We start from the raw sequence: 144,179 nt of genomic DNA on the forward strand, positions 1-144,179 counted from the left end.
TAATACGAATGGGCAGGGATTGACACGAGTGGTACGATTTTCACGAAGTCCGTCCAGTTATTTGGTTTCGCCGACGACATTGATATCATGGCACGTAACTTTGAGAGGATGGAGGAAGCCTACATCAGACTGAAAAGCGAAGCTAAACTGATTGGACTAGTCATCAACACGTCGAAGACGAAGTACATGATAGGAAGAGGCTCAAGAGAGGTCAATGTAAGCCACCTGTGGGGAATATACTGGACGTAAATTATCCAAACTATTTGGATCAGATTGTTTGATTTCTTGGAAGGTATTTTGGCGGAAATGGATCGAAAGAGAGCAAAAGCGTCTAGTTAGAGAGAGAGAAAACGTATACCCGGTCGAAGCGGTATGATGATGAAAATGCGTTTGCGCATCATTCAGTGTTCTATTCTTGAGGCGTGAGGACGTGGATAGTCTTTCGGTGTTCTACGCTTGTTTTCGTCGGTAAAAAAAGCAAATCGGATTTGCTTGGCTACGACACCACCCACCACGAGTTTCTATCGGTGGTGACGAAATCGAGGTGGTTGAAGAATTCGTGTACTTGGGCTCACTGTTGACCGCCGATAACGATACCAGCAGAGAAATTAGGAGGCGCATAATGGCTGGAAGTCGTACGTACTTTGGACTCCGTAAGACGCTCGCCGTACCAAACTGACTATCTACAAAACGCTTATAAGACCGGTAGTTTTCTGCGGACACGAGACCTGGACGATGCTCGTAGAAGACCAACGCGCACTGGGAGTTTTTGATAGAAAAGTGTTGCGTACCATCTATGGTGGGGTGCAGATGGCGGACGGTACGTGGAGGAGGCGAATGAACCACGAGTTGCATCAGCTATTGGGAGAACCATCCATCGTTCACACCGCGAAAATCGGAAGACTGCGGTGGGCCGGACACGTAGCCAGAATGTCGGACAGTAATCCGATGAAAATGGTTCTCGACAACGATCCGACGGGAACAAGAAGGCGAGGTGCACAGCGGGCAAGGTGGATCGATCAGGTGGAGGACGATTTGCGGACCCTCCGCAGACTACGTGGTTGGCGAAGTGCAGCCATGAACCGAGCTGAATGGAGAAGACTTTTATGTGCAGCACAGGCCACTCCGGCCTTAGTCTGATAATAAAAAAAAATGAAGCCCTTATAATGAAGTATAAGCTTCTGCATGTCAAATCAATGGCGACGATTAGTATACTATTCCTTTATGTTACCCAGCGGTAAAAATATTGAAATTTGTTTTGAATTTATTTGAATTTTGAATTTATTGAATTCATTCTGTATTCTACAAGACACCTGAAAAACGCACTCCACACCGAGCGCAATGAAGAGAACTTATTTACACATTACAGTTATAGGAAAAGATATTTTAGTTACTAGATAAAGATTGTCGCTGTCGTCGCTGTCCGGAACATCTTTTGCTGGCGAGGATAGGGGAGCTAAATGTCAAAGAAGGAAAATCCATACGATTTGACAACATGTTCCGGACAGCAGAACAAAGGGAACCGAAGCGACAATCTTTATCTAGTAACTAAAATATCTTTTGTTTTAGGTCACCAAACGGAAGCTTGACTATAGCTGCGTTAATGTTTGTGGATGAAAAAGATATAATGTAATATAATGTGGTTTTATTTGCTGTTAAAAAAGTAAGCTAACGGTTGATTCTGAATAAGTCCCTCTAGACTTGTCTATTATTTCAAATTGTTCCGTCATCAGGGATGATAATGGGTCAACTTGCTCAATTTTCTTCTCACCGATGATTATTCAGAAGATTTTTAATAACTTATATCAAATAACTGAAGTTCAAAATGTGTTGTATGGTCTACTTTTTGCATGTTTTTTTTGCAACTCTGTTTAATAGGGTTTTCGAACTCTACTAGTTACGGAGTTAAAGCGCTATTTGCAGTGTTTTGCACCAAATGATTGAAATTTAGTTAGCATTTAGTATATGTACGTCAAGGAGCTAGATTTTAGTTTTCTTGCCCTTGAATAAATTCAATCTATTCTACGGGCAGGTTGTTGAAATATTGACCCACATTTACGCCTATTTACCCCCATTCGATTCATTGCCACCCACAATGACAATATCATAATATCATAATAGCAGGCTATGAGCATTTTGACACCGTATCCAAATTATTATAATATTTTAATTCACAATCCAGCTTTATCAAAGATACACAGTTTTACGGAACCCACATTTGTAGGCATCGTCTTCTTCGTTGATTTATTTTTACCTTGGCCCGCTGACTGTTAAGCAAACAGGAATATTGCAAGCACTGAAGAATACAATCGAAGAAAACTGCGGTGTTAATTGATGATGAACTTCAAATTTCTCCTCGCCTTCAGGTGGTACTATCTGCTGCAAATAACACCATTCACAAGTTTCTGCAAACTCCAATAATCGGACAACAGTATTTTGAATATTCTTTAATTATAACAATGACATCAGACGCATTTCAATCCATAAGACGGTGTTTGATTCACAAAAACAAATACTCTTCCTGCGTAATATTCAAGCTTTCAATGAATCACAGTTTTCTTCCTGGGGTGAGTGCAGTTTTACGGAGACCACCTACGATTATTCGGACGCAAATTCACTTCTATCATTAGGGATGTTCGATTCCAATACAGGTTCCCACAGTTAACGAGCCACACAAAACCGTAATTCTAGGCCAGACACTAAACTTTACACTCTTGACCTTTTACGAACGAAAAGCACTGCACTTCCAGACGGTTCACGATCCAGAGGAAAACCCCTCCGACAGACTGACACTTCACAAGAAATTTTCCACCGAATGATGGCAACTTGGGGCCAGACAATTTTCCTGACTTTTCTTTCCACCCGTATTTTTATCTCACCGACCGACCAATCGACCGACAGCTACTGATTTACTTGGTTGCGGCTGCTAACTGCACCGTCCGGTTCCACTCTCTTCCCACCAGACGATCCGAATCGAACAAAAAAAGGCGAAATGCACCGCCACACACCAAGATTACAGCAATTTTACTATACAGCAAAAGTCCGACGGACACCGCACAGTCGCGAACCGGAGAGAGATTACCCGCGTCTACAAAACGGCACAAAATACAAAACTGGACTGAAAACTGAACCCGATGGACAGAAGAGAGCTGCTGGCCTGGCTGGGCGTTTGCGTGCGCGATATCAAAACAACGGGATATGCGGAGAACGGTAGCAAAACAAAAAAACGCAAAAATGTCATTTTGACAATTCAAGGGGGATAGGACAGATGATGAGCCATAAAATATATGCACGGTTAGAAAAAAGTACCCTTCCACTTCCCTTTATTGTCATTACAATGAAGAGCAAAGCCACTCAACAAGAGCAGTAAAGTGTGGGAACCCAACGTTACACGCTCATTTTGATTTTACTAACCGGTGAGTAGTTTTGTATTGCCTTCTCTTTTCTTCCCACAGAAATTCTACTCACTTTTTGAAAAAAGTGGAACTACTCAAATTTTTAGTGGTTCCACTTTTAATGAAAAGTGAATAAAATTTCTGTGGGAAAAAAAGAGATGGCAATGCAAAATTACTCACTATTGAGTAGAAAAAATGAGCGTGTAGGTAATCTCATGTTTACAAAAGTTGAGTGAAATTTACCTAACTTTTGGCTAGTTTCCATTCAAAATTCAATATATTTTACTTGATATCTGGGTGCTGCGGATAGAGCCGCTTTTCTGCGCTCAAGCGAGTAGAGGGATATTTTGAAATCACTACCATAAACAAAATTATTTTGCAGTTACTTGGCTGTCAAACATTTCCCGCTCTTCGAATTTCTCTTTCCACGCTGCATGAGGGCGCACAAATGCGCTAGACTCTACATGACTTTACGATTGTTTTCATACATTCGTGCTCCGATCAGCTGCTGAATCTCGTGAAATTTCGTAACGAGTGCTTTTTAGTTGCATTCCTACTAATTTTCCACTCGAAATATAATGTGAGAATATTTGTTACAAAGAATACAAAACTCAAACAAAGTTTATTTTTATTTTTTCTCCAAATAATAACAATACTTCTCAATATTAGATCAGAAACGAACATAACCACAATCTTCAATGTTTGGCTCCGGCACAATAGAAAATTTTGGCTTCAGTTTGACAACCAAATCGATTCTATCCGCACCACCCAGCTTGATATTATTTAAGTGAATTTTATTTAATTTCTAGAAAAAATTTCAAGAAAAAATTACTCCAATTACGCTAAACCCCAGATTTGAATGAAAAGTACCTAACATTAGGTACTTTTTTCTAAAGGCCAGTATCGACTTAAAAAGTAGAGAGGTTACGGAATTTTGTTCAATATTACCAAGCGGAATTTTGACAACTGATCTGTATGGAGCAAAATGTCACTTGTACTTACGGAATAATCGAGCAGAATATTTTTCCGAAAGTAAAGTGACAGCTCCCATTACTTTGCGTGGGAACCTTACAAATTCCAATTTTATTTTTTGTTCTTGTCAGGTGGATACTGATGAAAGAATTTTGTTTCGATTTTTTACTTTTCCGATTCAGTAAACGGAATTTAATATGTGATTGAGATAGAAAAAGAAATTTCTTGTGAACACGATACCAAACTTAACCGTGTAAATAGTAGAATCTATTATATTCCACTATAAGGCATTTTATGAGACAGATCGAAACAGCTGTTTTTCTCGTGTTTATCTACTTTGACAATTAGTGGGAGCCCGTTTGTTTGGTAATTTCAGGCATAACATTCGGAGGGGTCCCATCATCATTCCTACCGATTCTACTTTTCGGCTACCAGCGCTTTAAAACAAAGTTTTTCATATGATTCTTAAAACGTGGCGTTAGTTTATTCATAACATTGCATTTTAAGCATGAAAAGCTGAAGAAAACACGAATGAAAAGTAAAACTTTTCAAACATTATTTTGTGTTCGGACCTAACGGAATGTTCACGCAGAATCATACACTGAATAAAAAATACACGTTCGATTCATGTTTTTCGGAATATAGATATTTTCAATCAGCTTACACCATCAAGTCTAGTGCAATCCACATCAACACGAAGTTCTTCACACTCTCAGATCAAATGTCAATGTTTATGACAAAATCCATTATTGATACACTACAATATGATATGGATAACCATGAGTATTCATAACAAATACACGTTCGATTCGTGTGTCTCAAAATGTGGTTATTTCATTCCATGTTACACCATCAAGTATGGTGTATTTCACATAACTGAGATGTTCTTCGCAAACACAATTCAAACATCGATGTAAATAGAAAATTCCATACTTGATACACCACGATGTCATATGTTTATCTAAAACATGTTATGAATTCATTCAAACGAATTTCAGTATGCATTCAGACGAACAATGTGTCATTATTTCAATAAAATCGCACATGTTCAAGTATGTTTCGAAAGAGTTGCAATTAGCAGCTGTAGTGAACTAACTTTACATTAAATTTCACTTTTATAAAAAAGAAAAATACCATGTTTGATTATTTATTATGAACAATTTATTCGTGTTTCTATAATTGTTAAATCACAAATGTAAAACGATAGTGGAAGGAAGGGGCAATTTATTATTCAGTAACCCGAGCAGTGACCAGGAGGACAGAAGGCACTGAAAGCTTCCGTAAGATGTGTGGATGAGGCAAATGAATAAAAAAATATAAAGCAAAACTGCTAATTCAAGTAAACACAAGTATAATATTTGATTTAACCAATTTAAACAATATATTTATGAATGCCTACAAATCATACAAAGATCTTCTCAAAATCTTCTTTATTTAACAAGTGATAAACTTTGTTAAAAACTTAAAAATCACTCTAATAAAGTTTTTAAAAAAATCTTTATTTAACTTCCATATAGCTGAAAATCGTATGGCATTGTAAGTGAACGAGAGAAAAAAGACAATTTTTTTTTCCAAATAATTTATTTCAATTACTATGTCTGAAACTTGATTATGCATATGTACAACATGTGATAGATTTAGTTCGGAAAAGGTATTGGAGGGTAACCGCCCCTTCGGTGGGGTTTGATCCCACGACCCCAGTTCGCATGACAGGTGCTTTCCCTACTAAGCTACGAAGGACCTCCGTCGTCCACCGCAGCTTAGCGGGTACTGATGAAACCAAATTCCCAGCACCAGGTACCAGCCGATCTCTCGCAATACATTTTCAGAACTAACTCTCTCAAATGTATTTTTGTACACAATGTCAACCAAGTAGGATGAGTATTTAATATTGTCCGGCTCCTGCACACTTGCTTCATCAGCAACGGCGCTCAATGAAGTAGGGTTGTGTGAGGTAGCTTCGTAGCTTAGTAGGGAAAGCACCTGTCATGCGAACTGGGGTCGTGGGATCAAACCCCACCGAAGGGGCGGTTACCCTCCAATACCTTTTCCGAACTAAATCTATCACATGTTGTACATATGCATAATCAAGTTTCAGACATAGTAATTAATTTCCACTCCGGGTGGCTTAATACCCGGCATATAGGCAATTAACTTTGAATGTACTTATTTCAATTGATATTTACATCCGGAATGCGATTTCCTTTGGGTTTGAAATTAATACTATAACACAAAAGAAAACTTAATGAATTTAATATATGTATAAGTATAAATATTTCTCTACAGTTCTGAAGTTTTATTATTTCTAAATTAATTTTCTTTTTCTGGACTAACCGGCTGACCCGCTGTGACTCCTCATTCACGATCAGTTGATACGGAGAATACTAACTTGGTACTTTTTTCAATGTATTGCATGTTCCCTTCCTGCTTCTGCGGGGTATCAATAAAGAGGATGACATGATATTTACTGCTACGCCGAAGACGAATCCTCAATAGCGGCTTCTTCCGACTACCCTTTACGACGTACGTACTTCGTAACCGTTTCCCGCTGGTAGGCATCAGTACCGAAGCGATCACGTTCAGCGACACCATTTCTTTTAAATGGAACTTGAACTTCTTGGTTATCTGTGTGGATAAGAACCTGATTCATCGATTGCAGATGTCAGAAGATCAAAGCACTTACCTGCTCGTGAACAAACTCTTCGACCGCAGCTAGTAATGGTGTTTTATGGAATTCAGTTTTTAAATATAATAAATACAATCTCCTGCTTCGGCTGCAATTTTTATCAACTTGATCTCATTTTATTTTATAGGTCCGGAATGCGATTTCCGTCAGAGGTTCGAAAACCAACGCTTTCCTTTACTTCAACTGTTGATTCGTTGAAGTTATAGCAAAAATATGTTTCTGGAAATGGATTTCGATCCGATGACGGAAATCGGACTCCGGACGGATATGCAATTATCATCATTATTTAAATATGGAAGAAACACAAAATTCACTCGTTATTACAAATGAAATTCAACACGATTATACTTCGATGTCATATATTAAACAAGTGAATATGTGAAGTCAAGCAACCGAATTCTATTTGCTTTACACGTTAATACTTTGTGGTTTGTTTATAAACAAATGATGAGTTTCGGGTGAGCGATGTCATATGTTTTACACGTGAAATTGATTTGCTTTGACAACATGCGCAAATTCATGTGTAAAACACACGGCACTCTCGTGTATTTTTTTTATAGTGTATGAAAACAACGCATCAAAAGTAAACAAACGGGCCACCGCGAAACGTCTCATAAAATATCTTATCTATACGAACACTGTGGTGAAGTTCCGAATGATTTTTTTTTGTAGAGCATAATGAAAACCGTTCATTTCAGGTTCAAGATTTATATGGTTGGCAGTTTTTTCGCCAAACGTCAAATCGGCTAGTTCGGTCTACCATTCGGCGGTGAAATTTTGATTGTTTTTTCGCAAACAAAAACAAATAAAATCTGCAATCCTGGGGAAACACACTCCGGGCAGTTCCTCGAATGTCGCTAATTCGAAAAATGGTCCAAACCGGCCGTCCTCCATAGTTATCCGGAAAAATTACGACAAGAACAAAATACGCCTAACCTCATCTCAAACTGAGATTCATGGAATGGTTGGCAATCAACTGTTAGTCCCAAATGAGCACCATGAACGCAATCGTAGTAGCTCTATGAATGATTCCAGTGCCAATGGAAACGATCAGTATGAAATTCATCCTTGTGTGTCAACTGGAAACATCTATGAAGAACTAATGCACGACGAACCAATTTCCACGGGACCTCAAGAGAGCGAGCTCAGGCAGCCGTCAGCAGCAAAAATACGATGCCCACCAATATTTCTCGGGTACTTATTCAAAAGGACGTATGTGATTTTGTAAACAAAGATTCAAACGTCGATTTGTCCAATCTGATAGCACTCCCACGCAAACCATCACCACAGACAGATAGGGGAAGCCTTCGGCTACCTGTTGGTGGTGTTGGTTTGCGTGGGAGTGCCATCAGATTGGACAAATCGACGTTTGAATCTTTGTTTACAAAATCACATACGTCCTTTTGAATAAGTACCCGAGATTTGTGTATAACTGGTCAGTAGCACAAATCAACCAACTGATGTCGTCCACGGAAGTGAATTCTAAAACTTACACCCAGAAAGTAATCAAATCTGGGATTCGTCTACAAGTGAAGGAAAAGCGGAGTTCAACCGGATTGTTGCCGTTCTCAAAGTTAAAAACGTCAAGTTCTACACACATGGAACTAGCGATGAAACGCCAATAAGAGTGGTTCTTGCTGGTCTCCCACTTTTCGAGCTTCAGGAGATAATAACCGAACTGAAAAACAACAACATTGTTCCATCAGAGGTTAGAATATTGCTTTTTGCATTGAAACTTTTCGTTTCATCACTGAAACCATTGACACTTGTCTTCAGCGACTGCTTCCGCGATAGAGCATTTGAACATTTTATTCACTCATACATCTATATTGCTGTCAAAATGTGCATTTGACAATTAAATTTTCAGCTAAAAGCTCTATTTTTTTACACCGGTGCACTCACACAACCAATCGACATCAGTTGTCAAAAATCAGGGATAAAAATTCGACAACTATCTCCTTGTCGCCGAGTCTGGCGCTGATTGCTCGGCGCGGAAACCCAAAGGTGAGAATTAAATTTTGGGGCTTATGCGCAATACTGCATATGACGAAAAACAGAGATGTTGCTCTGTATGTTCTACATTTTCCCAAGGGATCAACAAAGCTGCAAGACCTCCAGAAAACGCGTGCCCTTTTCAACGTCATTGTGAACTGGCCCTACTTCACAAGAAAAACAACGGATGCCGTTCAGTGTTTTCGCTGCCAGCAATTTGGGCATGGAATGCGGAACTGCAACCTGGAAGCTAAATGCGTCAAGTGCGGGGAATTACACCTCACAAGAGATTGCTTGTTGCCATCACGGGAGGAAGGCGATGACTCATTCACCAGAACACAAATCCGATGTGCCAATTGCAGCCAAAACCACACAGCAAACTTCAAGGGCTGCCCTGCTAGGCAGAACTACATCAAAATGAGTGAAGAAAGGAAATCGCGCTCAAAACTCAACAACAACTTTCCGTCGAATGTGTTTGGAACCACGAACCGATCATTTCGGTCTTCATACGTGACCCATAATAGGACTTTCTCTGATGCTGCGAGGGGAGCTCCTGTTGCTGCTGCTACTGTTGGAAATGTCTCTTCTGTTGCTGCTGCTGCTGTTGGTGGCGTTTCTGCTGTTGTTGAATCAATGGGACATGTTGCTGGCAACGAGAGAACAGAAAATTTGAATCTGTTTTCGCTTTCGGAGTTCTTGTGTTTAGCAAACGATCTTTTCACTCATTTGGCATCGTGTAAAACGAAGGCATCGCAATTTCTCGCTCTGTCGGAGCTGATGTTCAAGTACGTTTTCAATGGATAATGCAAACATCATCAACGTTATGAACTGGAACAGTCGTTCCATTCGAAACAAAGAAGCTGAATTTTTCGAATTTATCGATAAACACAACATTCATATAGCAGTTGTAACCGAAACGTGGCTTAACCCGAGTATTTCCATGTACCACAATAACTTTTCCTTGGTGCGCTTGGATCGTTTAACTGATGCTGCGAATCGCGGGGGTGGTGTTGCTATCTTTATTCGCAAAGGAATTGTATTCACTCTTGACGATGGGCTAGACACCAACGCGGTTGAGGCCATTAGTATAACAATAAGAATTGGTCCAAATCCTGTCCGCATTATTGCAGCTTACTTCCCCGGTTCTTCAAACAACAGACAACAGATTCAAACGTGATATCCGTAAACTTACTAGATTTACGGAACCCTTCTTTGTAGTGGGAGATTTCAACTCTAGACACCGTCATTGGAATTGCTCAAGGAAAAATAAAGCTGGCGAAATACTCTTTCAGGAATATGAAAACTCGAACTTCCTCATACATCATCCAGGTAGTTACACTCGAGTTTCTCCAAACGGAAGAAGTCGCTCCATTCTAGACCTGGTCCTTTCAAACAACCAGATTAACATGTCTGTACCACGTACGGTTGAGGAACTATCGTCAGACCACTTTCCAGTGGTATTCGCCATTGATACAGGAAGACCAGTCCAGCTTCAAGTTCACCAATATAAAAATTATCATCGTGCTGACTGGTACCGCTTTACAAACATTGTCAAAGGAAGACTTGATCTTTCTTCGGTTCTGCTAAATAATTTGGATACCACGGAAAAAATCGACGAGGCTATTAACGTTTTCGCAGCAGCACTGTTGGCAGCAGAAGCTGAGTCAGTTCCGAATGCAACTGTCTTTCCGAAAAAACGGGAACTTCCTAACCAAACAAAGCTACTGATCCAACTCAGGAATGTTCGTCGGAGACAATTCTACCGTTCCAAAGATCCTTTCCTCAAAAGAGTCGTTGACGTCCTCACCCAACAAATACGAGAACAATGTGCTGCTCACAAATACGAGAATTTCGGAAAAACTATTCGTGACTTGTCTCACGGTAGCTAGAAGCTCTGGAGAATTAGTAAAAACCTACGCAGACCGCATCGTGCTTTCGTGCTGTGCGGTTCTTTCTCTCTTTGCGGAAGGAAGTTTTTAATACTACCCGAAGCTATTTTAATTTCAACGGTGCTTCTTAGCGCTATTTGTACCCACTGATCCCGTTACGATCTTTGCAAGGACCCGTGCCTTCGTTTTACGTTGGACCCGTTTGCGGAAGTAAAATTCCGACAAGCGGTGGTAATCCTGCAGGGACACCGTTCTGGGAAAAAACCTCTTAGAAGGTCACGTCTCCACGCTCAGCAATGAGTATTAACAAAAACAAGAGGAAGGGAGTCTCTGAATTCTCCACTTCCTTCAAAGAAACAAGGTTTCAAGACCGTCCTGCCCAAGCGCGGAAAAAATAGAAGGAAGCTGGAGAATTCAGATATTCCTTCTAACTCTAATATCGGAAATAATTCTTCTCCAATCGAACTGAGCAATCAGTTCGATTTGATTAATGATGAAATTGAGCAAATCGAATCTACCTCTAGCCCAGGTGATTCGATTCATGCGAAAAAGCAAAGGATTCCGCCAATTGTGGTATCTGTTGCCGAGTTTTCTGGCTTCCGGAATGAGATTTTGAGTAACCTTCAGGGAATCAAGGTTTCATTTCAGATTGCTAGGAAGGGTGACTGCCGCGTTTTGCCGGGATCCTTTGACGATCGCAAACGTCTTCTTCACTATTTAACTGAGAAGCGCCATAAATTCTTCACATACGACGACAAAACTGAGCGATTGTTCAAAGTCGTCTTGAAAGGTCTCCCCAGTGATGACAAATCACTGGATGAGATTAAAATTGAAATTTCTCAATTACTTGGATTTTCACCAGTCCAAGTAATTAAGATGAAAAAAAAATCCCATTCTGGTACTCCCCAGAGGGGCATTTCTCAAGAATTTTATTTAGTTCATTTTAACAAAAGTGAACTAAATAATATGAAAAGTTTGGAAAATGCCTGTATTATGTCTCATGTCCGTGTTACATGGGAACATTTCCGCAGGCCTGGGGAAATTTCCAAACCCTACCCAGTGCCGTAGAGCCAAAAGTGGGGTCATGGAACCAAACATTGTCACATGGATGCTAAATGCATGATTTGTGGTTGAACCTCTCACGCCAAGGATGCATGTCCTGTGAGAGAAGATTCCAATAAATTTAAGTGCGCAAACTGTGGGGCAATCATAAATCCAATTTCTGGGAATGCCCTTCACGCAAAAAAGTTTTGAATTCCCGTGCAAAATTGATGACGGGAAATTCCAATCGGATCCCAGATTCGACGGGTAGAAATTTTTCAAACGCTCAAATTTCGAAACCGGTTACCGGTCGAGCAATTCATACCCACCACAATTCACAAACAAATTTTGCCGATCGTCAACGGGTAGCAAGCACTTCAGTAAATTCCAATTTTTCGAATGTACCTACGTATGCAAACATCGCTGCTGGTAGACCAAATTTCTCTTCTCAAAATGAGGTTTATACCCATGTCCCAACGGAAAATAATGGTCATGTTGCCGATTCAGGTAGCATGACTGCTTCCGATTTTGATTTTTAACTGAACAATTGCATCACATGATTGATGCAATGTTCAAAGCAAATACCATTCCTGAAGCTGTTCAGGTTGGTATAAAGTACACACAAAAAATTGTTATCGGACTCCGTTTCAATGGATCCAAATAATTGTGTGAAAGTTCTAAATTGGAATGCCCGCTCTCTAAAGGGTAAGGAAGATGAATTATTCAACTTCCTAAAAGTTCATAATGTGCATATTGCCATTATAACAGAAACTTATTTAAAACCAGGACTATCCATTAAAAGAGATCCAAATTATTTTATCTACAGAAATGATCGTCTTGACAGCGCCTGTGGTGGGGTCGCCATTGTCATTAATAGACGTATCAAACATAAATTATTTTCTTCGTTTGAAACCAAAGTTTTGAAACCTTGGGAGTTTCTGTTGAAACAAATTTTGGACAATTTTCCTTCATTGCAGCCTACTTGCCTTTTCAATGCAATGGGCAGCAAAAGAATTTGTTGAAAGCTGATCTTCAAATTCTGACTCGCAACAAATCAAAATTCTTCGTAATTGGTGACTTCAATGCCAAACACCGTTCATGGAATAATTCTCAAAGCAATTCCAATGGTAAAATTTTATTTGAAGATTGTTCTGCGGGATATTATACTATTCAATATCCCAATGGACCAACTTGTTTTTCTTCCAGTCGAAATCCTTCTACAATTGATTTAGTTTTAACGGATTCAAGTCAGCTGTGTGGCCAATTGGTAACTCATGCTGACTTTGACTCTGATCACCTTCCTGTGACGTTTGAAATCTCACAAGAAGCCATTTATAATACAATCAGCTCTACTTTAAATTATCATAGAGCTGATTGGGATTTATATAAAACGTATATCGATAGGAATTTTGATGTTGATATTCCTCTCGATACCAAAAGTGATATTGATAATGCTATCGTATCTTTGACAAATTTAATTGTCGAAGCCAGAGGCATTGCAATTCCGAAATGTGAAGTTAAATTCAACTCCATTATTATTGATGACGATCTTCAGCTACTGATCCGTCTTAAAAATGTGAGAAGAAGGCAATACCAAAGAACTCGCGATCCCGCGTTGAAAGTTATTTGGCGTGATTTGCAAAATGAAATTAAAAAACGTTTCGCTATTCTGAGAAATACCAACTTTGAGAATAACGTCTCGAAGTTGGATCCCAGTTCGAAACCCTTTTGGAAATTAACAAAAATTCTTAAAAAACCTCAAAAGCCAATTCCAGCGCTTAAAGAGGGAACTAAAATTTTATTAACAAATGGCGAAAAGGCTCAAAAACTTGCTCAGCAGTTCGAGAGTGCCCATAATTTTAGTCTTTGTCTCACTAGTCCAATTGAGGATCAGGTTACACGGAGCTTCGAAGACATTCTCAATCAAGAGAATGTTTTTGACCCTTCGTTGGGAACTAATTTGGATGAAGTGAGATCTATTACTAGAAAATTTAAAAATATGAAAGCCCCGGGTGATGATGGTATTTTCTACATACTTATCAAAAAACTTCCTGAGAGCTCTTTATCCTTTTTGGTTAATTTATTTAACAAATGTTTTCAATTGGCATACTTTCCAGATAAATGGAAAAACGCCAAAGTTGTTCCAATTTTGAAGCCGGACAAAAATCCAGCTGAGGCTTCTAGGCTTTCTTCATTAAGCAAACTGTTTGAAAAGATTATTTTAAATAGAATGATGGTTCATATTTATGACAATTCTATTTTTGCTGATGAAGCAATTTGGTTTTCGCCATGGGCATTCAACCACTCATCAGTTATTAAGAGTTACGAACTTAATTCGGCTCAACAAATCTGAAGGATATTCGACTGGAGTTGCTCTTCTTGATATAGAGAAAGCATTTGACAGTGTTTGGCATGAAGGTTTGATTGTAAAATTGATGAATTTTAATTTTCCTCTGTACATCATTAAACTGATCCAAAATTATTTATCAGATCGCTCACTGCAGGTAAACTATCAGAATACTAAATCTGATAGATTACCTGTAAGGGCTGGTGTCCCCAAGGCAGCATACTGGGGCCCATATTGTATAACATTTTACTTCTGACTTACCTGATTTACCACCAGGGTGTCAAAAATCTTTGTTTGCAGATGACACGGGCCTCTCAGCCAAAGGGCGAAGCCTTCGTGTCATTTGTAGTAGATTGCAAAAAAGTTTGGATATTTTCTCCACTTACTTGCAAAATGGAAAATTTCCCTGAATGCTTCCAAAACTCAGCTTATAATTTTCCCACATAAGCCGAGAGCTTCTTATTTGAAACCTTCTAGCAGACATATTGTCACTATGAATGGGGTTCCAATTAATTGGTCTAGCGAAGCTAAATATTTAGGACTTCTGCTAGATCAAAAATTAACTTTTAAAAATCACATTGAAGGCCTTCAAGCCAAATGTAACAAATATATTAAGTGCCTATATCCACTTATAAACAATGATATGGAAATGCTAATATCATCTTCCAAACTTGGACGTACATGTTCATGATAGCATTAGAGGCGAAAGTATAGAATTGATAGTTCCGTTAGGATACGGCAGGCATGAAGAATGTTTTTATAGAAGTCGATTCGAAAGCGAGCGGAGGGCAATATTTGTGATGGCACATATCACACGACCTTCCTTCTGCCAAGCTCCCGTATGAAGGGGGAGGGAAGAATATCGCATATTAGCATTTCCATATCATTGTAAATCGTTTAACTTCACGTAGAAGTAACACACACGAAATCATTAATTTAGTGTACTACCCTTGGTGGGGGCATCCATCAACTCAGCTGTTATTGGTCGACGGTACAGCAGCAGTGCCTTTCTCTGCTTTGTTCTCTCCGAGGCAGCCAAGTTGGTTGCGACGAGACGTACGCAATGAGAAAATAGAACTGTGCATTAAAAATCCTATTCGACTAGGTCTAGATACTGATGCCATATTAGAAATTTGGAGACAGAACTCGTCGATAGCAAATCCTTCCGCACGCGATGGCATATGAGCAAGTCAAACCACCTTCCTTTTGCCAGTGGAGATATATCAGCTTCCACACTGATATTCTTCCCTCCCCCTTCATACGGGAGCTTGGCAGAAGGAAGGTCGTGCGATATGTGCCATCACAAATATTGCCCTCCGCTCGCTTTCGAATCGACTTCTATAAAAACATTCTTCATGCCTGCCGTATCCTAACGGAACTATCAATTCTATACTTTCGCCTCTAATGCTATCATGAACATGTACGTCCAAGTTTGGAAGATGATATTAGCATTTCCATATCATTGTAAATCGTTTAACTTCACGTAGAAGTAACACACACGAAATCATTAATTTAGTGCACTTATAAACAGAAAATCAAAACTTTGTCTTAAGAACAAACTTTTGATTTACAAACAAATTTTTAGACCTGCCATGTTGTATGCTGTGCCAATATGGGCTAGTTGCTGCAATACCAGAAAGAAGGCACTCCAGAGGATTCAAAATAAAATTTTGAAAATGATTCTGAAGTTGCCTCCGTGGTATAGTACCAATGAACTTCATAGAATTTCTAATATTGAGACATTGCAACAAATGTCCAACAAAAAAATTTCCAATTTTAGACAAAAATCGTTGCAATCTTCTATTGGAACGATTAACTCCCTGTACCCTTAGTGTAAAATAGGTTAAGTTTAGTTTAAGTTGAAAACATTGTAATTCCTACATGGTTCAATTCAACCAGAGGAAAAAATTCTAACTGCCAGAGGCAATTGAAATGTATAAATAATAACTAAAAGCGTAACATAGCAAATAAGGATGATAGTGTTAAGAAAACACGGAACACCTAGTCTAAGAGATGAATGCATGAATTAGATAATTAGCAAAAAAAAAAAAAAAAAAAAAAAAAAACCTACGCAGTAGCATCAAATACCAACCTCCTTTGCGGATTGGAGACCAAGTCAGGGTTTCTGATAAAGAGAAAGCTCAAACGCTGGCTGAAAATTTTGCTGCAGCACATAACAACACGCTCCCGAGTGATCCAAGAACAGAGGAAGAAGTGAACCAAACGATAGAGGAGCTTGCGAGACTCAACGAGTTAAACAATGAACCATCTACTCTCACTAAACCCAGTGAGATAAAGTGTACTATCCATCGGCTTAAGACCAAAAAGGCACCAGGTCAGGATGGGATAAGGAACATCATGCTCAAGCGAATACCTCGAAAAGGACTGGTGTACTTGACAAAGGTCTATAACGCTTGCATCAGGTTGATGTATTTTCCTGGTATGTGGAAACATGCGAACGTAGTGGCCATCCCAAAGCCGAACAAAGATGTTGCTCTCCTCAAGCTATCGTCCCATCAGTTTGCTAAGTTGCCATAGTAAAGTTTTGGAAAGAATCATCCTGAACCGGCTGAATCGACATATAGAAACTGGTGACATGATTCCTGCGGAACAGTTTGACTTCAAGGCTAGCCATTCTACAAACCACCACATAGCTCGAATAACTAAACTACCTAGTTCAGCAAGGTTTCTCCATGGAAAAATCTACTGACATGATGGATGGATGTCGAAAAACCCTATGACTCGGTCTGGCAAGAGGTAATTGTTTTCAAGCTTCATGGGTCTAACTGTCCGCTTTATTTAGTGAAGCTTATGCAGTCATTTTTAGCAGCAAGGTCATTCCAAGTGTCAATCAATGGATGTAGATCAGAATCTCACGGCATCCCATATGGCGTTCCACAGGGGTCGGTTCTGAGCCCCACGCTCTACAACATTTTTACAAGTGATACGCTTAAGGTCGACGGAGTTGTATATGCTTTTTTTGCGGACGACACGGCTTTCCTAGCTTCGGACGAAGATCCTCAAATTATCATCTGTAAACTGCAACATGCACAGAATAAGCTTGAAGAGTTCCAACAGAAGTGGCGCATTAAAACGAACGCATCGAAAACTCAGGCAATCTTTTTCACACGAAGAAGGGCTCCATCACGTCTTCCTACATCTGGAGTTAAAGTCAACGGAATTGAAATTCCGTGGGAAAACGAGGTCAGATATCTGGGACTGACGATGGACCAAAAGCTACTGTTTGACAAACACATAAATCAAAGCATCAACAAAGTCAATGGTCTGATGCGTTCTTTGTACTCACTGATCAACCGAAGATCGTCTCTTCAACTAGCCAATAAACTGCTGCTCTTCAAATGTGTCTTCAGACCAGTCCTTACATACGGTTGTCCTGTATGGCAAAACTGTGCGCTATCTCATCTACGACGTCTGCAAGTCAAGCAAAACAAGCTGTTAAAGATGATCTTCGACTTGAATCCGTGGTTTCCGACACACGATCTTCACCAACTAGCGGAAACTGAAACAATTATCGACTTTGTTCAGACGATGTCAGACAAGTTCCGGCGCTCCTGTGAAGTATCAACTAACCCGCACATCGTGAATCTTTTCCCCTAAATTACAAAACTGTGATAATCTAGTATGTAGTTAATTATAAGTTAAATTGATTTCTAGGGTTTTTGTCATTAATTTTCCCCTATCAGATAGATTGTCTCAGAAACTCTCAAATTCTCCATTGGAAAATGATTAAAGAGCAGCTGTAAGTAAGACATATCTCTGCTAAACACATGTATTCCCAACAAACAACGACAAGCTACAAATAAGCATCTAAGCCGAATTATTGTTTGTTTGTAATCTTCATAGCTGAATAAAATGGATGCTGAATAATTTGCTAGACAGATTTCATCTCAGCATTTGATCCAACTAATATTCGACTTGGCCTATTTATTTGTTTTCCACCTTTATTTGAGGTCGAACTAACGTTTTAGTTTTATCGCATTTCAGCATATTGGGGAAGTTCATCAATGTGCTGAACTAATGATTTTCAAAATTCTCTGTTCGACTATGATGTGATGCTCTAAAAGGGTGGTCGAATTGAGTTTGAATAGTAGATTAATAAGCAAGCATAAGACATCCTTCTTAACCGTTGTCCTTCTTAACCATTGGATTTCACCTTTACCGGATCTATCGCACAGTGGAAAAAAACATGATAATAGTTTATGCTTTTTCCGTTTGAAAGAAAATCGTGATGGCTTGAATTGATGATATTTGGATAGAAAAATAATAATTTATTTTCAAGACATTGTTGGCTTCATTGACAAGAACACTCAGGCTTTTTATATTCGTGGGGCGATGCGTAATTGTTTCGTGATACATAAATGCTGTCCAATGAGCAGCTCGAAGTAGCTCGAAGTTGTTCCTGTCACGCTCATGCCCGTTTGTTGACAAAAAAGAACGAGCAGGACGGGAACAACTTCGAGCTACTTCGAGCTGCTCATTGGACAGCACTATAATTAATTCCTGATCTAGAATAAAGCTGTTGGAGATTATAACGAACAAAATTGCTGGTGCAATGAAGAAAATTCATGCAGTTGTTGTAAAGTTGAAAAGGAAACAAACACAAACAAATTCATTAAAAAAATCGACCATATTGCATGTCTGTTACAGATTTCCAATATACTAGTTGTTTTTTCATGTGTAAATAAATGTCGATGTTTGTAGTTATTTACTCGCTGCATGTGTGGTATTGATGGTAGAATAATATCGCAACCGGTTATTCAGAGTATCCGAGAAAGGTCGAACATAAATTCATTAAATTTTCATAAACCCCATCATTGGAGACGAATTTTATTTTATCGTTTTGACATTATTTTCTTATATTTTTCCCAGTGTTGAATGGTTATGACTGGCTGAACAATGGTTGAAATAAAAATCTTGTACAGTTATTAACAAACTGTAGTTTGACAGATTGACTTGTTGATTAAGAGTCCAATTATGATTCAGATTCAGCCATACGATTATTTATGTTTTGCATTGAGTAAGCCATAACTTGCAAATCAAGGATGGCGTGGATGGCAACGTTACCGGCGGATGATCAAATGTCAGCAGTTCGAGACCCGATTAAGGAAAATTTTAAAATGATTATATGAAAATAGCAATTGCAATACGTTTAATTGAGATCTTGATCATGTTACTCTCAATGCGTTATTATTTTCGAAGAATTTATATGTAGCTTAATTAACGCTAAGTAAAATGCTTATTAAAGATTTACCGAATCAGGTAATAAAGTTGTTTTTCAAAATGTGATGTTGTAGCTGTATAACTTCTCCAAAATTGTGTGAACAAAGCCTGAACAGAAGTTGCGATAAGAAATAGTACAGACATAATTCAACACAGTGCTGAACTGATTCATCACACTGATGTTAGTTAAACTAGTGAATGTTTGTTGGGTTATGGTCCATTAAATTGAAATTGAATAAAAAATTGAATTGAATTGAAAAAAAAACAAAAATATATATGGTTGGCCACCAAACTAGACTAAACTGCACATTAATTGAACAAAATGTTTAAAAAAGTGGTAAGCTATTGTGCATTTAGACCAAAACTGTTTATATGACGCTGATGAACTGGCAGCAAGGCCCACTTCCGACGAGATTCACAAGGAAAAATAAAATAAATATGCAGCACTGCACGGTGTTATCTGTCACAAAATCGAGCTTGTTTTGTCGCTGACAACGTCGCTGGCACCAAATTGAGGTTCGGAAGTCGATTTCCACACTTCCGAACGCTCTTCCGACAATGTTTTGGTAGCAAATTCAAATTTTGTTCTGACGTTCATGATGTCGGAAGTAAGTTCGGAAGTAAAACGTCGGAAGTCGGAATACAATTTAGTGCTGGCGACACAATATATTGATGATGATTGTGATTAAAATTGTAAATACAACGTTCCGTTCTCTTCGTCCATTCACAAGGACACGATGCAGCAGCAATTTTGTGGCGATAAACGGCTCAGATGGACGAATCATTTATAATAGATAGCAATAGAATTTATTGTAATTCTTTTGTCAACATTTTTCTGTCAATAGATTTTATTGTTCGTTTATTGGAACAACAATAACCCGACTAGAAGGTCATATCAAAATTATATCATACTATGTTATTATGTTATACTAAATTTTTATAACAAAATTTGTTAGAAACATGATGCAGGATGTTGTTAAAATAACTAAATTTCTATCAAAAACTGCACTACTGGAAACAAAAAACTATCAAATTTTGTTACAATTTTATCATAAAAATAACATATTCTGTTAGAAATTTATAACAGAATCAGATACAAAATATATTGTTTCTGTGCAGTTGGAATTTTTACAGGTCGTGATAGGTCTCCAGATTGTGATCAACAATCATATTTTTTTTTTGTTTTTGTCTGAACAAGAATATTTTTCGAGAACATGAAATTAACAACATAACAAATAAGGCAACCTTCTCAAATTATATCAGCGTTGTGATACCTATGGCTGGGAGACTTTGCTACATCTATTTTAATTGCCTACTATTGGGCAATTCGGTGTTAAGCATTTTTCAAATCATATTAGGATATAATCCTCACAGACAAACAGACATAACACTCGTCAAATTTCCATCGTTTACTGATTTACTGGTCAATTCAAAAAATCATTAGTTAGCCAATCGATCAATCGTGGCGCGCGCATCGTTTTTGCTCGAGTTTGACGTTTGCTCACTACCGCCACCTGGTTCGTGATTTGCCCAACTAACTGAAATCAACAGATGTCGTTAGTGTTTGAACGACGATGAATTTGATGATTAAATGAAAATGTGTTATGTTTGTTTGTCTGTGTAATCCTGTTACAACATTTGAAAGATAATGACTACTGAGAACAAAATTGTATCAAAATAAGTTATAAATATCACAATATGCTAAAATTTTGTTCAATTTTTGTTATGCTCTTCTAGTCGGGAAGGCAATTTAATTGGTACAATAGAAGAACAATAGAATTGATTGTTCATCCATAACATGTATTGTAATTTTATGATATTTCTAGACTGCTTTTTGAATAGGTCGTATGTAACAAAAATGGACAAATCGAGTTAGTTACATCAGTACACAGAACGAAAAAAAGTTGTGATTTTAACATTTTCTATATCTTATTTTGAAAGTTGGGAATATTTGGTATTTTTGAGTGCTAAAATATTTAAATCAAATGCAAAATGTTTGATTTGACAGTTTTTTTCTCAGGTTAAAATTGTTATTTTAACAGTAAAGCACTCCCAACAAACATTGGAAGCTGAAGAAGCGCTTGTTTCGTGGCAAATAAGCTTCTTCAGCTAAAAAACTAGCTTGTTCAGCTTAAATTGTTTGTTGGGCTCAGAACAAAACTTTTAAAATAGTCGAAATAACTTTTATATGTCGTTTTTCTGGCAACACTGACAAAATAAAATTAAATTGGCAGCTCGCAACGATTAGTCAAAACAGAAAATAAAAACCGCTAAAAATGTTCCTGTTTCAATAGAGGACAAGTAAGTTTTTATTTGCTGTTTAGATTTTTCAGTGAATTTTAATGGGGACCTATACTTTTTTCAGAAGACAGGATAAAGGTGCTAGTCTGCTGACCGTATACCATCCGAAAACTCGTAAACATATGTCTGGAGGAAGTTTTTCTGACATGGACTGGCATAGGTATGGAAGTTTTAAAAGCAGAAGCACGCAGGTCAAAACACCGAAGAAGCTGCCTCTGCTTGGTCGAAACAGATGCGCCGATTGGCAATCTAGGTGCTAGCGTCGACGGCAAAACTCGCTTAAAGTTCTCTAGAAAGTTCTAATCTGTTCGCTCGTTGGGTCGAATTAAGTGCCTTGAACGTCCTTCATATGTTGAGGGACACCGAAGGTAATAAAATTCCGATTATTAATGCACAGCGAGCTTTAGTACTATCTTTCCTATACAGAAGCAACATCGCTGAACTGTACGACAATGGTACCTTCTGGAGTCGGGAGAATGCCTTCCAAAGCGAAGGCACACCACTGTTATATTGCTGCGAGATTCGGAAAAGTTGCTCCAGATTAACAAGAACAGCGGGCCGATATGGAAGCGATGCCTGTTGGCTTGTGCAGATTCATCGAACCGATCGAACCAATTAAAAATAAATGAAAATGGAGAATAAATTAGAAAAAAAAATTATGAATCATAAATCTGTTTATTTTTATTTTTGGCAAATTTGAATTTAAAATGCACATGTGGAATTAAGAGTAAAAACAACTTGTTATTTTGAAAGTATTATTAGTTAATTCTATTGTAAAATTCCATGTCGATTTGAGAGTGAAATGTTATTTTGAAAAGTTATCTCTTGTAAAAATTCTTGCTGAGGTGACAAGTTTTCAATTGTAAATTTAACAGTTCTATACTTTCTACTGAAAATCACTAACTAATTTTATTAATTTTACCAACGTTTTCTTAGTTTTACCAACGATTTTTTTTTTTGTGTAGATAGAGTATGTATACTTCTAGAGTGCTTTGAAAATAGGTCGTATGTGCAAAAGAGAGTCTCTCTTTGGATCTATTCTCTTTCAATTATTACAAAACTTTACATAAGTTTACTTCGAACTTCTCGGCAGATATCCAAAGACAATAGCTTTGTCTATCATGCTGAAGTGGAAATGTTGCAAAACATGCAAAACTAGCCGATATATTAGCGAAAGAGAGCGTGATCAAAGAGAATCTCTCGTTTGCACATACGACCTATTCTCAAAGCAATCTATCTATCTATCTGTATAAAAAAATTATTACTGAATGTTATTTTTGCATTACGCTATTTTATTAATAAAATTCGACCTAAATGACAATTCCTTTAAAATAACGAAAATCGATCATTCGACCTAATATCGAAAAAGGTCGTTTATTGCAAAAAATGGGTTAATTTCATATTCCGTGTATTCGACCTTATGTCAACAAAAGGTCCGATGTACAGAATCTGTCAAATTGAGAAAAAGTGGACATACGACCTGTTTGTTGGCAGCCTGAAACTTATTCCTTGACGATATATTTTTATTTTTCCAATTTACCTATGTATGTACATACAGTCAATAAATTAAACAAAAGAAATTATGGTAAGTATTCAAATTTATCACATTTTGCTTCCTAATAATTCACGCATAAATCATACAGATAATTTCAACAGCATTTTTCAATTTTGAATTTACAGATGGAATGCAACTCCGAGTACATGGACCATTACAGGATCCGTCAGGGATAGATCCCTTATCTCCCCAAGTAACCATATGCATTATAAAATTGCTTTAATACAGCATTATATTCATTTATATTGCAAGCTTTTAAAGTTAACTAGCTCTTCATGCTAATATAATGCTATTTTAATGCCGCAAAAGGCGAAATAGCATGCCAATGTAATGCTGTAATGAAAAACTCTAGCATCACTAATGCTATTGCAATGCAGTGATATATGCCCGTCAAATGTGACAGCTCATTTAAAGCACTGCTAATGCTGTAGAAAGCATATTTTAGGTACACTTCGATTTTCATCGCTATTTTTAGCATAAAAGGTTTTGATCATTTGAACTGATATAAAAGAAGGAAAATCAAAATAATTTTCAAATATGCGAAGTTGGTTTTTACCATTTCATTATTTATACTTAATGTCTAGCATGTGGTTTAGACTTAATCTATTTTAATGAAAATTTACTTTACTGGGTCTCGAACTGAGGTGTTTCGTTGATCATCGCTGGAGTGCGCCTTTGCTCCCAGGGCCATACGGGATGTGTATGAATCCGCTGAGAAGTGACCATTTTAACTCACTTCATTCGAATACTCCCATAGATCAACAATGTTGCCAGAATGCAATTTGAAGTCTTATATAATCAATTAAGTTAAAAAGGAAGGTTAAGTTTTTCCTATGGAATTCAAAATGTCCATGTATGTTTTTAAGATGCAATTGTGTAATAATGGAACCTATACCATTATTGATAACTTTACCCTACAAATCCTTCGATCGATTTATTCATGAATTTCAAACTCATTGTTTATAATCATTTTTATAATTAAAAATTTACTGAGTTATTTTACTGCAAAACTGGCAACCTTGCACTAGAAACCGATAGGCAAAATGTCATGAAACTTTTCAAAACAAAACAAATAAGTTGCAATTTCGGATAGCCGTCCAACCTCGATTTCAATTCGCATTCTGTTTTCATCTATTTTTTGTAATATTCGTGTATTATTGAATTGAATTTGTTTATTCTGCGTTTCTGGTAAGTATTTGCAAGACAATCTTAATATTTGTAGTAAAAAACATTTGTATTATAGGTGAAATTATGACCGGAAATAATTATTCGATTGTGCAGACAATCGAAAACGATGATATTCTGCTGTCTGTGCTACCTTCGCTCTGGGTCAAGAAAAACGGATGGAAAACGGAGGCGATGGGAAGATGCTACGATTTATGTTATTGGCCACAAGGTGTTTCTGGTTACCGGCTCTTGGAGAAGGCAAAAAAGGATCCAAAAATACCGGTAGACACTAAAGTGCTGAGCGCCTACCGTTGCAAAATCAAGCGGAATAACTTTGCTAGTTTCAATAAGGTAAATTTCGACTAAAAGTTATCATTGGAATGAAACATTAAATAGGTATATATTTTGTTTGTTTTTATACAGGCTGTTCGTGAGCAGAAACGGATGGAAAGTTACTCCGACACAGATGAATCGGAACCACGTAAAAAGATAGGGAAATCTACAGCTGCGGAGCTCTTTAAGCAAATCGAATCTCAACCAGGCCCTTCCACAAGCACAATCATCAAATTTCGGAGACCGCCAAGAAGACAATGAGAAAGAAGTTTCTGCTGACGAGTCATATCTGAACATTTTTCCGAAACGCGAAGTTTACGCTGAGCCATTGAAGGAAATTTCAACGTCATCACATTCACAGCAGGGTGGAGCAAATTTTCATGGCACCGATTCGACAATAAACGAACCAAATTTGCATCAGCTTGTGTTATCATTGCACAATAAAACAGACGAAAATGCCAAGCAGATTCAGAGCATCAAGCAAAGTCAAAATAGGTACGCAGCATTGCTTTCACAAATGAACGCCAAACTTGATATAATTGCCACCCAAAAAACACGACAAGAGGTACCTGTTCAACCGGAAAGTTTCGATACAAAAGCCAATCCTTTGACCCCTATTAAAAGTTTGGCTGACATGGAATCTCTCGAAAAACGGTCGGATAATGGAAGTTTCATACAGTCCGTCGTACAGCATATTGGTTCAATTCATGGCAAGCAACGATTTGTTGGTGATGGTGCCACAGTATGCTTGCAGATCATCGACTATTTTTTCGATCGTGAATTCCTGTTGAGTTGTTCGTGGAGTGGAATTAGCCGCAATAAGAAGGCAAATGAAAACATCATCTCCAAGACACCGTTTCATAAGTATGACGGAATAATCACATTGTTCCATAAGGTTGTGCTTTTTTCGGATCCCTTGTTTTCCAAGGTGCAGTGCGAGCAGTTTCTTCATCGGTGCCTGCGAAATGCAAAACAACGCTTTGAAGAAATAAAGGGCACTAGGGCCTCAGTAGCAAGGAGACGATGCAAGCAGTCTGAGCGTCATCGAGTTCAACATGTGGAAGAAGTCAACGAAGAAGTACTTGTCGAAGAATATCTAATGGACTCGGAGTCATTACAACACGCATCCCTAAATTATCAAACAGACCAAGCGAAGTCAATTGATGAAGCGGGAGTCATCGACGAATACATGTTTGATGATGTGTGATATTATGAGATCATTATTCGTTATGTTACATAAAAATAAATGTAAACAATTCCGGAAATCGTTGAATTTATTTTTAATGAATTAGAAGAAGTAGAGTTCATTTTTCTTTCATGGTTGTTCGTTCTCTGGTAATGTATGTAGTAGAGGTATAAAAGCTGTTTCATTTAAAACAACAATCGCGACCATTTTACATAAAATTTGATCAAATGTATATGATTGAATCGGCATGAGCTTATATTCATTTGACGCTTTGAATGCGTTTATGCAAGGGGAATCTAAGGGATATTCAAAGAGATTTTCAAAGCAATCTAACTGTGATCCACGAATTTCTTCCTTGTTTGCACATTGCATAGCTACTATCGTTTTATCCCTGGTAAGAAACCATCTATCAGCAAATTTACAAGACAAAGTGAATTCGCTTGACAACCGTACGCAAGAATACTGATTGCAATCATGCTTTAGTGGATTTTTGAATACTGGAAACTGTTCAGTAGCTTTGCTTGCAATGAGGTTGAATGAATATTTTTCGGTAATGCGATTAATGATTTGTTGTAATGGTAGTTTTCCTGATCTAACTAATTTTTTAATCTGAAATAGATGATTTTCAAATGGATATGACGAAATTGAAGGTAACGGACCGAATCGTTTAATTTCATCTACAACGTGAACTAAGTTATGGATGTTACTTGTTATGGACTTAAACAAGTCATAATAATTAGAAATGAAATCTTCAAACAGTGATTGAGCCACCGGTAAATATCGTTCATAGTAGCTGCTTGAACAAATAGTAACGGCACAAAATAAATTAGCAAAGTTATTAAACTGGCTTTCACTGATAAAATGTTTAAGTAAAATGATTCCAATATAATGCAAAAACGTGGCACACTCTGATGCTTTCCAGTGGGTTAAACAATCAATTCCTCGAGTAGCTCTATGTATCTCAATTGGTAGTTCGATGGATTTTAACGTGTTTGATATTCTCACAACGATATCTTTTGACCACCTACTATCGTCACTACCGTTATGACCATCTTTATATGACAGAAGTAATCTTTTCATTACTCCAAGATGGAGCAAATGGAGTGAATCAGCAACGATTATGTCCTCTACTATATCGATCTGTAATCACAGAGAACAGACACGGATGCTCGAACAAATTTTCGGTAAAAACGTGTGTAAAGATTTAAATCGCACCTCAGCGCCGCCAACGCAGGCTGTCCGACATAAAAACTCAATCTCACTAAGTGATGGCGTTGGCATACACTACATAAACAATGTAGTGCTGCCACCTAGGAGCGAGCCTAGGAGCAATTCGGAATGAACACTAGCGCTAAAAAGTAAAACACGGCAAATTTTAACCATATTTATCGGCACACTAGCACCGCGCAACGGGGGCATAACGACATACTTCAAAATGACCAGTAAAAACTTTACACAAGCACGCGAATGAAGATGAACGTCTGTTCTCTGTGCTGTAATCGGAGAAGTGGTGACACAACCAGATTTTTTTTTAGTTTTCCGTTTTCGTGAATTTTGTTGATTTGATAATGACCATCATAGGCGCCAGACCGAAAATCGAAATCATTCCGTTTTTGAGCAAATGTGTTTGGGAAGATATTTGTTCGCAGCAGTGTCGAGTGTTGTCCAATAGTGCAGCATTTTAAACACCCATGGAAAGCATTAAAATTTACTACACCTATAAACAAAGAAATATATTAATATGCATTTGTTTTAATTGTAGAAAACGGACATACCTTTAACAAATGCTCTGGCAGGCGAGTCACAGATAAACGCTCGGATTCGAACACAGAGATTGAATCCATTTATATCAATGCCTGATGTTAGTATTGGCTGAATTTCATCCGCAAAAGGACCAAGAAACTCTTCTACATGTCGTGGTTTACTTTTGCCATAGAAAATACCAATGATCATGGGCCTGAAGGATTTGTGTTCGTGAATATTAAATAGTATCGGCCAAATCTGATCAGTGCCATTTTTGAACAATGGAAGGCCGTCTATATTTATGTTTATGCTAACCGATGTTGACTCGTTCAGTGCAGCGAAATACATTCGAAGACAATTCTCTGAAAAGAAAAAAAAAAAGAAATATTATGTTGTATTAATGTATTCTAAATCCTGTTGTTTTTCTACTGTAAAACAATGGAAAAAGTAATTGAAAACATTTAGAACACAATGTTTTCTATTGTTTTGTCGCTTGAAATCATCCCATTGAAGAACCGTAAAATCAATTGTTTTGCTCCGAATTTTGTATGGAAAATTTTCGATTTTTTTATTGTAAAGATACATAACAACCCCCCTTTTTTATTGTAAAAGTCCCATTTACCCTTTATTTTATCGTGGAAAACCATTAGTTTTCATGTGATTTTATTGTTTAAATTCCATTATATTCAATGGTGAAAATTATGTTTTGAATGGTGGTGTAACAATAAAATGTATGATATTTTAATGATATTTTTTATCCGGGTATGTATTATATTAAAAAGCATTACAAGTAGGAAAACATTCGTATACTTATTGAAGCATAACGCAGTTTCCTCTCTTAGTCTTAGAATTATCAAACATTGAAATATATTACGGCGGTTACAGTACTAAGGTCGGAGGAACTCAGTTGTGCTGATGGGAAATACAAAACAAAATCAGGAGAAAAGTTATTCTTACAGAAGTGGGAGGATCTATCGAGCGTTTTTTTTTTGGCGGTAAAAGTCAACTGTCGGAACAGTTGATTGTAGTATGTATTAATAAACATAGGAACTCTTGATTGGTGTTTATTTTATATACACCAAATGTAAATCAGAACGGTTACTAATAAGGCATTCAGCCTACGAATTGTATCATGTTATATATAGAGTAATTGTACCGATTTGTCCACGGCTCCTAATTTGGAAGTTTTGCGCATAACTTCGAAAATGAATCACCTATATATACACCCCAAACGCAGTGGAAAGGAACAACGACGGTAATGGTGGAATTTGATACAGTCGGGATTCGCTGGTTGGGATTTTAATACTTGGGTCACTTTTTAGTTGGGCCTCCGCTGGTTGGGCCATGGCCCAACTAAAAAGCAACCGTACGTCAAAATTCAATGTAAACACGGAAAACGGGATTGGGCGTCACTGGACATCATTTGTGATGTTCAAGTCGAAATACACGTGTTCAAATGGCTGTCAGTTGGCCCAACTAAAAAACCGAATTCGTTAGTTGGGCCGAGGTCGTGGCCCAACCAGCGAATCGCGACTGTAGTTAGTCCATTCCATCTAGTTTCTGTCAAATATTGCCGTTACTGTCACCAATCCATTCGATTGGATTTTTAACTTCTCTGCTGAAAATGATCGATCACATATTGTTTTTGATAGGTATTTGTAGTTAATTGTAGTTTATTGATATGAAACGCTAGTGATGGTAAGATGGTAAAATGTGTGCACTGCGAGATTTAGCTATTATTTATTGAATTTAATAAAGAATGTGATAGAATGATAGCAGATGGCAGGTATTTCATCGTGGTTGTTATATCGCTGGATATTTCCCACGTAGACAAGGGTGATGCAAATGCTGTGAACCATAGAAAACTTGTATCTCCAGCTTTCCACGCTAGCCATAATGGCGGCTGCTATAAATAAATCTGACAGTAACTGCTTCCGACGCTCAATTGCAATCGACGCTGGTGGTATCTCAGCAACCATTTTCACATTGTTTATTTATTGTTATTGGAAAAAGCAAGACTCGAAGAAAAGGGAGATTTTTTGTAACCAGCTTAAACTAGTTCTAAACTTGACTAATATCACAAATATAAATATGCATTTTCGTTTTAGGTTGAAGTATATCTTCGTAGGTTGAAGTAGTTCGTGTCCGCGCTCTGAAATTGCTATACATGTGAAGTTTTACTAATTAAAGATTACAAACATGACATGTCCAAATGCAGCACGGGAATAACAATATAATATGCATCATCGCATTTTAGCTTCAAAATTCTGGAGAGTTCTAAGGTGATCACTGAGCTGCACGTTTTAATTCCTTTGGATTATCTGCCATGGATCTTTCTGGTTACAAGTCCTACGCAAACGCAGCCCGTTAACTTTTATTCATTGTGTTCCAATTTCGTGACTTCGAGTTCGTAGAACGTTCGAGTAGCCAACCGAATAGTCAAACTGGCCGAAGACACCAATGCTCCAGTAAACAAAGTCCATTGATTCACCCCAGTTAACCGATAGATCCGGGGGAATCACAAACCTCTCTTCCAATTTAAAAAAATCCAGAAGGAGAATGATTAACTGTCTCCTTCTGCGAAAACCAGCCAACATAAGGAAAAATAGTTTCAGTTCGAAAATTACGCTTCGTTTTAATGTGATTAACTTATTATAATTAGGATAAAAAATCTCGATAATAAAGAAGCGTTTTTACTTCGTTTTTCATTATTGAACTTTAGGTACAGCATAAGAGTATGCCTATATCAATAATTATTTACTAGAATACATGTTTCGCGAGCTTTTTCAGCACGTCAGCGTTTGTCGGTCTCAGAAAGCTATTCATTAGAAGGCTTAGTATTGATGATTTTTTTTATTATATGTGTTATAACACAAGTCCAGGAATGAAATTAACAGAACTCCTTTAAGGTTCATTAATGGGTCAATCTAAATAGAATATTAAAAAAAAGTAGTGAACTTTCATCTGAACCGAACTGTACTGCGTGGCGTGGCGTTGGTGACGTCTATTGAGCTTAAACCAGTATAGTTAGTTATATTTTTTCTTAATATGCAACACAACGCCCAAGTTTTAACAATCGAATCTTAGCACAATTAAATTTTCGGGTTTTGATTACATGCACATCCATATTCTGCTGTACTTCGTGTTCATTTTTGGTTTGTTATCACTTAGGGCCGATGTCCACGTAGCGGTTTTTTAAGCTGCGTTAACACCGCGTCTCCGCAAGGTACCCTGCATCAAATAGAGTAATGCACACGTATACGTGTGCACGACTACATTTGATGCTGGGTACCTTGCGTGGACGCGGCGATAACGCAGCTTAAAAAACCGATACGTGGGCATCGGCCCTTAATGATCCAGCGGAGGATGGTTAAGGCATTATGTATCTGCAAATCAACTCCGAAGGAACCAGAACACACAGTCATGTGCATATCGTCTCAAAATGCTTTCCAAAACACCGAATGCTAAAATGTTCAATTGCATGTAGGTCTGTGTTTATAATCTCTATATAGGAAAACTCAACGTCAAAATGCTTCAACCTGAAACGAAAAAGCGTATGTACTATATTTGCAATAATATATAATTTATTTCATTATCATATGCTTTTTGCAATCTTTTCCGCTATTTTCTTTGAGACTCGTATTTTCTGCAGTAGCTTTTTTGATTACAATAAATAAACAATGTGAAAATGGTTGCTGAGATACCACCAGCGTCGATTACAATTGAGCGTCGGAAGCAGTTACTGTCAGATTTATTTATAGCAGCCGCCATTATGGCTAGCGTGGAAAGCTGGATATTAAATCTAATCAAAGTTTAAAGTATAATGAATGCATCAATTCTCAAAACCACTTCAAAAGTTAGATTTAATTTTCAAATTTGGTGGAAGATCAAACATTTTTATCGACTAACCAGGTTTACATCTGAGGCAAATTCAAACTTACTTTATACAGTAATTTCCAGAATTCCAGAATTTCCAGAACTGCCCAGTATTCTAAGTGAGCAGCTTGGGTGCACTCAAATTAATCGAATGATATATTCTATGTGCCCAACTCGCATAGAACTTACTTATGGTACTAGTTTCCAATGTTAAGTGCGACTTATGCGAAATATGTGCAATCATATTGAACTGTATTACAAATCTGAAATAATTTTAAGTGCATTGGATATTAAAATTGAACTATAGTTCACCGCACATAAAATTTATTATGAGGGCAGTCAACGAATCTCGCCACTGTAAACAACAAAACTTAAGCAACTGCGCAGAGTGCAAGCTGATAATCATTTGTTTTACGCGGTTACATTATAAAAACGACTGTTCAAAAATAATGGTGAGGTAAGTAGAATGCTCAGAATATCTATCATACAACATTTTTTTTTTCTTTCTGTTGGGTGATTATCACTGCGACCATTTTTTAGATCTATTGTGATATACCAACCGTTTAATATTTACTTGTTCAAGGTGATAAGTACTATAAGAAGTGACTTTCAACACATGATTTTAGGTATTATCCCAGCATGGAAAGATGTGACGTATGAACCGTATCATACAACATACTCAATCGATAATTCTTTGCTTTTAGAAATCGGATGGAACCTTCAGGATTCCCGTTCTTACTCGAAAAGTAATGTCGATAATCTCAACATAACCAACAATAAGATCATAAAAAAAAAGGAAATGTAGTCTGGTACATACACACTTAAAATAAATCGCAGATTTCTGTGAAATTTCACCGAAATCTCAACAGCAGAACTGTTCGGTAAAATTTTTACAGATTTTTTGGTAGTTTTGACAGTTGAACAAAAGAAAATATCGCAGAAATCGGTGAAATAATTACCGAACAAATCTGCTGTTGAGATTTCGGTGAATTGAAGCAAAATTCACCGAAATCTGTGAAATGATTTAAGTGTGTAGTTGGTTCAAATCTGGAAGTGGAAGATAATTTGAATGGAGTCATCCCCGGCGAAAGCGAAAAAAACGAGGTACCCATGTCGAAATATACCAAAAATACGGCACATTCCGAAACACAAAAAAAACGCATGTGATATGCCGTCTTTTTTCCAAGATATGTTTCGGGTATGAAGTCCTTTCCGAGATTTCCTGGCTAGAAAAAAACCCTGACATTCCCCTCGGAAAAAGGAACCGTTGCCAAACGTTGAATGAAGCAGTTTTATCGTCATGGCAATAATGGGTATAATATGTATGTCTCAACGTTCAATATGTATGTCTCAAAAAACGGATAATAAATAATTCTCGCTTAACTTTTAAAAAGGACCTAAGTAACATTTTTTTCATTAATTAACTTGAATACTGCAATCAAAAGCTTTCATGTTTTTCTGTTGATTGCGCTATTCAAATTAATTCATGAAAAAAATGTTACTTAGGTCCTTTTGAAAAGTTAAGCGAGAATTGCATAATTTTGTTGAATAAACAGTTATTTCATCTATTTACTTTATCTTTATTACTTTATTACTGATTATAAAAATATGTGCAAGCCTAATGGTTAGGAGCGAATTAGTTTCATAATGAATTATAAGTGCAAATCTAATACAGAAATCAATAAGTTTGCACATAAAATTTATGATTATTGAATCGAAACATTTCTATTAGCGCCGCACATATTTAGCAAATGCAAAGTACACTGGTCAAAATATAAGTGCGGGGCACATATATACAATATGCATTTTATTCTGAGTGTGTGATCTGAGAGGTGTAATGACTTCGCTGCTGTTATGTGCTTGAGGAGCTTCAAGTTAGTTGGGGTGTTCCATTTGGCAGGGTTCTTGGGAGCACACTTGCCGCAGTACCGCAGTACTGGGATCAGTATATACGATAGGTCTTATGTTCAACGGCATCTGACAACCGGTACGATGTACATTGACGAATGTACATGTCAAATGGAAAACAGTCGTAACAGCTTAGTCGAAAGTAACATGGTGCTTGGTATACACAGAAAGAAAATTCATTATTGAAATTAAAAAAACCATTGGTAAAAATAAAAAGTTGCGTTGGTTCTTTTTCGTAGAGAGTTGCAAATGTTCAAAATAAAAGTACGTTAACTTTTGCAACAACCATGTTTCGAAAGTTGCATTCCATTCTAAAATTAAAAGTTTGAACTTTTAAAACAAAATTGTAGAACTGTCAAAAAGAAATTATCAAATCGTAAATATAGTGGAATAGATTTATTAAAGAAAGACAGTTTCATCCGCCCAAAAAAGGAGACTCCCACCCACCCCTTACCCATTCAAGTATTCTTTCCCATTTTTACTACATTATAATAATAGAATTTGTTTATTTTATTTCATAGTTTTAATCAACATGTCGGTATGAGTAGCAGCTCCAAAAAATCTGCAAAGTCGCTTGTTGGGTGTGCATTGTTGACATAAGATGTTTTGCCTATCAACGATTTGAGAAAAACTGTAAAAAAAAAGAAATTTTTGCATTCCATTAAATCTTTGCATTAAGCAAAATCACGTCAAGCCAGGGGGGTAGACACTTGAATCATTTAATTAATTATTTTTTAGAGTCATTTTGAATTTTTTTTAAATCTTTTGAAATTTTTCTGAATCATTAGTAATCCCGCCAGTTTAATCCCGCTATAATTTGTTTCAGTGTACTTGATGGTTATGATCTGTCAAAAAGAAATCAAAACTTGCCGCTGAACCTGGTCATCTCCCAAACTCCTCAACGGAACAACGTCGTCCAGCATCGGAATATTTCTGGAATATCTTCAAAGGATTCCGCGTGCAGTTTGCCAGTCCGATAAATAGGAATAATCGAGCCCCAACTTCAGCACAGCAACGGATAGATTCCCTAGATTCCAAAGGCAGGCAGATAACCTGTAGCAGAGAATTCGAAATATGAGTCGCCTGATCCTCGGAGCAAGCTGCTCGGTTTATTTCATACTTCTCTGATGCACCTCCGACTAGTGATTTTTTAACGATGTACAATGCGCAACTAGCTGTGTTATTATGTTTGATATGTGCCAATGATTCGGAAAGGTTTCCCAGGATATTTGCATTTGTATTTTGCATCGTGATGATAATTTTGCTTCGTGAAGATAATGCTACTGATAGTTGCGCTTTTACTTTTCAATGCGGCATCTCCCAGAAATGTTTCCAATGGTAAATTTCCTGAAATTTGACCCTCACCCCCAATGAGCAGTTGTAAAGCGAACTAAACCCATTTGGCGATCTTTCGATTATGAACGATTATTATTGCCGAAATTAATTTGTCCAGCCTAATACTTGCCTAGGGGCCCTCCTTAGCCTTGTGATATTAGATGTTTAAAGCAAGACCATGCTGAGGGTGGCTGGGTTCGATTCCCGATGTCGGTCTAGAACATTTGTGGATTGGAAATTGTCTCGACTTCCCTGGGCATACAAGTATACGAATGCAAAATGGTAACTTGACTCAGTTAACTACTAACTGTAGAAGTGCTTAATGAACACTGAGCTGCGAGGCGGCAATGTTCCAGTGGGGGATGTAATGCCAATCTAGGTAAGGTATAGGTATTAGTTATAATCCGAAGTCTCAAGCATAAAGTTGCTTGATCGAGGAGCATACCTCATCTTGAGACGTCGCTGGTGTCCTCCCAGATTACAATTCCATGCTTGCTCACAGATTTCATCTTAATTCTCGCTAATAAAGATATATGAAAAAACCCAGATTAATCCGCCTAGCGGTAATGATGCCTTTCTCGTCATTTATGAAGTGTATTGAAAATATCACATTAAATAGAAAGGTAAAAAAGCGTTTTAAGGGGAGATCCGGTTATCTATCAATTTTCGTGTGTTAGCGTTCATATATGTAGGGGGAATGACGGCTTTGGCAGGTTTTGTTTTATTATTGGCAGGGGGGTTTTTTATGACTGACTAGGCTTAAATTTGGCCTAAACATTCTTTACATATCAAAGAATGTTGTGGTCAAATTTCATAAAATTTGGTCGACAAAAACCCCCCTGCCAATAATAGAACAAAATCTGCCAAAGCCGTCTTTCCCCCTATATGCATTTAAAAAGCTTCTGAAAAAAAATCGTTTTTAATTTTTTTTTCAAGCGAAAAATCAAGAAAAAAAAATTGTTTTAATAACTCCGGAACCCAATGGCCGATCGGGCCAATTTTCAATAGCAAAAAAAACTAGGCCGCGTCACCCGTCGAATGCAACCTGTTGCAAGCAAATCGGATAATGCTAAGTTCAAAAAAGTGTGTCTCAATTTTTTTGTACACACACACAAACAGACATCACCCCAAATCGTCGAGCTGAGTCGATTGGTATACATATAACAATATGTGTCTTCGAGCCTTCTATAAAAAGTTCGGTTTTGGAGTGGTCCTGTAGCCATTTCGTATACTAGTATACGAGAAAGGCAAAACCCTGATTAATCCACCTAGCGATGTTGATGCCTTTATCGTGCAATAGATGTATCAAAAGCATGATTGTGCATTTTTTAACGGGTAGAAATAGTATTTGGCCATAACTTCTGAGCCCATTGTTCGATCTGACCAATTTTCAATAGCAAAAAATGGGTCCGGATTCCGTAGACATCACCTCAGTTTGTGGAGCTGAATCGATTGGTATATAACACTATGGATCTCCGAACTTTCTATCAAAAGTTTTGTTTTGGAGCCTTAATGTACATATACTTAGTATACAATAAAGGCCAAAAATATTTCATCTTCGCTCCTTCGCAATATATGGCCAGCCCACCTCTACGCTTTTGGTTATCGTTAAAAAAATATGAAACAATTACAATTAAATACAATGAATTATTGGCAGTGGCTGATTTTCTACTCGCCGCAGCTACATCCAGGCGCTATAGTATATGCACAAAATAGCCTGCAAGAGTTAACCGCCAGAAATTTGTATGGCGAAAGACATCTAACGCTGGTTTTCTCAAAATTAGGAACTTTTCATGAAAAACTATTTGGTATCGGTTATGAGGGATGGTGTCCGCTACTACGCCTACCAAATATTTTTTCGACTAAAGTGCTTAATTTTAAGAAATCGAACCTTAGATGCCTTTCGCCATACTGATTTCAGGAAGTTAACTCCTAGTGTGCCGCTGTAAGCACGCTCAAAGCAGTCGATTCATTGTCAACATAGATCAGAAGTCGCTGATGATACTTCTAGCTTCTGTATGATTTCTACACAGAAGGTCACACTGGCGTACAATAACACAGAATCTTCTTCTTCTTCTTCTTATTGGCATTACATCCCCACACTGGGACAGAGCCGCCTCGCAGCTTAGTGTTCATTTAGCACTTCCACAGTTATTAACTGCGAGGTTTCTAAGCCAGGTTACCATTTTTGCATTCGTATATCATGAGGCTAACACGATGATACTTTTATGACCAGGGAAGTCGAGACAATTTCCAATCCGAAAACTGCCTAGACCGGCACCGGGAATCGAACCCAGCCACCCTCAGCATGGTCTTGCTTTGTAGCCGCGCGTCTTACCGCACGGCTTAGGAGGGCCCCACAGAATCTTATTACTTTACTTTATGCTTGAAACCCGTTTGAAAATGATGTCCATAGTTTAAAGGAAGAGGGGTTCAAGATTTTGTGTTTTTTCGGTATATGAAAAAGAGACAGAGGGGCGAGGGGATCTAAAAATCTCACAAAAAGTAGTGGATATCATATTTGAATCACCAATGCTATTACTGTATATACTTTAGCGCCTGAATGCTGGCGGCAGAATGTAGGAAACCAGCCCTTGCATGTGATTTATTGAAAGTTTGTGATCTTCAGGGTCGAACACATCCGACCATATGCGATGAAGTTGAAGTCTACGATGACGTAGTATTGTGTTCGCTCCATAATTCCTTTGGTCTTTATGACGTTGATGGTGAAGTGAGACCCGCTACAGAGGAGATTGTTGAGCTTATCCTGCATATCGTCGTTCAAAAAGTGTATCGCAACCCACCTACTGGCTATGATATAATGATAAAACGCTTCGTTCTTGCTTGTATCTCGTTGGGGAGTATATTTTTTCGGCACAGATGCAGTAAAACAAGTTGAAATGCATTTTAAGAACTGGTGCCCTCAGCGGTATTAGGGCTTATCTCCGAAATTCGAATCAGTTCGTTATCGTAACAGCTTGCAAAAGCTTCTCTCACGGTAGATAGCACTATCGTGAGTATACAAACAGAGGTAATAAAGTAAGAAACGTTTTTACATCAGATGCTCCCATGTGTTCGAAGGATTTCTATTGTTAACACTGTTGTCCTCGAATTCCGTCTAGCGAATGGAGGATCTCCGATAAACAATACAGGTGGCGACTAGCGAGTCAATTTAGATCCTGTTGCTATTCTTGCTGTCAGAACAGATTCTTCTATAACTGCGGCAATCGATTATTAAGAAATAAGTGGCCAAGGGCGCTGCTGTTATGACCGAAGATGTCGAATCTAGCTATCTATGGCATCTAGTTCGAGAGCAGAATTAAAATCATATCCAATTTTGTGGATTAATGATGCTGAAAAGATAAAAAGGAGTAGTGATAATCAATAATATGTATTCATGAAGTTTTTTCTCATGTGCACAGCATTTGTAGGTATATAAATCTTTAAAAAAAAGTCTGCATAAATTTCGTCAGGATTCTATTGGCAGTCGATGGATAATTCCATTGGGAAATCCTGGAGGATTCTTTTTGAAATCACTGGATAATTCCACTCAGAAATGCTAATGATTCCATTATGAAACTCAGGAGGATTCTATTGGGTGACGGAAAAATTCTATAGAGCTTGCTGACGTCTAATCATCTCTCTCTTTCAAGTGCATAGATGGGATGGGAACCTATCTCGTCAATGTGTTTGAATAAAACAGATGATTAGATGTCAGCAAGATCAATTGAGAAACGCCGGATGATTCCATTGAGAAACGCTGGAGGATTTCATTTGGAATTGCTGCATGGTTCCATTGGGAAACACTGGAGGATTCTTTTGACAATCGCTGAATAATACAATTGGGAAACGCTGAATGATTCCATCGAAAAACTCTGAGGATTCCATTGGAGAAACACAGGTGAATTCTATTGCGGAACGCTAGAGGATTCGATTTGGTATTGCTGCAGATTTCGAAACAATCTGTTGGCGTACATCTTCTTCTTCTCTATATATAAAAATGAATTTTTATTTCTTTTGAGGCAATATAACTCACGAACGGATGGACCGATTTGCAAGATTTCCTAACCAATCGATTCGTCTAGGCTCCGCTGAATTTGTATATATAAAAAGCTGGAAAATTGAACGGAAAAAGCTGAAAAATTGTCAAAATGCATTGTTTTCACAAATTTTAAAGAAAATCATTGAGAAAAAAATTAAATCGATCTAGAACGCGACGACCAACCAAACGATTGACAGTTGGACCGACAAAAAACCCGAGCGAGATCGGGCAGGTTCGACTAGTCATAAATAAAAAATTATTACATTGGCAAACGCTGAAGGATTCCATTTGGAATTGTTGCATGATTGATCCCATTGGAAGTCGCTGAAGGATTTCTCTGGCAATCATTGGATAATTCCATTAGGAAACGCTGGATGATTCCTTTGCAAAACTCTGGAGGAATCTGTTGGAGAAACGGAGGATTCTATTAAGGAACGCAGAATAATTATATTGGGGAACGCTGGAGGATTCCATTGAAGATACACTGTAGGATTCTATTGGGGGACACTGGAGGATCCCATTTGGAAATGCTGCATGATTCCATTACGAAACGCTGGAGGATTCCATTGGGAAACGCTGGAGGATTCTTTTAGCAATTGCTGGATGATTCCATTGGAAAACTCAGGGGGAAACGGAACGATTATATTGAGAAACGCCGAATGATTCTATTGGGAAACGCTGAAGGATTCCATTTTGAATGAATTAAATGCAGTGGCTGGTTTGCTACCCGCCACTACCAGCAACAGGCGCTATCGTATATGCGCAAACAGCAGCGTGGAGTTAACCGCCAGAAATGTGTATGGCGAAAGGCATCTAAGGCGGGTTTTCTCGAAACTAGGAACTTTTCATGAAAAACTATTTGGTACCAGTTATGTGGGAAGGTATCCGCTACTACCCCTACCAAATAGTTTTACGATGAAGGTGCCTAATTTCGAGAAATCGAGCCATGCCTTTCGCCATACTGATTTCAGAAAGTTAACTCCTTGTGTGCCCCTGTAACTACCATCAAAGCAGGCAATTCATTGCTGCATGATTTCATTGAGAAACTCTGGAGGGTTCCGAAACACTGAAAGATTATATTGGGGAAAGCTGAAGGATTCCATTGACAATCGCTGGAAAATTACATTGGGAATTCCTGGTCTCCTGGATACTGGACGACTTTATCAGCTTTACCTGAAAGATTACATTGGGATTTGTTGGAATCAATTGGGAAACGATGGGGGATTTCACATTTCCATTTCAACATTTCACATTTCCATAGCTATGGGTTTATATAGGAAATTTCTGGATTTCATTGGGACACACCAGAGGATCACTTAAAGATTTTTTGAGGATCTTATTTGAATTCTATTGTAATTCGCTGAAGAATTCCCGTTGGGAAAGAGTATATTATATACGGAATCCCTTAGGGGCTTCCTTCGCCTATTGCTAGACAAAGATACTAAACTACAAAGACAGAGCATGCCGAAGGCTGCTAGGTCCGAAAGTATCATCGAGTTAGACTCATAAAGACACATACACATTCATGTTTCGTGATGGGACGCAAGACACTGTAGCAGACCCCGTGTTAATCTGGTTCGACCGGTGTTTCGTCACTCTGACCAGGTTATCCAACGGATAGCTGTTGACCATGCCATTTGATCACTATTGACCGCTACTTGCTGACTAGCAAGGCAAGGAAATCCATACGTGGCATTCTTTGCTTAGGGCGGTATCCACTTTCAGGATGGTCATTAACCGCGAAAGATCGTTGAAATCGATTCTAGAAAAAAAAGAGATCGATATGAAACATTGATTAAAATTTAATCTTTTTCCACCAACACTTACCATGAGCACTTTCGGTTTTGCCAGCCGCGCTGATAAGCTCCCTCATGCAAGAGCTCTAGATGTCTATAGGCACCATACGAATCACCGGATCTGCAAAAATATCACCGAATCTGCCAGAACACCGACGGATTTGAGAACGCCTTCAGAAGAATCGAGACTTCCGGGGCTGCGCCGAGAGCAGCAGCTTGGTTTTGTTTGTTTTGTTTTTTACAAAATCTCGCCGCACTGAAAAAAAAACATCAAGGCGAGACATAAATTGATAAAAAAGTTTCATCCCGCCGAATCATTCTGAATCTTTTTGATTTTTTTTTTTAATCTTCTCAGTGATTCGAGAAATGATTAAAGTGTCTTCCCCCCTGCGTCAAGCCCACTGCGCAATACAACGAAACTTCCGACGGAAACGGCGAGATTGGACAAATAAATTTTCAATCAAATCCTACTGCTTCCATAGCCGTTTCGTTCCATTACGTTTGTGGGTTAGGTGTTTTTGCCTGACATTTCCATGCTGTTACACAATAATATTATGACCTACCTTTCCAATTCCGTGGGTTATTCACTGCTCCTAACACCGCTTTTCCCTCGGCTTTTCCGAAACTCACGATTGAGGACATAAAATTTAAAGTTTACCGCGACTCGCGACGAATAGAGGCGAAAACCTGGGACCTGAAAACGACGATGCACACGGAGAGATACCTACTACGGGAGTTTTGCTAAAAATTAGTGGACAAAAAATAATTTTATTCACAATGGGAAAAAAGTCTATATTAAACACATGTTATTGTCCTAAATGTTATACGGAAGTAATTACTTCCGTAATTATTGTAGATCCAGTTGAAAACCGAACTGAGCTATCGCGACAATCGCATTTTCTCCAATTTCTGGATGTCGCAACTGCATCGCGAATAGTGCGCATCTATGCCATAGCCGTGCGCTATCATGGGCACACTCGCGAAAACCGAACTGAGCTCTCGCATCTTGCATCTGACCTCTATTGACAACCGTTTGACGTCTAAAATGCGTTGCAGTTATCGAACGGCATTCGTTAACTGAAAAGTAAACATTTTGCAGTTATCAAACGGCTACTGTAGTTTATAATTGAGCTGGCAAATAAATGGATTTGAATGGTATTTGTAGAGCTAATATTTATTTATTGATAACGAAATTGATGTAGAACAGTAAGTTATATACCTATGACCTAGCCTATGACTTAATTCATTTTGAACTCAATTGATTTCATTTATTACTTTTTTGCCACACGATGTACCATAGTGCCATTTCGAAAATATATTGTTCTTCTTCTTCTCTGTTTTTTCAGAACTTTTTGTTGACAGTTGAACAGTTTTTTGATAGTTTAACAGTTTTTGAAATTGAAAAGATGAACTTTTGAAATTACACTCAGGAAAGTAAAAAAACACTTTTGAATGAAATGCATAACTTTCTTTTATTGTTATTTCACTTTTAATTTTAAGAAAATTTGCAACTTTTTCGATTAAAAGTACATAATTTTCAAAGGTACAATTTTATTTTTTTCTGTGTAAGGTCGCATCGTTTAGGTCGAATGTATAGTAAATTTTTTCAAAACGACGCAAAATAATTTTATGATCGAAATATTAGTTTCTTGTGAAAAAATCATGATGAACTTATAATAGTTCCATAAAACGATTTTATTTAAAATTTTACGTGACAAATTTTGACAGATTTGATTTATTTTAGTTAAATAACATTTAATTTTCCCTTTAGAAACATTGTCAATCGTTTTCTCCGAATGTTCTAAGTTGCACATTCGACCTATTCAAAAAGCAGTCTAGAATTGGTATTTTTAGCGAACTCTTCCTTTACTTCATACATGGTACATAATAATACTGTCAAATTTGAATTAAACAAACCCACCCACCCCCTAGACAAACCGTAACATTTTGTAACGCAATATTGGGTACCCACCCACTCCTTAATGCGTTATGTAATTTAAGAATGAGCCCCTTATGGGCCAAACACAATTGATACGTTTGCGTGCGTTTTGACAGTTTTCCCATGAGAAAACTGTCAAAACGCACGCAAACGTATCAATTGTGTTTGGCCCATTACTTCTTCAAATGAGACAGACCCTGAGTAGATTAAAATGAGCGTGAGTGCATGATAGGGCTATCCCCCAAAACTTGAGAATCTGCAGAAAAAGCAAATTGTAAAAAACAATAATATTATTGTTTTGTTAATTTTTATTGCCAAAAAACTCCAAGAACTTTGGTTTGGTTTTGAAACTATTAAAATCCTACCTACATTTTAATTCAATCACAATGATAACCCGACGGTGTGTTCGTATAAATACCAGATCCGTAGTTTATTTAATAATGTCAGTAATTCTCACCCACATTAGGATTACTCAAACTTGTAAGTATGAATCATTTTTCTGCAGATAATACCAACTTTATGTGGTTAATAATTTCAGCTGTTAACTCCAATAACCCGGAAGTGATTGTAAGTTTGAACATTTTTTCTATGTAGTACGAATAATTTATAATTCATCTTTGTAGTTAACAAAACTGGAGAAAACCAGTACTGATAATGACCGCAACGCTCTCACCATCAATTCCGGAGTAAGTCAATATTGTTCCACTTGCGGTAGTATTAAAGAATTATAATTAAAACTACAAGAACTACAAGGTATAATACATAAATTGGTGCATAAGATCGGGAATATAATCATTCGTTCAATAGATTCAGCGTTTATTCTACCGCTTTGTATGCCAGTCCTCCAAATTGCTGTAATCGTATTTTTATTAATCTTATTACCAATTTATATTTTATCGGCCCAACGTAATTCTTTCATTGAAGACTACATTAGGAATTGAAATCAAAACAACATTACCCTGGTTTAATTTGTTTTACATATATTGGTTACTTAAACTGTTAAAACCTGATTTGTCTAAATCCTTGAATAGCCTACTTTATTTTTATTTTTATTTCATGTCAAATACCTCGTAAATGTTCGTAATCTAAATAGGCATTTATTCATCATCTATGTAATAAGTTCTAAAATGTTTTTTTTTTCAGAATAAATTCCCTTCGGATACGAGTCACTGTCCGAACGATACATTGTGCAGCGATCTGCCGAATTCATGCCTCCACTGTAACTATAACGCGCAGTGTATCTACGGTTCGGAAATCAACGTAACGTGCAGTCCGAAAACCACCGTCAGCTGCTTGCCGGATGGTTCCGGTGGGACAGAATCGAAGCGCAAAACTATATGTCGGTACTGCTACCAAACGGAACGGTGGGAGCAGGTTTGCGAACAGAAAGGTGGATGCAATTCGATCGATTCGCAATTCAAAACAAACTGTACGGTAAATGCGGAAATTCTTTGCATGGGACACAGGACTTTTATGAGGAAAGTTCCGTGCAACTGGACGCAGGGCTATCGCTGGTCCACGACGCTGATCTTGAGCATAACGCTGGGAGGATTCGGCGTCGATCGTTTCTTCCTGGGACACTGGCAGGAAGGAATCGGCAAGCTGTTCAGTTTTGGAGGTTTGGGAGTGTGGACGTTGATCGATGTGCTTTTGATCTCATTGCATTATTTGGGGCCAGCCGATGGATCGTTATATATTTAAGGAAAAAACTGAAATTCTCGATAGAATAATTCATGTGATAAATAGAGTAGATTGTTTAATAATAGTGTTCTTACTAAATGTAATATGTGAAAATGCGTATTATGAAAATATCGAGCAAGAAAAGCATTGAAGAATTCATTAAATATTGAAGATATGTTTTGAAATATAAAAAATAGTCGCAATCAATACTTCTATGACTATGGGTGTACCTATTAGAGTGGGGCGTCATGGGTATTTTTTCAAATCAATGGTTTTTCGACACCTTTCTGGGTCCCAAACAACTGTGCAGAGTTTCGGCCTAATTGGTTGCTTCCTCACTTTTCGCATAGCGTTTGAAATTTATATGGAGATTAGTATGGGAAAACGTATTGATCGGTCAGGCGGTAGGACTGTTTGGATCGACATATCCACGCGGCAAAAAGAATAATTTTACACAGTTTTCATATTTATTTGACTAGACGTGATACAGTACAAACATGACTATTAACCTACATTGTGTATACTGATAGATAACTTTTAGCTATACAATAATGTGTGGTGGTAATAATGGCAATGATAGAGCTCAGCACCGATAATAAAACTACAGTAGCTTGACCGAACACGTATATTTGTGCATTTTTACTTCTAGAGGTTTCAGTTCATCGTAAAATAAGTGGCACATTACATTACAGTATAACCCAAATGATGTCGAAAAACTTTGCTGAAGAAGGTACCTTGCTGGAACGTCCACGAAAAAAGTTATAACGTTTCGAAGATTGGTTGTTCAAACGATAGGCAGAAAATCGTTAATTCTGCCAGCATTGCCGAACTACGTGGACCAGTTTAACTGAGTGTTATTTCAAAATTATTGATCTTATAGGGCTTTAAAGCTAATACGAGTTATTCGGAATCATTTCACAAAGCAAAAATTCCGACAAGAAGGAAGATGGGTTTTGCTCTCTAACAACCATAGGTTGTCCGGTAGTGCTGGCAGAAACATTGATTTCTTGCATATGGTTTGAACAAACAATTTTCGATGCGTAATAAAAAATTGTGTAGACCTACCAGCTATGTACCTTCTTCGGCAAGAGTTTCGGCATCTATTGAGCACGTATTGAGTCACGTGATTGACAATAAACTAAAGCAGCTAAGTGCCAAAATGTTAAAAATTGCGTTTTCCCATACTAATCTCCATATAAATTTAAAACGTGATGCGGAAAGCGAGGACCCAACCAATCAAGCCCATATTCTGCACAGTTGAATGGGGTCCCAAAGCGATTCAGAAAAACCTTGATCTCACTTGATGGGATGAAGTTTGCGTTTTTCCATACAACCCTAGTGTCTATGACTTGTACTGCAATGATTGCCTGATAACGAATATTTTTTCTTTTTATACAAATCTTTTGGAAATCCCAATTTCGGCGAACTTACGTCATAACTACAACACACAAGTGCAGCGATCGATCCATTTTTTTGTGGGCGAATCATGCTAATGAATTCTATAAATGTTTGTAAATAAATGGGATGAAGCATGTAAATTGCAAGACAAATATTATACTTTTTACTAGTCATTCGCATGATAACGATCGTTTTGGAATTTGTAGAAGTAAACGTAAGCCATGCTGGCGAGGTGATTCATTGATTTGTGATTTGCTTATAATTTTCCAAAATATGGACGAATGATAGAGTTGACAGTGGTAGTTTTTTTTAACGACTGTGGACTGAGTGGACTTGGAAAAAATCAAATCTTAAAATATTCTTGAATCTCGAAAATTGTTAAATTTCAGGGTTAGGGATTTCTTTGACACGAACAAGTTTTTAAAAACTAAACTTTAAAATACTTTATTACCGTGCACTTCACTTATCGACTACTTACTATGAAATCTATACCAAGAAAGAGAGCGAGCCAAGCTGCTGGTTCGCTTTTATCAACTAATTATGCATACTGTGTGGCATTGGACAGGCCTATTATCATAAACAGACCTAGCAAGCATGTGTCAAATGACAGATCCTGTTTGTCATCGTGAGTATACAGTACACATTCGCAGTCAGTCGATCCCATCTTTCTCGCGAGTGCAGGTAGTGCAAACATGATGGGTGATTAATATGTTGAATTGCACATTTGGCGATCCTGCCAGGAGTGTATAAACATATTTCGCATGAAATCACCCATCATGTTTATAGAAGTGAGTGAAAGAAAACAATTTCGGACGTAGCCGAAAAAGTTAAAGCAGCGGAGATTTTTGCACCGGTAAGAAGAGTGACGATAAATGTATCTTTGTGAAAGAGAGGGATTCTACTTTTAAGGTGTTGTCCGAGAACCCAACACCGTTTTGCCTTTCTCGTACAACTAAGTTGTACCGAAAGGCTATCATTTCACTCCAAATTCGAACTTTTGATAGAAGTCCCGGAGACCCATAGTGTTATATACCATTCGACTCAGCTCGCTGAGCTGAACAAATGTCTGTCTGTCCGTGTGTGCGTGTTTTTTTTTTCTTTCTAACCAATGGAGGGGGAATCTGCTCTACAGACATCCTGGGTTGACCAGGAAGTGCGGGGTTAGGGATCACCGAGGGAGGCAGGACTGCATCCCCGACCCGCTAAACCGTTTCCATTGCCGCCAAGCCCATCGTCCCTTCGGTACAACCGGAAAGTAATGCTTCAAAGGGGGGCCAGTGCATGACGCACCCTCGAGGTTAGCTGCGTGTCCTTGAAGCATCGAACATCGTGACTCGCTTTTTTAGAAGAACACCATGGTATCGTGCCAGCGCATTGCCGGCTTTCCAGGTGGCCTTACCACGCCCTATGTCCTCGGAAGCTGGGCAGGGTCGACTTCGCGCCTGCTTCCCTCTGCACGACTGGTATCAAGAATGATGATGCCGCGTGCACCCCAAATTGACCTTTCTGCGATAGGGCCTATTCGCCCAGCACACAGAGGGACTTGCCGACGCGAGGCCTACGCCTGCCCCAGCCTTGACGAGGACCCCTTTCCGTCCTCGGGCTCGGAACCCGCCTGGTTGACCGACGCCGCGAAAGCGACGATACCATGTTGTTCTTCGCGCGGCCACTTGTTCGATAAAAGGATCGAGTTCGACCACAGAGCATGACCACCGGTATGACCCATGAAGCCGACTCCGATCCCTTGGACCACCTCTTATTTGCGCCTGAACTAGCCATCCTTGAGTCCACGCGCCACCTTCTGTGTAGCTCCGAGACGATTTGGGCGATAGCCGATAAAACGGCGTTCCAACCAACTTCGTCTTTACACATCCTCCGAACTAGGTTGTCCGGGGTAGTGTCCAGACCACATGTGGCAAGCATGTGGTCACGCATTGCGCGAAAACGTGAGCACACGAACAACACGTGTTCCGCCGTTTCCTCTAAACCTGCGCACACCAAACACTCGGGCGAAGCCGAGCAAGCCAGCTGCTTTACCTGCACTTTGATTTTGCAGCACGCTTAAACGCCGGGCACATCGAACCCCCCCGGGGTGCTTGCTGTTCACAGCTTTGCTGGAACAAATCAAACAATTGGGAGGGTTCGTGCAGCATTGTGCCTTATGTCCCTCCAATCCGCAGTGTCGGCAGAGATTGCTTCTGTCAGGGCCTTTGCAGTCCCATTGCTTGTGCACCGGTTCCAGGCACTTGAAGCAAACTTCGGGTTGCTCGTATATGCGCACAGGGCATACTGACCATCCCACCTTGACGCTCCCTAACTTGACTACCTTGGAGGCGTCCGCTGCAGATAGCCGAACCAATGCTACCTGCGTCCCTGCCGGACCTTTCCGTAGCCGAACGGCTGCGGTGGGCGTCTCCACTTCACACTGTCGCCGCAGTGCCGTGACGAGCTCTTCGACTTCAGTGATCTCGTCCAGGTCTTTAACCCTTAGATTCACCTCCGTCGTGAGTGCCCTCACCTTGACCGTCTCGCCTAGGACCTCCTCCGCCAACTTCTTGTAGGCGGCGCCCTTTTGCGAGACGCCCCGCTTCAGCTCGAGTATCATCTTGCCCATCCGGGTACGTCTTATTCGACGTACGTCGGCGCCGAGTTCACCGAGCTTGACGTCACTCCTCATCGCCTTCAAGACATCCGAGTACTTAGCCTCGTCCGTTTTGATGACTAGGGCATCGCCCCTGGAGCGAATGGCGCCTACCCTAGAATTCTTGCTACCCTCATTCGCCTGGGCCTTCTTTTCGGCCCTTGGCGTCTTCGGTTTCCTCTTGTTCTTGACCAGGGTCCAGGAGGCGTCATTCCCCTCTATTTCCCTGGTCTGGTGCGGCTGAGAACTTTCAGCCTGCCGTAACCCCTTACCACCGTCTTGCCTGAGTGGACGGACCTTTCCAGGTCCTTCCTCCCCGGTTTTGGAGGTACCTGACCGGGGTTCAGCTTCCCAGCCCCACTACCCTTGTTCGGGGTAGTAACCCTCCGCGTTTTGGAGCGGCCCCCAGGGAGCTCATCCCCTGGAGACTGTCTCCCCGTTTTTGTGTCTGCTCCGTTGGAGCAGTCACCCCCGACGTACCCGCAAATACTTGAGCCTCAGTCTGGGTAGACTTTGGCATCACCGTCTTAGCTGGCACGCCTTCGGTCGATTCGACCTTGCCCGAGTCCGCGAATCCTTGGGCCTCAGTCTGAGTAGACCTCGACTCCACTGATTTCACGGGTTTACACTTGGCCGTCCCGACCGCCCTCACCAGCTTGGCGTCCAGCAATCGACTTTCGAAGTTTCTGCAAGCTCCTCTTGAGGTCCTTGCTGATATTTTGCTTCGATGACGCAAAGTCGATGATGGCGTCCAGCTGTTCCGTCGCCACCTCGATGGCCGAAAGCCCATCGCGTTTGCGGTTCATCGCCTCCACAAGCCATGGGCCGTCAATAACCCCTACCGGCGTTTTTATAGCCGAGAGGAAGGTTGAGTGACCCACGCTGGCGCTGCGCACTGAGCTGCCGACTATTGCCTCTGGCCTCCTAGGCGGAGACCTGAACAACCCACCTCTTGCGAAGGGGTTGTCGCCTACACTACTACCACTAATTGAAGAATTGACTTGGTTTTCCATTTTGGTCCCACGAGTTGCTCGGGAAAAGAGGTCCACCACGCCAGAGCCCAGCATAACGCGGTAAGGGACAATTACTGTGGAGGGTGCCCAGGTACCCCACAGGCTCCGTTAAAGGCCTAGCTTATTATTTCACCCCCTGGCCATGCATCCCCTCGGCACGGGTCGCTTGACGCCTTGGGATTAGGGGTTAGGGACGATGGCCCCAGTCTAATTCGCAGTGGCCATGGGGAGGGTCGTCAAGCCCTTGGACAAAGTCCCTGCTGCCCCCGTGTGCGTGTGTGTGTGTATTAGGGTGGGACAAAATTTTATTTTCACTTCCTGCATGGTTTTCGCACGCCTCTTGGGTCCTATAATGCTTGTGCGAAATTTCAGATCAATCGGTAAAACTATATTTTAGCGCCGGGGATTTTGATTTTCCATAGGATTTACTATGGGAAAATTTATCTTTACAAAGAAAAAATCCCCAAGGTGTCCCATTATACTCTAACGATAAATCGATCCAACTACATCATATGAAATTTTACCAGCAAACTTTCATTGGAAGACCGCAAAGTGATCCGACGCTCGTGAAAAATGTTATTTACATAAAACTAATTGCTATATGAACGCAAGGCTCATTGTACTTTATGTTCCAGCATCACTGCCGTCTGTTGCTTGCTGTTGTTTGTACGAGGCACCACTTTGCGTGGAGGATTCGCTAAGCATGAATGAAAAGCGGGTTACTAGGGATACGTTTATTGGCCTTGCTGTTTGAGTCTTCGGCCTTCTAGCTAGAAGAAATTCAACCAAATTTCAATGAAGGTGTGATTAACAAAAAGATGCATGTAACGAACACTTTCCACACATCATACAACGAAGTGATAATAGATGCGATGTATTAGTTGGGGCCTCTGAATCGCGACGTCAATAGTTCGAAGCTGGTCTGAACAGGACAGGGATTTTTGGTACTGGTAATCTTTTGATATTCATATTTATATTCCTAAATTCTAATTTTCGAGATTTCCAGTATTTCTAGAAGATTTAGATAAGATACACAGATAAAAATATGTTGGGATTTTAAATGTATTTTTATGCACATATTTAGAGCATGCAAATAGACGCAATATCTAATCGATCTTATTTTTCCTTTAAATCAAATTAAATTCAAACTGTGCCTGCTTGTAAAACTCAGTCAAATTTAATTGAATATCATGTTAATTCGTTTGATGGAATTAGCAGCAATTTTACAATTCGTTGAATTTTCAAAACTATTTGCTGTGTACTTGTGATACTGATTTCCGAAGAGAACAATTTAATGAACTTGCTCTGCTGCGTTGATACTTGATTGACATGCCGATTATTCAAATCAAAGACTACCGTGTTAGAGACACTTTTTGTAAAGTTGTGTATTTTCTAAATTGTGAAATAGTTTAGGAGATTCCTAGATTTGTTTTGCCTCGAGTTGGAAATATCTTTAACAATGATTATAGAATAAATCTAGATTTTATGTAAAGTTTACATCACATCCCATTTTAAAGCAACGTCACATCATGAATATTTAATCAAACAAATTTAGCAAAGAAATCAATTATATAATTCTGCAACTATTACCAACATTATTGGGGCTATTTTAAGCCTGTTGATGGAAAAGAATAAATAAATAAATAAATAAACTAAAAAATTAAATTATTACGATCTTATAGAAATGGATAATATATTTTCCCATAGAAAATAATTAGAAAGCACATAAAATGAATCTATTTGAAAGGTTGTTTTGAAATGGCTCTTTTGTCTCAAGTATATTAATAAATAAGTGATTTTTTTTTTAAATTTTGGTTTCAAGCATATTTATTAAATCTATTTTATGTCACATTCCGACATACGAACTCAAAATAATATTCGTGTACAACATCAACGGTGATATTAAGAACTGTTTGTACAGTAGCTCATGATTTTAAGATATAACTATTAACTATCAACATCATTACTGTTTAGATGTAAACTAAATAAATAAATCATCACTTCATAATTTAAAAAAAATACACGGATGACAGAATAGTTTGTATGAAAATAGAAAATTAGTTATAATTCAAGTCTTTGATTTGAATTATTGGCATATCAATCAAATATCAAAGAAGCAAAGCAACTTCATTAAATTATTCTTTTCTGAAATCAGTATCACAAGAATCATATCTGTCTTTTAGAAATACCAGAAAGCTTCTCGAAAGTAAGAATATGGAAATATAAAGAATTTCCTAAAGAATACCAGTATAAAAAAAATCCGCTCAGACCAGCTTCGAACTATTGACGTCGAGAATGAAAGGCCCAAACCTATACCTCGCATCTATAGTCGCTTCGTAGCATTGTGTGTGGAAAGTGTGCGTTACATGCCTCTTTTTGTTAATCACACCTTCATTTAAATTTGATTGAATTTCTTCTAGCTAGAAGGACGAAGACTCAAACAGCAAGGCCAATAAACGTATCCCTAGTAACCCGCTTTTCATTCATGCTATGCGAATCCTCCACGCAAAGTGGTGCCTCGTACCTACAAACAACAGCAAGTAGCAGACGGCAGTGATGCTGGAACAAAAAATACAATGAGCCTTGCGTTCATACAGCAATAAGTTTTATGTAAATAACATTTTTCACGAGCGTCGGATCACTTTGCGGTCTTCCAATGAAAGTTTACTGGTTAAATTTCCTATGATGTAGTTGGATCGATTTATCGTTAGAGAATAATGGGACACCTCGGGGATTTTTTCTTTGTCAAGATATATTTCCCCATAGTAAATCCTATGGAAAATTAAAATCGCCGGCGCTAAAATATAGTTTCACCAATTGATCTACAATTTTGCACAAGCATTGGAAGACCCAAAAGGCTTCTGAAAAATATGAGGGAACGAAAATTTATTTTTTTCATATACCCATGTCCCAGGCTAGTGTGTATGTGTGTGCGTGTGTGTGTGCACAAAATGCCATAAAAAACATTAGCCAAATTTTCACATAGAAACTCTTAACCGAATTTCTTGCAACAAGTTGCATCCGACAGAGACTAAAACGCTGTTGATCACTATTGAATTTCATAATAATTGCAAATTGCAAAAAATAGATAATATTAAATAGTGATGAGATATAGTGACATAGAACAATAATGTGTTATGAAAAATGCCTTGCATCTATGAATATTTTTAAAGTTTATCCGCGGCTTGCTCCCATTAAGAGTTTCATCGTACTATAAAGATGCTCGTGTTGCACGCATTTAGGCGTAAGTATGCTCTTCGTTCAGTTTCATAGTACTATGAAATTGTCCGAAAGTCAAAATTCGAACATAGGAAATTCGAGAAACTTTTGGCAGCGCCATCTGTCGTCTACTAGTGTAAATTTTCTATCATAACATTAGACGGTGTAACTGTTTTGCCTTTCTTGTACATCATCGAGGTGTAAGCGTAAAGGTGGTGGCTGGCCCAATTATTACTTCCGGTCTTTTACTATACTTAGTATAGTAATAGTCAAGCATTCGTTCTACATATTACTAATATGGGGGTAAGCGTGGTAAATTGTTATAGAATTTAAAAAGAAAACGAATGCTAAGACCAAGTGCCACTGGATGACTCCAAACGGGCCAGTATAATGTGGGGTAGTCAGGGTTTAACTAAATTAGCTAATAGTATAACTTATTTTGCCACGCACCAATTTCAGTATAATTTGTTTCTACGAATCAAATTCCTAGAAGTTAGGTTTTCAGCATTACTTAGCGCAAGAGAGGGTTTAAACTCTGCGTTAAACTGAATTTTATTCGCCAATTCGGGGCGTTATCATGAGTGATCAGCACTCATGGAACACATTGTTTAACGCGAATGTCAGCCGGGTTCGATCAAAAGTGTAAGATTTAGTGTAATTAGTTTAATTATTTTTATTTTTAGGCATCAAACGTTAGGAGCATGTTTTCAGCGTCGCACAGCCCAGGAGAGGGTGTAAGCTCACAACGGTATAGTGTAGGCCGTCCTCGATTGGGGTCCTGTGGGTCGCATGTAGTGGCTGTGCACGGGGCAGTTATGTGTTGAAAGCGGTTTCGGGGCAGTTAGGATTGAGTTTTAATATAAACAGATGTAGGATTGAACAAAGTTATAACCTCTAAGGTTCATATTGTGGAGACTATTGACAGCCAAAGCGTTGAGGATAAGCTTTTAGTTAGCAACTGAATTAATTTATCCGATTTGGAATCCTAGATTGAATAGTAGGTATATATGGACAATAATAGAAACTATATACAGTTATCATTTTATTAAGTATTGAGGATATGTTTTTGGTTAAGTTGAGTATCAGATGGGCATGTGTGATATCCATTAATAAGACAGAATTACTGTATTAGAACTGTATTTTTGGCTTTGTAGTAAGATTAATTACTTACTAATGTTTTGCGGGCCGGCGAGTGAAAGCGGCCCAATTCTTTTATCTACCTCTTTCCAGACGACCAGTGATGAAGAAAATCTTATTGTTCCGGTATCAGCAGTGGTATTCATATTCATAACAACCAACGTCAATACAGGAAGTCTGTGTTCACAACGTGATTACTTCAAGGACAATCCCAACATCTTCTGTGAATTGCAGATAAGTATTGCGTTTATATTTTAATTGCACTGAGCTCGTTCTAATCTGATCGATGAATGAATTTACTTGTCACTAATCAATATCATTAGTAAATTTAAACATTCCCGTAGATTAGAAAAGCAAGTGCATATATTTCTATTTTATGGCAACATATCACAACGAAACGGACCCTTGGGAGCCTTAAGTAAGATCTCGGTCCGGTTGCATCTAAGGAGATCTTAGTGCAGTGCACACCGGACGTGTTGCCCAGTAGACGTATCGCTCAGTGGTATTTAAATACAACGCAGATAGGCTATGGTCAGAGGGTGCGTTGATATTACAAGATTACAAGATTACAAGATCATCGAGGTGTAAGCGTAAAGGCTACATTTATTACCTTTTTGCGCGAGAAAGGCGCCATCACCGCTAGGTGCATTAATCTGGGTTTTTACAGTTTTGTTTGCTCGCTCTTATTTGGGGGATAAATTCGTCCCCCAGTGTCAAATTACCTCAACATTGATTTCTTTTGCGAAAGTGTGTGCGCAAATTTTGAATGTTACAGGACAAAATGATGCAAAACGCCCACACCACTGAATAATGCTATATTTAATACAATTAAAACAATTTTGCGCCTAATATCATGTTTAAAACTTAAAAGAAAATCCAACTAATTTGCCTAATTCGCGAAGTCGAAGCAAAATTTTTCACACAAACAATGACAGTTCTTTATGGGTTTTTACAGTAGAGCAAAAGAGAGGAGGAGATGGCGGCCATGTTTCACTCAAACTCTGACAGATAGCAATGGGATTTCTCATAGGAGGGAAGAGCAGAATTTGCTTCGACTTCGCGAATTAATCAGAATGTAACTTACAGATGGCACTGTCTACACATTTGCACGTTTTGCATAATTTTCACCATCAGAATTGTATACGTTGCATTCGCATATTGGTGACTCAGATAAGACCCCAACAAACATTGGAAGAGGCTAAAAAAACTAGCTAGTTCAGCCTAAATTGTTTGTTAGGATGTGACATGGATGGCGTAGCTTGTCATCCCTATGGAGTTGTCCGTATGTTTCGCCTTCAAAGCACTTTGAAGCTTTGTGACGATTATGTTTTAGTTTTTTGTAAACACTCTTTATTACATGCCAAAAAGAGTTATTTCTGCGGGACTATCTCACTATCTTAGTGTATTTTGGTCGGCTGATGGGTAATGATGCACAAATTTATTGAATGAAGTAGGTTTGTATCGTTTTTGTTGGAACGCAAGCAGATATGCTTGTTTGCCAAAGTCTCTTTCAATTTGTTGAGAGAAGTAGTTTCTTAGATCAGATCTCGCTAATTTGATTCGATTGGTAATGGATTAACCAAGTGTGTGATTGGCGATAGACTTAAAGTGGTTTTATTTTCAAAACAAGTTCATTTTGAAAACTAAATGTTATAATGTTTAAGAGGTTTTTTTTATTACAATTGTTTTAATTAACAAAAACACGTATTCGTACTGTTCTTTGGATATAAGTGCAATGGATTGGAATGTGTGACAGAAATTTTCTACTTTGTTGATAGCTAGTGTCGGCCACAAAGTTGGCTAAGTTTCGAAAGATCGGGGTACTCTTTGAATGTTTTTCAACAATCTTTTGGGAAAAATTAAGGTGCAATTTTGGATGGAACTTGCGAAGAGAAAATGTAACGTCATTTGCATTCAGCCAAACGCTACCACCGCGAACTATCAGATGCATCTAGCATCTCGAATAAAATATTTTGAATTACCTTTGATTATCGAAGACTTCTCCCCTTTGAGGAGTATTGCAACATAGCCGTGATTTCTGTTATTATATAGTTATGAATGTGTTTTATCCCCATATAGAATATAAATTACCCTTTCACGAATTGGAAACACTTATATCGTTATGAAAAGTCGGTCAACTGTGATAAGAAGAAGAATAAAAGACAAAACATGAAAAAGGAGAATCGTTTTCGGATGCGTTGTCTCGGCGAGCGATAGAGTTTAATAAGAAGAGTTTGATTGTTGTGGCTGTAGACGAATCACAGTTCTGCGTGGTGAATGTTCGCATTCAAGTGTTTCTTCCTCTGCGTTGGTGGGACGCCCGCCAGAAGAATAGTGTTATTGTGGATCGGAATGATCACAATTCTGCGTGGTGGGACGCCCGCATTCAAGTGTTTCTTCCTCTGCGTTGGTGGGACTCTCGCAAGAAGAACCGTGTTATTGTGGATTGGAGTGATCACAGTTTATCCAAGAGCCTCTTTCTCATCGATGGTCGATGGCCTACAAGTAGTTTGGTGGTTTTTGTTGCTGGTTGTTTGACAACTGTGAATGCACAGTGGATTGGACATGTATTCGAGAAAAGTAGAAGTAGTGATCCTTGCTAACGGCTGACAACAACGTTAGCCGTGAAATACGAAGGCGCATCATCAGTGGAAGTCGGGCCTACTACGGGCTCCAGAAGAAACTGCGGTCGAAAAAGATTCGCCACCGCACCAAATGTGTCATGTACAAGACGCTTATAAGACCGGTTGTCCTCTACGGACATGAAACATGGACAATGCTCGAGGAGGACTTGCAAGCACTCGGAGTATTCGAGAGACGGGTGCTTAGGACCATCTTTGGCGGTGTGCAAGAACACGGTGTGTGGCGGCGAAGAATGAACCATGAGCTCGCCCAACTCTACGGCGAACCCAGTATCCAGAAGGTAGCTAAAGCCGGAAGGGTACGATGGGCAGGACATGTTGCAAGAATGCCGGACAGCAACCCTGCAAAGATGGTGTTCGCTTCCGATCCGGCAGGTACGAGACGGCGTGGAGCGCAGCGAGCGAGATGGGCAGACCAGGTGCAGAACGACTTGGCGAGCGTGGGGCGTATCCGAGGATGGAGAGATGCGGCCTCGAACCGTGTATTGTGGCGTCAAATTGTTGATTCAGTGTTATCTGTTTAGATGTTAACTAAATAAATGAAAAAAAAAAGAATTAGTGGTAGTGGTTTGAAGTACAAGTAAAATGTTACTTCACGAGTTGCGAGTACAACTGCGAGTCGAGACGCCCACTGCACGGGAGTTCATTGAGAGCTTTCCATATTTAGGTGTGCCACTATTTATGTTCTTCGTTTATGAAATGAGATGCTGACAATACAATGGTGTGCCAGGAATGGTTGTTTGCTGCAAGATGCTTTCGTATCATGATGAGAGAGCAACCGAATGATACACAATATGTCGTAGGTGTTATTTTTTTTCCATGCAGAAGAAAATGGTGACAGCATTTTTTTTTGGGAAGAGGGGAGATGTGTGGCATTGGACAGGCCTATTATCATAAACAGGCCTAGCAAGCATGTGTCAAATGACAGATCCTGTTTGTCATCGTGAGTATACACATTCGCAGTCAGTCGATCCCATCTTTCTCGCGAGTGCAGGTAGTGCAAACATGATGGGTGATTAATATGCGCGATGTTGAATTGCACACATACCTTGCGCATTTAGCGCGCCCAAACACCTGATTGTAGTGCATCGTGGCGTGATGTGCCACGTTGCGTGATACTGCGCCTACTGACTAACTCCCCTAGCAGGATTTCCTAACGCAGCAATTTTAGGTCCCTGAAAAAATAGTATTGTTAAATAATATGATTTGGCAGTCAAATCCCCTAAAATCTTTTTTTCTAACTTAAAAAAGTCTTTAAGTTCTGATGTAACTCTTGCAATTTAAATATAAAACTTTACGTGAATCATCACATTCTGCATATGGACCACCTCCGATATCTTTAATAATAGTGAATGGTAAATTTGGAAAAACTTCATAAAATTATCAATCATAAAACCTATGAAGTTTTGTACAGCAATCAAAATTCTAATATATTTTTTTCAAAGCGTTTATTCGGTAGGCTCAGGCGTGTTGAACAATTCTATCATAACGTTCAACCGCAACCTTAAAAATCCAACAAATAACGTAATATTTGCATCGAAATTATTTATTAATTAACTGACTGGAGTTACAATGGTCTGGAGGGTGACAATGGGTCAGCGCGCCGTCGCCGACAGTCTGGTGGTCGGATAACAAAATTGTTCAAAAAGGTCTTTTATAAGGTACAGTTGGGCGAGTGGGTAAAGGAATTTATATAGTTCAAGCACAGATAACAGATATTTAGGCTAGAACAAATTTTATTGAAAATCCTGTGTTCTCAATGTTTGATTGGCTTACAATGGCCGCTTTCGCATATCTCTCATTATAGGATCCCTAATCCAGTCTTAATGTGCCTTGCAACAACATTTTTGAAAAAGACTTCAAGGATAAAAAATATTTGGAAGACTAAAAATTCTGTTCAAGTTTTTCACTTGCCCCACGTGTGGGGTAAGTGAAAAAATGACTTAAAAAACGATGATTCCAAAGTAGGACACATTTACTGTTCTTATATATGTATTATGCGGGCTGCGAAATGGTGAGTTGACATCTGGGAAGGAGCGACCTACACAGCTCTGGTCCTCTCAAGTTCCAATCTCACGCTTCCACGGGTCTTCCGATGACAATTGACCGCCAGCTAAGGGTTGCGTACTTAGCTGGGCACTGTTGTCCTTCTGACATCAGCTAGAGTGAGTGGGTGCGACCAAAGGGACCACCGTCCCTAACCCCTAATCCCAAGGCGTTAAGCGACCCGTGCCGAGGGGATGCATGGCCAGGAGGTGAAATAATGAGCTAGGCTTTAACGGAGCCTGTGGGGTACCTGGGCACCCTCCACAGTAATTGTCCCTTACCGAGTCATGCTGGGCTCTGGCGTGGTGGACTTCTTTTCCCGAGCAACTCGTGGGACCAAAATGGAAAACCAAGCCAATTTTTCAATTAGTGGTAGTAGTGTAGGCGACAACCCCTTCGCAAGAGGTGGGTTGTTCAGGCCTCCGCCTAGGAGGCCAGAGGCAACTCAGTGCGCAGCGCCAGCGTGGGTCACTTAACCATCTCCCAGACTCCGCCGGTAGAGGTTATAGACGGCCCATGGCTTGTGAAGGCGATGAACCGCAAACGCGATAGGCTTTCGGCCTTCGAGGTGGCGACGGAACAGCTGGACGCATCGACTTTGCGTCATCGAAGCATAATATCAGTAAGGAACTCAAGAGGAGCTTGCTGAAACTTCGAAAGTCGATGCTGGACGCCAAGCTGGAGAGGGCGGTCGAGACGGCTAAGTGTAAACCCGTGAAATCCGTGGAGTCGAGGTCTACCCAGACTGAGGCCCAAGGATTCGCGGACTCGGGCAAGGTCGAATCGACCGAGGGCGTGCCAGCGAAGACGGTGGTGCCAAAGTCTACCCAGACTGAGGCTCAAGTATTTGCGGGCACGTCGGGGATGACTGCTCCAACGGAGCAGACACAAAAACGGGGGAGGCAGTCTCCAGGGGATGAGCTCCCTGGGGGCCGCTCCAAAACGCGGAGGGTTACTACCCCGAACAAGGGTAGTGGGGCTGGGAAGCTGAACCCCGGCCAGGTACCTCCAAAACCTGGGGAAGAAGGACCTGGAAAGGTCCGTACAGCCAGGAAAGACGGTGGTAAGGGGTTACGGCAGGCTGAGAGCTCTCAGCCGCACCAGACCAGGGAAATAGAGGAGAACGACGCCTCCTGGACCCTGGTCAAGAACAAGAGGAAACCGAAGACGTCAAGGGCCGAAAAGAAAGCCCAGGCGAATGAGGGTAGCAAGAAGTCTAGGGTAGGCACCAATCGCTCCAGGGGCGATGCCCTAGTCATCAAAACGGACGAGGCTAAGTACTCGGACGTCTTGAAGGCGATGAGGAGTGACGTCAAGCTCGGTGAACTCGGCGCCGACGTACGTCGAATAAGACGTACCCGGATGGGCGAGATGATCCTCGAGGTGAAGCGGGGCGTCTCGCAAAAGGGCGCCGCCTACAAGAAGTTGGCGGAGGAAGTCCTGGGCGAGACGGTCAAGGTGAGGACACTCACGACGGAGGTGAATCTAAGGGTTAAAGACCTGGACGAGATCACCGAAGTCGAAGAGCTCGTCACGGCACTGCGGCGACAGTGTGAAGTGGAGACGCCCACCGCAGCCGTTCGGCTACGGAAAGGTCCGGCAGGGACGCAGGTAGCATTGGCTCGGCTATCTGCAGCGGACGCCTCCAAGGTAGTCGAGTTAGGGAGCGGCAAGGTGGGATGGTCGGTGTGCCCTGTGGATAGTGCCTTCAAGTGCCTGGAACCGGGACACAAGCAATGGAACTGCAAAGGCCCTGACAGAAGCAATCTCTGCCGACGCTGCGGTTTGGAGGGACATAAGGCATAATGCTGCACGAACCCTCCCAATTGTTTGATTTGTTCCAGCAAAGCTGTGAACAGCAAGCACCCCATAGGGGGTTCGATGTGCCCGGCGTTTAAGCGTGCTGCTCGGCCTCGCCCGAGTGTTTGGTGTGCGCAGGTTTAGAGGAAACGGCGGAACACGCATTGTTCGTGTGCCCACGTTTTCGCGCAATGCGTGACCACATGCTTTCCACATGTGGACTGGACACTACCCCGGACAACCTAGTTCGGAGGATGTGTTAAGATGCAGTTGGCTGGAACGCCGTTTTATCGGCTATCGCCCAAATCGTCTCGGAGCTACACAGAAGTTGGCGCGTGGACACAAGGATGGCTAGTTCAGGCGCAAATAAGAGGTGGTCCAAGGGATCGGAGTCGGCTTCATGGGTCATACCGGTGGTCATGCTCTGCGGTCGAACTCGATCCTTTTATCGAACAAGTGGCCGCGCGAAGAACAACATGGTATCGTCGCTTTCGCGGCGTCGGTCAACCGGGCGGGTTCCGAGCCCGAGGACGGAAAGGGGTCCTCGTCAAGGCTGGGGCAAGCGTAGGCCTCACGTCGGCAAGTCCCTCTGTGTGCTGGCGAATAGGCCCTATCGCAGAAAGGTCAATTTGGGGTGCACGCGGCATCATCATTCTTGATACCAGTCGTGCAGAGGGAAGCAGGCGCGAAGTCGACCCTTCCCACCTTCCGATGACATAGGGCGTGGTAAGGCCACCTGGAAAGCCGGCAACGCGCTGGCACGATATCATGGTATGTACCATACCATACCATGTTCTTCTAAAAAAGCGAGCGAGTTACGATGTTCGGTGCTGCAAGGACACGCAGCTAACCTCGAGGGTGCGTTGTGCACTGGCCCCCCTTTGAAGCATTACTTTCTGGTTGTACCGAAGGGACTATGGGCTTGGCGGCAATGGAAACGGTTTAGCGGGTCGGGGATGTAGTCCTGCCTCCCTCGGTGATCCCTAACCCCGCACTTCCTGGTCAACCCAGAAGAAAAAAAAAAAGGCTACACCACGCGGTGGAAGACTACAGTACAACCCGGACTTGGAATCCGGGACTAACCAAAAGCGTACTTTCTGATGGTTTGATATTCAACAGGTTTCAAAGTCATTATATGATCAGACCAGACCATATACAGATGGGACTGACTTGCGATTCACGGCAGTATTGAACTATCAAAACCTGACTGTATTCGTCGAATTTTTCACAAATAAATTTTAATAAAAATAAATTAACTTTTCTTATCAGATTTTCAAACACTGTTCTAACGGAAGTCAGCAATTTCGAAGGAACTTGTCAGCAGCCTCGTACCAGCTGCAGGAAGGCTGATAAATCTCATTTGACGGACGCGCCTGACTTTTTACATTTCTCCGCTGCGTATGTGGTCCGGATGGATTTAATTCTGTTTTTGATCTCATCAGTTGCCATCGTTATTCCGGAATCATTATTTTTTTTTTATTTATTACCAGACTAAGACCGGAGTGGCCTCGGCCTGTGCAATACATAAAAGTCTTCTCCGTTCGGCTCGGTCCATGGCTGCACTTCGCCAACCACGCAGTCTGCGGAAGGTCCGCAAATCGTCCTCCACCTGATCGAACCACCTTGCCCGCTGTGCACCTCGCCTTCTTGTTCCCGTCGGATCGTTGTCGAGAACCATTTTCACCGGATTACTGTCCAACATTCCGGAATCATCCATATCTCTTAATAACGACTGGATGGCTTGAATCCGGATATCCCGGTTCCGGTAATCCTTGAACGAAGAATCGCACAAGCACCTGTAGTTCTCATAATTATGTACAAAAACCAGCAACTTATCTTCTGATCACCGCGACACAGAAATGTTTACACTTTTTTGAATGTTGGAATGCGAGGTTCTGCCGCCATATGCAAACTGTTTTTTGACGTAAATTACGTCTAAGGGGAAGACTCGGATACAGCGTGTAGAAAACGGAAATTCTTAAATTCGAGACCGTCACAAAATTAGAAGAGATTTCAAACTCTAATAGCGTATTTATCTTTCGATGGATTTTCGAGATTTTCTTATCAATCGATTCGGAAACTCTCCAGCAATTTTCCAATTCCATTGGAACTTTTGATTATCAACGCTGAACTATTGGAAAATTCAATGCTTCCATACCCAGTAACACTTCAGAACCAATCAATCTCGTTCATAGCGCGTTTCGATCATTGGTAATTGCCTACTTTTCGGCTATCTATTCTAGACCAACCTGCGTCCAATTATTCTGCCGTCATACGCATATCTGTCCCATGTTTGCTGGGATTTTGCTACCCAGGTAACCATTAGCACTTTATTTCGCCTTTTCGGCTATATAGGGCTATTATAGAGCCAGTATGAAGTTTGTTAGCTCTGTGGTAGCCTTATAGTCGCACGTACGGCTTATTTTAATGCTTATGGTTACCTGGGTATGTACATGGGGCAATTATGCGTAGAACGGCAGTATTGCGGTAGTTTGTTTTTATTGTGACAAAACAAAAATAGCACAATTGACATAATGTTTACGAAATTAGAGTTAGAGTCCTATTCGACTACTGCAAAAACTTCGTTTTTTGTACTCGAAGAGAAAAATATCGTTTATGTTGAAATGGACTGTCTGAGTGAAAATCCAGATAGGGTTAAGGCAGGTATTTTCGTCTTTTCGTCATAGTCTCGAAAAACAATAAAGGAGACACTTTTTTGACAAACTCATTCGTATCAAATCTTAAGCTCAGGAGATACGTTCTGCTATAGTGGAATGTGGTGGAATGGATGTTGCTTTCGATGGTTTTAGCCCCTATGACGATGGACGGAAATACCTGCCGTGTCCCTACCTCCCATTCGCCTGTTTTGGTGTCCAAGTTTTCTTAATGTGTTGAGATGTCCTGTGTAGTGTCATGTCCAGAGACTTGAGTTTGTGTTCCTCCTCCATGAAGTTCAATTTCCCATGAAATTCATTGAACCTGTTAATGATTGTGTTTATGTGTTGTGTTTTGGCAATAAAGGAACAATCGTCTACGTTGCGACGGTAAAGCTTCATCACTATTTGATTAGCCTGCAGCGTGCATATGCTCTCTTGTTCCAGACGCTCCATTACAAGATAAGCCACCACAGGCGATAGTGGAGAACCCATGGGAACACTGAACGTTTGTTTGTAGAAGACTCCTCCATACACGAAAAACGTTGATTCCAATACTAGTTGAACGGCTGCCACAAAACTGTGTTGGTCGATCGGTGTATGGTCTTCAATTTCTCCCCAGCATTGGTTTATACACTCTATTGCGTAGTCCACCGGTACGTTGGTGTATAGAGATGTGACGTCAAGCGAAAACATTACCTCGTCTTCATCGAAATTTCCACAAAATAATCAACAAAGAGCAATAAAAAAGTAAGACGTGCGGCTACAAAGCAAGACCATGGTGGGTGAGGGCTCGATTACCGGTGTCGGTCTAGGCAATTTTTGGCTTGGAAATTTTCTCGACTTCCAAGGGCATAAAAGTATCATCGTGTTAGCCTGATGATATACGAAGCAAAAATGGTATCTTAGCTTAGAAACCTCACAGTTAATAACTGTAGAAATGTCCCAGTAATGGAATAAAAAATAAGAAAATTTTCACAAAAAAATTCAAAAAAGCAATAAAATTGATAAAATTTTCCACTTTAAACGCTTAAAGAGAGGGTCATCTATAGAAAATGTTCAGTTTTATAGCTTTTTTTATATTTCTTTATGAAAATTTTCATTTCTTTCTGAGTACAAAACTTCAGGACCTCTTCCCAAAACGAAACAACAAACTCAAATTTTTCAAACAACATTTTTAATTTATTCACAGCTCAGTAATAGTAAGGATATCCATAATTGCGTGCATAGTAGGGGTAATATCCGCCGTAACCGCCATAACCACCAAAACCACCATAATATGACCCACCATAATATTGTGGTACAATGTGGTAATGGTTGTGAAACCCGAAACCGAATGTTTCCGCGTTTTCCATATCGCCATCGTCTGAGACTTCTGGTAGCATTTCCTGGTTTGCGGGTGCTTCCGGTCGGTCGTTTTGGTTCCCTGGCGTCGGATGAGCAACGGCCATCGCCAGAAAAACGAACAAACAAAAGAGCTGAAAATTGAAGTTACAATTAACAATAGTGAGGATTTTTATTTTAACTTTTGTGATTGTAACTAACCTTCATCATTTTGAACAGAATATTGAATCCACGGAGATACTCTTGAGAGAACTTAGTTTGGTATCCTTGCCAGTCGGTAACTGATGCTCTCTAGGGAAATGCTACCATTTTTATATCGTTCTCACGTACCGGCAGATCTTCGAAAGCAGCGCGGAAAGGTATCACACAGATGAATTTACAATTTGCGTCACAGCGACAGCATGATTGGAATGCACCTTCGATAGCAATGTACCCAGTTTGTCACAATGCAAATAAAAGAGATAGTGCATTGGGCCGAAAGATGTATTCCGATTTCTGGTGCGCATATTTCATGTTTTAGATACGTCATTGATTTTTTTTTTTTGGGAAACCAGATTTTAGAAAATAGTTCCAATACTAAATTGGGTGAGTAATATTGGTTATCGAAAATTTAATTTGCGTAATCAGAAGACAAAACTTTTATAAATCCATATATGCGAATATTGACTTATTGGCTTATTCTGTGCAGTCGATGGGTTATAATAGGGGTGACAGGGGTAAATTAGACACCCTAACTACTGCTGCTGTTTATCAAGTGGCTACCAAGAAATTGCATTGTTCAATGCAGATTTGTCAAACCTTATTTTATTAGTTATCAAAGCCTGTTGTGAAAAAAGTTGAAAAATATTGAAAAAAATTAATATGACCAGCTAAAATTAGTCCAAAATAATTCAATTTCGTTTCTGGCGGGGTAAAATGGTTCGATAGGCAGGCCTGGTAGCGGGTCACTTTTTAGTGACTTGGTCACTTTTTTCAGGCAAGTCACTAAAAAGTCTCTTTTTTCGACCTCAAGTCACTAAAGTCACTTTTTCTCGCAAAAAGTCACTATTTTTAACTATTTTGAAACTATTGACTATTTTTGAGTGAAGCTTTATGTAGGGTATCTGTTCCTATATCAATAACAATAAGGCAATGCGCATATGACATGCATTGATTTCTCACCCAATAATCAAGAAACATGTGAATAATTATGCTCATCTCATGTAATTTTTAATTGAAAACAATTTGGTAACTTCAAAAATGAAATTTTCATCACATTACAGAAGTATTTAGCTAAAAACATCATTACCGTCATGCACCTATTTCAATAACATTCAAAAACAGTTAATCCTATGCCTGTACCTATATCAATAATACTGTTTCCAACATAAAATACGCACACTATTACATGTGTGTATACGTAACGATATGATTGCAGTGATGCCGAATTCTTCAATATTTTGTATTTGAGTTGAAATATAATTACAAAATTGCTGTTTTGTTGCAGTTTTCAATCTTATCAGTTCAATTTTATGTTTATAATAATTTATCTCTTCGATATACCTTATTTTACAAACATAAGAGTTGAATTCACAATGAAAGTTCATTCAAGCATTTTTTGAAATAAAAATTTTGGTCGGCAACCTTTGCAGATACTGGAAGCCATGTAAACAGTTTGGAATACGGAAAAGGATAATTGGGACGTTGTTCGAAAGAAACCTTCATCAAACTGTAGGAAATCGCGTTGGTTTTTTTAAATAAAATTATATTTATAGTGAAAATGTGATGTGCTTTATGTGCTGTGAAGTGAATTTTGAAGGGATACAATTGTTTTAGCCCGAAATTGAGTGGAAAACAACGGCGTGAAAACAGATGAATCTGCTAGTAGCAATCGAGCAGTGCATCAAACCATCAGTTCAAAGGTAGGAAAATGCAAATAAAAGTGCTTTCTAATTTTATCTTTTAATAATTTGATTTTTGTGAATTAAAACATTACTCAAACAAAATCTTGAATAATATTCCAAACATTCAAGAATGTGTTCCATCCATTATTGTGTACATACGATGTGAGAAATTGTAAATAAATTGATTTTTTATTTGGTTTATCGACGGTTGGGATTAATATACGGGCTGTTATTAATATGGGAACAGATACCCTATAAGTCGGATGATGCTTTGGTCATAGCGGAAATGAAATTAGGGATCTTGGAAAAATGATCGCTCTGAAACTTCGCCAGCCATTTTACTCGCTACTCTAATATTGGCATTTCACCAGTAGCTAATTGACCTTTCCCGTCAAAAATTTAATTTGCTCAATCGATTATTAATTTTATTTAAAGTTAACTTAACCCATATTTTTTAAGCCTCTAAGTATTTTTAAAATTAAAAACAAAATATTTAAAAAGAGTTTTTCTTAGATTTGGCTAACATTCGCACGATTTTGAACGAACAGCGGGTGAATTTTGTCAGACCGGTTCACACGTGCAGCATTTTTTCAACTTTTGTTTTGGATTTTTTAAATAGTTAGAGGCTTGAGAGCGAGTCGAAAGAGAGAGATAGTTGACCTTAAATAAGCCAAAGAATCGATTGTGATAAAAAAACGAGATGCAGTTTTTGACGGGAAATGATATAGATATTATATACAGGGGATAAAGTTTCCCCATTTTTGAAGATTGCATGCGCTAAGATACATCGAAAATGAGGAAAGTGGATCAAGCCTGCCCAGTCTCCCCTATCAATTGCACTATTGGCGGTTCAGAATAATCTTTTCAATTTTAGATATTCTTCCTTGTGCTTCAAGAAAACCAATAGTTCATCAACTATCAAGGCTTGTTATTTAGTGCATACCTAAAACAAACATGCTTATCAGTTTTTTTTTATAACAGAAAATTGTTTTATCACAAAGCGGTGATATTTTGGGAAAATAAAAATATTTATTTTCAAATCGAAATAATGATAGTTGCTTCTATTATTGTACTGCTCGAATTGAAAGGCGATACTTTAAATATGTAAGGGATCCTCAGATTAATTTTGCTGTAAGAACATGAGAAAATAAAAGCCGTTTTTCCCTCCCAACTTTGATCAATATTTTGGAATTTTTCAAAATAAATTTGGTGATAATTTATACATTTGAAATAGCATAAATGTAAAAGATTCAAAGCGTGATTTTTTTTTAGATTTTGTTATATTCGTTATATTTTGATAACTTTTGAATTTGAAGACAGGCCGACGGTTTTCATAATTTTTGTTTCGTTTTCTACCAAAACGATCCGTACTGATGTTCCTTTCGAACTATAAATTCCTAAAACTCCTTAAACCAAATCATATCTGCATCTTTCTTAAGTAGGTGTTCAGCTAATCCAGTGATCGTAATTTTCACTCATTCCCACGAGATTTTTGCCTACAAGTCATTTTTCGGGGAAGAAAAACAGGTCTTATGAGTAATAAATAACCATGTTTCGTTCACTTAAAGTGGCGCAAACGTTTGACTCATAGTTTTTAGTAGTCCTTCTTTTGACTGATATTTAGTCAAATTTCCTTGGAATAAAAAGAGAGGGCAAGAGTTAGCGTGCACGATTTTCGTTTCTTTTCTGAGTTCGTTATGAGAGAGTGGTGAGTGAAAGATGGTTTCCGCCACAAATTACGAAAAAAAATTCTCCCTCGACCTAAAACGCTTAATTTCGTCTCATCGAAATCGCAGCTGAAATTGAAACTCACTATTTGGTCACTTTTTCTGCAACTGAAAGTCACTGTTTGGTCCCTTTTTTCGTTAACTTTGGTCACTAAAGTCACTATTTTGAGCGGCATTGGTCGCTACCAGCCCTGGATAGGGCAAAGTGAACAATTTTGTAAATAAAGCAAATCAGTCGTAATATATATTTTAAACTATGTACATATTATAAATGATATTCAAAATGTCACCTCACTGGTATCTTCAGCGCTATGTCGATTCATTAAGGTATGTATCGTTTAATGGTAAGTGATTTAAACATTAGTGTTTTTTAGTACTAAAACAGTACACACATACATATAAGCATACACAGGGACAGCAACACAGGGACAGCAAGCTGAACCTTGGCCAGGTACCTCCAAAACCGGGGGAGGAAGGACTTGGAAAGGTCCGTCCACTCAGGAAAGACGGTGGCAAGGGGTTACGGCAGGCTGAAAGTTCGGAAAGGTCCGGCAGGGACGCAGGTAGCATTGGTTCGGCTATCTGCAGCGGACGCCTCCAAGGTAGTCAAGTTAGGGAGCGTCAAAGTGGGATGGTCGGTATGCCCTGTGCGCATATACGAGCAACCCGAAGTTTGCTTCAAGTGCCTGGAACCGGGGCACAACAATGGGACTGCAAAGGCCCTGACAGAAGCAATCTCTGCCGACGCTGCGGATTGGAGGGACATAAGGCACAATGCTGCACGAACCCTCCCAATTGTTTGATTTGTTCCAGAAAAGCTGTGAACATTCGATGTGCCCGGCGTTTAAGCGTGCTGCAAAATCAAAGTGCAGGTAACGCAGCTGGCTTGCTCGGCCTCGCCCGAGTGTTTGGTGTGCGCAGGTTTAGAGGAAACGGCGGAACACGTGTTGTTCGTGTGCTCACGTTTTCGCGCAATGCGTGACCACATGCTTGCCACATGTGGTCTGGACACTACCCCGGACAACCTAGTTCGGAGGATGTGTAAAGACGAAGTTGGTTGGAACGCCGTTTTATCGGCTATCGCCCAAATCGTCTCGGAGCTACACAGAAGGTGGCGCGTGGACTCAAGGATGGCTAGTTCAGGCGCAAATAAGAGGTGGTCCAAGGGATCGGAGTCGGCTTCATGGGTCATACCGGTGGTCATGCTCTGTGGTCGAACTCGATCCTTTTATCGAACAAGTGGCCGCGCGAAGAACAACATGGTATCGTCGCTTTCGCGGCGTCGGTCAACCGGGCGGGTTCCGAGCCCGAGGACGGAAAGGGGTCCTCGTCAAGGCTGGGGCAGGCGTAGGCACCCCCTAGTAGCACAGCTCAGATCGATTTGGTTGCATCAACTCTAATGTGACTGAATTTAGTCGCATAAGAGTTACAGTGTCTGATATGTGACAAGTGTGCTACTCGGGCCGCGTCAGCAAGTCCCTCTGTGTGCTGGCGAATAGGCCCTATCGCAGAAAGGTCAATTTGGGGTGCACGCGGCATCATCATTTTTGATACCAGTTGTGCAGAGGGAAGCAGGCGCGAAGTCGACCCTTCCCACCTTCCGAGGACATAGGGCGTGGTAAGGCCACCTGGAAAGCCGGCAACGCGCTGGCACGATACCATGGTGTTCTTCTAAAAAAGCGAGTTACGATGTTCGGTGCTGCAAGGACACGCAGCTAACCTCGAGGGTGCGTTGTGCACTGGCCCCCCTTTGAAGCATTACTTTCTGGTTGTACCGAAGGGACTATGGGCTTGGCGGCAATGGAAACGGTTTAGCGGGTCGGGGATGTAGTCCTGCCTCCCTCGGTGATCCCTAACCCCGCACTTCCTGGTCAACCCAGGATGTCTGTTGAGCAGATTCCCCCTCCATTGTTTAGGAAGAAAAAAAAAGGACAGCAACACCTTATATCGTTTATTTATTTATTTATCATCAGACTAAGGCCGGAGTGGCCTGTGCTGCACATAAAAGACTTCTCCATTCAGCTCGGTTCATGGCTGCACTTCGCCAACCACGCAGTCTGCGGAGGGTCCGCAAGTCGTCCTCCACCTGATCGATCCACCTTGCCCGCTGTGCACCTCGCCTTCTTGTTCCCGTCGGATCGTTGTCGAGAACCATTTTCACCGGATTACTGTCCGACATTCTGGCTACGTGCCCGGCCCACCGCAGTCTTCCGATTTTCGCGGTGTGAACGATGGATGGTTCTCCCAACAGCTGATGCAACTCGTGGTTCATTCGCCTCCTCCACGTACCGTCCGCCATCTGCAACCCACCATAGATGGTACGCAACACTTTCCTTTCGAAAACTCCCAGTGCGCGTTGGTCCTCCACGAGCATCGTCCAGGTCTCGTGTCCGTAGAGAACTACCGGTCTTATAAGCGTTTTGTAGATAGTCAGTTTGGTACGGCGGCGAACTCTATTCGATCGGAGCGTCTTGCGGAGTCCAAAGTACGTACGATTTCCAGCCACTATGCGTCTCCGAATTTCTCTGCTGGTATCGTTATCGGCGGTCACCAGTGAGCCCAAGTACACGAATTCTTCAACCACCTCGATTTCGTCACCACCGATACAAACTCGTGGTGGGTGGCTCACATTGACCTCTCTTGAGCCTCTTCCTATCATGTACTTCGTCTTCGACGTGTTGATGACTAGTCCAATCCGTTTAGCTTCGCTTTTCAGTCTGATGTAGGCTTCCTCCATCCTCTCAAAGTTACGTGCCATGATATCAATGTCGTCGGCGAAACCAAATAACTGGACGGACTTCGTGAAAATCGTACCACTCGTGTCAATCCCTGCCCTTCGTATTACTCCCTCCAAAGCGATGTTGAATAGCAGACACGAAAGACCATCACCTTGCCGTAACCCTCTACGGATTTCGAAGGACTCGAGAATGCCCCTGAAACTCGAACTACGCACATCACCCGATCCATCGTCGCCTTGATCAACCGTATCAGTTTATTCGGAAATCCGTTTTCGTGCATTAGCTGCCATAGCTGGTCCCGATCGATTGTATCATATGCGGCTTTGAAGTCGATAAATAGATGATGTGTGGGCACGTTGTATTCGCGGCATTTCTGCAATACCTGACGTATGGCGAACACCTGGTCTGTGGTAGAGCGTTCACCCATAAATCCCGCCTGGTACTGCCCCACGAACTCTCTTGCAATTGGTGTTAGTCGGCGGCATAAAATTTGGGAGAGTACCTTGTAGGCGGCGTTCAGCAATGTGATTGCGCGGTAGTTGCTACAATCTAGCTTATCGCCCTTTTTGTAGATGGGACACACGACACCTTCCATCCACTCCTGCGGCAGAACCTCATCCTCCCAAACCTTGGTAATCACCCAGTGCAGCGCTCTAGCCAGTGCTTCACCACCGTGTTTAAACAGCTCTCCTGGTAGTTGGTCAACTCCAGGGCTTTGTTGTTTTCAGTCGGCCGATCTCCTCCTGGATTTCCTGGAGATTCGGAGCCGGAAGTCGCATGTCCTGCGCGCGTGCTCCTAGGTTCATTACCATACCGCCACCGTTGTCTGTCATATCGCCATTCAGGTGCTCTTCGTAGTGCTGCCGCCACCTTTGGATCACCTCACGCTCGTTCGTAAGAAGGTTCCCGTTTATGTCCTTACACATATCGGGCTGTGGCACGTGGCCCTTACGTGAACGGTTCAACTTCTCATAGAACTTTCGTGCGTTATTAGCGCGGTACAGTTCTTCCGTCTCTTCACGGTCTCGATCTTCCTGCTGGCGCTTTTTCCTCCGGAAAATCGAGTTTTGTCTGTTCCGCGCCCGTTTGTATCGTGCCTCGTTCGCCCTCGTGCGGTGTTGCAGCAATCTCGCCCATGCTGCATTCTTCTCCTCAACTAACTGCTCACATTCGCCGTCATACCAGTCGTTTCTCTGATCCGGAGCCACCGTGCCTAGTGCAGCGGTTGCGGTGCTTCAATGGCGGATCGAATATCTCTCCAGCCATCTTCAAGAGATGCTGCGCCTAGCTGCTCTTCCGTTGGGAGTGCCACTTCCAGCTGCTGCGCGTAGTCTTGGGCTAGTCTACCGTCTTGTAGCCGCCCAATGTTAAGCCGCGGCGGACGACTCCGACGCGTGTTGATCACCGTCGAGAGTTTTGAGCGCAGACATACTGCGACGAGGTAGTGGTCGGATTCAATATTCGCACTGCGGTAAGTGCGTACGTTCGTGATGTCGGAGAAGAATTTACCGTCGATTAGAACGTGGTCGATTTGGTTTTCCGTTACTTGATTAGGTGATTTCCATGTGGCCTTGTGGATATTCTTACGGGGAAGAAAGTGCTTCGGACTACCATTCCGCGGGAGGCTGCAAAGTTTATGCATCGTTGGCCGTTGTCGTTCGATACGGTATGCAGACTATCCGGTCCGATGACCGGTCTATACATTTCCTCCCTTCCTACCTGAGCGTTCATGTCACCGATGACGATTTTGACGTCCCGCAGTGGGCATCCATCGTATGTCTGCTCCAGCTGCGCATAGAACGCTTCTTTCTCGTCGTCGGATCTCCCTTCGTGTGGGCAGTGCACGTTGATGATGCTATAGTTGAAGAAACGGCCTTTTATCCTCAGCTTGCACATCCTTGCGTTGATTGGCTGCCACCCAATCACGCGTTGGCGCATCTTTCCCAGCACTATGAAGCCGGTTCCCAGCTCGTTGGTGGTGCCACAGCTTTGGTAGAAGGTAGCCGCTCGATGCCCGCTTTTCCACACTTTCTGTCCTGTCCAGCAGATTTCCTGCAGCGCTACGACATCGAAGTTGCGGGGATGTAATTCATCGTAGATTATCCTATCGCAACCTGCGAAGCCTAGCGACTTGCAGTTCCATGTTCCAAGCTTCCAATCGTGATCCTTTATTCGTCGCCTAGGTCGTTGCCGATTGTATCGAGTCGTATTATCTTCTATGTCGTTCGTAATAGTTGTTTTTAAAGGCGGCTTATTGGGCCTGCGCAAACCTCCTGTCTCGTCGGAGGGCCGTCGTGTCAGGGCTGTTTAGCGTCCCACCTAACACCAGGACTTGGGCTTGTGCGCTTTGAGCGGCACACGGTCGCTTTGGCGGAGCCTACTTGCGGATACATGCAGCTTTTTATAGAGGTTTAACAGGGCCCACTGTCAAACCCCACCACATCCTAGGCAGGCGCCACAACTCGCAGATGGCCTGGGGAGGGATCGTCAAGCCCTTGGACATAGTCCCTGCTGCCCGCAAACCTCATATCGTTAAGCTGACTCAATTGTTGTCCTATCAACGTAAATATAGTAGAAAACTAAAAAATAAAACGAAATAATCATTCAAAAAAGATTTTGAATATCACTGGAAGTGTGGCTTCCCAGACAAATAACATCAGAGAGTGAGCCTCCAGACATACTAGACTATGCCTCTTCCCTCTCAACCACATATTATTCATTGATATGCAAAATTAAGTGGCATATATTTGCGTTCCAAATACACACCTTCCAGCCTGCAGCCCATTTTTGTCATGTCACTACTCACTAATGATTCATTTGACAACGATTTGCATCGAGATGCCATTTCTTCTGCCCATCTCAGTGACGCATTTCTTCCGCTCTGTGACGCAAGCGCTCGTGATTTTCAATCCTTTACTAACGACATTGGATTTCCCGACGGGGTCTCAAGCGTTTTCAGTTTACTATAAATTGCAGAAAATTCTTCACAAAACGTCAGTCAAATCAAAAATACCGAAAAGGGATAATCTTTTTAAAAGTTTACGCTTACAATTGGCATTTCGAAGCAATTCAAAATGATTAAGGTAATTAAGGTAAATTCATTCAGAATCACATGCGTGGCAATAATACTAAATTTATTTGGTCTTAGATCATCAGTTTACTGGCAATCATCGCATTTGCCACAGGTAGCGAGATGCCAATGAAAGTCGGTTCACCATCTACTTCCCTGCCACTTCCAAAGCTTATGCGCACGATAAGAAATGCCCCCGAAGTGCCAGTAATGGAAACACAAGTTGACGATCAAATCGTGACAACTGTCGCTCCGGCGGAGGCAGGTCCCACGGATGATATGGCTAAGGCTGAAACGTTCGGGTTTGGTTTCCACAAACACATCTACGTTGCACCTCAGTACTACGGAGGGTATTACGGAGGATACTATCCATACAATTCGTATTACCCAAGCTACGGTTATGGCCAACCGTATTACTATTGATAGAGCGATAATAAAACTAGTGAAATGAAGAAATATGCGTATTTTATATTGATAATGATCTTCCGATATATTAACCCTACCTTCAATTTGATATTATTGATTAGGAATTTTTGCATGAAATGTATTCTTGTTGGTAAAATACAAATGGAACATAGATTGAGGACGCGGCTTAGACTTTCTACTTTTCTTTCTCTTTTCAAGTGGAAGCCAGGAAGAAGGAAGGTCGTTCGAATTATATAGTCACTTAAATAGCCCTCCGCCCACTTTTATAAAAAATAATCTTCACTTCATGCCTGCCATATCCTAACGGAACTATAAAATCTATATGTACTGTAGTTTAGCCTATGTCTAAGTTTGGAAGATGATATTAGCAGTTTGCACATCATTGTATTGCAAATTTTGTGCGGTCTTATCCTAAGTTTAGACAAGGCAAGTGAATTGATCAACTCAGTTGAATTACATCGATTTGACCACGATTTGACCGTGTCCAATCCACATAATTAATTTACTTGACTTGAACGAAAGTTGAACCTGCTAAACTTTTTCATTCACCTTGAAGAAAAAAACAAAGCAAACTGACATACTGAAACAAAAAAAATTAGAAGGGTTGTGTAGAAGACATGATCGCACGACGTAAACTACGTATTTAATAAATCGGTGCATTGAAATTTGAAGTATTGTCAGTCTACTATAGGGCAAGTGCGGTCAGACATTCAATTGTTGATATCAGCTAATAACGTCGTATATTTGAGTGTTTTGGATATTTAAGGTGGTTATACAACAAAGCCACAAATCGGCCATCTTGGAAACCACGTGCTTTTTCTAGTGATTTTTCAAGAGCACGAATTGAGAGAACCACAACGCCCATGGGGATGAAACATCCGTAGATCGTTTGTTTACTCATGCTAAACAATCGACTTGAATTTCAGCATTGTACGAAAATTATTACGCTAGATTTTAACTTTTAATAATCAGAGTAGGAAACCGTGTGGTGAATTTGAAATTCACCACATGGCTTGATTGTATATTTAACATTTATTAATGTCATATATTTTTGTTTATATATCATGCATAATTCAATAATACTAGACCAATAATTATTGAATTATGCATGATGTATGAATAGAAGTACTTCCTCCAGTGTTGCCCCTAAACAAAACCCAAGGAAAAGTAGAAACATGGAAATTTGATATGACATGATATAGGACAAAATACCCAATAGTGGACCACCTAGTAGTGGAATTTAAAAGTTGCTGACAAATAACGAGTAAATTTTAAACATAGTATAGTATCAAATGACGCACAGTATCTAATAACTAGTTCTGCATCTTCGCTGATTGTTAAATATCCAAAACACTCAAATATACGACGTTATTAGCTGATATCAACATTTGAAAGTCTGACCGCACTTGCCCTATAGTAGACTGACAATACTTCAAATTTCAATGCACCGATTTATTAAATACGTAGTTTACGTCGTGCGATCATGTCTTCTACACAACCCTTCTAATTTTTTTTGTTTCAATATGTCAGTTTGCTTTGTTTTTTTCTTCAAGGTGAATGAAAAAGTTTAGCAGGTTCAACTTTCGTTCAAGTCAAGTAAATTAATCATGTGGATTGGACACGTTCAATTCGTGGTCAAATCGATGTAATTCAACTGAGTTGATCAATTCACTTGCCTTGTCTAAACTTAGGATAAGACCGCATAAAATTTGCAATACAATGATGTGCAAACTGCTAATATCATCTTCCAAACTTAGACGTAGGCTAAACTACAGTACATATAGATTTTATAGTTCCGTTAGGATATGGCAGGCATGAAGTGAAGTTTATTTTTTACAAAAGTGGGCGGAGGGCTATTTAAGTGACTATATAATTCGAACGACCTTCCTTCTTCCAGGCTTCCACTTGAAAAGAGAAAGAAAAGTAGAAAGTCTAAGCCGCGTCCTCAATCTATGTTCCATTTGTATTTTACCAACAAGAATACATTTCATGCAAAAATTCCTAATCAATAATATCAAATTGAAGGTAGGGTTAAGCTGATTATACAACAAAGTCACAAATCGGTCATCTTGGAAACCACGAGCTTTTCTTAGTGATTTTTCAAGAGCACGAATTGAAAAAACCATAACGATCATGAGTGTGAAACATTGGTAGATTGTTTGCTTATTTTTGCTGAACAATCGACTTTAATTTCAGTGCTGTACGAATATTATTATGTCAGATTTGGACTTATGAAAATGTGAGTAGAAAAACTTGTGGTGAGTTCGGAATTCACCACGGGCTTGATTGTATAATCACCTTAATATATCGGAAAATCATTATCAATATAAAATACGCATATTTCTTCATTTCACTAGTTTTATTAACGCTCTATCAATAGTAATACGGTTGGCCATAACCGTAACTTGGATCATACGAATTGTATGGATAGTATCCTCCATAATACCCTCCGTAGTACTGAGGTGCAACGTAGATGTGTTTGTGGAAACCAAACCCGAAGGTTTCAGCCTTAGCCATATCATCCGTGGGACCTGCCTCCGCCGGAGCGACAGTTGTCACGATTTGATCGTCAACTTGTGTGTCCATTACTGGCACTTCGGGGGCCTTTCTTATCGTGCGCATAAGCTTTGGAAGTGGCAGGGAAGTAGATGGTGAACCGACTTTCATCGGCATCTCGCTACCTGTGGCAAATGCGATGATTGCCAGAAAGCTGATGATCTAAGACCAAATGAATTCAGTATTATTGCCATGCATGTGAATCTGAGAATGGTTTTGCTTATTACCTTTATCATTTTAAATAGCTTTAAAATGCCAATTGTAAGCGTTAATTTTTAAATAGATTATCCCTTTTCGGTATTTTTGATTTGACTGACGTTTTGTGCAGAAATTTCTCCAATTTATAGTAAACTGAAAACGCTTGAGACCCCGTCGGGAAATCCAATGTCGTTAGCAAAGGATTGAAAATCACGAGCGCTTGCGTCACTGAGCGGAAGAAATGCGTCACTGAGATGGGCAGAAGAAATGGCATCTCGATTCAAATCGTTGTCGAATGAATCATTAGTGACATGACAAAAATGGGCTGCAGGCTGGAAGGTGTGTATTTGGAACGCAAATATATGCCACTTAATTTTGCATATCAATGAATAATACGTGGTTGAGAGGGAAGAGGCATAGTCTAGTCTGTCTGGAGGCTCACTCCTTGACGTTATTTGTCTTCCAGTGATATTCAAAATCTTTTTTGAATGATTATTTCGTTTTATTTTTTAGTTTTCTACTATATTTACGTTGATAGGACAACAATTGAGTCAGCTTAACGATATGAGGTGTTGCTGTCCCTGTGTATACTTATATGTATGTGTGTACTGTTTTAGTACTAAAAAACACTAATGTTTAAATCACTTACCATTAAACGATTTGTGCTTGCAAGGCTCGCAACAAGCTGCATTCCATGGGGAATCAGGTTGCATTGTTTAGAATTGAAAATTTGCGAGAATGCTCGATATACAGCCAAAACTGTAAAATCAGGATTTTATTTTTCATATATTTGTATGGGTCTTATTATAAAGTAAAGAGGTTACATTTTCAGCAAATTGATTTAAAGTAAATTAGAAAAAGTTTTTCACAGTTATTTGAACTGTCAAAGGACTTTAAAATACATACCCTAATGAATCGACATAGCGCTGAAGATACCAGTGAGGTAACATTTTGAATATCATTTATAATATGTACATTAGACTGGCCCAGATTACTATAATTTTCGGCTGATTTATTAGGAGCTGATTTGTGTATTTTTGGGTTTTTTGATCGAATCGCATCAGCCGAAACCTATATAAAAGTTCATTTAATCATCATACAATGTTCTGTGAAATTGTTCTGTAGCATACCAACTGCCGTTTTTGCAATTCTGAGGTCAATCGAGCAATCAGAACCAATTTCCAGATCGAATGAGTGACGGAGGTGTATTTTCCTATACATTTTGGCCGAAATCCCCATACAAACTTCAAATCAAATGCGCCAGCTTATGCAACAAGCGGCTGAGCTGAAATTTTCAGAGATTGATTTTCTTACCCAAAGACACAATCCTGGGGGGTGCCCCGTGGAATTAGACAACTTTTTGTTTCCTGGGCCAGTCTAATGTACATAGTTCAAAATATATATTACGACTGATTTGCTTTATTTACAAAATTGTTCACTTTACCCTATCGAACCATTTTACCCCGCCAGAAACGAAATTGAATTATTTTGGACTAATTTTAACTGGTCATATTATTTTTTTTCAATATTTTTCAACTTTTTTCACAACAGGCTTTGATAACTAATAAAATAAGGTTTGACAAATCTGCATTGAACAATGCAATTTCTTGGTAGCCATTTGATAAACAGTAGCAGTAGTTGAGGTGTCTAATTTACCCCTGTCACCCCTATTATAACCCATCGACTGCACAGAATAAGCCAATAAGTCAATATTCGCATATATGGATTTATAAAAGTTTTGTCTTCTGATTACGCAAATTAAATTTTCGATAACCAATATTACTCACCCAATTTAGTACATATTGGAACTATTTTCTAAAATCTGGTTTCCAAAAAAAATAATGACGTATCTTCTTCTTCTTATTGGCATTACACCCCCACCCTGGACAGCGCCGCCTCGCAGCTTAGTGTTCATTAAGCACTTCCACAGTGATTAACTGCGAGGTTTCTAAGCCAGGTTACCATTTTTGCATTCGTATATCATGAGGCTAGCACGATGATACTTTTATGCCCAGGGAAGTCGAGACAATTTCCAATCCGAAAATTGCCTAGACCGGCACCGGGAATCGAACCCAGCCACCCTCAGCATGGTCTTGCTTTGTAGCCGCGCGTCTTACCGCACGGCTACGGAGGGCCCCAATGACGTATCTAAAACTTGGAATATGCGCACCAGAAATCGCACCAGGAATACATCTTTCGGCCCAATGCACTAGGTATCTCTTTTATTTGCATTGTGACAAACTGGGTACATTGCTATCGAAGGTGCATTCCAATCATGCTGTCGCTGTGACGCAAATTGTAAATTTATCTGTGTGATACCTTTCCGCGCTGCTTTCGAAGATCTGCCGGTACGTGAGAACGATATAAAAATGGTAGCATTTCCCTAGAGAGCATCAGTTACCGACTGGCAAGGATACCAAACTAAGTTCTCTCAAGAATATCTCCGTGGATTCAATATTCTGTTCAAAATGATGAAGGTTAGTTACAATCACAAAAGTTAAAATAAAAATCCTCACTATTGTTAATTGTAACTTCAATTTTCAGCTCTTTTGTTTGTTCGTTTTTCTGGCGATGGCCGTTGCTCATCCGACGCCAGGGAACCAAAACGACCGACCGGAAGCACCCGCAAACCAGGAAATGCAGCTACCAGGAGTCTCAGACGATGGCGATATGGAAAAGGCGGAAACATTCGGTTTCGGGTTTCACAACCATTACCACATTGTACCACAATATTATGGTGGGTCATATTATGGTGGTTATGGTGGTTATGGCGGTTACGGCGGCGGATATTACCCCTACTATGCACGCAATTATGGATATCCTTACTATTACTGAGCTGTGAATAAATTAAAAATGTTGTTTGAAAATTTTGAGTTTCTTATTTCGTTTTGTCTGTCGAGTTTGCAATCGTTGCAAGCTGTTGCAAGCTGAGACGAGACCTGCAAAGACGCTGCTTCTTTTCTCTTGTTTTGACACTTGTTCTTCTTTTCATCACAGTTGACCATCGAGTTTCAACTGTTTACTTGACTGTTTCACCTAAGCCCCAGGTGGGCCCTTCTGAGCACAATAAATGTGTATCCAATTCACGAAATAGTTAATTCATTTTCATAAGGATTTTTATACCGGGAACAAAACACAGGTTTATTACTGATTATTAACAAGCTAAACGGAAGGTTTGGAATACTCGTTAAAGTAAAAAAGTCTTGGTAAAACAAAAATGATGTGGAATATTTTATTTGGGATACCAATACTTTCACTCAAAAAGCTGCTGGTTGCACCTGACAGTTCGTGACAGCAGTTGACTGGCAGCAGCTGAAGTTACATTTTTTCCTCTTTGCAGGTCTCGTCTCAGGTTGCAAGCTATTGTGGGAAGGCAGGTCCTGAAGTGTTGTACACAGAAATAAATGTTTAAATTTAAACGGCATGTAAACGACTAAAAGAAAAACTCCCCCTGAAAAATTAGAAATTTTCCATTAAAAAATATTGGAAATCGCCAATAAAGAAATCAATAAAGAGCAATATAAAATATAAAAATTTCCATAAAGAAATTTAAAAAAGCTATAAAACTGAGCATTTTCCATAGATGACACTCTCTTTAAGCGTTTAAAGTGGAAAATTTTATTAAATTTATTGCCTTTTTTGTATTTTTTTAATGAAATTTATTTTTATTTTTTCCCATCACTGAGACTGTGTTGCCTCGCAGCTTAGTACTCATTCAGAATTTCTACAGAATTTCTACAGTAACTGCGAGGTTTCTGAGGTAAGCTAAAAAAATTCGCCTAAAATTGATATTCTGTGATTAATTCTCAAGTTATGAAAAATTTGGTGTTTCATTTGTAAGGGGGAAGAGGTCTCGAACCATCTTAAGAATCTTCCCCGACCCCAAAAACCTCTGAATACGATTTTTTACGCCGATCGGTTTCGGAGTCTATAAGGTTCAGACAGACAGAAATTCATTTTTATGTATATAGATTTGGGAGACAAAAAAAGTTGTAAATTGACAAAATGGTGTTTGTTTTAGGATTTTTTAAAATACTTTGAGCCGCTTTAACAAAATTTTAAATTGCTTTATTATTTTTTTATTAAAGAGATTTTCAGCCCGGGCTGGATCATCTCTTAAAATTTTAAATTAAAAATTTACCAAATCAAAAATCCTTTAAAAAAAACATTTCTGAAGGTGGAAGCAATTTTATATCATTTTAACAACTGAGGCAAGCTATTCTGTTGCCCAACTGAGTGCTTCAATGAAAATTTCCCGGACAGTATAGCAGCGTCGCTTCATAAAGCTGACTCAGCACTTTGAAGCGACGCTGCTATACTGTCCGGGAAATTTTCATTGAAGCACTCAGTTGGGCAACCAAGCATTGCAGATTACTTCACATTTTCAGTTTTTAGAATTTTGCTTTGTTTTCCATTATGTAATACAAAAATGCTTTTACATTCGCATATGATGTTCTTACAAATAATTTAATGGTAGTTACCAATTAACATGTAAGTTATACCTAGTATTCTAGAAATCAAACAGAGGTGTTTTGGCGGAACTCATTATACCGTCTTACTCTATTCCAGATTATATTCGAGTTTACGGCAGTGCAATTTAACTACTTATCTGAAGGGAGGCATAACCCAAAAAATTTCTTCTCATGGTAATGTTTGAGATTGAATAAGACCTACACGCCCACCACACGACTATCGACGTTGTCATAAAAAGTTATCTAAGTAGCGATTTATCTTATATATGAAGATGTGGCGGAACACGAATAGGTTGAATCAAAGAATTTAATTTACAGACAGCGTGACAGAGTGGTACGAGGAACGTACTGTACAGACCTTTTCAACCCTAGTTTGTGTAGAGACTTTTATTTAATTTACACTCAACCCTCTTTTTACGGCAGTTTTTTATACGTCACTTCGTTTTACAGCCGGTACGTGACGTAAAAAGAATTTGAAACATTATTGACAACCAAAAGTAAGCCTATAAGAAGGCACTCTTAGAAACCCAAAGAACAAAGTAGATGCTTTGTATATTCATCATTTGCCTTCAACAATTGTTCCATTCCAGGTCATCCATAATTTCCTGGAGTCTACACGCGTAACCAAGGATCTAAGGTCTACAAGCGTAACGAAAGAGCTGTTATCTCTTTTTGAAAATGGTTCATGCCCTATTTGACCTATTTGATATATTAAACTAAATTCTGTTCCAGGTCATCCAAGAATTTCCTGGAGTATATGTCTTGAGGTCTACCCACGTAACCGAAGGGCTGTTATCTCTTTTTGAAAATGGTTCATGCTCTTTATGATCTATTAAACCAAACTCAATATGCCTTATGCAGCCGTTCCTTTCCAGGTCATCCAAGAATTCCCTCCTCAGCCGCGGTTTCATCCGAAATATGTTCTCCGAGTATTTGTCTTTCACTTGCCTCTCAAATGTAGGCATACGAGTTGTTCTAAGATCTCCAAATTGTTCTGGAGTTTGAATAAAATGGTCTACCAAATCAACTTAGGCTTGCGTGATGTCCCCAGCCATGGTATTAACCCAAGTATGTCCTCTGAATATTTGTCTTTCATTTGCGTCTTAAATCCATGCATATGAGATGTTGCAGAATCTCCAAATTGTCCTGGAGTTTGAATCAAATGTTCTACAGAATCAACCAAGGCTTTCATGATGTCCCCAGCCACGGTATCTACCCAATTATGTCTTCCAAGTATTTGTCTTTCACTTGCGTCTCAAATCAAGGCACATGAGATGTTATAAGATCTCCAAATTGTTCTGGAGTTTGAATCAAATGGTCTGCCGAATCGACCAAGGCTTTAATGATGTCCCCAGCCGCGGTAACAACCTAATTATGTCCTCCGAATATTTGTCTTTCATTTGCGTCTTAAATCCAAGCATATGAGATGTTGTAAGGTCTCCAAATTGTTCTGGAGTTTGAATTAAATGGTCTACCGAATCAACTAAGGCTTGCGTGATGTCCTCAGTCCAGATATCAACCCAAGTATGTCCTCCGAATTTTTGTCTTTCATTTGCGTCGCAAATCCAGACATATGTGGCAAAATCTCCGAATTGTCCTGGAGTTTGAACCAAATGTTCTGCCAAATCAACCAAGGCTTTCATGGTGTCCCCAACCGTGGTATTAACCAAATTATGTCTTCCGAGTATTTTTCTTTCACTTGCGTCTCAAATCCACACATATGATTACAATATTTTGTATGACAAACGTGATGTCAGTGTCTTGACTCAAATCGAAAACATCCAATGCCCGCAGATAATGCTTGAATGTCTAGTTCCTAATCTAGCATGATTTTTTTCTCGTTTGAAAAATTCAACATGGTTGTTAAATAAATGGTTTTATTTTATTTAAAGTAAGGATCTCCATATCCATGATTGTGTGCGTAGTATGGGTAGTATCCTTCCTAGTAATCCGTGGTAATGTCTGTGACATTCGAAACCAAATGTTCCTGTCTTATCCATGTCGCCGATGTCGCTTGAGATTCCTGCTGTCCACTTACCAATTTTTGTTAGTGCTGCACTGCTGATTTGTCATTTTGGTCTGCTGGCATTGGCTGCGCCGCTAGGACCAATCTAAGAACAACAAACATGCATTTGAATCAGCAAATGAACAAAAAAATAGATTTCACTTCATCAAAATATATATATTTGCAATTTTAAATATAATTATCCTTCATTATTTCGAACTGTGATTTATAAAGATGTTCCATCAGACTCTCAGTTTGTCAACTTCGGCAGATAATAACTGATACCCTGTAGAAAATCTTCATCTTTTACATGTAGGCATCCATTTGCGATTGTTTTTTAGGGCAATAAGAAAATCCAAAGTGTCGCACGTAGGCGATTGAAATTTGCGTCACGGCAACAGCAGGATTGGAATATGAACTCCATAACTATGTAGGTATCCACCGCAAAACGAGTTGCCGATGATTCGAGATGCGCAATGAGGTCCCCGTTTGTGGGCGTGTGGATAAAGAAAGAGTGCATTGGTCAATTCGAAAGGTCTCATGAGTTTTTTATTTTCCGAATCGTCGTGCGTCACGTGTGCCATATTGATAAACTGCGTCATTTGATCGTGGCGTCGTTGGAAATCAGATTTTATGTGCACAGTTTCTTAGAGTATTATTCGCCATGGAATTTGATTGAGTTTAAATATTATTAGTTTTCATTACAAGTATACGATTTCAGGTTATTTAGCATAATCAATAATTGTCTCATCATACTACTACTAGGGGTCATTCGCAATGATGGCGTCTTGAGTTATTAGAGGTCTTCATCGGCGGATCCCGCATATATATATATATTTTTTTTGCTCCAGTGGCGTTAGGAGAGATAGTAGGTGGGAAATTATCGAGAAAAGCTTTGGGGCGTTCTGCTTGACGGCTGCTTTGCGTTTACGTCTATTGGTGCCAATCAGGCGATTTTGGAAAATTTGTTCGGCTCGTTTCTGCTGATTCCTATGTGTCTGCCAGAGTAGACGCGACGTCCGATGCAACTCATGTAAAGGTATAACAATTATCCTCAAAGAACTGAAAAATTCCATTGTCTCGTCGTATCGCATCGCGTCTGTTCTAGTTTCTCACCTAGGATGGCAACCAAACGCCGTTGACAGCCCTATCTTTAACGATGGGCTTTCTATTCCACTCAAGCCACCGGGAGACTGGCTTCCTGACGGGTGCATGAAGACTCTTTGTTCCTGTTTGCGTCGGTAACGGTTACAGCGGTACACCATCAGCATCTGTTGCTCATATTGAGACTTTGAAGTATTATATCAATACACTAAAGGCACACAAAGCAAAGTTATAAATCATAAACATTGCAGACAGCTGCTTAGTCCTACGGCACCTTTGCGTACAACCCGATTGAGCTGCACTAAAGTGGGTGTAATAGGGCCCTCCTTAGCCGTGCGGTAAGACTCGCGGCTACAAAGCAAGACCATGCTGAGGGTGGCTGGGTTTAATTCCCGGTGCCGAAGAAAGTGGGTGGAATACAAAGTGTCGACACTGTCAGAATTCGAACAGGTTTCATATGTCATTCTAATACAAAATTGTGTTCTAAACGAGCAGAAGACCTGTCAAATGCGGGACATGTTGGTACTCTTACTTACAAGACCCTAGGCGTAACCTTTGAGTATTATTTTAAAGTGCCCATCTTGTGATGTATGGACGACTGATAAGGGACCTTGTGAGCAAATTTCATCCAAATTATTTGTTTTGTAAATCGACTTTGAATATTTAAAATTACCTTTTTTCTTTAATGTAGGACTCTATTTAGATTTCTTTATACTTTCATTCCAAAATTTGACTAATTTTGTGATATTTAGTCATCCGTAACTGCACTTTTTGATTAGATCCATAGGGCACTCGAACGAATCTCTTTTTCATTTGTTCTTCATAAAAGTTAGAAAACAACAAGGCCAATAAATGTCAAATTAATTGATTATTGATCTAGATTTTTATTTCTTTTGAACCCTTACAAATGTTATGATATGCAAATAATCGCGTGACTCTCATCAAAGATTTACAGCTCTTATACAAATAAGCAAGCTTTTCTTGGATAGATCTTGTGATGTTGATTTCAATGGCATTTCATAAATCGATATGTGGAATGCTGTATCACTTATTTGCCTTTGAAATACACACCTTCCAGAAGTCATACTCTTCAGTGTGATTCATCAAACAGCTATTTGAGTTAGGATGCTTCCCATTTCTTTCGATCTGTGACGCAAACTATCGCTATTTACAAACCAGTACTAATGAAATGGGATTTTTCAATAAGATCTCAACTGCACTCAGTTAAGTATAAAATGGAATCATTTCTCCACAGAACGCCAGTCAATTCGCACAATTCAGGAAAGAATTATCAGCTCGAAATTTGAAAAATATTTCACCCAAGGAACTACCAAAACCTGCATAATGATTAAGGTAGCTTATTGCAATTTTTAGAATCTTTCATAATTGTGACTACAAGTGAACATTAATTATCTCGTTTCAGATCATCAGTTTGCTAGTTATTATCGCAATTGTGACAAGCAGCGCGACTCCGATTAAAACCGGTCCACCATCTACTACTCTTCCTGTACCACGGCTTGTCAGAAATGCTTCACCAGTAACTGAGGCTCAAAACGAACAATTCGCAACAACTACGGCACCGGAAGTAGGTATCTCAGACGACATGGCTAAGGCTGAAACGTTCGGTTTTGGTTACCATCAGCACATCTATGTAGCCCCTCAATATGGCGATGGATATTATGGCGGAAATTACGGAGGATATTATCCATACCGATCTTATTACCCCAATTACGGTTATGGACAAGGTTATGGATATCCGTGCTAAAAGTGATACAGCAATAATAAAATTAAGAAAAAATAAATAAATATGAAAAAAAAACATTTCTCTGTAGAGCATGTTCTTCCAGCAGTTTAATCTTGCAATGAAAATTGAACAATAATTTTCAACAATTTGGAGCCACCCAAGGATCCAATTTATTTTTTTTATTGAGGTTGCTATTAGCAGTGTTTTACTGTGCATTTCCAATGAATCGCCTACTCTGTCGATCCTTTGAGAATCTTTTATTAAAATTCCGAGTCATAAAACTAGAATTATTCGACATGAGGTTCCTCGCTTAATATTCCGTTGATGTCTTTTGCTTACTTTTCTGTGCATAAGATATAAATAATAGTGTAAAGTGATTTTTACAATTTTCGCCTGATTTTTGAAAACGTCGAATGTCTAAAGGAGAGGCTCTCTTTGTTTACTTTTTTTTTCTGATTATGACAAAGCCATATTAATATTTTTATCAGATTTTTTAGCATAGATTTGAAGAAAACAGCTTTGTCAAGCGTACTGTGGTGAAAATATCGAAGCAAATGCAAAACTACAGTCTAAAAATAAGCGAAAGAGAGCGCAATGAAGAAGAATCTTTCATTTGGTCATACCGTTTTGACTCAAAACCCGAACATGACTCATATTCCGAATACTTGCGTTTTAGCGCCGGGTTTTCTTACTGAGGGTGAAGATTACAAACGAATTCAAGAAAATTGAACGAATAAAGCCAAAATGTTCATTTAAAATCGAGTGTTCGGAATATAAGTCATGTTTGGAATTTGAGTCAAAACGGTACGACAACGGCTGCCAGGGATGCCAGATACAATTTTATAAGTCTGTATCAATCTCAACAAAATATTTGTATTTGTCTATATGGAGTTTAGAAGGTACATGAATTATTCAAAAACCATGCACTTTTGACAACGTGGAAAAAAGTCGGTGTAAGACTTAGTCCAGTCAAGTACGAGATACTGAAGACAAGTAAGGTTGCTGTTAATGTTGAAATACGTATTCTTAAAGCTACTGTAAAGTTGCAATCAAGTGGTGGCATTAAATGGGATAATACTATCTCGTCTCATGACAAGTGAAGATATTCCACTAAAAGCACTACATAATGTTCAACTTAATGCAACTTATATGTGACCATATTCAGTCACAATCAAGTTGCTGTTACCATTTTTGACTAAGTTATGCTGCTCGGGTATGTATATTTGTTGTTGATGATGTTGATGATGATGATGGTCCCGCCACATACCCCTACAAAGGTTTGAGCTAGACGATTTATCTTTAAGATAATTAATTGAATGATATAATAACAATTTAATCAGATTTGCAAAAAACAAAAACGATCTGATTACCATCACAGATATGAATTACATAACTTTTCATTACTATCCAGCAAAAAATGTAAATTAAAAAAAAACTGTTGTTTTCATCTACAGATTCTCATAAGCATCGGTAGTGATACTTCGAGTTTATACTAAAATGCAAAACTTGTGATACCTCTCGCACAGATTTCAAAAGTTCCACCTAGAATCGCGTTTCATGTTTATACAAGACCACGTTTATCACTCGTAAGCATCAATAAAATTAATAATCTATGTCGTCAACAAAACTAAAACTTGTGTTACCGCTCCGTCGATATCAAAAGTTTCGGTATCAGCCACGGAACAAAACTCTACCAGATCGCCCATTACTAATCCGAAGAATCATTTAAACAGTTGAAAATGCGCAAGTCTGTACATAAATTTTAAAATCATCCATATCTGCTTTGCGCGCGAGACTCAAACTTTGTAGACTACACAAAAAAGGTCAGATTACAATTACGTCAATATATATAAAATCCATCATCATCATCGAGGCGAACAAAACAGTTTATCATGGCCTCAATAAATATAAAATACAATTGTCCAAACAAACAATCCGTAGGTCAAACTTCGTCAAGATACAAAATTTATTGAATTATAAAAGTCAACTAAGTAGCTGCTTAAAAGGCAGCTTTACGTGTGAAACACAAAGTCTCTTAAACTGTGATAATGTCGTTGCATCGTTTGATATGTGTAGGCATCGAATTGAAATAATTGATACCTTTAAAAACAAAGAATTTTGTGAAGCTCCATGCAAAAAGTATGGTGTTCTTATATCTTCCGCGTTTCTAGTGTTATATCTATGAATGTCACTTCCTCTTTCAATTCGATCACACAAATATCGAGGCAGCAATCCGTTAATTACTTTAAAATGAACACCATTGTCAAATACACAATTCTTTTGCTTCACTGAGAGCCACTGCAAAGCATCCAACAAAAAAGTTGAGGAAGTGAATCTGTTACATCTCAAAATCAAACGCATAATCTTATTCTGCAAACGCTGCAATCTCGATATTTGTGTCTGATTTGCTAAAAACAAAATGGAAGGACAAAAGTCCAAGTGAGGAGAGATGATTGATTTGTACAACTGTATTTTGCTAGCAATATTTAATTCGTTTTTCAGTCGACAGAGGATTCCATACTTCTTGGCTATTTTCTTGATGACATTGTCAATATGTTGGTCAAATTTCAATTTATCATCAATAATCACGCCAAGATATTTAATTTCCCGTACGCGATCAAGTGTCTCGTCATCAATTTTCACAGAGACATTATCAATTGAACGATTTCGCGAAATAATCATGTACTTTGTTTTACTAATATTCAATTTCAACTGTTTGTACTTCAACCATCTACTTAAAGAATGCAATGGTATTAGCATAAATACAATACAATATTTACGCAATTTTCTAACTGAAAATCCGTCGGGAAGTCCAAAAGATTCGGAGCCGGAGGAGAGGCACTGAAGCAATAAATTCGTTTGGAAACCCAAATAACGGAACGGACATCTTTTGGGCTTACGAGCGGAGAATCCTTGGTATTTTCTGGTTTGTTGATTTTTATCGGTGATGAAAAATTTTTCAAACCCAAAAATATAAAGTTTTACGGTGACCGAAACCCCACCAAAAGGAGAACCCTTGGTCTTTTGAACTTTTTTGGTCTTTTGAGCTTAACTCTTTTTGCGCTTTCGAACAAAATCCTTTTGGCTTCCGAACGGAATCTTTTTTCGGCATCGGAATGCCAAAAGGATATCCCTTGTACAGAAACAGATAAATAATCCATTCAGAAGCCTAGATAGCCCCCTCGGATTTCCAAAAGCATTAAAAGTAATCTCGAAAGTCTAAACGGAATCCGTTTGAAAGTAAAGTCCAAAATAATTTCGTTTAGAAGCTTAACAAGGTTCCTTTCGGAAACCAAAAAAAAAAATCTGTTTTGGGAGCCCAAAAAAATGTCATCCAGAAATATAATAGAATGGCTTCCAAAATCCAAAATTACGTTCGGAAACCCAAAGAAAGGACTTGTTTTGGGTTTACGAACCGAGATTTTTTGGTTTTCTGAACGGAGCTCTTTTTGGCTTTCGGAAGGAACTCCTCTGGGTGTTCGAATCGATTACTTTTGCGCTTCTGAACAAAATCCTTTCAGGGCTTCGGTAGGAAACCCCATAAGTATTCTAATCGATTCCTTGCCCAGAATGCCTAAATCGAAAGTCCAAAACATGTCTGTATGTCTTGCATCCCTAGTCGCTGCTTATATGCAGGCTACTGACATCCTATTGTTTAGCCCATCGCCAGACCGTAGCCAGGATGTCCTGGGCTATATTTTTTTCATACTGTGTTTCAATGATGACAGCGGGCTATGTCTATTGTGATGATTACACCGCACTTGTCACCGGCTCGCTTATATGTATCAGGCACAAACAAGTTGTGGTGTTTGAGTAAGATGCCTTCAGCGTGTGTTTATAGATTCCCACTTCAGCGTGTCAATCGGCGAACAGTAAGCCATGACTCTGCCTCTTCTAGACAGATCTCCGTGGAGTGCATACGCATCAACGGAGAGTTGCTGTCACAGAATTTCGTTCCGACCATTCAGGTTCCAACATTTTGGCGATCCTGCCAGTCTATTTTTTGATCCTGTCACTGATTTCATGAGGTGAGTTGAATTCATGTGGTTAAATTGTGAAGAATGATATATTTTAGTTTGAAAAGCACATGGCGCGTCTGGAGGACCGTCGAAAATGATTTGTGGTTTGCAATTATGATATTGGGTGTCTCGAAAACCGTTAGAAAAAAGTTTGTGGTTTGCAACATCACAAGGCGCGTCTCGAAGACCGTCGGAAAATGGTTTGTGGTTTGCTAAATCACAAGACGCGTCTCGAAGACCGTCGGAACATGGTTTGTGGTTTGCTAAATCACAAGACGCGTTAAAAGATCGTCGGAAAATGGTTTGTGGTTTGCAAAATCACAAGACGCGTCTCGAAGACCGTCGGAAAATGATTTGTGGTTTGCAAAATCACAAAACGTGTCTCGAAGACCGTCGAAAACGGTTTGTAGTTTGCCAAATCACCAGACGCGTCGGAGAATGATTTTTGGTTTGCTAAATCACAAGACGCGTCTCGAAGACTGTCGGAAAATGATTTGTGGTTTGCAAAATCACAAGGCGCGTCTCGAAGACCGTCGGAAAAAGGTTTGTGGTTTGCTTAATCACAAGAGCGTCGGAAAATGGTTTGTGGTTTGTAAAATCACAAGACGCGTCTCGAAGACCGTCGGAATATGGTTTGTGGTTTGCTAAATTACAAGACGCGTTAAAAGACCGTCGGAAATTGGTTTGTGGTTTGCAAAGTCTCAAGACGCGTCTCCATGACCCTCGGAACATGGTTTGTGGTTTGCTTAATTACAAGACGCGTTAAAAGACCGTCGGAAAATGGTTTGTGGTTTGCAAAATCACAAGACGCGTCTCGAAGACCGTCGGAAAAAGGTTTGTGGTTTGCTCAATCACAAGACCGTCGGAAAATGGTTTGTGGTTTGCAAAATCACAAGACGCGTCTCGAAGACCGTCGGAATATGGTTTGTGGTTTGCTAAATCACAAGACGCGTTAAAAGACCGTCGGAAATTGGTTTGTGGTTTGCTAAATCCCAAGACGCGTCTCGAATACCGTCGGAAAATGGTTTGTGGTTTGCTAAATCACAAGATGCGTTAAAAGACTGTCGGAAAATGGTATGTGGTTTGCAAACTCACAAGACGCGTCTCGAAGACCGTCGGAACATAGTTTGTGGTTTGCTAAATCACAAGACGCGTCTAGAAGACTGTCGGAAAATGGTTTGTGGTTTAGAAAATCAGAAGGCGTGTCTGAAAGGTAGCCAAAAAAAGTTTGTGAAACTACAAGGTGCGTATGGAAGACCAACGGAAAATGGTTTACGATCCAGAAATATAATAAAAATATCGGGATTACCTGTAGGATCAGATATTTTGGAGTTTGAAAAATAAATAAAGTTGCCGGATTTCACAAAGCTATGCGGAAGTTTGAATTTATTATGCATAAGCTTAGTTTGGAGTTATTGGGTAGCAGTACTAGTTTACGCGTCTCTTATTTGGGTTTGTATAATATCCCAGATTTTAGATAAACGGCATTTGCAAGGCGTTTGCTCGGAAGGTCAACATCAATATGTTGAAGTTCAGATTAACGGGCAAGCGACAATGCAATTTGACAGCCTGTTGATAACGATTGTTATTCTTTTACGTGAGTCGCGTCGCGTCGCATCGCGCGTCGCGTTTACTCCGGCTTGCCCCTAAGGCTGTACTATAATACGCTAGACTAAAAGTTGGATTAAATGTACGAATTTGGATTGTATTTGGAACGGATTTGGATTGAATGTGAATTGTATTTGGAATGGATTTAAATTGTTTTTGAATTGAATTTGAATTGTATTTGCTAAAAGCTTGGATAATGAAAAGAGGCCATTGGCTTCGTATGTTTGTTGTTCTCTAATTATCCATTCATTGCTTAGATCCTAATCTAAAAGGGAAGATCCATAAAGTACTTCACGCAAAAATTGGCGATTTTCAACCTACCCTCCCCCCCTTCGTCACGATTTTTGCAATGAACCTTTAACATTTTTGTATGGATCGTCACGCTGCTCTGAACTTCCCCTTCCCTCTAGAGGCGTGACGTACTTTGTGACGTGACGTACTAGTATAGATTTGTGGCACGGAATAGGAACGAAATAAATTTAAACCATGCTTGCTTGTAAAATTAAATTAAATTTAATTGGATATCGAGTGTATATTTATTTGTTATGATTAACTGTAATTTTACACGTAGCTGAATTTTCATTTGCTGTGAAGTTCATTTTGGTATGCAGTTTTCAATGGAGTTTACCGGCTTCTCAAATGCAATAGATGTTCACCTTCATATCATTAAAATATCCCAGGAGATAAACAAGTATTGCAACCTATGCTAGCGTTTTTAATGAGAGAAGAAGGGGAATGTGGGGTTTGAGTAAGATGCCTTCAGCGTCTATTTATAGATTCTCATGTTCACAGTCTCTGTCACAGAATATCGTTCCGGCCACTTAGGACCAAACACAGGAGTTATCAGGGTTTGTTCCCAAAATAGAATGAAAAAATCTCTCACTTATCATCTCTGTAAACAATTACGATATGTAGCATACCGCAAGAGACTTTTTTCGCAAGCTGTCATGATAAACAACTAATTCGGGGGGCTGCACCCCATGATACATTCGTTTTAAAAGGCTCCAAACGCGAGTGCACACTTGTTGATGACTTGTTTTACAAAGCTGTGCGAAAAAAATGGTCTCCAACACAAAATGCGCGAGAACAATGCGTTCAATCATCACTTCTCGGTGCCTATCTGGAATCGTAAATCGAACCCAGCCACTATCAGCATGGTCTTGCTTTGTAGCCGCGAATCTTATTGCACATCTTAGGATAGCCCTAAAAACTGAAGATTTTTTTTTTAAATAGTGAATAAGTCAATACGTGATCTCGTTAGTTTAAACTTTCTAATTAATGATTTGCTCACAAATGTTTTCAATCGTTTAGGATAATGGTATCGCAAATTTCCTAAGATCAGGTGTTCCGAAAATCCGGAACTGGGTTCTTATGTTCTGATACTAGACAATCAATGATATTTGAGCACATTTAGCTTGTCAATTTCGGCATTTCCACTTTATTTTCAATGGTTAGAAAATAGATGACTCGTTTTTGAATTTTTGAAACTCATTTGATACCCAAGACCCTTTTCTTCATTGAATCCACACGAGAGATTTTCGATTATTTTTTTTATTGAAATTTGTGTACATTGCTAATTGTTATTTACATCGATAGAAATCAACACTGATTTAAGAATCATTAGAGTTTTCGGTATTAGAGTTTTCGTAACCACATCCGAATGATTTATTTTGAGATTAATCCAGTTAGCATTACAATTTGTCGTTTTCAAACTAGAAAAATAACATGTACAGTACGCTAACGTTTAAAAATCACATCTTTCATTTTAATGATCACCCAGGTACAAAGTTGATAACACGAACAGTTTTGTTGATTCAGCTTCTTTTTGGTATTTCACTGGTCACTCATCACATTAGTAATATCCGTAATTGTGTCCGAAATTGTGTCCAAGATTGTATCCATATGATGGATACCCGTAATCATACCCATGGTACGGGTAGTATCCTCCATAATAGTTACCATATGATGATCGGGGCACGACGTAATAATTATGATTATAACCATATCCAAAAGTTTCTGCCTTTTCCAAATCATCCATGGCATCTCCTAAGCGTGCTCCGTTAATGGCTCGTTTGGTGTTTTTGTTTGCTTCCATTGGTTGGGCTACTGCCACTGCAAGGATAACGATCAGGCAAAAAATCTGGAAGCAAAGATTTTAGGATCATATTTAATGTCTATATTGAACTAAGAATTATCCCTATTATACCTTAATCATTTTGCAGATGGTTCTATTTTTTTGATAACCTAGACGAAGATGACTTCAGTAATATTTCTAGTAGTTGACTGATGGCCACCTGACGAATGCTTCCATATTTATACGGAAACCAACATCTGTCCAGCGAAAAGATAAACTGATTCTATTTCCCACAGAAAATGCGTTCGCACTTTGCCTCACGGCTTGGCTAGACAGTGAAGATCGCCACGCAGGATCCAGTTTACGAATAAAGTGAGCACCAGATGAATAATAATCAATCGCTCAGCTGTAAAATATTATTTATGCGAAAATTCTAGAAACACGTGCCCTAGATATAGATCCCATTGGCGCCAAAACGATTCGTTTTTTTGGATGGTTTAGCAGATTCACATTTACAAGTTTTTTGGATTCTTCCGGTTTGAAAGGAATTCGGAGCCGGATGTTGATTTATCTCAAAATTGTAGATTGTTCTTTTTTTTTAATGAATTAGCGTTTAAAAGTGTAATTCGATTTAGATTAATTTGATTGTTTGATGACGGGACTGACAGGAAGATATTAACAAGTTCTAGTATTTGATATAGCTTTGTAATCTCATTTTGGCACACCACTCAATCAAATAAATAAATCACCAAAAATGTGGGTATACTATTTCAGACACCTTTACACAAACTGCGCAATTTTTGATTGATATTTTTTGTTGAAATTCTTGAATATAAATCTCAGTGACGCGATACAATCAGGACTAGATTTCTAAAGTTAGGATTATTCGATTGGATGTCACATCCATACTTTTTCTGATTCGCTTTGAATCTCTGTTTTAATTCCTGTACATTCTTGTACATTCTCACCATGCTATGACGCAAATTTCATACCGCAACGGGTTTTCCCGTTCGTTTGAAGAAAGTAAGTGGTACGATATAAATATGGAAGTCGCCCTCAGCAGAGCATCAGTTATTCAGGAGCAAGGTTCGCAACACCAGATTTTTTCCAAACATCTTCATTCGTACAATACTCATTTCAAAATGATAAAGGTTTGTTATACTTCTGCAATCATTCGATTCATTGTTGAATAATCATTTCATTTAATATTTTCCAGATCATTTGCTTGTTCGTGGTTCTTGCAGTGGCAATGGCTCAACCAATGCCAGAAAGTAAAAGCGAAAAATCAGTGGCGCCAGTGAGCAGCGAAATGCAAGCAACAGAAGGGTCGGGAGATTTGGATAAAGCTGAAACATTTGGATTCGGTTACCACAAGCATTACTACGTTGCACCACGATTCTATGGAGGGTATTATGGCGGGTATTCGGGGGGATACTATCCTCACTATGGACACCATTATGGTGGATATTACCCGTATTCGCCTTATTATGGATATTCTCATTACTATTAGACTGATTTAACGCTGAATAAATGAATACAAATTAAAACCTCACCTAAACACCATTTAATAAAGTTCCGAAAGCTCTTATTGCAAGTACATACTTATTTTTGGGATGTTCAAGGAATTGCCTATACCCCATTTTAGTATGACGTATAATTAAAAAAAAACAAATTAATGATGCATTTCTCGCTTTAAAAAAAATTAATGAGAAAAATACATAAAAGAGGTCAAAGCTGCGCTGGAGATAGATTTAATTCTTCCCACCAATTCAAATTAATGCGTGTTTATTTAAATGCATTGCAGTAGTTTTTATAATCTAATATAATAATGCAGCAGTGATTTTTGAGAAAAATCTCGATATGGATATTTTTTTTGGGAAAAAGCGAAAAAAAGGTAGAGGGTTGTATCAAAGATACGACAGCGAATTGAACGTAGAATTAAGTATAGTGCGATAGAGGATACGAAATTTGATCATCAACAGTTCATGCATTTTCAAGCCGGATGACTAATAGCCGAAATGTAGGTAATTTACTGTTCAAGTGCAATTTCAACATTGTCTGGCGAAATTAAATTTTTCAATAATGAAATGCATTGAATCAATTGTTTACACTAGTTGTATAGAATCTTACAGAGTTTGCTGATCGATTCATACCAAAACTTCCGCATTCCGTTGAAAAACGGCTGAGTTATTGGCTCGTGCTTCCTGACCTCTTTTCGTGACGGTCACAAATTTGAAACTTTGGAATGACCAGGGGGATCTTACTGAAAACGTAATTCCTCGTCAATAAACAATGTTCTTCAAATAGCTCCGGAACGCAACTGCCGATCGGGCGAATTTTCAATATCAAAAAACTAGGCCGCTTAACGCGTTGAATGCAACCTGTTGCGACTTATTTCTTCTTCTTATTCTTCTTCTTTAATGGCTCTACATTCCAACTGAACCTTGGCCTGCTTTTCAACTTGCATTTCCTAAGTTATTAACTAAAAGGTTTTCTATGCCCGCTATTGCATAATTATGAATCTTGTGTGGCAAATACAATGGAAACATTATGCCCAGAGAGTCGACAATGTTTACAACCCAAAATCATCCTGACCTTTACTAACGGCGATAGAATCGCAATCGGCAAGCGACGGTGACAGTCGCGTCGTGTGCTCTTTTTTCGAGCCGAGCAATATGATGATGACGACGACGAGGCGGAGCTCAGGTGCCTACCCAAAACATTCGAATATAAAAGTCTGATTTTCAGTCAGTCAGATTTTAATTTCAAAGCAGAAACATCGACAATATACTGAGGGTCGTGGGTTCGAGTCCCATCGAAGGAAAGTGGTTACCTCCAATACATTTTTCAAATCAAAATCTTCCACATAATGTATATATTTACATCTGAGTTTTCTGAACATTGTAAATTAATGGCTAAGTTGTTCCAATACCCGGGGCAAAATGGTTCATTCAGGTGAGTGGCTCTGATTTTAAACCAATATCAGGCAAGTTCACACGTACAGCATTTTTCAAGTTTTTGTTTTCGATTTTTTTAAATAGGGGAAAATACCTATTCTTGGCAGTCTAAGACATTCACCAAATTGAATGATAAAAATAATCAATAATTACACTAAAAAACAGGTACAGTTTAACTGGTATACATTTGTATGCTCTTTCTTTTATGATTGGTATTCACTAAATATAGCAGCTTTTACCACAAACTCAGTAAATTTAATATAAAGTAACAGGTCAACGTTTCTTCTATTGGCATAGCAATTTCTATTATTAGCAATGAGTTTGCTCCCTTTAGCAACTAGACATGGAAGTAGAAAAGTGGTAATGTATTGGTGCCAAATGCTGTTTGTTATATCCTCCAGTAGTAAAATTCATTCATATTAATCGGTCAGCACGCTCATCTCGCTTCACTCAATTTTGGAACAAACTTTATTATTTATCAAAACTGGCTTAAAACAAAACATGAATTTTTAGCCTTGGCATCAATTTTATGTCATGTAGACAGATAGGCAAAAGCATTTAAACACATTGTAAAACAAATTTGACCCTTATGAAGCCAACAAAAAAAAAGACGTGAATGGCAGATAGGGTACTAGTGTATTCAGATATTGACATTTCCATAACTTTTACCATTTTCAACATATTTGAATAATGTTGGCCATTTTGGAGAAGGGAATTTATATGCTTTTTGTCCGCTGCCAAGATTTACATCTTTTGTCTTTGTAATGCCTTAGAGTCGTAAGCAAAGTCTATCAACCAGTTTCAAATATACAACTTGCTCTTTTTGGTGTCCTTACGTGATATGTTTGTTTCATAAAAAAAAATCTTGGTGGTTGTGTACAAGACACGACCGCCTGACGTAAACTACTTAAACCAAATCTATACACATAAAATTAATTTTTGTCTGTCTGCCCTTATAGATCACGAAACGGCATGAACATTTTGTATGTACAGGTTTTAGAACGATAAAGATTCTTATGATGGTATTAGACCCCTCATCTTCTGGAGGGGGGACTCCCATACAAATAAAGTACAAATTTCTGCTGTAATCAAAAATTAATCTAAAAAATGGAATCCAAATTTGCATATTTCGAATACTTCTTTTAAATAATGTAAAAAATATATAATTAATCAATTTTAGGTGAAACGAAGCTCGTCGGTTCTGGTAGTATAGTATATTAACAATATATTCTACCTCGTAAGTCGTCGTATGTTGAATAATGGGCAGCACTGTCCTATCCAGACGCTGGAGCCACCCCATTCTTACACTACGTTTCACAGTTGAATAATAGATAATACCCTAAAAGTAGGCAATTATTTATGGTTGAAATGCGCTATGTAGGAACGGGAATGGTTATGATTTTTTGTTGAGCTTGGAAAGTAATGAAGTTGCAAAAGGAAAACGGTCCTGTCAGCCAAATAAGGGTTAAAATACTATGGTGTTACTATCACTTTTGATATAATGCATGGTCTGCGTAAAAATATGAATAGAAGCATTTGTATTTTAACACTTTTTTTTAATAAATGCCATCGCCGGATATTTTGTTCGTATTTTTGCTAAAATCAACTCACATAGAATTGTGCGTGGTATCTCCTTAGCGTGTGTTTGATATGCTCACAAACACATTCTCTCGCTCTATTCCGAAGTGTGCTGCTGTCAAAGAAAACGAACAGTCCCGATTTTATTTAGTGAAACATAGAGCAAATATTGCTTAAATTTGCTTTTTGTGGTGATAATCAAGTGGTGATAAAGTGTAAAAAGTAGTTTACGTACTTAATTTGTCATGTCATACGCAATTAAGAGGAGAACAGGCGATCCAAAAAAGTAAGTAACAGTTTGCTTTTCGTGCGCTGCTTTCTTTGGCAATGCAATAATGGCAAGAATTTCGTAGGTGCAAATTTGTTTCGGTGATTAGCACATCAAATCTTGCTACTTTTACACAAACAACTTATTCAAATGAAAGCCTAGACTTGAAATTGTGTGATTGAATCAAGATTATGTTCATAAATAGTGTATGTTTGCTGGAAAACGCAAATATTGTTGAGGGTGCCAACAACTGTCGCACCCTGCCAATGCCGTATTCTACCCTAACTAAAGCATTTAAAAAAATGGGTTTGTTGGGAAATCTCCAAATCCCTGTTTTTTTTTAATCTAGGATCCAGACATACCGATTGTGCTACCAGCTCGTTCATATCAAGGCTAGAAAATGCTAAGAAAAATGTAATAGAGTGGGAGAATATAATGCTGGCTCATGAACAAACAAACTGAAAATGTCATAATTAAGTGGCTGATCCACTCGATCACACAGTGTTTGTTATTTGAGCCGCGGTTCATTTGAGAGACGCAGCTCAAATTTAGAGAGCCGTGGTTTGAACGATTTTTCTTACGAACATAGCGTGTGCTCAGCAGGTCTAGTGCAGAGGTCCGCGAATCCTCTGTGCTGCCGCTACGAAACCTCTGTGTTGCTGCTACTTCAGAATCTCAAGTGTATTGTTTTATTATTTCGGACTTTTTAGCTCGCCAGCTGTTGAAACTATACCAGTGGAGCTTACCGTCGGGATGACCGGAAGCTTCGCGGGTGTAGACCTGTGCGCCGATTGAAATTTTACTGGCGGCGTCACGCCGTTGATTATCGGCGGCGGTGACGCGGCGTGGGTCGGCGTGCATGTATTACAAGCATCAACAATTCTTCGGAATTTCTTCAGAAGTACTTCACGAGTTTGATGGGAAGTTCATAAAGAAATACCTCTAGACATTCCTCCAGTTATTTCTTCGGAAGTATCTCCAGGAATGCTTCCGAAAGTTCCTTTAGGATTTCGTTCGGAAGTTCCTCCACGATTTCGTCCTTAAGTTTCTCCAAGATTTTGCCCGGAAGTTTCTCCAGGATTTCGTCCGGAAGATCCTTCAGGATTTCGTCCGGAAGTTCTTCCAGGATTTCGTCCGGGAGTTTCTCCAGGATGTCGACCAAAACATCCTCCAGGATTTTATCCGGAAGATCCTCCAGGAGTTTCTCCGGAAGTTCCTCCAGGATTTCGTCCGAAAATTCCTTCAGAATTTTGTCCGGAAGTTCCTCTATAAATTTATCTGAAAGCTCCTCCTCGATCTCATGCGGAAGATCCTACAGGATTTCAACCAGAGTTTCCTCCAGGATTTTGTGTGGAAGTTCCTTCAGCATGTCGTCTGGAAGTTCCTCCAGGATTTCGTCCGGAAGTTCCTCAAAGATTTCATCCGGTAGTTCCTCCAGGCTTTCGTCCGGAAATTTCTCTAGGATTCCGTCCGGAACTTTCTCCAGGATTTCGTCCGAAAGTTCCTCCAGGAAATCATCCGGAAATTCTTCCAGGATTTCGTTCCTCCAGAACTTCGTCCGGAAGATCCTTCAGAATTTTCTCTGGAGATTCCTTCAAGATTTCGTCAGGAAATTTGTCTAGGATTCTGTCTGGAAGTTCCTCCAGGATTTCGTGTGGAAGTCTCTCCAGAATTTCATCCGGAAGTTTCTCTAAGTATTCTTTCATGAATTCCTACAACATTTTTTCAAAGTTTCTCCAGCAAGGCCCTTCAAGAATTTTCTTGAAAGTTTCTCTAGGAATTCTTTGATAACTTTTTCAGAGAGTTCGCCCGGAAGACCCTCAGATAATTACTTCGTAGATTTCTGCAGGAATTCTACCGAAAGTTCCTGAAGTAATTCCTTCCAAATCCCTTTAAAAATTTCTCTGTAGTTCAGATAGAACGTACACCAGTTTTCACTCAAGAATTTTTTTCTGAAATTCATTTCCGGAGGTCCTCCAGAAATTCTTCCAAGAACTCGTCATAAGCTAGTCCTAAAACTGTCCAGAAATTTCCCAAAACATTCTTCCAAAAAACTCCAGGAGAACTGTTTTGGAAATCTTCAGAAATTCCTCGGGAATGCACCTAAAAATTCCTTTGGAAATTATATATTTAATCTCCCTCGGCATCCCCCACAGAAACATTTGTAGAAATTCCTTCTGAAAATTCCTTCGACCCAAATTTCGCCCCTGATAATTCTTCCACTAATACTCCTGCCTTCTCTTCTTTGAGTTTCAACAGGAGTTTCCGCGGAAATTACTTTAAGAATACTATTATAAATTTCTCTGTAGATTCTCCAATAAATTGCTTCGGAAATAACTTCGGGTGGATTTCACGATGGGCTTCCAGAAGACATTTTCAAAGGAATAACCACAGAGGGGGCCCTCCTTAGCCATGCGGTAAGACGTGCGGCTACAAAGCAAGACCACGTTGAGGGTGGCTGGGTTCAAATCCCGGTGTCGCTCTAGGCAGTTTTCGGATTGGGAATTGTCTCGACTTCCCTGGGCATAGAAGTATCATCGTGTTAGCCTCATGATATACGAATGCAAAAATGGTAACTTGGCTTAGAAATGCAGTTAATAACTGTCGAAGTGCTTAATGAACACTAAGCTGCGAGGCGGCTCTGTCCCAGTGTGGGGATGTAATGCCAGTAAGAAGAAGAAGAACCACAGAGAAACAGTCGTCTCATTCAACACATGTTCCATCGTTTACCTTTTAACCGGTGGATTTAATTTTTTGTAGGTGGTCAATCGGCCACTGATGGCGCTTCGATCGATTTCGCTTGTGTTTGACGTTTGCGCACTACCGCCATTTGGATGCCGCTTGCCCACACATATTGAATTTAGCATTGGGCGATAATGTTTCCATGATGATGATTTTGATTGCATTTTGTTCTAAGTGAGACGGAAACTCTCATAAACAAGAAACTAGTTGGCTCAGCCGGCGTTGTCCTGCCTAGTAGGCAAAAATGTCCATGCCAAATTTCCATACGAATCGTACCTATGCGGATACAAACACAGACCATTTCTCGCTTAACTTTTCAAAAGGACCTAAGTAACATTTTTATCATGAATTAATTTGAATAGTGCAATCAACAGAACAACATGAAAGCTTTTGATTGCAGTACTCAAATTAATTCATGAAAAAAATGTTACTTAGGTCCTTTTGAAAAGTTAAGCGAGATTTCATTTCGATATTTTTTCTCTCTTTATCATCGAGAGTTTCAGCCCAAGGCTGATTCATCTTGTACTCATTTTCATATATAAAGATTAAAAAATCTTTATGGTTTTTCAAATTAAATTAAACTTCAACTAAACGGAATTTTGAAAGAAATTCATCATCCTTAAACTTCTGAAAAACAATGAAAAAAAATGATGTAAAATCATGGTGAACGCATGGTTGTTTGTTTAATTTTAATGGATTGAGCGACATTCTTACGGGTGACGTAAAAGAATCGCAAATCGTGAAAATGAAAAGATTTTGTCCATTTTGCAGCTTAGTAATTAATACCGTGCAAACTAAAAATTCGGACGCTTAAGCACTTTCTATAAACATCCTGTTTACTCACAGACGTCTCACTCAACACATGTTTCATTGTTTACTTTTTAACCGGTGGATAATTTTTTTGTAGGTGGTCAATCGGCCACTGATGCCGCTTTGATCGATTTCGCTTGTGTTTGATGTTTGCGCACTACCGCCATCTGGATGCCGCTTGTCCACACACATTGAATTTAGCATTGAGCGATAATTTTTCCATGACGATGATTTTGATTGCTTTTTTTCTAAGTGAGACGTCTGTTTCTCTGTGGTATTCATCTTTGATCTACGTATTTAATATGTGCACTATGTTGCGAAGAATGATTGTAATTTAGGAAAATGTCCGGCTGTTTTTTGATTCAAACCTCGAACACCGGCGAGGTTGGATTCATATTTCGGACACAAAGATTCTAACTTCGGACACCTGATTACACAGTACCGGGAATAACAATTGAAAACAATTCTCACTGCACAGCTCAGACTGTATTTTAATCATTTCGTCGCAGTTAGTGATGAACTTATTGTTATATAAAAAATCACTTTAGTAAAGACCAAAAAAAAAAAAATTTCGTCGCATTAATTTCAAGACAAAATTTTCAAAACGACTTATCTGCTTTTGTAAACAAAGATTCAAACGACGATTTGACGAATCTTTCGCCAAATCGTCGTTTGAATCTTTGTTTACAAAAGCAGATAAGTCGTTTTGAAAATTTTGTCTTGATTTAACATGTCTTAGGGAATACCCTAATGATTAAATGAAACATCTGAAAATTTTGTATGGATTGTCAGACTTTGCTTAACTCCCCCTCCCCCTCTAAGCGTTACGTAATTTGTGGACGCTTCCTTATTAGAATGTAACTATGCTAAAACAAGCTAAAACTTTAGTCCTAATGATCCAGCTTGATGAAACATTTCTATGAAATGTTTCAGAAAATTTCCCATACGAATTGAAGCGTCCGAGGTTTGAGTGTGTTTGAAATTTAATTATCCACAGTAACTATTGTCAGATTTTCTGGATATGATACACTGCGCGGCGTTTGTAATGTTCCCAAATGGGTACTTGCACAAAACTTCACGCGGCGAATGACTGTCGCGGCAAACGATACACCGCAATGCTATTCACCCATAAGAATCAAGTAAACGGGCTGCAGAAAGCGCGGCGGTACCTTTCATGAAGGGTTCGCCGCGTGCAATTTTGAGAAAATCAGGCAATAATATTGAATTGTAATACGTTCATAAATGTCCTACAAAAGATTATATGAGTTAGGCCATTTTTCCCCGTGGGCTCTTCCCTACTTGGAGATAGATAAATGCGGGGAAGGGCCATTTGGCCGAATACCGTTTGGCAGAATGCCATTTGGCCGAAGGCAACTAGGCCGACAGTTGTTTGGTCGGATATACCATTTGACCGAACAGACCATAAGGCCGAAAGTTGCATTTGGCCGAAAGAGTCATTTGACCGAAAAGGTCATTTGGCCAAAAAGGTCATTTGGCCGAATAGGTCATTTGGCCGAATAGGATATTTGGCCGAATAGGACTTTTGGCCGAATAGGACATTCGGCCGAATAGGATTCAAATGTTCTATTCGAATAAAAATTTTCTATTCGGCTAAATGCCCTATTCGACTAAATGTCCTATTCGGCCAATTGACCTTTTCGGCCAAATGACCTATTCGACCAAACGAGTGAGAATTGAGAAATGGGAAGTTAGAAATGAGAAAAGGGGAAGAACGAAGGGAGAAGCAAGACGGGATAAGAAAAAAAAAGGAGGATGGAAGAAGGAATAATAAAGAAGGAAGAAGGAAGAAGAAGAGGGAAATAGTAAGAAAGAAAAAAAAAGAAGGAAGAAGCATTTGGTCCTACAGTGGCGTAGCCATGGGGGTGGTTTTGGACATAAAACTGCCCCCAGAGACAAAATTTTTAGAAGAATTTTTTTTTCAAGTTAAAAAAATGTTCAGAAACACCCCCCTCCCAGACCGATTTTCTGGCTACGCCACTGGGTCCTACAGTTGTCCTTTGCTAAGGCTAACGCCACTTACCTATCTTATAATGAAGAGCTGTTGAACGGGAGCTATGATACGAAATTCGGCTTTTCTTGAAACCCGCAAGTTTCCAGAGGTGAATCTCCTGTAGGGTTTGGAGAAGTTTTGTTTCATAGAGTTTGGCTACGGTTTAAGGATTTGAGATGGTGGTGTCCAAGCAAATGGGATGGGATGTGTCCCCATTGTGTGGAATGTCACCTGTTTAAGTGTAGTTGGAGGGATTTTTTCTATGCTTGGTTATAACACTGACAGTGCGCCTTTCTTTGGGTGGCCGAAGAGCTTTACGCCGAGTTTTGATCGTCACTCAGGTGTCAGAGGAGATATTTTGGGAATCGAAGCTGGAGCACCGTTAATGAATGGCGTTAGTAATACGGCCATGAAAATGTTAGGAAACCATCGTTGAGAAGAACTAAGTCTGTCTTCTTTCAAACATTCCACAGGGCTTGTTCCGGCCCAGGTTTACCCCCAGATAGCATGGATTGAGAAGTAGGCATAATATCATCCACCTAGTTTTTGTCGCTGGATAGTTTTATAATATTTTCAGCCGTTCAGCCACATACCATACACAATGCTAGCAGGTCGATTTTGAGCGTCAATATTTCGAAGGAGTGACGAATGTTTTCTTCAAACTTTAAAGCTCCCACCGAGAGTTTGATTTTTAATGGCGGTTCAGATTTAGTTCGCATTTTAAAGAGCGATGGTTCAAGTAAATCTCAATCTTTGCGTTGATGTACGAAACATGCAGGGCGAATGAATCATTTGTTTGAGAAACTGCATGTATCCATTCGACACAATTTCGAGAAAACAACAAAAAAATCAGAAGGGTTATATACAAGATACGACCGCCCGACGTAAACTACGTAAAGCAGATCATAAGATAATAATTAATTTGCTTAGAGCTTAGAGTGATTGAAATTTTGACTTTTTCGCTCCCCTATGCTTGAACGATAACATTTGCTGTATTGATGACCCTCCTAAATTTTCAACCGAATTGGTTGTAATTTAACTGAGTACGAGCAGTTTGAAGTTTGTATGGAAATCGCCCCGTATGTGAAAGATCGTTTCGTGAGGCGGCTCATTAGCTATTTAGGGGGATATCCCCCAGCGCAGGACACCTCCCAATAGTCCCAATACCGGACACTTCTTAAAACGATACTTGCAGAGCTCCCTCCTTCAGCTTATTAAGTACAAAAGAAAGCTATTTAAAAGGGTTTTAACGGCATGAGATATCAGATCTTCATGTAAGCTTTGTACAAAATATGAAATTGAATAAAAATGTTTCGCGTTATTTAAGAAGGTTTGAACCAACAATGTTAAAATCAATCTAATGCATTCTGATTATGTGAAGATGGTCCATATTAGCCATATTTTAAATAATAATGATGATTTGTTAGATGTGCTATGTAATTGTGGTGTTCGGACATTGAGATTTTTCATAGCCATTTTTTACACCTGTTTTGTTACACTTACTTCAATTCAATTGTTTCTTCTTGCTGAGAAAGCCACAGAAATTAGCAGAAACAAAGAGGGCATTCAAAAAGGTGAGAATTTGGATTAGGATGTAAAAAAATTAGCTGAAGAGTCAAATAAGCTCTACTAACAATTTTTAATATTTACATCTTGAAGCACGTGAAAAATATGATTATTCTGAATGATGTCTTTACTCATGTAACAGGAACTTGGTCACATTTGAACAATATTTGAACATTTGATGCAATAGTGTCCGGTACTAGGAGACATTTTTCTGAACCGTGAAATTTTTCTCCAAAATTCATCGTCGTAAAACGTGTTCAAATGATCAAATATAGCTTGTATGAATCATCAATGGCCATATTTTATGTAAAAGGTATAAAAGGAAACATGTCCGGCACTGGAGGATCTCCCCCTAAATATAATCAACCCGAAGACTTCGAAGAATATTTCTTAATCTGTAAGACGGTTGTTGTTGCGAACCGATCGAACTTTCGTAAGCAAAGTTAAAAAGAAAACAAAAATGCTCATTATTGAAATGTTATTCTTTTACGTGCTCAATTGAATTTCCCACGATTTAATATTCTTAATAATTTTTCTTGCAAGCAGCAAATTGTTTCGCAACAAAAACGATTTATTCACTCGCTAAATTTCCTATGTTGCCAACGTACTCATATATTTTTAGATATTAATGAGCAACATTGCAAAACTTCAAATCGCGCGTCCTAAGTCAAATTACATACAAATCTGCTAAAAATTAAGGAAGTTCTATAAAGACAACTGATACCACCGTTAAAGCATAGGGGCAGAGATGCATTCTGAACAGAACATGAGCCAAGAGCGTGCCTTGGTGTTCTAAGTTTTGAACTCTGAACACAGTTCAATGTGCACTGGGTTGGTACGCAAGCAAAACGATCATGGTAACTAAGATTCCTTAGATTTGTAACTATGCAAAAACATACGAGCATGCTTGATTTCTATCCGTTAGATGCGCACGTGTTCCATTACTAGCCGAAAAATAAGTAGCATGCCGTCGCTTGAGTTTGTTTTCCTAGGATACAAGTTGCTAAGTTAGGTCAGTGCTCTTGAACAGTGTGCAGTGTTCAGAACTTTTTGAACACGAAAACGCGTTCTCGTGTTCAGATGCAACTCTGCATAGGGGAGCGAAAAAGTAAAAAATTGAACCACTATTATGAGCATGATTGACGTCACGGTTGTTACTCTGTTTCTGCCAGGCCAGATGTAATTACAAAGAGAACCAACAGATGATATTTAAGAATAATATTACCTTCAATGTGTACAAACGGGTGACCCAAATTTAAGTAATACCGGCGCCGACCGTTGGGGATGTTGGATATATGGGGTCAGGAGACAGCGCGGTTCGTTTTGGTAAACGTTTTGCCACGTGAAATTTGTAGTTTTTACGCAAATCATGTTTGATCGCACACCAATTCATTTGTGTTTCGAACAAAATTAGCGTAACTCGATATATGAAAATGGTTGGACATAACAATTAAAAAAAAACCCCGAATTTATTGGCCCTGACGAAAGCGAGAAAACAAAATGGGGGTCGGCTGATGCTTTTTTATTTCACCCAGCAAGGGATATGGGATATAGGACGTCAATTTTAAAATGCTTATTAAAGCGGTAAAACACATTTTAGCCGAAAATTGTTCATTTTTTGGGGTTAGAAATTTAATTTACTTTTATATAGGTAACACAAAAGTTGAATTATTTTGATTAAAAAAACATGTGCAGATAAGGAGCCTAACATGTAGTTTTTCAAAATTCTAACCCTATGTATATAAAAATTTTCAACATATCACTGTTATTAACATTTTAAAAGCATTTTAAAATATACTTCCTATACTTCACCATGCTGAAAAACAGTGATTTCACGCACACGTCCGTCGCCGCTAGATGGCAACAGCGCGGCTGCGTCAAAGCGAATTATTCCGCAGTGGTGATGATGCCTTTCCTTTTTCCGTCTGTTGTGTGACTTTTGCAGTGACTTTTTGAGGTGCTGCCTAATAATCAATTTTAATGATCACCTCTTGCTTACATCAACATGTCCAGCATCTGTAGCACTTTTTCATAAACACTACTTTTTTGCTCCGATCGCGGTCATTGCTCTGGTTCTATTGTTGTACTTTTTGTGCGAATCACCGCACAAAAGTAGAGCGCAAGAACCAACGGCACCATACGGCGGTCGTAACGAAAATCTGAAATTTTACTGAGTTGGTAAAGAATTGGAATTTTTAATGTTTTTACGTTGGTTATCAATAGTTCCAATTGCTGGAGAGTTTCCGATTCGATTGATAATAAAATCTCGAAAATCCATTGAAAGATAACGGAGCTATTAACGTTTGAAATCTTACATGATTTCGTGACGGTCTCGAATTTGGAAATTTTTATTTGCCACCCTGTATCTGAGTCTTCCCCTTAGACGTAGTTTACGTCAAAAATCTGTTTATGAACGATGTGGCACCGAATCTTTGGATTTCTTCGATACAGATCAATAGTTTTTGGCAAATCATTCTGAGACACTTCCAGTGCGAAAACTGTAAACTATACTCCAGAATTGCTCTTTAAAGTGTGTGCACATATGTAGTTTCTGAAACAAACGAAAAAAAAAAAATAAATTCCTGAACAAACTTTTTTTTCGTATTTTTTCCAGAATATTTATTTTTGGACGAGTATTCGGAATATACAAAAATCTATTGTTGGCCAAAAATGTTACATAAGCAGTTTCTCAAACAAACGATTCCAAAGTAGTATTTACTAGGGCGAGAGGGAGCATATTTATATCTCAGCAGCATTCCAACCGAGTTAATCGATTTTGGGTACATGGTTAGTAGTTGTAGTGATGTACAAAACATTTAATTATCTAATTGTAATACAACTGTTAATACAAGGTTTTCATACCCACCCCTTCCCTCTTATGTCACACTTTTGTATGAAGCTTTTAAAATTATTGTATGGATCGTCAATGAAAAAAAAAATGAAAAAGAATCGTCACACTTTACTGAAAACCCCTAGTCCCCTCTAAACGTTGCGTAGTTTTTGGACGCTTAGGTATAAAACGAGATATTTTTTGGTTATTTCTGGCCTTTGGATTTATTGAATCACTTACTGAGTTGATTCCACACAAAAGTTCATAAGAACCGATTTGTAAAGTTGTGGTAATTGCAGTACACCGAGAAAAGCAGAAAACCTCACTGCCTAAAAGCGAACCCAGTGCAGTGTATGAATAATACGTTCCTCATGCATATTATTCTAATTGATAAAAAATGCTGCTCCAATATAGAAACCTGTTATTCAGTTTACGATGCTAAATAGTCTTAAATGTAAATTTTTCAAAAATGTAATTTAATAATTCACACGGCAATTTGATAGGGCAAATGATCCGATAGTCGTGGGTGTTCCTTTAGTTGCGGTAGTGTTGTTTTCACAAAATCTACCTATTTAATGGAACGTACACACGGTCAAGCAGTTCGACCAACATTGACTCCACCTCTCGTTTATTCAAACATCCATCAAGTTTTACCAACAGCGGCACGAACAATCAATTTATTCGACCAACAACATCACACACGAACGACCGAAACGCCAACTTGAGCACCAACCAACAAAAAATATATGGGGGTTTGTGCAACTTCACTACAAATGCTCAAACATGTTCGGCGAACCTTGACTCCACCCCCGACAACTCAAACCAAAATCAAACCGTTTTAATTTTTTCCAACCGAGCCGCCAACTGTCAAATGGTTGTTCGAACAACTTCACACACGTTCAAACAATGCAGCAACCGAAGCGTTTTCTGGGGGGTGGAGTCAATGTTCGTCGAACTGCTTGACTGGTGTGTACGTTGCTTAACGCAGCAACCCATATAGTCAATCAAACTGTTGTCCTGTCATTAGCTGAAATAACGGAAAACGGTTTGGATTTCCCTCAAAATCGGTAAATAATCAATGAAATACATGATCTTTTTCTCGACTTTGCTCCAATAGTTGCGGTAGTGTTCCCATAGCTACGAATCCCATATAAAAGCAATGGGATTCGCAACTATAGGAACATGAATTAAAAAATATCGCAACTATTGGAACACTACACCAATAATTGGAGGTATCATTTTAGGCAACAACGATGCTGGAATTGCGAAAATTTTCTTTTGAAGCATAATTAGTGACTATTCGTTTGCATATTTGAGGTAGGTGAAATGAAGTATGGGCTTGGTGTAAACCGACAAATAGTGAGAGAACGTCCTTAGTTCCTCCACTATTGGGTTTTTTACCCTACCGTAAAAAAACAAAAACAGCGCTCCATTCAAAGTCAAGGTTTGTAGTATGCTCGTATAGTAGTCCACAAACCGGATAGCGCATCGAATGGAAACCGGACCGGCAAGTTGTGCAGGTCCCATACGTTGTCGTGAATTATGAATCACGCCCACGGTGGGTGTGGGCACAGTCCAATCTAATTTGACGTCACAGATGACGCTATGAAAATAATTACCTGATAACAGATATGTGTTTAATTCGGCATGATTATGGGTGCTTCAGAGATACTCTTTTTAAAACAATTTTCTTTCATTAAAGGTTTACAACATAAAAATAATTTGTTCATACGAATTTATTGCAATTACGAATTGAAGAGAGAAAGTTATGACCATCCTAGATACTCACATTTTGCATCATTGTTATATCTCATCAAACATATTTTTAAAAATAATAAGAATAAGGATTCTGATAAAATGGCTGCTGCATGTATGCGTACGGGTTGTACTGATTAAATCCCCGATAGATGAAGTCGTTGTTGTAGTACGGGTTCATGATGTTATAGTAGCGAGGCTGATATCCATACCAATAAGTTTCAGACTTTTCCATATCGTCGTTGTTGACGGACGTTGGTGATCTTGCAGGCCTTCTGTTATCTCGCACAGCAGTTGAAAAGGGATTTCCTTTAACGATTTCGCATGTAGCGAGAACAAACCCAATTACCAGTATAGTTACAAGTGTTATCTGTAACGACAATAGAAGTTTCTAAATTTAGAGATTACGTTTGTGTATCACGTCGCTTACCTTCGTCATAGTGGCAATTTATTTATTTTCACAAGAACTCTGCAACTGATGCTTTTGGAGAACGCTTGTGTTCGGTACTGATAACTCCAGACTTTGTTTACCTCTCTTTTATATGCTACAAGCTGACACGTAACTTTAGTTAGAATTTTTAAAATATTTTACATCAATTGTCACCTTCTGACTCAAAACTATGCTTGCAAAATAATTTAAGCCGAAAATACAGGAACTAATTACATGCCTCATAAAGGGGAGCTATAGTTAACTCGAACTAACAAGAGGAAGGAATGGCGTGAGCATAAGATGCTATTTACCACCGAAATAAACAAAGATATTAGTGCTAATGAGACACTGGCTTACTCAAGGTCAAGGTACCAGGCGATCAATGGAAGGCTACAATGAGTGCGTACGCCCCTGTTGTATGTTTCTCGACGTTGTGATTCATTTGCTCTACTTAGTAACGTTTATTGTAGAAAATTAAGGTTCAGTCATTTATGGGTGATAATGAATCCAGGGGATAAGCATTAGGTCATACTCTCGCAAATAGTCTGAGAATCTGAAGTCTAAACGATATTTTATTGATAAATCTTTTGTCTTGTTCCTAAGTACATCGATTCCTAGAGGTTTTCAGTTACAGAAACCCATTCATCCTATTTCGCGCTGAATTCAATTCTTGGTGTACCGAAAGGCTATATGCTCTCTCTTAAGGTGATTATACAATCAAGCCATGTGGTGAATTTCAAATTCACCACACGGTTTTCTACTCCTAATATCAGAAGTTCAAATCTAGCGTAATAATTTTCGTTCAATGCTGAAATTAAAGTCGATTGTTTAGCATGAGTAAGCAAACCATCTACGGATGTTTCATCCCCGTGGGCGTTGTGGTTCTCTAAATCCGTGCTCTTGAAAAATCACCAGAAAAAGCACGTGGTTTCCAAGATGGCCGGTTTGTGGATTTGTTGTATTACCACCTTAATAGGAATCTCGCGGTGCAGACTGATGAGATGAGTAAGACAATCGTAAAAGAATGATGAGAATTGTTAAGAAGACGTACGAGAACCAGCTTCTTGAACTTGCTGTTCCCATGATTCCCTGATCGCGGAATTCGATATGTTAACCAAAAAAAAAAACACGTACCTCCCAACGTGTGATTTGGTTTAGGTTTTCCTTAATACAAATTGCACAAATGATAGCATACTTTTACAATTATTTAATTCTCAGATTTGATGGAATTTACCTAACAAGTTTAGTCATAATAAGTTCATGCACTAGTGCTTAAATGTATTATGTGTCTCCATATGTTTGTATGCTTATTGGTTATGTATATTTAATAGGGGAGAACAGTGCAAAACGCACCCGTAGAACAAAACGGTCCAACTCATAAAATCAGTCATATATTTTTTGGTAAGACATTAAATTCTTGATAGAAAAATTATTTTGAGCTTTTTAGTGGAATGTCTTCACTTGTCATAAGACGAGTTTATACCATCATTAATTCCACCATTAATTGATGACAGATACGTATTTCGACAACAGTAATTCGTACTTGACTCGACGAAACGAGTCAAGTACGAGACACTGAAGACGGCCTTACTGTTGAGGTCGAAATACGTATCTGTCAAGATACAATTAAGTGGTGGAATTCAATGGGATGGTATAAACTCGTCTTATGACAAGTGATTAAATTCTTATCATTACCATTCAATATTAGATATTCATTATCGAGATGTAGCGCAAAGATTGAGAAAAATCATTTGATTTTCAGGGAAAACCAACAATGTGTGGTTCTTCCAACTTTTTTTTTCTTATTGGCATTACATCCCCACACTGGGACAGAGCCGCCTCGCAGCTTAGTGTTCATTAAGCACTTCCACAGTTATTAACTGCGTGGTTTCTAAGCCAAGTTACCATTTTTCCATTTGTTTATCATAACACGATGATACTTTTATGCATAGGGAAGTCGAGACAATTTCCAATCCGAAAATTGCTTAGACCGGCACCTGGAATAGAACCCAGCCACCCTCAGCATGGTCTTGCTTTGTAGCTGCGCGTCTTACCGCATGGCTAAGGAGGGTTCTTCCAACTTACCCGTAAGATTTTCTTCAATCAAAAGCTTACAAACAACGTTCGCCATTTCGGCACCAACATTTCAAAAGGGCGAATCTGCTTTTGTAAACAAGACCATGCTCATGGAGGACCAACGTACACTTGGTGTTTTCGAAAGGAAAGTGCTGCGTACCAGCTACGGTGGGGTGCAGATGGCAGACGATACGTGGAGGAGGAGAATGAACCACGAGTTGCATTAGCTGTTGGAGTTCAAGCAGGACCACTTGTTTCTCAATGAGTTACAGCAACTGTGATGTGACTTATTAAAGCTCTGAATTATACACAGCGCCTCGTACGTTTTACTGCTTTGTAACACAAAAAGGGCAAGAGACGGAGTATATTTGCAACATCTTGAGGCGACAATGAAAATAAAAACACGAAAACCAACTGGGAATCGAACCATGAACCTTTAGATTTGCAACCTTTCACTCTAGCCCCGAATGTAATATTTCCCCAAATGTTTAGGGGGTCTGAATCGTTTTCCTTTTCCAAAATTTTCCTTTTGAAATTTCAAAAGCTTTCCGTAAAAAACTAAAAAGAATTTTCAGGGAAAATTTCTAAGAATTTGTCGCAGAAACCCAAAAAAATTTCTTCGAAACTCAGAAAATTTTCCCGTTTAAAACTCGAGTAGAACATTCTGGAAAATTTTCCAATTCTGAAGAATTTTCACGAAAATAAAAAAAATCCGTTCAAATTGCGAACAATTTCTTGTGTAAATGTGAATTCTAGACAATTTTCTTTGAAATTACCAAGGATTTTAAAATAAAAAATCTTTGAACGGGAAAGATCTTTTGGCCAAAAGCCGCAAGGCCGAAAGTTGTTTGGCTGAATGGCCAAAAATAAGTTTGCAATTGTACGTGTATTGTATATGACGCGAAACATTTGCAAGATCCGGGTTACTTTGTTCTATTTTGGACGGTTCGTAAGTAAATTAATGAATGTATTTTAATAATTTTGCGACAATATATAATAGATTGCTTGTATAGCCACCCACGATTTGTACAATCACATTTGCTATGCTATGCTAATTCTGAAAATTGAACCGCGAAAATTTCAAAGAATTTCTCGTAGGTAGTTCTTCCGAATAATTAGCCTAGGAAATATTCAAAGAATTTCTCGTGAAAGTTTCAGACTTGAACTTGATGAATAAAATAAATGAAAATGAAGTGAAAATTTATGACAAACGCCGCTGCCGACAATTTTCGGACCGGCACACACCTCTACCCCCATTATAACCATATTTCGCGTAGATGCATTCACCGGAGCCATATTCACATTTCCCTTTTGCGACCAAATTGGCCACTTTATAGGAATTCCCGAATATATCCATTTGTTTAATGCAACGTACACACCAGTCAAGCAGTTTGACGAACATTGACTCCGCCCCCAAGAAAACGCTTCGGTTGCTGCTTTGTTTGAACGTGTGTGAAGTTGTTCGAACAACCATTTGACAGTTGGCGGCTCGGTTGGAAAAAATTAAAACGGTTTGATTTTGGTTTGAGTTGTCGGGGGTGGAGTCAAGGTTCGTCGAACATGTTTGAGCATTTGTAGTGAAGTTGCTCAAACCTCCATATATTTTTGATGGTTGGTGGTCAAGTTGGCGTTTCGGTCGTTCGTGTGTGATATTGTTAGTCGAATAAATTGATTGTTCGTGTCGCTGTTGGTAAAACTTGATGGATGTTTGAATAAACGAGAGGTGGAGTCAATGTTGGTCAAACTGCTTGACCGTGTGTACGTTCCATAACACTTTTACAAATGAATTAGTTTTCAGCTGCGGTTTGCATGAAGTGGAATAGCATTTGTTTTGATTTGTTTTAGCAGCCACGTGCTCGCACAACAGAGTTTCCTTAAGAAGCATGTGAAATTAAGTCACATTGAATTGAAATATCAATGGTTTTATTATTTACATCATAGAAACTTAAAATTATAATCTGGTACACATTCTATTACCAAATTTTACATTCAATGGTGAATTCCGCTATGGCTAATTTTCATAATATTTAGCTATGTAGCTCCGTTGAGTGAATTACGTAACACATAATTTTGAGAAGAAATATTTTAAGCTCTTTTTAGTGAAATGTATTCAACCGTCTAAGACGAGTTAAGTATTCTCCATTCAATTCCACCAATTATTTCGATATCTTTGCAGATACGTATTTCGACCACAACTGTGTGGTCGAAATACGTATCTGCAAAGATATCGAAATAATTGGTGGAATTAAATGGAGAATACTTAACTCGTCTTAGACGGTTGACATAATTTTGAGTTTCGCTTCTCAGACAAATCTAAAAGGCTTTCAACCAGGGAATCATTTTTTTTTATGCGTTTGCGAAACAAGCGACAAAAGAGACCCAACGACAAAGCTTTGTTTTTGTCGGAAATAATAATGACAAGGATCCGAAAAAAATTGTCAGCAACAAACAAGAAGAAAATTTTTTGCTAACTTTTCAACCCGTTATTTTTTCATTATCGGTGCAGCAAATTTCGGTTCTATGCTATCATAGTTTCTACTTTTATGGAAATATTCGAGAATCTAACTCTGATCACAAAAATAGCATCATATTCTCGGAAATATCAAAGCATGCAAGGCAAATGATTCTTGTCATATTGTGTTTGGATTCTGATAAAGGCTTGTTACGTGGTGCGTTTGTCAGTAACAAACTATGTTGATGACAAAGGGTGTATTGTTAGGCGTTGCTCGAATATTGATTCCCTGCTTTCAACAATGTTTATGAATTCACGATCCGGATTATTTCTAGAAATGCCCACATCTTTGCAAGAATGTTGACATATTCCAAGGAAATTAATATGAACTATCACAGCGTTCCAAAAATTCTTAGGAATTATCTGTAATACATACCAGAGCCTAAAATATTCATCTTCATGAAGAAACTTCGGTCCGAATTTTGACAAACATCGCATGAATATTCAAAACATAGAATGACATAGTCAGACGACTACTCCACCAACTCATTCATTCGACTGTCACTGAGTGTGCCTACTATGTGCAGAAAAAACATAATTAGCATTGTTTATGTTGATGTTTACCGTTGAAAGTGCTTCGCGGATGAAAATCGGATTCAATCCTGTGTGATAAATCACTTTACTCATTTGAAACGTGTTTAGATTTTAGATTATTTATCAATTTGCAAAATGTCCATAAATATTCAATGACTAATATTCAAATGAATATTGACTGTCCAGAGCCGACTATGAATGTATCTGAAAGTGTACTGACAATTGAAGAAAGGGGGACTTTACCAAAAAATTTCGATTATTTTACACTCTGATGCATACGGACTTTCAGTTTTAGAATCTACTGATATTGAAAGCTCATTAATTTTTTAAAATATTGAGGTTGAATTATTTTTTCAATGAAAATGTTGTTTATTATATTTCTTTCTATAATAAAAAAGAGACGCCTAACAATGGTTTCGCCAAGCACGAGTGGCCATGAATCGGCTCTAACTGTCTTATTCAAAGAAAACGTCAACTTCTGAAGATTGGATAAACCTTACACAAATTTCAATGATGGAAGTATGTTCACATATCTTTCAATCGGAATTCATGTTAGCGATTCTAATTCAAAAGAAATGTAATTGTAATTCGACTGTTAAATCGTTGGTAAAAGTATTCTGGTCTTTTTATAATTTATATAGGTATACAATAAAACCCAATGAAAATAATAAAAAAAAATCATCAAACAGCTGGAACAAATTTGTCCTAAAACTTAGAAAGAGGAATATACATCATCAGCTAATTACGTTTGGAGACAATCTTGAACGACGGAAGACAAAAAAACTTAAAGCTGCCGTTATTTCAAAAAGCGAATCTTCAAACGATACTCTGTTTGGTAGTTATCACAATTGTAGAGATCGACTGTGAATTTTGTAGTTCGATTTTCGGAGTGGCTTTCAGTCGTGAATAAGAGCGTTGAAAATTTTATTTCATCGTCGACGTAATCGCCCATCCTCCGGCTGCAGAACACCCCCTATAGTGTGATAAAAAATAGTGTGATAAAACATTCGGGGAAATGGCAGGAGAGAAATGAGTAAAAAGATTATTTCTCCGAATGGACATTTTCTCAAACCATTTTTTTTAATTTCAATTCTACGGTAACGTTAATTATTTGTGCAAAGATTGGAAACCCAAATCATTCAGATCCTCTTCTTGAGACCTAGGAATGCATCTTCTCTTCATATTGATACGAAAGTTTCGGACATAGCTTAATAAGAGTTTTCATATAATATCGTTTTTATGGTGGAGATAGTGCAGTTCTCGTGCAACTATTTAGGGAACTAGATGCTAATTTTTCGTTACATGTAGTGAATTGAATTTAACTGTAAAACTAATAAGTCTGCACTACTTTTACCAAAAGTATTGTGGGTATCCATAATAGTACCGTGGGTAGTATCCATAGTAATAACGTGGGTAGTATCGATAATATCCATAGCCATAGGATTCAGCACCTTCTAAATTTTCTTTTTTAACGTCATCGGCGACCGCAACGGGTCCGACAGTTTGTGGCAATACGTCCTCTTGCACTGGTACGTGCTCCACTTGAACGGCTTGATCTAGATCCGTTGGGTAGGCACTGATAACTGCCACTACTGCCAGCACGACAACAATAAGCTGGAAAAGATTGTAATAAGAAATTCTCAAGTCAGATCTGTAGGTACGCAATAAGATTAAATTCGATAGTTACTTTCAACATTATGAGGCGTTGGATTTGTTTTGTATTTATTCACAGAACGATAGGACTCGCTCACCGATGGAGACTATAGCCAAATGATAAGTACCAGTCGATATTTATACCGCAGGTCCTGGAGATGGGCACTCTTGAATCCCCAATGCATACCACTACATCACTATCTAATGGTGCGTGTGTTAAAAATGCATCCTCCGAAAGCCGCAGACCGAACATAAACACAGACAAAAGTACCTAAGGGATGAAACGCAGGTGAACACGACATTGCTATACATTGGAATAGGGGTTCCGACAGTTTGCAGTGTGACGGATCATTGTTATGCTTACAATGTGGTAAAATGAAAATTCATCACATTAACATATGCTTGAGTAAGTAAGTAAGTAAGTAAGTAAGTAAGTAAGTAAGTAAGTAAGTAAGTAAGTAAGTAAGTAAAGTGAAGTAAGTGAGTGTAAGTGAAAGTGAAGTAAGTGAAAGTGGTAAGTAAGTAAGTAAGTAGTAAGTGGTAAGTGTAAGTAAGTAAGTAAAGTGAGTGAGTAAGTAAGTGGTAAGTAAGTGTAAAGTAAGTAAGTAAGTAAGTAAGTAAGTGGTGGTAAGTAAGTAAGTAAGTGGGTGGTGGGTAAGTGGGTGGTGGGTGGTGGGTGGTGGTGGGTGGGTGGGTGGGTGGGTGGTGGGTGGTGGGTGGGGTGGGTGGTGGGTGGGTGGGTGGGTGGTGGGTGGTGGGTGGTGGTGGGTGGTGGGTGGTGGGTGGTGGTGGGTGGGTGGGTGGGTGGTGGTGGGTGGGTGGGTGGGTGGGTGGGTGGGGTGGGTGGGTGGGGTGGGTGGGTGGGTGGGTGGGTGGGTGGGTGGGTGGGTGGGTGGGTGGGTGGGTGGGTGGGTGGGTGGGGTGGGTGGGGTGGGTGGGTGGGGTGGGTGGGTGGGGTGGGTGGGTGGGTGGGTGGGGTGGGTGGGTGGGTGGGGTGGGTGGGTGGGGTGGGTGGGTGGGTGGGGTGGGTGGGTGGGTGGGGTGGGTGGGTGGGTGGGTGGGTGGGTGGGTGGGTGGGTGGGTGGGGTGGGTGGGTGGGGTGGGTGGGTGGGGGTGGGTGGGTGGGTGGGTGGGTGGGGTGGGGTGGGGTGGGTGGGTGGGTGGGTGGGGTGGGGTGGGTGGGTGGGTGGGGTGGGTGGGGTGGGGTGGGTGGGGTGGGTGGGTGGGTGGGGTGGGGTGGGTGGGGTGGGTGGGGTGGGTTGGGTGGGTGGGTGGGTGGGGTGGGTGGGTGGGGTTGGTGGGTGGGTGGGTGGGTGGGAGGGTGGGTGGTGTGGGGTGGGGTGGGTGGGGTGGGTGGGTGGGTTGGGTTGGGGTGGGTGGGGTGGGATAATCATAGTAATAATAAGTCATAATAATAAGTAAAAAAAATAAAATAATAAGTAAATAAATAAATAAATAAGTAAATAAATAATAAGTAAATAAGTAAATAAGTAAGTAAGTAAGTAAGTAAATAAGTAAATAAATGTAAAGTAAATAAGTAAAGTAAGTAAATAAAAGTAAAGTAAGTAAGTAAATAAGTAAGTAAGTAAGTAGTAAGTAAGTAAAGTAAGTAAGTAAATAAGTAAATAAGTAAATAAGTGAAGTAAGTAAAGTAAGTGAAGTAAATAAGTGAAGTAAATAAGTAAATAAGTCGTGTGCAAAATAATAAATAAAAGTATTTTAGGTCGTAAATCGTGGCTTTCTATGAGAAAAGCAATAAAATTAGAGGACCAACAAGAGTTTTTCAAAATTATGGAAGGTCCACTCAAGTAACTAGAATTTCTGTTCTCGCCATAATAATTCAACGGTCCGTGGATCTTTCGTAAGAAACTCTGCATTCGAGTGCATTACCCGTAAAACTGGTTCAGCTAAATTGTGTATATTGCATTAAGCCGAAAGCTGTTGGTACCTCGCAAGCCATCAAAACATGATAATCATAATAGAAATTTGATCTCAAATTGGACAACGGTGACTCGAGTTGATGTAGATTCCCCACACAATGATAACGTTTCAAATAGTCACACGTTCACGCATAATTGAAACGGTCTGTGTCAGTGCATTGTACTCGCAGCGTAAGACGTGAGACAAAACTTGTTTAGGTAAATGTTAGAATGAGTAGCCTCATGTTCTAGTCGCCCATACCAAATCCATTCAAAAATATCGATAACCAAAGTTGTACAAAAAATGTAGATTTAGTCTACTGATAGCTGTCCGTTTGAGAAGACTGAAAACATCCTCTTCACCGATACGGCAAAGAACCGCCAAGATCATTTGAGGGTTCAGAAGGGCGAGTCTAGTGGAGCTGGTTCGCTTCTGCATAAAGTTGTCTATCAGCCCGTTCGTCCTCGTATTCGATCGTTCGCCGGAAGTTCCGCGAAACACCCGCTTCCTACATGGCAAAATAATATTTTGCATTACATTGCATGATGAAAAATCGTTACAAAATCTGGTTTGTTTTTGCCGCTGACATCAAATTGAAATTCAGATTTCGAACTTCTCAATCATGTGGCTGGTAGTGGTACATATCTGTTCCAAAACTTGTTTCAACGATGGAAATATGCTTATCGCGATGGGTACAGTTTGGGGCTGCCAAAATTATGTATCCGTTTTCAATTTGTTTAGATTTTATATTAAATCTGTTGTTTTCTGTTGTTATTGCTGTGAATGATGTTCATTCGAAATGCCTTGTAAATGCAGTAATTGTTAAAGAGTTTATTAAGAGCTTGTTAAAGGGCTTCTGTTTACAATTTATGATGGGGACATTTGAAATATGGTGAGTGAGTCTCTTATTACAATTTAGATATTTAAAAAAATACTTTGTGAAATGTTATTCAGTGAAAGTTGCGAAACGTCATCCTGTCTGTTAAAACTGACACTCAAAAATCAAAATAATCGAAAGACATTTGAAAGTGGTTTTAATTACACAACGAGTACATCATATGTGCGCCATTCATACGAATGACGAATTTACTCTAATTGAACGAGATTCCAGAACTAACAGGTTCAAAGATTGATCGTTATTATGAAGTAAATCAGAAACAAGTTGAGTTTACTTCTGTATGACATGGCTCGTCATACTTGAGAGCATTTTATGAAAACTCATAATCCACATTGTGGCGATAAATTGTTGTAAACACTTTTGTTCTAATAAGGCTATTAACATTCTAGAGAATGAATTGGGGCACTTCAAATTAAAAAAAAAATGTAGGGGAGACCGGGACTGGTTGGCCGAGTGGCTTTTGTGAAAATGCTTTAAGGCGCATTTAAGGCTTAATCTAGTTATTTTGGTGGTCGCCCATGAAAGGAGGGAAAATACACGAAAAAATTAAAACAAACATGAGTACACTCTTGCGGAGAAAATCAAAAGTAGCGAGAGTTGTAGAAAGTTCACTAAAAAGATTGAATTTCTTTCGGCCACATTCATCGTATTGAATCACAAAATCACAAACTGGAACCGTTAGCGAAGTTCTGTTCAAATGCCGAAAAAGTCACAAAAAAGTTTCTGAAAGACAATCCGTCTATCTCAGTTTTGAAGTCGGATAAAGGAAACAAAACAGTCCTAATGAGGTCACAGGACTACAATTCCAAAATGCTAGAGATGCTGCAAGACCGAAACACATACAAACCCCTTCCGAGAGATCCAACATCACGATACGAAAAGCAAAACAACAACATCGTCAACAGGCTTCGTAATCTAGACCTGATCGACGACACAACCGCCAGAAGATTAAGGACATACAAGGCTGTATGTCCCAGGATCTATGGGCAACCGAAAGCTCATAAGCCAGGTCTGCCGTTGAGGCCAGTTGTTCCAAACATGACGGCCCCATCGTACCAGCACCATCGTTGGAAAAATCATTCAACAGTCACTGGTAAACGCATATAACATACGAGACTACTACTCAATCTGCGAGTTTATCAACAACATAACATTACCCGAAAGCTATGTTTTGATTTCACTCGCTGTCAAAGTCCTTTTCACATCGATACCAAAATCGTTAGTCATGCACAACGTGATCATGAAATGGAATGAGATTCGATCCAATACTAACATCCATCTCGATCTATTTCTTGAGATAGTAGAATATTGTATAGATTCTAGCTATTTTCGGTATGATGGTCAGCACTATCACTAGATTTTCGGCACAGCAATGGGGAATCCACTCTCGCCGTCTATCGCGGACTGGGTCATGGAAACCCTTCTAGACACGGTAATTGAAAAATTAAACTTTCCGTTTACCGTTCGTCAAGAAATATGTGGACGATCTGCTCACAGAAATCCCACTAAACCAGCTACAACACGTTTCGGAAACATTCAACAGCTATGACATCCACATCCAGTTCACCTATGAACTGGAAGTGGACAACTATTTACCATTCTTGGACATGCTATTAATACGTCATGAAAACCAGAAGGTCACAACACGATGGTACCAAAAGCCTATTGCGAGCGGCAGGTTTTTGAATTACCGTTCGTTCCACCTCCTAGTACAAAAATTGAATACGGCAAGAAATCTCAATAACAGAGTGAATAAGCTATCAACAAACATAGACGACAATACCAAGCACAAAATAATAGATGAACAACTAAAATTGAATAACTATCCAAAATCACTACGCAACAGACTACAGAACCGAATGAATGAAAGAAATGATAGCTCAAATACCGGAACAGTTAATAACGGAGACCTGGAGTATACTTACCGATCAATAGCATACATACCTCACCTGTCGAACCGAGTCGACAAGGAAATAAAACGGAACTACAAAAACATACGACTCGCAACATATAACTGCAGAACAGTAGGAGGGTTATTTACTAACGTGAAAGATCCTATCCCAGAGGAACAACAAACGGACGTCATCTATTCCATTCCATGCAACGATTGCCCTGCCTGTTACATAGGAATGACAAAAAAACAGATTAAAAACACGTATCCGTGGTCACAGGACTCATTATAACACTCTGGACAAACTACAGGAAAAAGAAGTCAACACATCGGATCCACGGATTATGCAACTAAAAGAGAAAACTGCTCTCCTAGAACACAGCATCACCGAAAATCACCGCTTCAACCTGGAAAAAAAACGAAAATATCAGACAAAATAAACAAAACACATACATTACCATATCTAGAAAGTGTCAAATTGGTAATAATGAAAATTGCATCAACCATAGAACAGATACAGAAGGTTTGAATGCAATATATGCAGGTATACTACACAAAGTAGGAAATATTCAGAAAACAAACATAAACATTGTAAGCACACGGGAAATTATAGTACAAACACTAACAATATGACTAGACTGTCACTCACCTCACACACATTTGAACAGTCATCAGTTTCATAATCGAAAGTCGAGGTGTCGCGATTAAGCGTACAAATTAAACTTTAACCAAGGATAGAGAGCTTTTTGAAATAGCTATAAAAACTAAATACAGTGTCGTACGCAAAAATCGCTACGCATGAAGTGAGTACACTAGAAAAACATATTATAAAATACGGTTAAACAAAAATTTAAACAACGAATAACGATATTTCACGTATAGCAAAAGCGGACGCCATTATAAAACCACGACAACTAAATGTAGGGCACTACACACACCAACAAAAATACATACTCCTGTAAGTAAGGGATAGTAGGGCAAAAGTGGGAAAATCTTTGTAAATCGGGAAAAATTGTTCACTTTCAAATACTTTTATGTTTATTTTAGAACCCCTTGAAGAAGGTTAAATAAATTAACCGAAACGTCGGATGTAGGAGCAACAAAGTATTTGCTACTTATTAAGACTGCCGAAAGAAATTCAATCTTCATAGCAAAACTTCAGTCGTCAATTCCCAGATAAGTTCACTAAAAATGTTATAAAATACTGAAAAATAAAGAATTAAGATTTTTTACGAGTCTAAATATTATAAAATTATAAACACCGCCTTTTTCCCACTTCCTAACATTTTCACTGATTTATTTGATGTGTTTTAATTATTTTCACAAACTTGGCCAACCTGCCCCAGCCCTGGCCTGGCTGAATTTTTCCACCGCATTTGTTAGTTTATATAACTTTTTCTTAAGTTGGTTTTCATCGATGGAAATATGTCACAAATGTGCTCAAGATTTGTTTATTTATGACAGGGAAAACCGATTTTAGAAAAGTCTAGCCAAAATGAGTTCCGAAAGCAAAACTCGGCCAACAAACCCGGTCTCCCCTTACTAATTCGATATCCTTTCAACCAGGAGTCTTTCAGTCTTTGTAACATATGAAGTAAATTGGTTGCGATTTAGATTAGACAATAGAATTTGTACAAAAACATAGTTATAGTTGAAAACATGCATAATAGCCTTTTTCATATTTGGCAAGTAATTTGTGGTTAAGTTTTGTGTAATGCAAAATCTGTTAAGGTCATATCAACAGCTCCAAGCAACTACGGACCCAGTGAATACCTACCTACCTCCCGATCAAAAGTTCATAACAATTTTATAATAAGGGGAGTTAGGCCGATACAAATCTTTAAAAAAAAAATATGTTTCCCTCTTGACTTTAAGAGTGAAGAACTTTTCGTATAAGGAGAAAAAAATCGGTGAAAATAAATGTTTTCAGTTGGCACACTTACCAGATAAATGAAAAACAAAACGCCAAAGTTGATTAAATTTTGAAACTGGATAAAAATCCAATTGCGGTTTCCAGTTATCGTCCAATCAGTTTGCTTTCTTCAATTTGGAAATTATTTGAAAAGATTATTTTGAATAGGATGATGGTACATATTAATGACAATTCAATTTTTGCTGATGAGCAATTTGGTTTTCGCCATGAGCATTCAACCACTCATCAATTATTAAGAGTTACGAATTTAATTCGACTTAACAAAGCTGAAAAATATTCAATTGGAGTTTTTTTTTCAAGCTAGAATTTGTGTTAATTGTCGAAAGTTAAATCATATTCCATCTTGAGCGGACTTCGAATTGATGAAATAGTATCAATTCAATGTCCGTTTTTGATCGTAAATGATGTCAGTTTCACCAATTAACAAAAAATCTAGCTTAAAATATATCGACGTTTATGGTGTGGTAAAACATTCAATCATCAATACTATGAGGTTGACCTTAAACATACATTTCGATGCTAATTCCGCTAAAAACGCCTGTATCGAACCAGTTTTATGATCTTGTCTATGAAAATAAACATTTACATGTTGGTGAGCAATAAATAAATGCTCTAGCTAGCCGAATTCTGGTTATTATCTGATCTAATAATCTATCTGCCGCTGGGTGTCATCCGAAGCGACACTGTTTTTTTAAATGTTCTGTTTTTTAATTTGTTCCGTTGATGGGAGTAATAAACTACAGAGAAAGATTGCCGCTGGTGTTATCATTGGCAAACATGTTGGGAACGTAACTGTCAATACGTATGGATTTTGCTTTGACATTTAGCTCACAGCCTGTCCTCGCCAGCAACAGATGTTTCAACATTTCGATGTTTTAATACTTTTCTATAGTTTATCACATCTAATGTTTCGTGAGACGTGACTTGAAATATGGTATCGGTTTCAAAAACAATGTGCACATTGATAAGAAAATTATTTTAAGCTTTTAATGGAATGTATTCATTTGTCATAAGACGAGTTTGTACTATTCCATTTAATTCCACTACTTACCTTTTACAGATACGTATTTCGACCTCAACATCAACAGTAAGGCCGTCTTCAGTGTCTCGTACTTGACTCGACTTGTACATCTTATGACAAGTGAACTGCACATTATTGTAATAATTAGTTTTATAGGTAGACGTAGGACATACTTACGAGCGTATTAATGTCATTATTGCATGTTGGATTGGAACAAATATTTGTGGCATCCCGCACTGGAACATTTCTTCCTCGCAACCTAGTATTCATTAAGCCCTTCCACAGTTATTAACTGCAAGGTTTCTAAACCAAAAAATCATTTTGCACATCATGAGGCTAGCACGATGATATTTTCATGGTCAGAGAAGTCGAGACAATTTCCAACTCAAAAACTTCTCAGACCAGACGAGGAATCGATCATCATCGATTTATCACGCACTATTTCCGGTACCTAAAGATTAGAATATGCATTTTTTCTCACACATTTGTATTCTTAAAATTAGCATTCGGGACCGGTGTAGACGGATTTGAATTTTACCATGAATTTCTCATACCACATTTTGAGCAGTGATGTGGATATTACCAATCAATCACAAATTTCCATGTTATGAAACAATCAAGAGCTTTGCATATTGTGAAATAGCCAGAACCTTTAATATATCCGACCTGATCGATCATATTGTGAAATATGGCATGTGAATCATGTCTCATTCATTCTGAATGAGCAAAAGGAATGTGATGAAATATCTATCTTTGGTGATTCTCATCGTCTAAATGATGATTAGAGTGATTCAAATTTAGTTTTCCCTGTGCATAAACGGTCACATTTTTTTAGTTGTACTTTCAAGTTTTGAGCAAGTTTGGTTGTAATTTGACTATGCCCACGCTATTGGCGTAGGTATAAAAATAAATATGAAAATAGTAACATTAGTCAAAATGCGTCTAGCAACATTATTCATTGAGCTTATAAATTATATATATTCATACATGTAAAATCCGATTGTGTTGATTGTCATTCTATTTTGAGATCAATCTAAATATTGAACAAATTGATTTATCTTTAATACAGTAGCATTTAATGTGCGAACTCACGGATTGATCTCTAGCAAAAATTACAATTTCCAATGTACTTCTCATACAAACTGAAAATGACGTGTGCATAGTCAAATAACAATCAAATTAGCTCAAAATACAAATATGAACGTTTAAGCATAAAGAAGCGAAAAAGTAAAAATTTGACTCACTCTAATAGCGATTGGTGTTGATGGAGATGCCACTTGGCGATCCAAACGACACTTCCGAAATTAATTAACCGTTTTTACTTTTGAAAATATTTCGAACCATCGACCGGTTCGACGAACCTGATCTGGCTGGATGGAGGTGGAACTTGTTTGGTGTTTTCCCAAAATATTTCGTATGACGCAAAGGTAGGCTCGCAGTACGACAAGGTGGGCCCTCTGCCCACGTGATTTGGCGGTTGCGCTTCTGGTTTTGGCGCGGAAGATGCAGCTCAAGGTATCGTTGGGATTGACGTTATAGTTTATTGATTATGCCCGTTTTCCCGTTCCCATGTTTTGCGTCACAGGGGTCATCGTATATAGGTGACAGTTGGAATTCGGGGTAAAGGATTCAACCTCAGTTTTGATTATAGTTTTGTGAGAACATGGTTATTTGTTACAATTTATTCGTGAGTATTTTCATATTTTTTTAAAGAAAATATATTTCTATTACAGAAATGACTACCATGATCTAGGGTTTCTTATATTAGTTGGTATCTCATCAAAATATATAGCCAATTATTTGTTACGTGTTTGAAATATTTGCTCGCAGTGAATTGGAAAAAAATGCATACACCCGATTATTTTTCACACAGGGGATGCGTTCCGTGTAAAAAAACAATTTCTGTTCAAAATTTGAAAATCCGTGTAAAAAAAGTTTTTTGATTTCTCGACGATTCATGCAAAATAAAGCAACTTTGCAAAAATTTTGTATGGTATTTTTTGTACATGGCCGTGTAAAAAAAATCTGGATAAAAACAGAATCGGGTGTCATCTGACGGTTTTCATCGGAAAACTGTCACTACACAATTTTTTTCTATATACTCCGATTTTTATGTTGAGGAATGTGTAGATCTCGCGGTCTCTCATGTGTACCGTAGTATCAGTAATAAGTATACTCTTCGATGCTTGCCCTTCATCTTAGCCCCTTCAAGGCGCCTTCAACCGTACGAGTTCAATGAATGATGTTTTGCCTAACATTGCTAATTGGACGTTCCAGCGTGTTTGCATGCTCATATTCAGCATATTTTTTTGCATTTTCCTGGACCGCATGAATGTAAACAATGACCTACAAACTATTCCCTAGAAGTTAGAGGTTTGTTTACGTCTGAAGCTCAATTAGTGTTCATGTGTTAGATTTCAATTTTACTCTAACCAAAAAGTTGTAATTAAACGAGATAATTATAGTGTCAATGTTAATAAAGGTGTGTACACACACTCTGGGGGCCAAAAATGTTTTACAACAAACCTTCCCTTACCATTCATATGCAACATTCCGTTTTATAAAACGAAAAAAAAACAAAAAATAATCTAGACGGGTGCATAAGTTAGGCATAATTACGTTAGCCATAAATAAGGCAAATAACGGATGATAAGGATGTACGTAAGGAATAATTTAAATTTACCATTCTTCTGTCGTGTTATTCTTCACAGATAGAAAAAGTTGTTGAAATTTACACGAAAGTAATGCACATAAAGGGAATGCCAAAAAGAGCGTAAATTTAAACGATTTTATCGCCTGAATGTATGCAATTTTCATTGCATTATGTCACTTTTTATATGAGGTATGCTATAGAAACTGACATAATGGTAAAGAAATTGCATACATTTAGGGTGTACTTGTTGGAAAATATCCATGTACGCCCAAAATAGAGTAATTTTCCATGTTTTTATTTTTTACGCGCTTCTTAGTTTTCATTATTTTTTTCTGTGTTGATTCTACAATTTCTCTTAACTATTCCGTGTTATTCTTGGTCTGTACCTACAGGATCACGTAAAACTGAATGAATAAAATTACAAAAAAAAAAATACAAATTATAATTTCTCTTATCTATTCCGAAAATAACAGTTTCCCAAGAGAAATATTTTTTCGAAAATAACAACTCTCCGAAAATAGCATTTCCCCAGGAATGACTTTTTCCTGAAAATAATATTTTCTCGAAAATGACATTTCCAACCAATATATACTCAACCAATTCAACGACAATAGTATTTCCGCGAAAGAGACATTCTGGGGTAAAGCCAGGGCCGGATTTATGGGGGGGGGGGGGGGTCTGAGGGAGCCGTGGCCCCGGGCCCCCACAAATATTATGTACCAAAACCAACCTGTTTTGTACATTTTGGGGCCCCCACAAGCTATCGGCCCCGGGGCCCCCTTCCAGCTAAATCCGGCCCTGGGTAAAGCGCAAATACTTGTAAGTGACAAAAACTTAGTTTTGAGAACAATGGGAGAGAAAAAAGATATTTTAGTTAACAGATAAAGATTGTCGCTGTCGTCGCTGTCCGGAACATCTTTTGCTGGCGAGGATAGGGGAGCTAAATGTCAAAGAAGGAAAATCCATACGATTTGACAGCTTGGTACCCAACATGTTCCGGACAGCAGAACAAAGGGAACCGAAGCGACAATCTTTATCTAGTAACTAAAATATCTTTTGGAGAGAAGTTTTACAATTCTGTTTTCATGCAAATTGTATGAGAGTTTAAAAAATTATAATTTTTCGTGAATTCACATTTTTATTATAAATAACGTACAAACGATATTAACATATTGTAACATGGTCACTATTTTGTAATTATTATTTTTAGATTTTTCGAATATAAACATGAAGTTGTACATATGAAAAATAATTACCTAATATTAGTATTTCCGCTCTATTTATTATTTTTGTTCTCCATGTTAATTTATTTTCTATTCATAATTATTTGTTCATTGTTAATTTCATTTACATTTCATAGTAATTTATGTTTGAAATATTCAGTATTCCCATTTCCAATCAAATGCACTACTTGAAATCCGCATAGCTTACATTCAAGTCGCCTTCATTAATTTAAGCGTATGAAATCATTCCCACTCCGCTTTAAAACCCGAGGGGTCAAAGTTCAAATCCGAGCGTTGCTCTCTTCTAAAACGTATAAGAGTCCAAAAATAAATTAAACGAGACAGGTCATTCAGACGAAAAGGAAAGCAAAGGAGATAGCGCTTCTAGCGATTCACGGCCTGAACTCGGCACACCGCATCCACCAGATAAACACGACTCTCGACCCCACGCTTCAACGCACAGAAGTCTCGGTTGGAGGGGAAAACCGGAAGGGAACCATCGTTCCGACAGAGTGGCCATCCAAAGCTTTTTTCTTCGCAACGACCCGTAGCACAACCCCACCAAGCCTTCGACGATCCCGATCGTCGTCATCTGCGCCATCTTCCACCGCTGCGTGTCTCAGTACCAGTTCGGAACCAACCACCGGTGCCAGGAGCTTCGGTTCATAGGAAATCACATAGTCCGTGGTGGGACACCGCGTGCACACAGCTCTATCTGCGTTTAAGAAATTTCGGAAACACGGATCGATCGTTCTTCACAAACGGTACATCGCGCTCGAGGTCCAGTTCAAGAAGCTGGTCAATGTGTCGAAACCCGAATATGGGCGCACTTTCGTTGAAGGCTTGTCGCTTGTCGCGCGAGACTTCAATGAAATCTCTTTGGACCTTCGGAAGGAGAATGCGAAAAGCGTCGTCCGTTAACGAAGATCGTGAAAGCTCGCCGCGGTGGATACTCGACTTTGCAAAGAAAGTTTGTCCGGATTCGGTACCAGTGGAGCAAGTATCACGTGATACTTTTGCTGACAGGGGTGATATGGATCACCCCTTTTTGATGATTGAATTCTCGCTCGCTCTCTTTCATGTAACCATTCTGCTCTGGGGATGGATAGAATTAGGTTCAGTTTACTCAAAAACCTCACAGACGCCGCACATAGGGGTATTTCGGCATTCTAGCCGGAATAAAGTTAAATTTTCAAAATTGTCCTAAAGCAGTCTAAATATGTCTCAAACTTCTCTGAATAGTAGACGAGCCACTCCTAGTACTAGGTTTTCTATTTAGATTTAAAGTTTTACCACTACACTTCTAGAAAGTTAGAGGTTTTTCATTGAGAAAATTACCGGTTTTCTCTGTTGAATTTGATTACGTTCGGTATGTTTTATTGTGGTCAAATATTTGTCACAGTAATACACAGATCAGTACATACCATGAAAAAGTAGACAAAATAGTATCATGTAAACGTGTTTTTGACAAGAATAAATGATTCTGAACAGAAATACAAAAGAGTAATTCGATGTCCATTTTCGAGCTAAAACTAGTTAATGTTCCTCATATTTTCAATAAGCATAAAACACTTATTCGATGATATTCGGTAATATTTCAGTATAGAGAGGACGCATTTATGTCTATATTTTAGGATCCCGAAGAAAAATCTTGCGCAAATTTGCGCCATTTTGAAAGCGGATGTTTTTAGTTTGGTACTGTATTTAAGGCATTTATGACCTATATCATACATTCAACATCCCTATGAAAAGAGGAAGAGTCATAGAGCACCCGAGCAACACACATATTGCACATCGATCACAGTAACTTATATATGACCGGATTCGGTCACAAAATGGTTAGGGGAAGTGGGGGTAGCACGCCCATAGGGGTTAAAACGCGCCACCCCTGAATAAGGTTAAATATCCCCATTTTGATTATTTTCAATAGTCTATACGATAAAGCAATGAAAAATATTGCCATTGGATACATATATTTCATGATTTTTCTCTAGTTATACATGAAAAACTCGAAAAACGATTTTTGCGTGTTTTGATGCAATTCTAGCTCGGTGGAATTTAGTCTTTCTGTCGCTGTTATACATTGATAAATTAATAATTGAGCCATGAGCCATGCTGCTTACTCGTGTTCTTTATGTTCCACACGAAATCGTCGTCAAAAATGGTTTTAAAACGATTTTATGGGCCTTCAAACTTCTGAGGTCGGTGTGGGGCATTACGCCCATGCTCATTTCGTATGACCGAAACAGCTGAAACATTCGGTTAATTGCCTTAATGTAGGCAATTAAAATGAAAATCAGTACGATAAGCACATGCGCGTTTTAACCCATCCACTGGCGCATCTCACCCCGCATGGTTTCAAAATCATTTTTTCGGGTGCTTTTTAAAAATCAAATTTCTGTGCAATAAAATGGACAATTAGATATCTGTTATCGGTAGTCAGTCGCAGATATGCTGTTCTTCAGTATGCGCTGATGAAAACTGGCTGAAATGGTGGTTTTCATTGATAAAAATGGCATTTTCCTTAACGTGGGCGTCCTACCCCCAGTTCCCCTACTGCAACCAGATTTTCACAACTTGTGCTGCTTGGGCAATTTCCATGACGCCATTTTTTAGCTCTATGTTTCCCCTTGCAAACACATAGAGTTGAACTGATTTCGGTAGAAGCGATGACAAGAACGAATTAATTAAAATTATCAGTGCTTTTCAGGGTTTTAAAGGGTAAAGCACATGGGTCAAAAAGTGAAAATTAAGAAAACTGATATTTCAGCTAAATTATCATCACAGTATCATAAAATAAAGTGAAATATAGCAGTTTGAGAGATAAAATAATTTATTCCGGCTAGATTGCGAAAATACCCCTATGTGCGCCGCGAAGAAGCGCCTATTGAATTTGTTCAATCAGTTGCTGGAGTGCAACATTGTTCCGGATGATTGGAGGGAAGTGAGGGTGTTAGCCATCCAAAAGCCCGGAAAACCCGCGTCGGATTATAATTCGTATCGCCCAATCGCGATGCTTTCCTGCCTTCGGAAAGTGTTGGAGAAGATGATCCTCTTCCGGCTAGACAAATGGGTTGAAGCTTATGGCTTGTTGTCAGATACACAGTTTGGTTTTCGTAGGGGAAAGGGGACGAACGAATGTCTCTGAGACCCATAGTATTATATACCAATCGACTCAGCTCGACGAGCTGAGCACATGTCTGTCTGTCCGTGTGCATGAATGTGTGTATGTGTGTGCACAAAAGCTACAAAAACATTAGACAACTTTTCTTATAGTAATCCTTAACCTCCTTAATTTTCTCGCAACAAGTTTCATTCGACAGGGGACAAAGCCTTGTTGATCACTATTGAATTTTATAACGATCGGTCATTGCATTTGAAAGTTATGAAGAAAATGGTACATCGGACCATATAAACCCCATATAAGGTTGGTGTCTTAACTAAATGCGAGAAAGGCACCACCAACGCTAGGTGGATTAATCTGTACGTTAAACAGTACGCGGTTGACTATTATTGAACCATTTTATTGGCTGGTTATAGGGGGATTGTATTGGTTGAACGAATAGCAAACATTGATGTCTTGCCCGATTTAAAAAAGTGGTATGAATTTCGATCATTCAACTTTTTGTCTTTGGATGTATCGGCTACGCGAATACTCATACTCATTTACTGATTTTAACTGATTTTTCATTTGTCATAACACGAGTTTGTACAATCCCATTCAATTCCACCACTTAATTGTACCTTGACAGATACGTATTTCGACCTCAACAGTAAGGTCGTCTTCAGTGTCTCGTACTTGACTCGACTCGAAGTGGATAGCTAATCCCAAGCCCCAACTATTGATTCCCTGTGCAATTTCGATTGTTCTGATCAATCACGGAGTAGCAACTACGAATTGTGCGGTCATCAAGCTCAAGCTCAATTGTGTAATAATCGTGGGATGACTGTACAACTGTATACTGCTGTTCGGCAACTTGAAGACGTTAACTTGTATGCTTGTAAGTTGGCTGCATACAGAAAGGCGATCTCTGGCGGAATCGGGTTTGACCATGCTGTAAGCTATGTGTTCTTCATCCATTGGCGTTATCTATTTAGTAGATAGCATTATGGTATGGTGGCTGTACCATTGACAGTATAGAAATGAGATTTTAATAATTTGCTGTTTAGAGTTTTTAATGAATAAGCGTGATAAAGTGGAGAAGAAGTAGCTCCGATATTCATCCCATAAAAATCAAAGCAATGAATAAGTATTTGATTTGTTTTTTATTTTTGTGATTTTTTTTTCAGTAGTGAGCACGCAAGTTAGCAAAAAGAAGCGACGAAATTGATGCTGTAATGCTTTGTTTCGCGATGAGATGAATATATATTCAGTGAGATGGAAAACGGAACAGTTCCCCGTAATACGTTAATAATCGTTAATATTATTTCATAGAATACTAAAATATTACTTATATATTCATTGTTCAAAATATTTTTGGTTGAGCTTAATTTGTGAAATTAAAACCCAGATTAATCCACCTAGCGGCGTTGGTTACATACGCACATACAGTATATAACACTATCCTATCAAAAGTTTGTTTTTGAAAAACGGGAAGGAAAAAAACTAAGAAAAGAATGTCTCCTTTAATTTTAGCTCTTTATCCGTCAAAGCAAATCGCAACCTTCGTTCAAAAGTACCATTGATTTTCTATCTGAATTCTGTATTTAGGGGAAATCACGTATAGCTATGCAAAAACTGCTTTTATGTCTTAGTAAATTTAAATTTAATTTAAATAAATAATTTAAATAAATAAAATTTAAATTTAAATTTAATTTAGTAACACGGTGTAAAACAATGGTAGCTCATTTATTTAACTTTGCTAAACAATCGAAATAAAATTAAGCACTAAAGGAAAATTATGACGTCAGATTTCGGCATTGAAAATGGGTAAAAACATGTGGTAAATTTGAAATTCAATATGGGATGAATTGTATTATAATATTATATCAATTTAAATCCAAAGAGCTTTCTTTGGAATATCAATGGAAAATTATCATTCCCATAGTAAATTATTTTCTATTCAGGTACATTTCCCGTGGAATTTCCTTGGGAAATATTTTTCTTTGATTTTCGATAGAATTTTCATCATAAAATTCGAAAAAATGCCATGGGAATTTAATGAAATTGCCTGTGTAAAATCGAAAGAATTTTCCATGGAAATGTAGAAATATCTGTTGAAATTCGAAGAGGTTCCTGTCGAAATTCGCAAGAATAAGAATTTCATAGGAATTTTTTTTCGAATTTTCCGTGGAACTTGAGGAACTTGTGGAAAACTATGAAAATTAAACAATAATTCCTGTGGATATTGGAATGATTTTTCCGTGGAAATTCTAAATAATTTTTCGTGGAAATTCGAAAGAATTTCCCGTCGAACTTCGAATAAACTTCCCCTGGAAATTCGAAATAATTTCCCGAGGAAATTTTAAAGAAATTCCTGTGGAAATTTAGAAGAAATTCTTGTGGAATTTTTCAAAGAAAAAAAATCCTGTGGAAATTCGAAAGAATTTCTGTGGATATTAGAGGATCCCGCCGAAAAATTGGAAGAATTTTGTAATTTGTAATTTCCCGTGCAATGTCGGAAGAACTTCCCGTGGAAATTCATAAGTATTTTTCATGGAAATTCCAATAAATTTTCCTTAGAAAAACATTTTTTTTTAAAAATTTCCCCGGAAATCAGAAAGAATTTTGTCATTGAAAATTTTTCTTTGAATTTTAAAAGAATGTTCCGAACAAACCGAGGAAAAAAAATCATGTGAAAATTTAGGAGTAATTCCTGTTGAAATTTTCCAGAAATTGCCATAGAAATCTGGCATTATTTCCCGTGAAAATTTGTTAGGATTTGCGTGGATATTCGAAATCATTCACCGAGGAGAACAGAAAGTATTTCCCGTGGAAATTAGAAAGAACATAGCCATTCGCAATTGGTGGCCATCCTTAGCCGTGCGGTTACATGCGCGGCTATAAAGCAAGACCATGCTGAAGGTGGCTCGGGTTGGAAATTTTCCCGACTTTCCTGGGAATAAAAGTATCATCGGATAAACTGGCTTAGAAACATCGCAGTTAACAACCGTAGAAATGCTTAGAGAACACTAAGCTGCAAGACGGTAATGTCCCAGTGGGGGATGTCATGCCAACAATAACAAAAACAATCATTGCGACATATATACTAAATATAGCGTCCACCGTGGACGGATTTCGAATCATAGGATCATAATCCAGTATACAGCTATTTTGAATTAAAGCAGACCGATTAATCAGACTAACACTGTAAATAGTGCAATACGCAAGGATGAAAAGCGATCCTTTTGTTATTTATGCTGCTGATCTTACTCTATTAATTGCGATTTGCAATTAAAACACAGTCACTTTCGGTACAATTGCGACCGACACGCAAACTAAATGACACCTGCATTTTCGTGTTTGCGGAGTGGCGATTGGTTTTTTAATTATGTTATTTTAATTTTGGTTTAATAATGGTCAGAAAATTTATTGTCAAGTATAGGACCAGGATAAGATAAATAATTCATAAATTAATACCCTCAATCACCCAGAATCAAGTGAGATATGGTCATTTTTTTATAATCGGTTCCGATCGATACTTATCAAAGGGGTCAGACCTAAACTTCATTTGAATCTCGCTTTTTTATAGATCGTCCACTATGATTTTATTCCAGAAGGCTTCTAATGTGTCAAGAATGAAAAACCAATTGAATAAACGGATCCTGGAGTCACTGGGATGTCCCCGGGGAACCTGTGAATTTAAAATTTTGCATCAAAATCAGTCATTCGACGGTTCTTTTTTCATGGTTTTCGATCAGGAAGCAAAGTATGAATATAAAATGGTCCATTTACGGCTCTGACCGCTTCCAGGACCCACGGATTGCCCCTAGGGAATCTGTTGAAGAGGATATTTTATTTTAAGCATCATAACCAGCCATTCGATGGCTCTTTTCTAGTGGTTTCGATTAGGAATCAAGAAATGAATATAAAAGGGACAATTGAGGGCTCTGACCGCTTTCTGGACCTACAGACTGTCCCAGGGAACCTGTGGAATGGGACATTTTAGTTTTAGCACCAAAACTAGTCATACAACGGCTCTTTTTTCATGGCTTTGGATCAGGAAGCGAAGTATGAAGTATAAACAAGGAACTAATAAAACTGAAAAAAAAAGATTCGGGTAATATTTTTAAAATGATCCTGGCATTTCATATTTATACCTCGTTTCCTGATCGGAAAACAATTATTTTCACAGATAACCCCGGGGCAATCAGTAGTTCCTGAGAGCAGTCAGAGCAGTCAGAGCCGTCAATGGTCCATTTTATATTCATACTTCGCTTCCTTATCGAGAACCGTAAAAAAGAGCCGTCGAATGACTGGTTTTGATGCTAAAACTAAAATGTTCTCTTCCACAGGTTCCCCATGAGCTATCCGTAGGTCCAGAAAGCGGTCAGAGCCGTCAATGGTCCATTTCTTGTTCATACTTCACATTCCGATTGAAACCCATAAAAAGAGCCGTCCAATGATTGGTTTTGGTGCTAAAACTAAAATGTCCCCTTCCACAGTTCCCCGGGGGCAATCCATAAGTACTGGAAGCAGTCAGATCCATTAATGGTCCAATTTATACTCATACTTCGCTTTCTGATAAAAAATCACGAAAAAAAGCAGTCGAGTTATTGGTTTTGGTGCTGCAACTTAAATGTCCCTTTCCACAGGTTTTCCGGGGGCAATCTGTAGGTCCTGAGAGCGGTCAGAGTCATCAATGGTCCATTTTATATTCATACTTTGCTTATATGAAAGAAGAACTGCCAAATGATTGATTTTGGTGTAAAAACTAAAATGTCCCCTTCCACAGGTTCATCGGGGCAACCAGTAGGTCCTGGAAGCGGTCAAAGCTGTCTTTTTATATTTCTACTTTGCTTCCTGATCGAAAACCTATAAAAAAGCCGTCGAATGACTGATTTTGGTGCTAAAACTTATATCTGGGTCCTGGAAGCGGTCAGAGCCGTCAATGATCCATTTTATTTTCGTACTTCGCTTCCTGATCGAAAACCATGAAAAAAGAGCCTTCGAATGACTGGTTTTGGTGCTAAAACTTAAATGTCCCCTTCCACAGGTTCCCCGGGGCCAATCCGTAGGTCCTGGAAGCGGTCAGAACCTTCAATGGACTATTTTAAATTCATACTTCGCTTCTTGATCGAGAACCACAAAAAAGAGCCGTCGAATGACTGGTTTTGGTGGTAAAACTAAAATGTCCCCGTACACAAGTTCCCCGTGGCCAATCCGTAGGTGCTGGAAGCAGTTAGAGCCGTCAATGAACCATTTTATATTTATACTTCGCTTCCTGATCGAAAACCATGAAAAAAGAGCCGTCGAAAGACTGATTTTGATGGTAAAACTTAAACGTCCCCATCCAATTGGTTTTTTATTCTTGACACATAAGAAACCTTTTGGAATAAAATCATAGTGGACGATCTATCAAAAAGCGAGATTCAAATGAAGTTGTGGCCTGACCCCTTTGATAAGTATCGATCGGAACCGATTATAAAGATTCTGGTCCGATTCCAAATCTCAATATATGGTTCCAATTGGCAAGAGCCCTACTTCATTTTTGGTTACTAATATTATTCAATTTTTAACCACAACTTCTCCTAATATCCACTTCAAATTTACGGTTTTGAACCTATCTCCGAAAAACCCGGAATATCTCCGGAATCCGTTGGCCATAGTCGGATCCATGGACATACCGTCAAACTGCATTAATTTTCTAGTTCAGGCATGCCTGAATTGTCAAAATCGGATAATAACTAAGGTAGTTGCAACACATCTAATTTTAACTAAAATTTGCCTATCACAATTATTTTGTCCATCCCTCTGTATCTCTCAACGGAACGAACATTGTCTGAAAACTGAATCTCTGCAGATGACATCGAGAGTGAGATATTTTTCACACATTAAATATGCTAAATATAAACCGTCTAAGACGAATTAAGTACTGTCCATTTAATTCCACTAGTTAATCGGGTCGTTTTGCCCCGGGGGTGCATATTACCCCAGTTTCCCCTATATAGTTTCACAAACAAATGTTTCAAATATGAATTTTAAACACTATACAGTGGGTCCAAAAAGTATTCGTCTAGCTGCATATTTTTTAGTAAGATGTAAAACTTAGGCTTGTTAGAAGTGAAATCAAAAAACTTTCCTTTAAATTTGGTAGAAAACTTATCAATACATGATTATTATTCAAAAACAAATAGAAATTTCAATTACTTTTTCTGGTATGTAGAGAATATCTAAATTTCGTCAATTTCGCTTGCTCAAAAAGTATTCGTCTATTCAGAAAATAATCGAGCGAAACACGAATATAATAGTTTTATTCGCATGTAATTACACTAGCACACTCTAGTGATGTCTAGCAACATTTTGTCAATACTCAATGACAGATTAAATAATGTTTTTGTTTGTTTGTTTGAACTTGGCGTCAGCGATGGTAAACTGATAACGATAAGCGATTTATTGTGCGAAAAATAAAAAAATCCTTAAAAACGAGTTCACCCATATAGGCAAGTGAGTTGGAGAGAAGAAGTGCTCAGATATGAACTAATACGAACAGAAATACCTGTGAAAAGTATGGGTATAATGGGCGAGTATCACGGAAGAAAATTCAAGTGAGCCATCAAATTATCAAAAACAGCTCGATTTCAGCTAAAAATATCGCTGGAAAAAGGATGACTTTCGGAATCAAGTCATGTTATCTGACGAAAGCGAGTACAGCATATTTGGATCAAATGGCCGATGTATGTAATGGCGGAAAAGGAATATTGAGATACAGGCACAGAATCTCTTTTGAGCAGTAAAGCATGGTTGGGGCTCCGTCATGGTCTCTGAGGTGCTTGAGCGCAACCGGTGTGGGAAAATTTCACATTATTGAAGGAATTATGTATCACAGAATGTTCATCCGCATTTTGAAAGAAAATTTGAACTCCATTGCTGAGAAATTAGGCTTAAAGGGAGCATGCATCTTACGGGGTGATAATTACCTCGAGCACACAGCCCAAAGTATTAAGCTGTACACAGAAAAAAATAATGAAAGGTGAACAGCTCGTGAAACTTGACATGGGGAGATTTGCGCTGTTCTACGCTGGAATGGTCTTCTTCCTAACAGGATTGCTTACAACTTGTATGCAGTATTGACGATTCGCGTCGAATATTGTGTGTATCTGGGCTGTATCCCGTGTGGCATTACGCTAATAGTGACGTTCCATTTATGTGCATGATTTTTGGCGTGAGTTTCAGTGGATTTTTCTATCTGTGTAGCTACTCTATAATACCCCAATCAACTCAAAACGCCTTTTCAGAGCCCAGATATGAATCCAATTTAACTCTATTTGAAGGTTCTGGACGACAAACTTTTCGTGAAATTCATGAAAGTCATATTTCCAACAACAACGAATTGAAATTAGTGTTGAAAGAAGAATGGAAGAATATTCCGTCCCCCGTTACGGCTAATTTGGTAAGTTCATGCCACAAGAACTGCAGCCCGTCATAGATATACAGGGGAATCCAACGAAATATTGAATTCCATTCTACAACTCCTGTTTTCGTTTCAAAAGGGCGCTAAACCTGAATAGACGAATACTTTTTGAGCCCATATTTAATGACTTGTTATGTTTTGTTACCTTTGTTTTTGTTATTGTTTTATTCTTCTGTTTGATTTTAAACAATAAAGATGAATTGATTATTTTGCTACACAATGTAATCGATAGTTTTATTTTTTTGAGCTTACTAGATTCTATTTTTGACATTTTTAAGAAAACGCACAGCTAGACGAATACTTTTTGGACTAACTGTACCATCAAAATTGAGACACATTTTATGGCAGTTCAAACACAGTTTGTTTTTGCAGTATGAAATATAAAAGTCAACAATCATATTTTAAAATACACTTTATTTGCAGTAGTTTGGCATCTTCTATGCGCGTCTATCCTACACTTTTGGTATATTTGACCTATTGTTTCTAGAGCTAAAAGGGATTTGGTTCAACGCAATCTGTTTTTGCAGTGTTTAACATCTAGAAAAAGATACGCTTGGTCAGTTCGATTCCCTTAGACTGTTGCAGAGGAACGCTGGCATCGTAGGAGATGGGCTGTGCTGAGGCCTGCAATCCGATGGACTCTTGGGCTCCTTGGAATGAGATGGGCTCATGAGAGGATTGGAATGAGATGGGCTGTTGAGAGGACTGGAACGAGATGGGCTCTTGAGAGGATTGGAATGAGATGGGCTGTTGAGAGGGCTGGAATGAGATGGGCTGTTGAGAGGGCTGGAATGAGATAGGCTCCTGAGAGGAGTGGAAAGAGATGGGCTCGTGAGAGGACTGGCAGGAAATTGGATGAGGGGCTGGCTGGAAGTTGTAGGACTGTTCAACTGGAGCTTCATGGCTGACAGCAAGCTGGGGTGCAGCATCGAAGGAAACAGCAGGAGGCCCGTAAGTGGCAGCTGGCACAGGAGCAGAGTGAAAGTTCACATGCGGAGCTTCATGAACTACTTCGGGATGATGCACAAATGCTGTACGAATACGAAATATAATGTTAGCTGGTTCGAATTCGGCGGTTTTGATATTCATTGTTATTACCTGATCCTGAAGATGGTAGTGACAGGTGGCGACTCGAAAACACTTCTGGACCTGGTCCAGATTCTAAGTACGCTGGAGCCGAGTGACCGAAACTGATGGGCTGAGAATATGAAACTGGAGCTGACTGAACATATGATAAAGGATGCTCGGCATAGGCAATGGGCGCAACGAGAGAAGGACCTTGAAGGTGTTTCAGCAACAGGCGTTTCAGCAGCAGTTTCTTGAGAGTCGGTTCCGCGGACACACTCACAGCAACCAGGACCAGAAGACACGACACCTGTAGAAGGGATCACACATTTCAATAACGATTTCTCAACAAAGCACTTTTCACAAATTGATGAAACTAAAAGCTACCTTAAACATGATTGAATGTTCGCTTTGATCTATTTGAACACAATATGTTTCAGCCAAGGGAGTGTAGGAAACTACTGATAGTTGGGCAGAAATTCATAGGCTTTATATAAAGCTTCTCGTAGTCAAGATTTTAGATCGGAAAAAGAAGAGTCGAGTCCAAAGAAATTTGAATTCTTGCTTTGGAAAACTTCTATCTTACAGGCGGTGCCCCAGACGATATGAATACCTGCAGAACTGGATTTTGGAATAGGGTTGTAAAATACGTCTGTATAACGAGCATACAATCCTGCCATTTGGATGAAGGATTTAGGAGAAAATTTTTGTTGTATCAGTGCATTACTTTTAGTAGACCAATGCTTTTAAAATGTTAATATTTCTATTTCATATAAGATGAAAATGAGTATTTTGTGTCATTTTAAACCCAATCATGCGTGGTTATACATCCGACTTGAAATAGCTGAAACGATTTATAAATATTTAATGAGAATATCTAATGAACTGGGGGCTTCAATTTGCCCAGTGGATAAAGTGTGAGTCTTTAGGCTAGGTGGAAACGGGTTCGATTGCAAATATTTCGTGAATTTCGCCCAACGCCGACGACGAGATCCATAGTTGCGAAATAAATCTGTGCTGATGGTAATTGAGTTCAGATTTCAGTTTAGTCTTTCAATATGAGTTTTTGCTGAAGTCGGGCTTGCTACAAGATGAACGAATGTACACATTGTTAAGTAGTCAAATATCTCACAATAAGGGAATGTGGATGTAATCATAAATCACTAAGATGCACTTGGCAGCTGTCATTTTGAGACAGAGAAGTATATTTGAGCTTATTTTGTTTCACAACACAAATCATTCGTATATTACGATTTAAAGCATATATAAATAGCGAAGAAAAGCATTAAATATCTATAAGTTTTTATGATTCCAAGTCTCGGGGTACGCGTAGTTCCACATGAAAAAGAAGTTTGAATATGATTCATCGATCGTTGATCGTTGGGTGATCTATCCGGGACAGTTCGATCTGGCTTCAGAGTCCAATGATGAGTATAACTTATGAGAAAGTTGCCAAAAAATGGTTGTACTATTGACATGAGACAGGATCTTTGGGTCTCCAAGATGCTACAGTTTAAGCATAGTGGAAACCGGTTTCGCTACGATACTTTGCGCTGCGGATGCTGCGTTGCGTACGTCGCATCGTCTCGCCGGTCTATCGGTCGTAACATAATGGTCCCCGTGTCACCATGTGCCTATGTTGGTCCATCCATTGATGCCATTTCAAACAGGTGGTCCACGCGTGGGGAACTCGTTTTCCGCATTTAGCTGCCCGAAAGTGCAGGTGTGTCTCGTGAATCGCATGTTTTTGGCTGTTTGGAAGGAAATAGCTCTAACCTTGACAATGATTTCGTTTTCGCTAGAAGTTTTAGGGTTTTTTGAAGGTTCGAATAGTTGATGGTTATTTAATCGATCGAAATTGATATGCATCGGACACTAGTTATGTGGAAGTATATTTTTTTTTATCAATTTATGAATTCATCTAATACAATCTCTTTTAAAAGAGAAACGAAATTAGCAAAAATTTTGGCAAAACATTCTATACATTTCTACACGCTTCTTAAATAATGCAATGTCATGGCACCAGTTTTTTGTCTTCTTCGAGTTTTGAAATATAAGATGACTGTTCGAAACATGATTATTTGTTATTACTTAAATCCAAATTATAAGAACCGAAGTACTGAATCTTCTGGAAAATGCGAATATTCATTCATGAAACGCGTTCCATTCAAATCGATTTTTCAATGGATAATTACAATCAAACTGATTGAAAGTACCGAACAATGGTTGCTCCCTCGGTTATAAGCTAGTGCAACTAGACATTGTCTCGTCATTCCCGTTAATCACCCGTTCTAGAGTAGATTGCCCACTCCCGCGGAAGTCAACATGTTATTCGTGGCGGTAAGACTCTGTTTAGAATTTTACAATTCTATCATTAACTAATAAAATGTTGGTGACACAGAAAACCACTCTTCTGGTGATCGTTTCGCTTTCGGTCGTGTTGTGCTATCCCCAGCAACTGCCGCCAGAGGAAATTCAGCCAGATAGAGAAGTACTGGAAGAAATACCAAAGATATTCAACACTCCTGCCGAGATTGACATTCAACCAAAAAGTGCGCCAATTCTGGCCCAAGACGCCAGATTAGTGAAGAAAGATGCCTTGATGAGAAGTGACAGATCTGCCGCATACACTTACTACTACCCCGGAGTATATTACTATCCGCCCCGGTACCGTTGGAATCCATACTACTACTACAATTACTACTATTGGTGGCTATGATGAAATTATTTGAATGTTCTAACATTTTTTCAATTATTTATGGGTGATAGTAGTGATATTAGTTAAAAGTCAAATTGTTGGTCGAAATCTACAATGATGAAAAATAATGTTAAGAAAAATCAAAAATAGAGAAGTTAGTATAACATTCCAAATTGTGCAACTGCAATATTTAAAATTACAAAATACAATGTTCATAGTACACTGATTGCTTGTTCACTGTTTTCACTGAGGAATACATAATAGTATTGCATAATAATTAAATCAAAATTTATTTGATACAGCAGATCTCGAATGTTATTTTTTATACCTATAGTTAAACCACAAATCACAAACAAATGAAGAGCAGTTTTGCTTCTTGGAAAATTGAAAACGAAAAACAAACAAAATCTTCTTTTTTTATGCTATCGATGGTGTGTTTTGCCCCACCCATCTTGGATCTAAAAATAGTGGACAGACGTTGGGTCAGACGATTAGATAAACATATGCGAAAGGAGTTCATTAAAATAGGTGTTTTTATGTTAAACATAATTTTGAAGCTGATATTTATTTCGTAGTATCTTCATCTGAAAGAAGCAGCTTATTATTTTGTTGTGATTTTTTTCCCGGAGAATGGCGTGC

At 38.9% G+C, this 144,179-nt stretch overlaps 12 protein-coding genes and 1 long non-coding RNA gene across 17 annotated transcripts in view; 7 read left to right on the forward strand and 6 right to left on the reverse strand.

The window, feature by feature from the left end:
• The window catches only part of LOC134211041 (WD repeat-containing protein 47), a 358,867-nt gene extending 355,681 nt beyond the window's left edge, over positions 1-3,186 (reverse strand). For 2 of the 3 annotated variants that reach the window (XM_062687595.1, XM_062687593.1), the window contains exon 1: positions 2,255-3,185. The gene's annotated coding sequence lies outside the window, so the exon portion shown is untranslated. Of the gene's footprint in view, positions 1-2,254 lie in introns of all 3 variants that reach the window. The other variant, XM_062687594.1, reaches the window with a different exon arrangement.
• A 21,309-nt stretch (positions 3,187-24,495) lies between these two features.
• Positions 24,496-26,171, forward strand: LOC134215314 (uncharacterized). The gene is given in 4 exon segments (XM_062694529.1): positions 24,496-24,607; positions 24,663-24,937; positions 25,010-25,141; positions 25,143-26,171. Coding segments are annotated over 3 exon segments (1,383 nt in total). The 5' UTR covers positions 24,496-24,607; positions 24,663-24,670; the 3' UTR covers positions 26,127-26,171.
• Positions 26,172-34,131: 7,960 nt separating this feature from the next.
• LOC134215315 (uncharacterized) lies at positions 34,132-41,525 on the reverse strand. The gene is made up of 2 exons (XR_009980114.1): positions 41,369-41,525; positions 34,132-34,263 (listed from the first exon to the last, which is right to left on the reverse strand). It is a non-coding gene; the product is annotated as an uncharacterized LOC134215315 (long non-coding RNA).
• Positions 41,526-43,026: 1,501 nt separating this feature from the next.
• Positions 43,027-44,507, forward strand: LOC134215316 (TM2 domain-containing protein almondex). Its single transcript, XM_062694530.1, has 4 exons — positions 43,027-43,224; positions 43,283-43,311; positions 43,368-43,430; positions 43,888-44,507. The coding sequence occupies exons 1-4, from the start codon at positions 43,131-43,133 to the stop codon at positions 44,443-44,445; spliced, it is 744 nt and encodes a 247-aa protein (XP_062550514.1). The 5' UTR covers positions 43,027-43,130; the 3' UTR covers positions 44,446-44,507.
• Positions 44,508-46,557: 2,050 nt separating this feature from the next.
• On the forward strand, positions 46,558-86,283 carry LOC134215320 (uncharacterized). The gene is made up of 3 exons (XM_062694533.1): positions 46,558-46,675; positions 85,753-85,850; positions 85,921-86,283. The coding sequence occupies exons 2-3, from the start codon at positions 85,842-85,844 to the stop codon at positions 86,260-86,262; spliced, it is 351 nt and encodes a 116-aa protein (XP_062550517.1). The 5' UTR covers positions 46,558-46,675; positions 85,753-85,841; the 3' UTR covers positions 86,263-86,283.
• On the reverse strand, positions 64,168-64,602 carry LOC134215317 (uncharacterized). The gene is made up of 2 exons (XM_062694531.1): positions 64,520-64,602; positions 64,168-64,452 (listed from the first exon to the last, which is right to left on the reverse strand). The coding sequence occupies exons 1-2, from the start codon at positions 64,526-64,528 to the stop codon at positions 64,168-64,170; spliced, it is 294 nt and encodes a 97-aa protein (XP_062550515.1). The 5' UTR covers positions 64,529-64,602.
• On the forward strand, positions 73,694-74,159 carry LOC134209315 (uncharacterized). Its single transcript, XM_062685306.1, has 2 exons — positions 73,694-73,749; positions 73,815-74,159. Exons 1-2 carry the CDS (start codon positions 73,741-73,743, stop codon positions 74,157-74,159), a joined length of 354 nt encoding a protein of 117 aa, XP_062541290.1. The 5' UTR covers positions 73,694-73,740.
• On the forward strand, positions 79,298-79,783 carry LOC134215319 (glycine and tyrosine-rich protein-like). The gene is made up of 2 exons (XM_062694532.1): positions 79,298-79,393; positions 79,461-79,783. The coding sequence occupies exons 1-2, from the start codon at positions 79,385-79,387 to the stop codon at positions 79,749-79,751; spliced, it is 300 nt and encodes a 99-aa protein (XP_062550516.1). The 5' UTR covers positions 79,298-79,384; the 3' UTR covers positions 79,752-79,783.
• A 7,120-nt stretch (positions 86,284-93,403) lies between the features above and the next one.
• Positions 93,404-94,227, reverse strand: LOC134215322 (prisilkin-39-like). The gene is made up of 2 exons (XM_062694536.1): positions 94,075-94,227; positions 93,404-94,008 (listed from the first exon to the last, which is right to left on the reverse strand). Exons 1-2 carry the CDS (start codon positions 94,081-94,083, stop codon positions 93,721-93,723), a joined length of 297 nt encoding a protein of 98 aa, XP_062550520.1. The 5' UTR covers positions 94,084-94,227; the 3' UTR covers positions 93,404-93,720.
• Positions 94,228-94,934: 707 nt separating this feature from the next.
• LOC134215321 (protein suex-1-like) lies at positions 94,935-95,494 on the forward strand. The gene is made up of 2 exons (XM_062694534.1): positions 94,935-95,093; positions 95,159-95,494. Exons 1-2 carry the CDS (start codon positions 94,986-94,988, stop codon positions 95,450-95,452), a joined length of 402 nt encoding a protein of 133 aa, XP_062550518.1. The 5' UTR covers positions 94,935-94,985; the 3' UTR covers positions 95,453-95,494.
• A 14,928-nt stretch (positions 95,495-110,422) lies between these two features.
• On the reverse strand, positions 110,423-111,018 carry LOC134215323 (uncharacterized). The gene is made up of 2 exons (XM_062694537.1): positions 110,890-111,018; positions 110,423-110,829 (listed from the first exon to the last, which is right to left on the reverse strand). The coding sequence occupies exons 1-2, from the start codon at positions 110,896-110,898 to the stop codon at positions 110,530-110,532; spliced, it is 309 nt and encodes a 102-aa protein (XP_062550521.1). The 5' UTR covers positions 110,899-111,018; the 3' UTR covers positions 110,423-110,529.
• A 29,153-nt stretch (positions 111,019-140,171) lies between these two features.
• On the reverse strand, positions 140,172-141,352 carry LOC134215324 (uncharacterized). 3 transcript variants are annotated; one of them, XM_062694540.1, is made up of 3 exons: positions 141,230-141,352; positions 140,876-141,152; positions 140,172-140,784 (listed from the first exon to the last, which is right to left on the reverse strand). In XM_062694540.1, exons 1-3 carry the CDS (start codon positions 141,236-141,238, stop codon positions 140,315-140,317), a joined length of 756 nt encoding a protein of 251 aa, XP_062550524.1. In that variant the 5' UTR covers positions 141,239-141,352; the 3' UTR covers positions 140,172-140,314. The 3 variants fall into 3 exon arrangements, with proteins under 3 accessions (XP_062550524.1, XP_062550523.1, XP_062550522.1); XM_062694539.1 differs by having other exon boundaries at positions 140,172-140,787; XM_062694538.1 differs by having other exon boundaries at positions 140,172-140,808.
• A 1,707-nt stretch (positions 141,353-143,059) lies between these two features.
• On the forward strand, positions 143,060-144,101 carry LOC134215325 (uncharacterized). The gene is made up of 2 exons (XM_062694541.1): positions 143,060-143,182; positions 143,244-144,101. The coding sequence occupies exons 1-2, from the start codon at positions 143,168-143,170 to the stop codon at positions 143,559-143,561; spliced, it is 333 nt and encodes a 110-aa protein (XP_062550525.1). The 5' UTR covers positions 143,060-143,167; the 3' UTR covers positions 143,562-144,101.
• The last annotated feature ends 78 nt before the right edge of the window (positions 144,102-144,179 follow it).

Source organism: Armigeres subalbatus, chromosome 2 (genome assembly GCF_024139115.2).
Source record: "Armigeres subalbatus isolate Guangzhou_Male chromosome 2, GZ_Asu_2, whole genome shotgun sequence".
NCBI classification, from domain to species: domain Eukaryota; kingdom Metazoa; phylum Arthropoda; class Insecta; order Diptera; family Culicidae; genus Armigeres; species Armigeres subalbatus.

Coding starts and splice junctions, on each gene's coding strand:
- LOC134215321 (XM_062694534.1), top strand. CDS start 94,986: ATGGAAGTCGCCCTCAGCAGAGCATCAGTTATTCAGGAGCAAGGTTCG. Junction 95,094..95,158: donor CTCATTTCAAAATGATAAAG/GTTTGTTATACT, acceptor AATATTTTCCAG/ATCATTTGCTTGTTCGTGGT.
- LOC134215316 (XM_062694530.1), top strand. CDS start 43,131: ATGATAACCCGACGGTGTGTTCGTATAAATACCAGATCCGTAGTTTAT. Junction 43,225..43,282: donor CATTAGGATTACTCAAACTT/GTAAGTATGAAT, acceptor TAATAATTTCAG/CTGTTAACTCCAATAACCCG. Junction 43,312..43,367: donor CCAATAACCCGGAAGTGATT/GTAAGTTTGAAC, acceptor TCATCTTTGTAG/TTAACAAAACTGGAGAAAAC.
- LOC134215324 (XM_062694538.1), bottom strand. Junction 140,809..140,875: donor ACTACCATCTTCAGGATCAG/GTAATAACAATG, acceptor GTATTCGTACAG/CATTTGTGCATCATCCCGAA.